This window comes from Cryptotermes secundus, unplaced genomic scaffold (genome assembly GCF_002891405.2).
Source record: "Cryptotermes secundus unplaced genomic scaffold, Csec_1.0 scaffold454, whole genome shotgun sequence".
Lineage (NCBI taxonomy): Eukaryota > Metazoa > Arthropoda > Insecta > Blattodea > Kalotermitidae > Cryptotermes > Cryptotermes secundus.
In genome coordinates this window covers 23,950-165,826 of record NW_019729215.1, presented here as the reverse complement: position 1 = coordinate 165,826, position 141,877 = coordinate 23,950, and the positions used below count along the sequence as shown (strand labels likewise).

At 47.0% G+C, this 141,877-nt stretch overlaps 8 protein-coding genes across 9 annotated transcripts in view; 1 reads left to right on the top strand and 7 right to left on the bottom strand.

Moving 5' to 3' along the window:
- LOC111865480 (protein takeout) overlaps positions 1 to 321 on the bottom strand; it is a 9,976-nt gene extending 9,655 nt beyond the window's left edge. The window contains exon 1 of the mRNA XM_023853564.2: positions 215 to 321. Coding sequence (XP_023709332.1) covers positions 215 to 284 — 70 coding nt within the window. The 5' untranslated portion in view covers positions 285 to 321. The remainder of the gene's footprint in view (positions 1 to 214) is intronic.
- A 5,672-nt stretch (positions 322 to 5,993) lies between these two features.
- Positions 5,994 to 17,353, top strand: LOC111865465 (protein takeout). Its single transcript, XM_023853534.2, has 6 exons — positions 5,994 to 6,107; positions 9,360 to 9,452; positions 10,179 to 10,326; positions 12,855 to 12,988; positions 15,776 to 15,925; positions 16,803 to 17,353. The coding sequence occupies exons 1-6, from the start codon at positions 6,044 to 6,046 to the stop codon at positions 16,961 to 16,963; spliced, it is 750 nt and encodes a 249-aa protein (XP_023709302.1). The 5' UTR covers positions 5,994 to 6,043; the 3' UTR covers positions 16,964 to 17,353.
- LOC111865464 (protein takeout-like) lies at positions 17,339 to 25,994 on the bottom strand. Its single transcript, XM_023853533.2, has 6 exons — positions 25,816 to 25,994; positions 23,157 to 23,249; positions 22,498 to 22,648; positions 20,673 to 20,806; positions 19,336 to 19,485; positions 17,339 to 18,063 (listed from the first exon to the last, which is right to left on the bottom strand). The coding sequence occupies exons 1-6, from the start codon at positions 25,886 to 25,888 to the stop codon at positions 17,894 to 17,896; spliced, it is 771 nt and encodes a 256-aa protein (XP_023709301.1). The 5' UTR covers positions 25,889 to 25,994; the 3' UTR covers positions 17,339 to 17,893.
- A 735-nt stretch (positions 25,995 to 26,729) lies between these two features.
- On the bottom strand, positions 26,730 to 36,095 carry LOC111865483 (protein takeout-like). Its single transcript, XM_023853570.2, has 6 exons — positions 35,807 to 36,095; positions 35,201 to 35,293; positions 33,049 to 33,193; positions 30,052 to 30,185; positions 27,639 to 27,788; positions 26,730 to 27,324 (listed from the first exon to the last, which is right to left on the bottom strand). The coding sequence occupies exons 1-6, from the start codon at positions 35,868 to 35,870 to the stop codon at positions 27,164 to 27,166; spliced, it is 747 nt and encodes a 248-aa protein (XP_023709338.1). The 5' UTR covers positions 35,871 to 36,095; the 3' UTR covers positions 26,730 to 27,163.
- Positions 36,096 to 40,094: 3,999 nt separating this feature from the next.
- LOC111865489 (protein takeout) lies at positions 40,095 to 53,376 on the bottom strand. The gene is made up of 6 exons (XM_023853577.2): positions 53,185 to 53,376; positions 44,977 to 45,069; positions 44,015 to 44,162; positions 43,465 to 43,598; positions 41,264 to 41,419; positions 40,095 to 40,557 (listed from the first exon to the last, which is right to left on the bottom strand). The coding sequence occupies exons 1-6, from the start codon at positions 53,255 to 53,257 to the stop codon at positions 40,400 to 40,402; spliced, it is 762 nt and encodes a 253-aa protein (XP_023709345.1). The 5' UTR covers positions 53,258 to 53,376; the 3' UTR covers positions 40,095 to 40,399.
- Positions 53,377 to 65,830: 12,454 nt separating this feature from the next.
- Positions 65,831 to 134,987, bottom strand: LOC117282025. The gene is made up of 28 exons (XM_033751828.1): positions 134,888 to 134,987; positions 132,367 to 132,459; positions 130,178 to 130,313; positions 129,417 to 129,550; positions 128,550 to 128,702; positions 127,098 to 127,252; positions 119,312 to 119,499; positions 118,113 to 118,246; positions 116,119 to 116,271; positions 111,306 to 111,398; positions 109,928 to 110,063; positions 108,346 to 108,596; positions 99,424 to 99,559; positions 98,974 to 99,107; positions 95,969 to 96,121; positions 95,770 to 95,891; positions 93,231 to 93,342; positions 92,247 to 92,339; positions 91,642 to 91,777; positions 88,248 to 88,381; positions 85,506 to 85,658; positions 85,271 to 85,427; positions 76,391 to 76,494; positions 73,963 to 74,055; positions 72,982 to 73,117; positions 72,334 to 72,467; positions 66,817 to 66,969; positions 65,831 to 66,739 (listed from the first exon to the last, which is right to left on the bottom strand). The coding sequence occupies exons 1-28, from the start codon at positions 134,952 to 134,954 to the stop codon at positions 66,582 to 66,584; spliced, it is 3,801 nt and encodes a 1,266-aa protein (XP_033607719.1). The 5' UTR covers positions 134,955 to 134,987; the 3' UTR covers positions 65,831 to 66,581.
- On the bottom strand, positions 102,853 to 113,610 carry LOC111865488 (protein takeout). 2 transcript variants are annotated; one of them, XM_023853575.2, is made up of 6 exons: positions 113,481 to 113,608; positions 111,306 to 111,398; positions 109,928 to 110,063; positions 108,346 to 108,479; positions 106,513 to 106,665; positions 102,853 to 104,331 (listed from the first exon to the last, which is right to left on the bottom strand). In XM_023853575.2, exons 1-6 carry the CDS (start codon positions 113,545 to 113,547, stop codon positions 104,180 to 104,182), a joined length of 735 nt encoding a protein of 244 aa, XP_023709343.1. In that variant the 5' UTR covers positions 113,548 to 113,608; the 3' UTR covers positions 102,853 to 104,179. The 2 variants fall into 2 exon arrangements, with proteins under 2 accessions (XP_023709343.1, XP_023709344.1); XM_023853576.2 differs by lacking the exon at positions 106,513 to 106,665 and having other exon boundaries at positions 113,481 to 113,610.
- Positions 115,305 to 127,095, bottom strand: LOC111865450 (protein takeout). Its single transcript, XM_023853574.2, has 6 exons — positions 125,636 to 127,095; positions 120,069 to 120,161; positions 119,312 to 119,447; positions 118,113 to 118,246; positions 116,119 to 116,271; positions 115,305 to 115,878 (listed from the first exon to the last, which is right to left on the bottom strand). Exons 1-6 carry the CDS (start codon positions 125,814 to 125,816, stop codon positions 115,721 to 115,723), a joined length of 855 nt encoding a protein of 284 aa, XP_023709342.1. The 5' UTR covers positions 125,817 to 127,095; the 3' UTR covers positions 115,305 to 115,720.
- Positions 134,988 to 141,877: the final 6,890 nt, after the last annotated feature.

Genomic DNA, 141,877 nt, shown 5'->3' with positions numbered 1-141,877 from the left:
TCGGTACTCTATGGAAGTGTATGGTCAGCTTCACGCCCCGGCCTCTTTATTTCCGTGAATATAGCCCTCGGTACGTATTGAATTTGAGGCTGTGTGGGTTCCAGGGGCGGTCTGGACGCTGTGGAGAAGAGAAAACTACCGAGAGTCGAACCCTGGTAAGAAGCCAGATGTGCCTAGTGCTTCCGCGTGGACGTGTCAGTGCAGGTGTACTTACGCAGTGGCAGGGATGCAAGGACTCCAGACACGCAGATGAATGTCAGAACAGCACAAGTTGAACCCTGCATCTTGGGCTTTGACCTTCCTACTGCTCCATTCTAGTCCGTTTCGCCTTTTATAAAGGAATGCCTGCAGCTGACGTCAGGAAAAAATGTCTTTATCTTTTTTATGTAGTTCAAGTTTGTCAAGTTTCAGGATCACGGCATCAGAGCGAAAGGCAACTGGTGGGGGTGTTCCTAGGATTCATTCTTCGCTTCCAGGGCCACGTGCCTCTTTTTCTGTCTGGCGTATTTCATTTGGTTCTAGGACATTCTTTGAGAAGACAGTTGAATGTGTTGGGGGGGGCAAGCTTAACGCCCGACCACCTTACTGCCGGAACCCATTAGATAGAGGTGGAGTGCGGTGCAAATCCAATCTTGACAGCGACGGACAAGAGAGAAGTCAGAGAAAGCAAGTCTTCTGGGATGTGGCGTCGTTATGAAATATATATTGTGTTAACCGACGTTTCGGAGGAACGTCGGTTAACACAATATCTACACGGCGCCACATCCCAGAGGACTGCTTACTTCATAGTCACCGCCGTGAAAACCTCAAATCTTACAAGAGAGGTCACTTCCGCTGCAGGGAATCCAACCGCAGGTCCTCAGATTTCCGGAACATAACATGCGGAATATGGAGCGATTCGTCTAGAAGGGTTGTGTCACAAGCCGACACACACAGCGCTCATACGAATGGGAAGAATGCACAACACGTACTATTCGAAGCAGATCCGGAAGATTGAGGCACTGTATTAACTCTGTATAAAAATACACGGCGTCACATCCCAGAATACGGTAATCTTCGTCACTGCCACGATATCTTCCAAGTCTAACATAACAATCTTCTGTGGGGAGACTAGTCCATGCACTTTTTTCTGCCATGAAAATGGAGGCAGTATATACATTCGAAAGGGTTTTATCTACCAGTTCACACGGCGCCACATTCCAGTCAGTAGAATCTCCACTCTTATGGCCTCTCGTCTCCCGACAGGTCTCTTCTCTCAGTTACATACGAGTATCTATCACAGAATTGCATTAATCGTTGTGGAAGTCGTTCTCACATGTCATCAGCGGGACGCGTCCCACCGCCTGAAGAACTGTTACCCTTCCTACTCAGCACCGATCGGCCACTAAACTCTTCCAACAGTTGATGATATTGTCAGGAATTTAGTACCTATAGACGGGGTTTGAATTGGTAATCGGATTTATTGGACACTTACAGAACGTAAACGCAAGCAAGAAGTGTGCTCTTAGTGTTCTACACACTTCACAAATCACTGTAGGAAAGACTAGGTCTTCTCAGTCTGTTATAGCCTCCACTATCCGTTGCCTGGCACCGGTTCCCAACGGTGGACGTTCCCCTTCTAAGTTCTCGAACTGTCCCCGGCCTATGTTACTAGCTGACGCAGCACCAGCTCACGACGACCGAAGAGCAGCGGTTATCTAATTCACGGCAACTGCTAACTTCCCCTGCTTATAACATCTCGGCACGGATCGCATAGAAGACACCTTTCCTCTGTTGCTGTTTACGGGCCTCTGCCTAGTAACAGCCGTTGCATAGTTGCTTATTTCGTGGACGTTGCCTAGCAACGGGTCTCCATGCCACAGTATTACGAGTATGTTACCATGAGACCTGTGTTTCATCTGCACAACTTACGCAAATGTAGCGGCAAATCTGTTGGAACAACGGTCATTGAGATAAATAGGCAAGGATGTGTAAGGAGTCGAGTGTTTGCATTCGGAGGCACTGTCCCTGTATTCACCTCAAGATAACCTGACCGGGCATCTGTTGCGTAACAAGCGTACAGGCTCTTCTTCTGCTTATTGTGTGGCACCACAGGCCAACGTGATCCAGGGGCTCAGTGTTTCGAATTTCAGGATGTTATTTATGGGCATTCGGTAGGACCACGTGGACGGTAGGGGTTGGGGGGGGGTCTATCATGAGACAGACGAATGTGGTCATGAGTCCCGTGGGACCCGTTACCGAGAATGACTGTGCTGTCGAGGATCAGCAGCAGTTTACCGACCGACTCCTGGACGCAAGGAGAAGGAATGGGACCCAGGATCCCAGTATCCCGGAAACCTCACGGCTACACCAATCTGGCTTGTCTGAGGTCACTGCCAGCTGCCGTAGCGCGTGCTGTCGACTGGCAGGATGACGACTTGGGATAGCTCGTGTCTCGTGTAGGTAAATTTGTCGGGACTGTGTAGGACGAATCGTTGCTCCGTAAAACTGATAACTAGGAGTAGGGGGGGGGGGGGGCTCTACTGGATCCATTTGGCTCAGGACGGACGCCAATGGTGGGCTGTTGTGGACATGGTAATGATCCTCCGCTTTCTACGAAATGCAGGGAAGTTCTCCAGTGGCTTGGTGGCTTGCAGATGGACGTGAAGCAGTTGCTGCAGCGAGAATGTACTGGGGACGCCAGTGCACCGCAAATCCCACTTGGCCTGGGATTGAAGCCAGTGACTAGCAGTTCCTCCCCAGTACGAGTGTAGACCGGTGGACTAGCAACTGTGTACGTGTAGGTGGTCAGGAATAGCGAGAGGTTCATGCAGGCTCACCTTGGTCACGCAGAGTCCATTAACTCACGTATTGGCCCCAGGCTATGCGAGTGCGTGGGGTGAGCAGTGGACAGTGGCGATACTGACAGGTCTGCTGGACACCGCGCGTCAGTGATTCCTTCTCAGGGAGCTAATAATTGTTCAGTAACTCAAGAAATTGCCAGCATCGTAAGTAACACGAAGGTTCATTACCGCGTCCACAAGAGACCGCCTCTGTCTCTACCCCGAGCCAGATGGATCCAGTCCACAATCTCCCATATAAGATCCATCTTATTATTATCCTCCTATCTGTGTCTAGGTCTTGGTAGTGCTCTCTTTGCTTCAGGTTGTCCCACCAAAACTGTTGGTACGCGCATTCTGCGTGTCCTGCCCATTTAAATGCCATTAGTTTGATCATTATTTGACGCAGTATCTCTTGGTATTACTTCACCTTATTCTACCGGTTTTAAAAAATTTACACCAATGGGTAATTATTTTTTAGTGTACCGTATTTACCCAGTTTTCCGTTGCAAAGGCAGAAAGTGGGCTTATGACGTCACCTTTGCGCTGCCTGTGTGTGAAACGGTTGACCGAGTTCCTCGAAATTCGGTATGAATGTTATGCTATTGGAGGACACACCAACACCTTATCTTTTCATTTCTTACAGATGTTAATGACAATATGGCGGATGAGCGAAATTGTTTGAGCAAGACTAGCGCCACGTCATATAGGGCGCTGAAGTGACTAGGAAATCTGCCACTTTGTAAGCTTCCGAATGGTCACATTGCAATATCTCAACGTGCATAAGCAGACGTCACACCTAAGTATCAGCAAGTGAGAGCGTTACCGCTGTATTAACCCTCTCGGCTTTAGCGTGTCGTTGCGCAGAGTTGGAAAGTTATGAATTGCCAGGGCACTGACGTTTCGGTAGGTGTTGCCAGGGACAGCTAGAGTCACAGTGCGACTGACCAGATATTAGTTACTGTGTGACAGTTTCTTCTTGTCCATATGATGCGCCCTCTCTGAGGAGAGGACGGGTCTGTCATGTGTCAGGGTCATTGTCGGTAGTAATGTCAGTTGTCAGAATGTACACTATTTAACTTTTACATGCTGTTACTTGATTTTAAAGGAATATTGGTCAAGGCGAAGCCCGACATATAAAGTATAAGAGGCTTAAGCTTGGCGGCGGTCAAGTAGTGACTAGACTGCCGTTGTAGCGGAAGCTACTAGAGACAAGGCATAATTTGCTGTGCTGAGCTTGGACTGACAGAGGCCTTGTATATATACCAGCACACCAAATTATGCCACATTTCTAGTAGTTTTCGCTACAACGGCAGTCTAGACACTGCCTGACCGCCGCCAAGCTTAAACCTCTTATACTTTCTGTGTCATGGTTCGCCTTGACCAGTATTGGGAACATTTTCATTTCCATGGTTTAGAACGACTTCTGCTTCTTGCCTGCATAATTTTGTTATGTAGTCATATACGTATGAAAGTTTGAATGCCATGTGTAAATCGCGGACCGGTGTGCGCCTTGGAAAATTGCCAGTGGTGCGGAGAGCCTAGTTTTGCAGACGCTGCAATTTCACTAGTTGGGTGTCTGCCGCAAACTCCCAGGCAGGACTAGCATAAGTCATTACCGATCTAATGAGAGCTTTGGGGAGGGTCAGTTTAATGTTAGCGCTCAATCACTCACTTTTGAATAGGGAATACAATTTAATAAATGTTCTGAAGGCCGTGACTTCGATCATTTTTAGGCTTAGTCTCCATGTAATTTTCTTATAGAAGATTACACCAAGATATTTAACACTGTTTACAAATGGAATGATCCGTCCATTCAGTGTAAGAAGAGACCCAGGTGGTCCAATTCGATGAGAGAAGTAGATTGCCCGAGTTTTGTCTCAATTGATATTAATATTCCAACGCTCACACCTGGCCGCCATTGATGCCAGGGCAGGTGCTGGTAGCGAATTATGGCTCGGGCACCGCCTCCTGCGCATGCGCCAATATTCAGACTCTTTTTTTTTTTCTCTCCGCCTGTATCGACGTCAACATCCACTTGTCACAAGGACCCTCAAGGGCTGTACCGAACAATATCACTGCCGATGTGCTCACATGGAAACTTTCCCTCGTCACACACTCGTGATGTGCGCTGAGCCTCGCGTTCCTGCCGTCGTTATCCCACTCCGGGTACTCCGAGTGACTCACTGAACGCAACAGAGTCTTTCTCAAGGACCTAGTCAAGAAATTCAGTCTTTTAAGAAACGCGGCCGTTCGTTGCTGTTTTCAGAATAGCCCCCCCCCGTATGACTGCAGTTCAAGCCCTGACACCGCGTTGAACCGTTGCGGTTTGCGAATGTTTTTTTGTGTCGGCAGCTGCACTGTGTAGCGTTGGATGAACTGGAAAAGCCTGGAAGTTCTCGTCTTCACGTCCATTCTTTTAGGAAGGGACTGAGGAAAACTCAGGATAGCTGGCGCTCTGAATATGAGTGCAGAGCGTTACCGCTATGCCAACCCGCTCAAAATTAGTGTCCTTCCTCCAGGATTTCCTACTTCCAATTGTCTCCTGTTGGTGCTGCGTGTCCTGCCTCTCATTTTCTGCTTTTGGCGCTCTTAATAACATTTGGTACGACCACAAATTATGGAGCTCCTCATTATGTATTTTTCTCCATCTTCTGTCAATCCTTCCTAGGTCGTGCTTAAACAGTGAGACCGGGTCTCAGATGGGGTGCGGCGTTGGAGTTGAGATTCTCACAGCTTGTCCTTGGATGTGACGCCTTCAAGTGTGGTAGAAGCTCACCGACGTTTCGAAGGAACGTTCTGTTTCCATCTTCATGGTTGATGAGTAAACCAAGCAAGCCAAGCGCATATTCTTATCACAGCAGCATCTTGTAGGATGTAATGCCCCGAAACAGGAAAGTGACCAGATATGCGGCGCCATATGCTCTGGCAGGGTATTGCGTGTTGAGATTCCAGAGAACAGCACTCATGCATATTGTACGTGTTTGCTGACGAGGATGAGATGGTGGAGATGTGACTCTGACGTAAGCGAGCAGCCCTGAATGATCCTTGACCTCCTGGAAGATTCCTTTGCTGTGCGCTAACAGAGAGAGAACACATAAAAAACAGAAGCAGAACTTAAGGCCTCCTGTAAATATTTGCCATCTGCCCGTGCATATATTAAGGCGCGCGTCTGGAGACCCGAATGCGTGTCAGCTACAGGACTGGGAGAGTGGTTCCTGACGATGCTGGCCGTTAGCTGGATTGTCGTGTCCTTCGCCGCTGCCGCGCTGGCGGTCCGCCCTCTGCGTGAGTACACTGTATAGCTGCTGGCGAGTTCACAGCGGTGAACGTTTCGAAGGAGAGTACTGCTTTCATCTTCAGGGTAGATGCGTAAGCTGAGCAAGCTGATTGAGCCGCGTGTAGAAAAACCGATTCAGATGTGAGCGTTGTTTCCTTCGGACTGTTTGCTTACTTGGCTTACTCTTGAACTTGAAGATGGAGGCGGTGCGTTCCTCCGAAATGTCGAACTTTTACCAGACTACACGCCGTTATATCTTTGCAAAGAGAGGAAGTTAGCGACCAACATAAGTCAGGTTTCTCGCGGTTTTCTTCAGCAGCTCGATTGGAATACAGGGAGGGCGTGCTTTGAGACAGACCACGCGCTCTCTCAGAGGCTGCCTGCCTCACTCATCTCATTTGTAGGAAAGTTAATGTTTTCCTGTGGGTGAATTTAAGATTTATATTTCAAGGTCGTTGTTTATTTTTTGGGAGCCATGTGCTTTGTCTACTTTCAGCACTATGTGCCGCCATGCTATGTTTGCCAGAAGCACGTCCGCGTGTGCATTTCAGAGCGCCGACGCGTCGCGTCCCGTCGTACGGAGATGTCAGTCGGCTCCTGCTGCCAGAGTCAGGCAACGGTTCAAGTGCTTTGCATTTCTACTGATGAACCAAATGTGTAACGACTGGGCATTGTTTTAGTTTTCTGAATTCTGTAGTTGGCTGTATAATGGGATGCTAACGAGATCAGCAGCAATATGGACACTTGTTCTTCTGGGATAAAACGTGAGGGCGAGGGCGCTGACATTCATATTGTGGTTTCCGCGTTACGCGGTTCTACACGTATATTATTTTAGGTACTTACTGAGGTTTCGGACGAGGTGTGCTGTGGTGAAGATGGAGATATTCGATTTATTTCTGTTTAATTTCTTACTGTAATTGTTAATTATTTTAATATTGAATTTAAGCGTTCTATTGCATTCATGTATCTTTTGTCTCATTCGCAGCGTATTGTCCTGTCACCCTTGTTCCTCAGTACAACTACACGTTTCGGTCGTACAGGACCATCATCAGGTGTTGTCTATCTTGTTAAATTGTTGCACTCTGTGTCTGAGCTATATATCACGTGTGGGCGCGACCTTTCCTAATTAAAGTGAATTAAGCTCGGAATTAAAATTAATTACCATCTTAATGTTATTTCCATCCTGGTCGTCATCGATTTAAAAAACGTAGAAGCCAATGGATTATACTTAAATATGAACGTAAACTAGCGTAAAGGAACAAATAATATGTAATGAAAGATCCTATACTCATTGCAGATATTAATACTACACGGACATCACTACGAAGTCCACAAATAATAGCAAAAAAAAAAAAAGTAAAAGTGCAGCTGGAAGGATTAGGGACTTGAACCCGCGACCTTCCGGCTTGTAGCATAGTGCTTCAACCAACTACGCTACTGCGTACCCCGGCTCAAACAAGAGGCCTAAGTAAAATTAACGCAAGCAAGAAACTCATGAAACTAACAATGAAAGTGTAGAACTGCACACAGCAGCCAGGACCCGCGCCGCAAATCGAATGCAGCGCGAATGAATCCAACAACGAGGAATACTCTCAAGCAAATAGCTTCTAAACGAATGGACGACAAATAATATTAAGGTGTTGAAGAAAGTCGTCTTCTGGGTTTAGGCACCGTGTGTTCTTCGTTTTGGCCGACGTTTCGGAGGAACGTAGCGCCTCCATCTTCAGAGCAGTTGAATAGCTTGGAATGCTAAGAGCAGTAGCTGTAGTGATAGGATGTGAAAGGCGCTGCATAGCTCCACAAGGAGAGTGTTTCGAAGGCGACAGCAGCCTCTAGTGCGCAGGTAGGCGCATTTTGCTTTCACAGGATCATTCCGGGAATTAAATTGTCGCACCTTGTAAATTTCCTGGAAGGTTTTGCCAGCATACAGTGGAAGGCAGAAGAGAAACTGATCGACCATGTAAAAAACGGAACGAGTAATTCTGAATACAAACTGTTGAAGATGAGCTTGAAGCATCAACGTTGGTTGGCCGAGGCGGGAGATTAACGGCAGCCAGATTCTGAACCCCGAGTTCGAGGATTCAAATCTCGACACATCCTCATATCATAAATCTCATTGTAACTGCTATTTCCTTAATGTTCGAGAAAATTCGAGAAGTTGCGAAGTTAGCATCCTGCCTGTTTGAGCCTTGAGTTCCGCCCAGTTCTCAAACAGAGGGGCCATCTTGCGTGCTGCTGCTCTCAGTTCCATGTAATCTCTCTCAAACAAGACTGTAGCGCACCAGACGGCAGGAACTGTCAAACATTTTTCGAAAGCAGTTCTTGTTGTAAAGGTAAAATGTAAAGTTGTGCCTGCGCTTAACTATTAAGCACTACGCCGTGAAGGCGTATGTGGGAGTGGATGTATAGATCCACATTTTCTTGACCTTGGCACTAGATGGAGGTGAGTGGTCAGCTTCACACCCCGGCCGCTTTACCGCCGAGAAAGTGCTCCCAGTATCCATTGGACAGGAGGTTGGGTAGACCCCAGAGCCGATCTGAACGACATGGAGAAGTGAAAATTCTTGACTCTACAGGGACTCGAACTCCGACCTCTCGGTCGTCCAGTCCGTAGCCAGTCGCTATACCGACTGCGCTATCCCGGCTCATTGCGATTCCTGTTGCAAATAAACTATATTAACGTACTAGGACAGTGCAAACAGTTTTCTAGCCCAGGAACGGGCAGAGATAGAGCGAAATTAAAGACAGTACTGGGAGAGATGATACGTGTGACTGCAATACAGGAAGTGTTAGGTTTAGGTTACGACTGGAGAAGTGAGTTGGTTGGTGAGATAGTGAGTGAGTTAGAGGACCGCTGCGGTTCAGTCCTTGTGAGCTGTTGCTGTCAGAAGCTCGTAGCTGAGGCCGTGAACCGTTCTGAAACCCAGATGAGGGTTGAAAGCCACTACAAAGCAACGGAAGTGAGGACGCGACTGTGGATACTTGTATATTTGTAACAGTGAACTGTAAAGTGTAGTCGCGCGCTGTGTATCGAACCGTGCCGTGAACCCGATTGGTAATCCAAACCCCGTCTATAGTCATGCAATTACGTGACAGTAAGAATATTGTTTTGGCTAATTAATTGTGTTTATTCTTTTGTTGCAATAAAGCGGAAGTGGCACATTGCAGTATGCTTATTAACTTCATTTCTCTCCCGGAACATCAGCACTCGAGTCAGAACAGCTTACTAAATTTTTTGATTATGTGTTCCTTGTTTCCAGCTCCGTATATCAAGCCCTGTGCGCGGAGTGACCCCAAGTTCAACGACTGCACATTGCAACATGGAAACGAAGCCATTCCGTATATAGTCAAAGGTGAGGTTCTCCCTGTGCCGAGGCACCGAGCAACAATACGTTAACCCGTGGTTATCACACTGTGGCTCACGACCTGTGTTCTGAACAGTAACCGTATCGTCTCACACGAGGTCTGCAAGATTTCGGACAGTGTATGACTGCAGGCATAGAAAAGCTGTAAGTTGCACAGGGACCTGCAAATGACTCCACCTCTCGTGAGTGTAGCTGTAGAGAGGTCTGACACCAACCTGCACCTCAATATATACGAGACTGTTGTGGTCCTGAAAAAACAAAATAGCAAGGGGAAGAAGAATACCTTGTTCTCTCATGTCTGCCCACGTCTGACGTTGACTTAGTCCTTGGACGGTTAGTTTTGTTTTTACTTTGATGAAGCATACGCCCACAGGAACTTGATGGGAAATTTCCATTTTCAGACTGATACATATCAGAACGTAATTTTCATTTCATGCATCCTGTTGTGTTGTAATATACAGTTTCTTTATTAAAACCGTCACAACACAACTACATTAAGGTCAGTGCCAATTTTGGCTGTGCAGGGCCTACTAGGCACTGACCTTGATATAGTTGTGTTGTGACGGTTTTAGTAAAGAAGTTGTATCAGAACCTAGTTACCACAGTATAATAAATTATCATTAATATATATATATATATCTGTGTGTGTGTGATGAACCGTGAAAGAGCGCCGCCGGGAAGTAGGTGTGCTACATTACCGATCTTGTCCCACAGGTGACAGCAGCTACGATATAACAAACGTGGACCCAATGGCGATAAAAGTGATAGACGTGAAGAATGGCCCCAAGCAAGCCGGGCTCCACCTCACACTGAGGGACGTTAAACTGCACGGCCTGAGGACCGCCGTGTTGCTGAAGTCAGAGTGAGTTGAGGCAGCCACTCCTTGTCCTTATCTCCTGCAAGGACATACCCAGAACAAGTTCTCAATGTCAAAAGAACAAATGCTTCTACAGTGTTGTGCCTTACAAACCTGTTGAAGTTGTTATTGGAATTTATTTTTCGGTTCTGTTCGCCGCCCATCATGCAACAATATCAGGATTTGAAAATAATGCCCTTTAAAATTCGTCACTGCACTAGATTTTTAGGCCTACTCTGCCGTCATCAGGAGCTGGCTTAGTTCCTGAGACACCGAATATTTAGTAGCAAAAGCACTGAACAAGCATAGTGCTTGCTGCCTGGTTATTTACTTGTTCGATATACACTGCGACAGTGAAGATAGAGGCAGCTTTTTTCTCAAAACGTCGGTAACTTCTAGCAGATTACACAGGGTTTTATCCCAGAAGATGTGTGTCTTCATAATCATCGCTGTGGGAACCATGAACCTCAGACACAAGCTTGTGAGTCTCTTGAAATGATTTCGAGGGTTTGCTGTAAGATGACGAGGCAGTTTATTGCACCATACACGTTAATCCTTGTGATCGTAATCCTTACGTAACAGCTTCTCTGACGATAAGATGGGGTTGTCTCCTATGAATATGCTTGGCCTTGTCAAGTGTACGTATCGCACATACAGCGTGTTATTGGAAATGCTTCCTTGTGCACTGTACACGAGTCTTCTGTCAGTACAGGCTCTGCAATGCAGGTCAAGCCTGTCTTACGTATCTTATGCTATAACGGCGGCATAATCACTTGGACAGTCGTAAGCTTCACCACCGCCAAGTTCAAGCCTCTTATAGTTTCTGTGTCTGGCTTCATTTTGTCCTATACGGCGAACATGTTCATTCTCGTGATTTTGTATGACTTCTACATGTATTTCTTGCCTACACAATTTTGTTATACTACAATCGTATAATTTTCATTTCGTGCATCCTGTTGTGTTACAATATACAACTCTTTTATTGACCGTCACAACACAACAAACAAAAAATCTAGGTTAGGGCCCAGCTATGGTTTCGCTACATGTTTCAGCCACTAACGGCCATCATCAGGCAAACACACATTAACAAACACATACCATTGAACTGCTGTATATTAGATTGGATACAGTGTTATTGATCATTTAAAATACTTTGCGTAAAAATACAGTGAGTCAGATTATATAAAAACTAAAAATTATTGTATAAAACGATGTTGTATAACATCAATTAAGTTTTATCTTACTTATCTGATTTATTGTATTTTTACGCAAAGTATTTCAAATGATCAGTAACATTGTATCCAATCTAATATACAGCAGTTCGGTGGTATATGTTTGTTAATGTGTGTTTGCCTGATGGTGGCCGTTAGTGGCTGAAACATGTAGCGAAACCATAGCTGGGCGCTAACCTTGATTTTTTCTGTTTGTTGTGTTGTGACGGTCAATAAAAGAGTTGTGTAATCGTATACATACGGAAGGTTGAAAGTCATGTGAAGATGATGGACCAGTGTGCACCTTGGAAAATTTGCATTAGCGGGGAAAACCTTGTTCTGCAGGCGCTGCAATTATATGAGGCAGGTGTCTGCTGCTAATTCCCTGGCGGGACAAGCGTAAGTCATTGCTGATCTGAGCCGTGCCTTATGAACGGTTAGTTTAATGTTGGCACTTAAACACTCACTTTTAATAGGGAGCAGATTCTGATAAATGTTCCGAAAGCCTTGGCTTCAATCATTTCTGTGTGCAGTCTCCGTGTAAGCCTCCTATCGAAGATTACACTGAGTTATTTTACATGATTGACGAATGGGATATTACGTCCATTCAATATAAGATGTGCCTCAAGGAGCCTAAATATATGAGAAAAGTTTTAAGGAATGATTTCTTCTATGTAACAAATCAAAGTCAGTCCGTACCTCACAGGAAATACATTACGCTCCCGCTACAGAGCCCAACTGGTTAATGCTGTTTAGGGAAACAGTCGCTGTTTACTGTGAGAGCCATACGGAACACAGATACACTCTGTGGGCAGAATGCAGTTTTGGTATGTTCAGTCCGTACCTCACAGGAAACATTACGTCTCCGCTACAGAGCCCAACCGGTTAATGCTGTTTAGGGAAACAGTCGCTGTTTACTGTGAGAGCCATACGGAACACAGATACACTCTGTGGGCAGAATGCAGTTTTGGTATGTTCAGTCCGTACCTCACAGGAAACATTACGTCTCCGCTACAGAGCCCAACCGGTTAATGCTGATTAGGGAAACAGTCGCTGTTTACTGTGAGAGCCATACGGAACACACAGATACACTCTGTGGGCAGAATGCAGAGTTTTAGTATATTAAAGGAGGTGGTGCTTATACTAACTACTGGGATTTGAAGGGTTAAGTAACTGGGGTTCTGTTTTCAACTTACGATGGGACCCAAGATCGTCATACCGGAGATCTCGCTGAACACGCAGGTGCCCTAATCGGTTGGTGACGCAACCTGAAATGTGTTTTTCGAGACTGTAAGTTATGCAATGCTTTTGCTTCTTTTTCAGTTTTAATTTCAAGAAGAGGCATTTCAGCCACGACTTCAGCATCCCTCTACTGAAACTCCTGGGGAAGTATACCATATCCGGTCGACTGCTGCTGCTGCCAATCCATGGCAACGGGGACATCAACGTGACGATGGGTAACGTACACTGTTACTGTCCTGCTCTGGCATTCATGTCTCCAGCATTTGCTGCATGAAGCCCGTGCTTGTTTCAGCATCACATGCTCGCTCTACATTATTGTGCGTGTATGGTAGTGCACTGTTCGAAGTGGAACTTGATTCAATAATTGAGTTGATTAGAAATCACGAAATTGATTTTCAAGGTCCTTGCAAGGAATCTGACGGGATGTGGAATACTTCCGTTGGTAGGAAACTTATGCTTAGAATTCTGTAAGGTACATGGAACTCACGCCTTCGCTGCAAGGTTCTCTCAGAACTTTGGCCTCGTGACGGATTCCCATACTTTTCTGTGTTCTTTGCCTTATACATCCTCCTCTTCATTTTCAGCTCTCGTAAATCATTCTCTGCGTCTTTCAGACAAGTTTTTATCGTGCTGGGAAGAATAAAATGCCTTAGGATAGGGACCATGGAAACGCGTTTTCAAGTGGTGTAAACCTAATACCCAATTGATACGAGCGCTTGAGTCGAGTTATAGAGAAACCACAAGCTGCTATGTGTGTGTTGCAGCTGCTGTTTGTTTCATGTTTGACGTGTCGCACCGCTGTCCACCCATTTTCGCTGTTCTCATTGATGTTGCATAGTTCAAAATTATTTATTATTATACTCGATGTGGCTTATCCTGAAATTTTGCTGAAGTAGGCGTATAAGGTATTTCATATGCCAATTTAGTTTTGTGGAATGAATTAACTATTTAAGATTTGAGGTTTTGACGGCGGTGACTATGAAGAAAGCAGTCTTCCGGGATATGGCGCCGTGCAAATATTGTGTTAACCGACGTTTCGGAGGAACGTCGGTTAAGACAACATCTACACGGCGCCATATCCCAGAAGACTGCTTTCTTCGAATTAACTATACGTATTTATTCATTTTTATTAAAATTATTTTATTTCTCATCAAACGTAAACGCTTTGTTATGTGCCATCATTATCAAAAGCGTGGCTCTCATCAGATTCAAAATATTGCAGCTCAAGTGTTCTGTTGTTCGGCTGCAAGGGCCACCGTGTTCTGCAGCACAGCTGCACGTGATTCGTACGTGCTGTTCGCATGGGAAGCGATGACAGAAGTGCATTCGCAAGTTCTGCCTCCAGCTCTCTCTCTCTCTCTCTCTCACACCAGTTCTCCATAACCTTCAGTTTGATTCTTGGGAACATTAGAGAGCTGGTGCACTTGTTCCTGCCACGCGGGTCAGTGCTGCTACGGACTACACAATATGAATTACGTATTTTGTCATCCGAGTTAGCTCTATACTGACATGTCCTCCTCTGCTGAAATAATTAGTCCATTGTACACGTACTGAATTCCATATTGCGTTTAATGATAATTCACATATGTGGTCCTATTTAACGCCTCCCGTCTTCTCTTTGTGTTATTGTCCATCCAGTATTTTCGCAGCTTTTTCATCTGTCATGTGACCTAATAAAATAAAAAACTTAATTAAAATATCTCTTTGTAACTTCTAAAATATTGGAGGCACGCGGTAGCGTACCTGGTTCAGGCACTATGCTTCAAGCCGGAAGATCGCGGGTTCAAGTCCCGATGAGGTCATTGAATTTTTCAGTTGACCTCATCCTTCCAGCCTCACCGTGGCCCTGGGGTCGACTCGGCCTCTAACAGAGATGAGTACCAGGAATCTTCCGGTGGGGCTAAAGTGCGGTTGGCGTGTAAGGCTGACCTCACTGCCATCTGTGAGGCGGTTGTCTAGAAATTGTGGGACCCTCAACGTCTCACAATCCTATGGGTCTCCACGGCCTGTTACATGGATAGCCTTACCCTTCTCTTACCTACTGAAATACTTCCTTATTGTAAACTTCACTTGATTTAATTGTTACCCAACTGTTCATTGCTGTTGCAGCGAATGGAAACAAACTTACGGTGTATTCAGTATAAGAAAATGCATCTCTTGCGAACAACACAGAAACTGTCAGGATTGTAGTTCCGTCAGGGCGCCTGTTCGCAACGTTAATGGCGTCGTCAGCGTGTAGGGCTGGTTAGTGTGGATGGTGTAGTGGAGAGGACGCGGAAGGGGCTGTTCGTTGCCTCTTTTAAGGCCTGGAGCGCCCGAGGAATAGCACGAAATCCTCAATCGTAATGGTGGAAGTATCGGCCGAGTTTCGAACCCTGTACACGTAGAACACAAATGACAAGCTTCGCTGCCTGAGCACACTTCGAAAATGAATGTCAATTAAAATAGATTTTTGACTGATTTATATTTACGTGTCAATCTGTTTTTTTTTTCGGAACTAGGACTTCTTTTGTACTGCACCCTTGTGGCTCACAGGAAGGTCCATTGACGAGCCCTCGGTCTCCTCAAAATTGCAGCGGATATCGTGACTAGCTGAGGGTAACATTTGAGTGACACTGACCAGCCAGCTTCTGGAAGTGGGGGTCTTGAACTGCCACAGCAGAGGATCTTATTGTCACGTGATTGACTATAGAAGGGGGTTCGATTGGTAATTTGAATTACTGATCTCTTATACATCCGTGACAACACTTTACATTTCACTATTGCACACACAAGTGTGTCCTCAGTCTGTTACAGTCCCCACTAGCCGTTGGTTGGTAGCGGCTTCCAAGGGCCTCAGCTACCAGCTTCTAACAGCAGTAGCACACAACAACTGAACTGCAGTACTCCTCACTAACTGTCCCGCGTATAACATCTCGGCACGGATCGCACAGATCGCTGTTTACGGGCCGTTGCCGAGCAACATTATTTAGAGTAACAAGCGATGTTTTGTGTTCATGCAGTGAACAACATAGTGACGTACTCCTACGACTGGGTTCTGGAGCAGAAAGGAGAGTACAAACATCTGTTGTTGAAGGACCCTGTGGCTGTCATAAAGCCCTCCAAAGCTTACATCCACTTGTCGAACCTGTTTGATGGAGACAGGTTCATGGGTAAGTGTCGATCCCAGCACTTCCGCTAACAATAGTCTGAGGAGGAGCTTCAGAACTTGTACTCCTCACCAAATTGAAGGAGGATGAGATGGATGCTCCATATAGCATGCAAGGGACGGAAGAGACATAGAACATTCAGAGTTTTGTAGGGAAACCTCATTTTAAGAACACTTAGGCATAGATGAAAGGATATAATATTAAAATGTATCTCAAAGAAATAGGGTGAGATTGTGGAATGGGTTTATCTCTCTGAGGATAGGGACCAGTGGCGGGGTCTTGTAAACATGGTAATGAGACTACGGGTTCCACGGAGCTGGCTGAGCAACTGTCAGCTGCATGGAGTTACTTAGTTCAGTTCAGGAAGTCAGTGGGGTGACGTGTGTCTCAGTTTCTAGTGCTGTTAAGTGTCAGGATGTGCGCAGTGCGTCAGCACGTCACTCGGAAACATCTTACACAGCCTTGGGTTCAGTGCCAGGTGACGTCATGTGCGAAGCTGCACTGAAGCAGGTTTCCCTGCTAATCATCATTGCACCATTTGTCACCTTATCACATCCCCCGTTTCTAAGTTGGGAGCTTCATCTCTGACCCAGCAGTTGGCTGCTTACGCAGTAAGGAAGCTGAGAGGACATACCTTGAGATTTGTGGTTTACAAAGATCACCTAAAGGATATGACGGAACTAGGCATGCAACTTGGATAGGGAAACGCGAAATGCATATAGAATTTTGGTGGGTAAACATCGTGGCAAGCAGCCATTCCCAAGACCTAAGAGAGATTGGATGATAATATTAAGGTGGGTTTGAAGGTTGCCTCCCAGTTCTGTGGGTTGTGCTGTTGGCTAGCAGCTGATGCTCTGTTCTGTTTCGTGGCATGTTGAAGGCGAGCGACTGAACGAGATCATAAACGACAACTGGCAGGATCTGTTCAGAGACATGGCGCCGAAAATAGCTCACGAAATTGCGGTGGTGATAAGTTCCATTGTCAACAACATCGCGAAAGACGTGCCTTATGACGTCATATTCCCCGAGAGGCTGCCCTGACCCCAAGATGGTTCTCTGCACATCCGCTGACTTCATACGTGAAAATGTGTGTGTGTGTGTGTGTGATGGCAAACATTCTGATGTTCGTGCGTGTGGGGTGACGCATGCATCTGTCACCTCTTTCCTGTACTCCTGAACATACACAGAATCTGCTTACCGAAAGCTGAGGTTTTCCTGACACTCAAGGTTCATATTGTGGTCTTTTGGGTATTTGGGGGGGGGGATAACTGCTTCAGGGTAAAATTATACCAGACGATCTTACGAAGATTTCTGTTCAGCAGCATAGACACACATATGTATATATATATATTCAGTTGAGGGATGTGGGTGTATTCTATCCTGGAATTTATACCTTAAATTAAAAAATAAAACATGCAAAGTTTACCAAGATCATATTTTCTGAAGCATTTGATAGAAACCTTATTTTAGACAAGATGACTCTGTGAGGCGAGCAGCACTGTGTTCCATATGTGTTCTAGGCTCCGGGCGCGTGTAATGGCATACTGATTATTTCTCATAGTCTTCCTCAGTACCTCCATTTTCATTCTCTTCAAGTGGTTCTTATATAATCATGAACTAACAAAATGAACACATTTCTGGGCATGGAGTTGCTTCCCCTCCTTCCCATTTCCATCGTGTCCTACCCTTGACCAACCCTCCATGTGGCTAAGCGACATTGCAAGCAAGTGCGCTTAGGGGGCTTTCGATAATGTCCCATTTGCCCCACCTGTCCTCCACATGTCTGTTCGACGACCACAACTCCTATATATGTGAACACCTGTTCAGCTTGCTCACCCTGAAGATGGAGGCAGCGACACAGCCCACGAGCAAACTCAACATTAGCACTGAGCCGGTATGGACGCCCGGAGCCGGGGTGATTTTGATGACTGTTTCTCATTAGCTTATGCGAGTCGTGTCAAGGCTCCGAACCTAAGCACTGGGTGGCAACGTTTCCGGGAATGCCACGTCGAAGGGCACTGATCCAGCAATACCTGTGATGATTGCGCTGATGATTTCTGAGAAGGCTGTGATCACAGCTGGGGACAGTTCCCTGTACACGTCCTTCCAGTTCTCATCCAGGAATATGTTCATCTGCCTCCCTGCAACAGTGATTACCATAGCAACTCAGGCTAGTCTTTGTTCGGTTTCGTGTGGCCTGCCTCAGTGCAAACTCATGTCAAGTTTGCGTGAGCCCCTTATGTGGCCTCAGTGGCGCTGTTCTGTAACACTCATACAGTTGTGTATGTTATCAGGTATTTACGAATAAGATCAGAAGATGGGAGCAATAAATGGCAGGAAAATCCGCCCTTGTCAGAAGCAAATCATAACCCGCTTTAGCTACTGTAGTGTCCTCGTGCAAACATAAAGATTAAAATATGCAATGCTGTAATTTTGTGCCGGTGTGAAACTTTGCCCTTTACGGCTCAGTGGTTAGTATATGTACCACCTGCTTTATCATACTGAAACCCCACATGATGCCCACAGAGTGTATCTGTGTGTTCTGTATGGCTCTCACAGTAAACAGTGACTGTTTCCCTACACAGCATTAACCGGTTGGGCTCTGTAGCGGAGACGTAATGTCTCCTGTGAGGTACGGACTGAACATACTAAAACTCTGCATTCTGCCTACAGAGTGTATCTGTGTGTTCCGTATGGCTCTCACAGTAAACAGTGACTGTTTCCCTACACAGCATTAACCGGTTGGGCTCTGTAGCGGAGACATGTTTCCTGTGAGGTACGGACTGAACATACTAAAACTCTGCATTCTGCCCACAGAGTGTATATGTGTGTTCCGTATGGCTCTCACAGTAAACAGCGACTGTTTCCCTAAACAGAATTAACCGGTTGGGCCCTGTAGCGGAGACGTAATGTTTCCTGTGAGGTACGGACTGAATCTTCATACGTTACTTAAAAGAAATTCAGTCTTTGGAGGGTTACGAGAAGCGCACATCCTGAGAGTGCTCAGGGGAAAATTTGCACCAAAGGTTGAGGAAGTGACAAGGGGATGGAGTGAAAATTTCATATTGAGGAGCTTCGTAATCTGTACTCCTCGCCAGATATTGTTAGAATTGTGAAGCGAAGGGGGATGTTGTGGGCAGGTTGTGTAGCATGCATGGGAAATAAGAAGTGCATAATTTCGGATGGAATTCCTGAAGGAAGGAGACTACTAATAAGAAACAGCCGTAGGTTGGAGGATAAGATTAACATGGATCTTAAAGAAGTAGGATGGAAGAGTGAGGCCTGGATTCATCTGGCTCAGGATAGATATTAGTGGCAAGCTCTTGTGAACACGGTAAAGAGGAAGGACTGAAGCTACGTGGAGGTAGTTATTATAAATGTGGTTGTCTTGATATGACAGTGGGGTCACTCACCGAGCACGGGGTCCCCGTTGAACAGGTTCGTGAGTTGGATGTATGCTCGGGCCGGAGTCACTGTTGTCCTGGGGTTCTGTATCACCAAGTAAACGTCACCATTCATGGGCTCCAGGGTGAAGTCGTGGTCATATGTCACCGTGACGTTTTCTGGAAGCGAAAATAGTGCTCTGTCACCAAGCTCTGAGGGACACACAGACTGCATGATTATGTAAACGGTGACGTTTTCTCTGTGCTTAATTAGGTACCAACCCATGAACGCATATGGGGGGAGTGGAGGTGTATATCCACGTATTCTTGACCTAATGTCTGAGAATCTCAGAGCAGTGAGTATGAAGAAAAGTGGAATGTGGCGCCGTGAGGTCTGTATTTTGAGAGGATTCTTCTATCTCGTGTCTTCAGGATGGGAATTGGGGCCGTAGGAAAAGGTGGTATCTTTCTTCCAGGCTGCACGGCGTCACATCTGAGAAAACAGTGATACTCCGGCTGACTATGGTCTTCTGGGTTGTGACACTGTGTATTCTTGTATCAGCGTTTCAAAAAATGTACTTCTTCCATCCTCAGGGATTGGTAGACGTGGTAACAACACTCTAGACTCGTATACGCGGTTGCTCAGCTTGAATCTCGGTCTGGATACTGGGAATGCTGTCTGAGTTTCTCGATTTTACTCAGTCTCGGTATATTACCGCTTCCTTCCAAATCATCCTACAGTTCAACGCTGTGTAGTGTAGCTACTGACACTGCATCTTTATGGTGGCAGCATGACCCTGAAGATGGTGGCAGCATGCTCCTCCAAACCGTATCTGCTGACCAGACTACACGATGTCACAGCCTAGACTACTACCATGGAAACCTCAGAACTTCCCCATGATCTGAGCTTCTGAAAGTGTTTCCGTGGGCTTTACCGGTATCTCGAGTCACTGAGCGGTTTTATAGCCAAGATATGGAGTCCTTGCCCTCGGGGTGCGTTGTCAGTCCTACAGTTCAGTTAGCAGCGAGAATACAGGTTGCACAATTCAGTAATCCGTAACACGAGAATTTGTTACATGGGTTTCCGTGCCGTTACCTGCTTCTGTATCCCTTTCCAGTCCTACACATTATCGAGTGATACGTCGACGCCGAACTTTAACGCCATGTCCATCAAATAACACGCAAAAACAGACAGTCATAAATTTTCTTCCATATACAGCTTGCCACGCTTCGCATATCCGGACAAACACATTGTCAATGCCCCAGAGGGGACACAATACACTGAAGAATAGACTTACCGCTCGTTCGTGACCTACTACATAAATTGCGTTACAGATATACGAGGATGACGCTGAAAGAAAATTTACCTAGCGTGATGTTGAGGTCACCGTTGCCGAGTATGGGCAAAAGCAGGATCCTCCCCGAGACGCTGTATTTCCCTATGATTTCCGCCCGCCTCAGCGCCATCTCGTAGTGAACGTGCTTCTTGCCGAAGTCGAACCTGAAAGCAGTGAGAGGCCACTATTCACTCGTTGTTGCACATCCCGCTGAATCCTTGCAAGACGTTTTCATAAAGTTCGTGTTAGCTGACTTGGAGAACACACCAGCTATTCTGAGGTTATTTTCGTGGTTTTCCTCGATCCCTCCACGATGGTACTAGCTTAGGCCTCAAATTAGGCTGATTTTCAGTTCTATATGCCCCGATTGTCATGCTCTTCGAAGCTATGTGGTGTAAGCCAGTGGTTCTCAGAGTGGACTGCACCGCCTCTTGGGGGAGTGGCGCTGGAGGTGGGCCCCTCCAAGCGCGTTGTTCGCTGAATTACGATTGAAGCGACTTTACACTAGAAACTGGGAAACTGGTATCATTTCATGAAGCCCATTCATGGCGTTTAGAATTTACTAACAGTGAAGCAGTTACTAACTGAGGAGCTATTTCAAGGAAATAGCGGCTCCGGTCTAGAAAACCAAGATTAACGGCTGTGGGGATCCATTGCGCTGGCCACGTGACATCCTCTATCCGCAAAATTTGGCACGAATTTTGCCAACAAGCGGCGGTCGCTCAGTCGGTATAGTATGCTTCAGGACTACAGGTCACGGAATTCTTTTTGTTTGAAGTAGTAATTTATTTTATTGTTATTATCTTCCTTGGTGGGTTGTGCAAACCGCTGCTGACGAGTTTATGTAACGAAGAGAAGCGCTGGTCCGAGAAGAAGTTTAGGAACCACTGATCTAAGATATTAAAAGCATCCCCCCTCCCGTGGTGAGGCGGGTTCAAATACCTCCACCGTAGCCCTGCGAGGCGTAGGAGGCGACGGAAGGAGAACCCGGCGCCTCGGTCAGGGGACAGGAATACAGAACCTGGTCCTCCAAGTTGAGAGCTACACGCCGACCTTTCTTTGTAACAGAACTGTTGTTGCGAATTCCAAAGAAGCGGGAACTGGAACATTTTCCTGAAGAAGGCTTCGGTTCACAAAGGGAAGTTTTGCCAATAGTGGTGTTTCAAAGCGTCATTGAGTAAATCATAAAGAAACAAATATATGTGAGGTTGGTTCCCTGTCGGTAACAGTACCCGATTTACTGACCAGTTTCGTTCAAACTTAGTATTGTGTAATTAGGGTCGCTCATGGCGTCAAGTCATATCTTGAGTGAATAATGAATTAGGAAGGATGTGGAAGGTAGCGACTATTGCCTAATCTGCCTGGAGATACTGCCAGGTGTTCTCTTAGCTGTGACGTCAGGCACACGATTTAGCTTGCAGCTGGGCGCGGTGGCAAAACCTTACAGTCGTGTTATGGTTGCAGGCTGTCCGATTTGAATGAAGACCTCTGTAGAAGGAACAGCGTCGTTAAATAACCCAAGCAACCAGTCAGTCGACCTATTGCGGCAAGCATTTACTTTCTGTTGGCGAGTTGGTAACAATACGTCACGCCTGACCGTCTGCAGTTAACCGGACAACCGCTGAACGAAGTTTCATTAAATTTCGGTGTTTCGGGAGTCCCATGGAAGTTTGTCAAACTTTTATTGAAACCGGACGAAAATAACGGAGACGTCACGTGAAGAACTACGCGCCTTTCTGCGCGCGCATCTCCAGCGTAACTCCCTCAATGTTTATCGGAACAAAAACTGTTTTGAACGAAAGTTGTGGAGAACAACGAAAGCAGCAGATCTGTTACACAGCACCTCGCAACTCACCTCGTTACCTTTAGGTCGCTGTCCTTCATGCCGAACACTTTTGCGTTCCTCATTATGAGGGTCAGGCCGACTTGTCTCGGGCCTCCTTCCGCTATCTTCAGTTCCTGAATCTCCAGGGGGTCCAGCACTGGCACCTTGTACTTCCTGTCGCCTGATACACAAAGACACGCCAATTTATGTGTGTTGTACGGGTGTGTAAATTGCTGCTGGCCGCGCCAGCACAGTAATTCTTGGTCCTGAGTTCTGCGGGACTCATGGCCATTTTGAGTTAGCCCACAGCTCTGTTAGGTTGGTCGAGGAGGCAGTGTTACGGCCCAGAAGGCGAAGAAGAGCGTCAGAATCAGAACTGGGGAACTGTGCAAAAGACAACGGAAATGTTGGGGCGTGTGGCTAGAATGCCTCTAATAAAGATGGTTAAGCCAGAAGGTAAGGGAGCGTCAGAGATGACTGTGGAGATGCAGAGAATGATTCACGAGACCTGGAACTACAACAGAGAAGGGGAACCTCTCGTGCAGGAGGCAGTGGTTCTTAGAAGACCGCAGGCTCAAGGAATATTAAGTGAATTGACTGAAAGGATGAGGTGGGTGAGATATGTAGCACGAATAGTGACGCTGAGAAGCATTTATACAGTTTTAGTCGTGTGTTTATTTAATTCTTACCTCTTATTACTTGCTGGATGATTTCTCTGGCTCTCTTTAGGGCGCATGCGTTGAAATCCGGGTCAGATCGTGCGCATGGCTTAACGTAGGCGGCTGGAAAACAAACAAACCTTCAGATGAGTGCATTACAACATAGGATGAATGTTTATAGATCGTTGCTAGGCAACAGTCAGCGCGCCAATGGACTGGCAATGTACGTATCCTGTGACTCGTTTTCTGTGTTTTCCTTACGCAGCAGCAGGACTGTGTTTTCCGTGCGGGTTCGGTGCGGAGGCTATATAACGACAGTTACAGACAAACGGTTTTCAGTATTTAAGTGACAGTTGTGAAGATTTGAAGCGTCATTAGGAGTGTATTCGTGTGTAATATTTGGAGTGATTTGAAGCGCAAGTTCCCGTGTTTGATTGCATTACCAGGAGAGGGCTATGTGCAAATCAGCGGCAGCGTTGATTTTAAATGTGATTAAGAGAATTTGTAACCAAAGTGCTAATGAATCCAATCATCCGAACTAGAACGCGTCATTTCGTCACGCAGCCATAAACTCGTGACAGCTGGAAACAAATGAAGGAGCCAGCGACGGAGAGCATGCTAGCCATTATGAACAACTTAGAAACCAAGCTGGTGGCCGAAGTGGATGCGTACGAAGCAGAAATGCTGGCCGCAGTAAGTTCCTGTCTAGGAAAGGCGGAAGGAAGTCGGGAGTGCAAGGAGCCCGCTCCAGGAATAATGCATTCCGTAAAGAAGGATCGAGAGGTCTCCAAGGGAGAAGCCGCAGAGATGCCGGCGTAGAGACCGGAATCTGGTCGCTGGGCGTCCCCAGAAGCCGAAGGGAGGAATCCCGGAAGAGACTGACCGTAGCCTGGAGGAAGATTACCCGGCGTGCCACGGTGGCATGGCGCGAAGGGAACATAGCCAGAAAAATTCGTACCGGGGCCAATGTGGTACCCCCTCCGGAGATAGGGGCTAGCTCTGTCTATTGGACCCAACTGAGTAGGTTTTACCTGAGGACGGGGACAGAATGCAGTCTCCGAAACGTGTGTTTTGAAAAAGAAACAGGACGGTTTTTTAAAAAATAGACAAGACGATGGATAATGTCCAAAACATAATACTGCTATGAATGACGTTCTTCATGCAATCTGTGCATGACACGGGGGCGGGGGGGGGGCGGTTGCGTAAGCTGCAGTTGCGCAGAGCAAGTGACGGAAGCTCTGGTGATCTGTGCGCCGCAATACTGCGTCTGTAAAGTGGGGCGCGGCGAGACTTGCGCAACGCAACTTTCTCCATGTTCCCTGCGTTTGTGACTGTGTCACGGGACGAGCACAGCTGATCTTCGCAGTTTCAGGAGATTTGCTGTCAATCAGGCAAGGTGATATGTCCAGGCCTTCTGATGTCACCAAAGTCCTGAATAAAGGCGGGCAGACCCAGTTGCGCGGGGCACGCGGTACCGTAGTTGGTTGAAGCACTATGATACAAGCCGGAAGGCCGCGGGTTCGATTCTCGATGAGGTCGATTTTTTTTTCAGTTAACTTAATCCTTCCAGCCGCACTGTGGCCCTGGGGTCGACTCAGCCTCTAACAGAAATGAGTACCAGGAATCTTCCTACGGTTAAAGGGAGGCCGGCACGGAAGGCTGACAACCTCACCGCTATCTGTGAGCCGATTGTCTCACAACCCTATGGGCCTCCACGGCCTGTTACAGGGATACCTTTACTTACTTTACTTACACGCAGTGAAGAAGATGGCGACATAGCTCAGGCAGTTAGTCGGTAGCTTCCCAATGCCGCGGCCCGGGTTCGAGCCCAGAACAGGACATGTGGGATCTATGGTGGACAAAGTGGAACTGGGGCAGGTTTTCTTGGAGTACTTCGGTTTCCCTTGCCAATCCTAATTCCACTGACTGCTCCACAACCCTCATCTATCTTCTGGGGCTGGTACAACAGGACAGTAGTGGCCGCAGTACCAAGTGGACTGTCCCACTCCACGCCCAAAGAAACGAAAAGCGAATTGGCCAAGACCATTTGTGCTCGCCCTGTTCAAGACATGGATTGAGAAGTGCCTAGGTTTCTCTCAGTCCCTGCGAGTACTTCGAACCACGTCTCAGGATAGTTGGTGTCTCCGCCGAGACTCGAACTGGTTATGTCCGAATACGTCAGTAGCGTTACTACCTAAACCAGCGTCCTCCCTGATTGGCTAACGACTGGTAATTTTTTACCGACTTTCGTAGCGACGTGGTGTCTGCAACTATCTTACTCACGGGACGAAGACAGTATTTTCCCCTGAACTGTTTGCAGCCATATACCAGACTACACGGTGTCAGTCAAATGCCGGTTTGTCTGTCCATGTCACTGTTTCTCAGAAATGTGACGTCACAGAAAACTGGCAGAACGAAAGTTCGAGAGGAAAACGGTCCGATTTTGCTTTGACATGCGTGAGTTCGAGTCCAGGCAACTTTCTTTCCCGATGATTTTCTCCGCAAGAAAAGCTTTTGGTAACCATGGTAACGGAACGTGTTTACGCTACATTAAGATTTAAGATAAGCCAGTTACATGCTCACGTACTTACAGTTCGTGTGTTAGGATCTCGTGAACGCGGAATTGCAGAGACCGCCCGCCCGCCCCCACAGGAAACAAATTCTGAACCTGCAGTGCAGATGTACTCACGCAGAGGCAGCGATGCCTGACAGAGGCCGAGGCCTGCAACCACGAGGAGTACCTCCCTCCACATGCTCCACATTGTGATCCTTCGCTGGCCTGAGAGCTTGTCTGTCTGTCCGGGCCTAGACCACCTATATACCTACTTCTGAGTTGACACACCCGTCGCCCCGCTACTGGACAGAACTGCTGCAGCTCGCGCAACGGGAGACGCCGCGAGCTGGTCTGGTTGGGGGGGGGCGTGAAGCAGGTCTGTCTGCTGATGCTGAGAAGCGTCCCTCTCCCAAGGTTTACTTACATAGCTTAGCCATGCTAATAGAATTTATTGTTCAGTTCGTCTAACACAGTCGCACGAAATTGTGCACCTTTTAGCACCTTCCCGCCATGATGTGCAGTTTAATATTTCACCACATTGTTCTGTCACTTGTTCTGAGTTCATATACAGTGTTATGCGTTTTGTAGGAAACATTTCACATAAAATTCTATTCACTTTGTCTCCGGACAACTCACAAGTTCTTGTTAAGTGGAGGGGCTCCTGAGTCCATGCTGTGATCCGGACCGCCCTTTCCTTCATATCTACACACTGGTTTCTGGAGAAGCCGCCAGTTGTGCAGCTTCTCAACAACTTCCCAGCATTTTATGGAACCGAAGGTTCATTACCCTGTTCACAAGAGCCCTCCACTGGTCACCATCCTAAGCCAGATCAATCCATATCATGTCACCCTATCCCATCTCTCTGAGGTCCATTTTATTATTGTCCACCCACCTACTCCTTGGTCTCCCCAGTGGTCTATTTCCTTTTGGTTTTCCCACCAATATCCTATATGCATTCCTTTTCTCCACATTCGTGCTACATGCCCTGACCACCTCATTCTCCTTGACTTGGAGAAGAGTACAAGTTATGAAGCTCCTCATTATGCAGTTTTCTCCAACCTCCTGTCACTTCATCCTTCTTCGGTCCAAATATTCTCCTCAGCCCCTGTTCTCAAACACCCTCCCTGAATATCTGGGGTCAAGTTACGGAAGGCCATGACAAATTTGTTTCCCTCCGCCCGGAGACACAGGCCGACAGGAAATGGCGCGAACCCGATAGGAAGGCACTAAGTCGATGCTGCAAAGTACGCAGTGTTGCCAAATTTAGTTTTCACCGGTAAATTTTTACATGATTTTAATTATTACTTCCGGGCCCCTCCGAGTGAATCACCCGGTAGTGCAGCTTCCGGTGTGTCTCAGTTCTTTGCTCTGTCCACGTCGTCTCGTTTTCCTCAAAGTGCACACCGTTTGCTGATGCGAGGTGTGCGAGGTGTTCGTCCAGTCGTGACGGCGTCACATGGCTGCAATCCGCTGTCGCTCCTACCTACGGAAGATGCTCCGGGAAGGCTACATCAAAGGGCACCATGCTGTCGAATCTTGTGTGGAATCTGAAGAGGATGTCCCTGAACACTGTGTTCATTATGGGCACCAGTTCCTTGAGTAGTTCCTTCCAGTTCTCCTCCAGAAACTCGTTAGTTCGCTCGTCTGCAACAGAGACCACTGATAAGTGAGTTAGACAGACGCGTGCTGTGGCCTGTGCGTGGGTCACTTCGAGACGCTTTCAGTGCCCAGACTGTACGGCGGCGAGTGGCGGGATGAATGCTGAAGGGTACTGCACGGGTACTTCGGAGGGACAGAGGAAAATTACGAGAAAAGGGCTCAAGTCAGGACAGCCTGGGACACTTCCTACACTGACTTGTCAGTTCCGGTACAATACATCGATCTGAACAACACCGGTTCCTTCCACATCCTTTCGGATTCATCATTCATGCATGTGAAGTGACGCAGTGTCGGCTTACCCAGCATCTCGTTGCCTTTGAACAAGCCGATCTGCTTCACGTGCATCCTCGAGGGACTGACAGCGGTCTCTGGGTTCCTGGGAACAAGATGGCGCCTCCCGTCAATCAGTTCCAGGTTATAGTCCACGTCGTACGTGAGATGTGTGTCCACTGTAATGAATCGTTCAGTTCGCTTTTATTTATATGCTACTTTGGCGGCATATGCACACTTTTGTTGTCAGCTGTCAACTGCAAACATGGCGGTGGTGCGAAACTTAGGGCTTCTGTGCAGCGAATTTAATGTAGACAGGATCTTCGGCATAGCGACAGGGTACGGGCTGGATGGCTGAGGGGCCAGAGTTCCGAGTCGCGGTGGGGGCGAGAATTTTCACTTCTCCATGTCGTCCAGACCTGCTCTGGGGTCCACCCAACCTCCTAGCGAATGGGTACTGGGAGCTCTTTCAACCGGGGGGGGGATAAAGCAGAAGGGCCGTGAAGCTGACCACTTACCTCCAACTAGTGCCGAGGTCAAGAAAATATAGATCTATGCATTCACTTCATGGCCTAGTGCTTAATTGGTTAAGCACAGGGATAACTTTACAGTTTTTACCAGGATATCTTAAGTAATGAGTTTTAACAGTAATAGTAGTATCAGATCCGGGATAGCTCAGAAGGTATAGTGATAGGCTAAGGACTGGAGGCTGGGGTTCAAATCCCGGCATGGGAAAGATATCATTCTCCCTTTCACAGCGTGCGAACTGGCTCTGGGGCCCACCCACCCTCCTATCCAGTGACACAGGGGATTTTTTCCAAGGGGCTAAAACGGCCGTAATGTGAAGCTGATCACACACCTCCCTCTACTGCCGAGATCAAGAATGGTCGAGCAATACCTCCACTCCTCCATACGTTATCATGGCGTGGGGCAGCTTTACTTCGTCAGTAGTAACAGATACAGATACAGATACAGAGGTAGGATTAGGAGACTAAGCAGTGTTGAAGTGGGAGTATGTCCTTCGGAGGAACATAGCGCCTCCGTCTTCAGAAGGGCTGCCTCACAACCCAGAAGATGGAACGGGCCGAACAAGCGAATGCTTTAGTGCTGTACTGATGCTAGTGCCCTTGAGCGCCGCTGCTGCAGAAAAAGCAAGTCAGGTAGCTGACAGTGTTCACGCGCCTTCTGGGGCCCCACAGATACCCGTTACAGTCTTCTTGAAAGTTACGCCGTATGATCTGGTAGAATATGCTCTTTCCATCTTCAGGGTAAAAGTTTTCAAGTTCCTTTTACCCTGAAGGTGAGGGAGGGCAGCAGGTATCTTCGCATCACTGCTATCTACCAGACAACACGGAGTCACTATAACATTCGGCTGCACAGGAACACCCGCTGGCCCACGAACACTTATATTCGGTAAGTGCTCGGTTCGAGCCTCGGCCGGGACACCGACTGACCTTACTGGGGTTTTCGTGATTCGGGCAAATATCGGTACAGGACATGACCGCTCCCTTCCGGATCCTGTTCCAGTCATTATCGTCCCAAAATGTCACTCTCTTGAAGTTAAGTGAGGAGAGCGGCGTCTCACTCCGGGTTAAGAGAGAGCAACGGTGACGTCGGCTCCTATCCGTGCCCTTCTCTTGTTTAAAGGTTTGAGAGGGAGGGGGAGGAAGTGCTGGGACGTGGTGAGGGAGGGGGGACAAGAAACTATATCTCCAGTTTTGAAGGTTCCCAGGCAGTGCCCGCTCGTCCTTCTGGTAGAGGTAATGCATATGATTATATGACGTTGGAAGGGCTGCATTACAGTGAGATTCGATCTAACATTTGGAGGGCTGCGTGTGAAGCAAGCAGTGGCAACGTGGAATTTGGGTACAAACACAGTATTTGCTGTGGGGCCGAGGAAAACCACGGAAAACCTTGATCGAGTTGGCCGGTCGCAGGTGCTTCCAAATGCAAACAAACTTCTAGCCAGTAGTCCGTCATTAAATCGGAGTGAGAGTCACTTTACGACTGGCTCTTTACCGTCAATCAGTTCGTCTTGGCGTCAGCCCCTTGAGACCCACGATCAGTAATTTTATTTTCCAACTAAACACTTGCGGTTATAGTCTTTATGTAACATCCTCTCTGACGAGAGAATGGGTCTGTCGTTTACAATTGTGTTTGGCCTTTGCAAGCGCAGTCATTCTCAGGTCCGAGTCCCTCGGGACTTATGGCCATATTTTACTGTCGGAGATTCGAGACTCTCCCAATCTGGAAGGCCAGGTCCCCGCATTTATATCCCCCAGGAACAGGGTGGCCTACTTATACCCCCAGACACTGGGTTCCCTTTCCGTCGCCTCCTAGGAGTCGCAAGACTATGGTGGAGGTATTCGAAACCGCCTCCACACAGGCTCATGGCATACACTATATCCCGGATGGGAGGGGCGGCTCCTGTCGCATAGTTACCGAGCGTGACGTTGAAGTTCCCGCTGCCGCTCAGTGGCAGTTGCAGTACCCGGCCACACACCTCGTACTGACCGATGACCTCCAGCCTCGGGGTCGTGGCTTCATGGTGAATGTGCCGCGTCTCGAAGTTGAAGCTGAAACACAGTGAACCACTGCGTTAAATTGCGTGACCTGGCCTCGAGTCGGAAGGTGTTGGGATCGAGTGTCGGTCGGGGCAACAGCTTTCCATGGTAATCCTGTCTCCCCAGGGAAAGTCTAACTCACTATCTCAGCCTGTCGCGGCAGCAACTTTCCGTGGTAATCCTGTCTCCCCAGGGAAAGTCTAACTCACTATCTCAGCCTGTCGCGGCAGCAACTTTCCGTGGTAATCCTGTCTCCCCAGGGAAAGTCTAACTCACTATCTCAGCCTGTCGCGGCAGCAACTTTCCGTGGTAATCCTGTCTCCCCAGGGAAAGTCTAACTCACTATCTCAGCCTGTCGCGGCAGCAACTTTCCGTGGTAATCCTGTCTCCCCAGGGAAAGTCTAACTCACTATCTCAGCCTGTCGCGGCAGCAACTTTCCGTGGTAATCCTGTCTCCCCAGGGAAAGTCTAACTCACTATCTCAGCCTGTCGCGGCAGCAACTTTCCGTGGTAATCCTGTCTCCCCAGGGAAAGTCTAACTCACTATCTCAGCCTGTCGCGGCAGCAACTTTCCGTGGTAATCCTGTCTCCCCAGGGAAAGTCTAACTCACTATCTCAGCCTGTCGCGGCAGCAACTTTCCGTGGTAATCCTGTCTCCCCAGGGAAAGTCTAACTCACTATCTCAGCCTGTCGCGGCAGCAACCTTCCGTGGTAATCCTGTCTCCCCTAGGAAAGTCTAACTCACTATCTCAGCTTGTCGCGGCAGCAAACTTCCGTGGTAATCCTGTCTCCCCAGGGAAAGTCTAACTCACTATCTCAGTCTGTCTGGCCAGGCCGATTTCTTTCCACGCTGCAATGTTAGCAGCTGCTCCCTTCTTAATCCCCTGCCTACTTACAATAGAGAAGTAGGACGCTGTAACCGTCCCTGCTCCCGTGTTGCGTTCCAGGGACTCTCCAGACGTACTGGAGTGTGCAAGCTGGCAGTTATTCAGGGAGAGGCAGAACCTCAGTACTAAGCATTTAATAACAACAATAACACAAAAATAATAATAATAAAAACTAAACACTTGTATTAACAAATTCAATATTCTTGCGCTCGACAATTGTATACCACAGAAGAAGTCGCCCGTGTACACTATGAAGAGAGCGCATATGCGAGCTCTCTGCCTGCGCCCTGTCAAGGTTTCCCAGTTCGAATCGTTTCTGTGATGTGCAAATTTAGCCGCCATGTTTTGGACCCGGTCTAGCGCATCTATCGCTCCCTTCCTTTAAGGGTCCCATCAAGCCGCCCCATATTCAAGAATCGGACGCAGTAGTGATGTGAAGGCCGAACTTTTAGTGTTACCGTTCCCCTTTTTAAGAGTTCGCCGTGTCATTAACTTAGTCAGCCCAACTGAAATCGCTGCGCAAAATTGTTCTCAAGTCTCTACAGCTGCTCGCTTCCAGAATTACGATGTCCCGTAACGATTAATTTAGTGGTTCCATCACACGGGCTCTCGTGAAACAAACTCAACGTCAAACCAAAGCGACGGGTTTTACAAGCCTGGCTGTTTTGATTAATTTCGATAGATTTGTTGTAGTCTAAAAATACGGTCGCCTGGTAGCCAGTGGTGACCGACAATTTGTTTTTGCCAGTTTCTAATCAGCGTTCAGCACTTCTGGCAAGCCCACCGTGTCAGTTGAGGTACACACGAAATTACGAACCTCACCTGACAAATTTAAGATCAAGATATTTGGCAAGCCATAACAATCTCTCGCTTGAACTCGACGTTTCGTCCGTTACCTGAGGCTTGCCCCGCGTATGGGGAGGAAGAGACGAGACGAGGCGGAGGCGAGGCGCCACCAGAACACTCCTCAGGCTACGAGTTTTAAACAGTTTTGATCTCTGTTGATTGGTGCTGGGGCCAGGAGTGACTGGGCAACGGGATGTGACTTCCCGCAGGAACAAGAGGCGTCCAGACCGGCTCTGGGACCCACCCTCGGCCAGGAACTTAAGCTGACCACTCATCTCCACGCCAGTGTTAACACTGCGTTGGGCTGGAACTCCAGTGTCCCTCACTGTTGAACGCGAGGAAACCTTACGTTTACCATCTTATTGAAGCTAGTGAGGAGGTTAGTCTAGAAGTGAAAGCAGAGGAAGCTAAGTACATGTTGCTGTCCCGTCACGAGAATGCAGGCCAAAATTGTGACATAAAGATAGCTAACAGATCCTTTGAAAATCTGGCTCATATTAAATATTTGGCAGCGACAGTAACAAATCAAAACCTGATTCCGGAGGAAACTAAGAGGAGATTGAACTCGGGTAATGATTGCGTGAACTTCGTCTGCTGTCCAAAAACATAAAAATTAAAATATACAAAGCTATCATTTTGCCTATGGTTCTGTATGGGTGTGAAACTTGGTTTCTCACAATAAGAGAGGAACACAGACCGAGGGTGTTTGAGAACAGGGTGCTGAGGTGAATATTTGGACCGAAGAGAGATGAAGTGACAGGAGGTTGGAGAAAAGTCCATAATGAGGAGCTTCATAACTTGTACTATTTAGAATGATAAGTCAAGGAGGAGGAGATGGATGAGACATGTAGCACGAATGGGGAGAGAAGGACTACATACAGGATATTGGTGGGAAAGCCAGAAGGGAAGGACCACTAAGAAGACCAAGAAGTGGGTGGACAATATTAAAATGTATCTTAGAGAGATAGGATGGGAAGGTATGGACTGAATTGATGTGGGACCAATAGTGGGTTCTTGTGAACACGGCAATGAACCTTCGGGTTCCATAAAATGTTTAGCAGAAGAACTTGCGGCTCTTCAAGAAGGGCTCAGCTCAGTCCAGATGTGTGTGCGACACGTACCTCCACGCCCCTCGTACTCACTTTGTCATCTCTATTTTGGTGTCCGTTATGCCAGATATGTGCACGTTCTTCATAAGTACTGTGAGGCCCCCTGCGCCCCCAACTTCCACCTTGACCTGTTCCACCTGCATGGGATCCAGTGGCAGCAGTCTGAAGCTGGGGTCACCTGATAACAAAACAGTCCCTGTTCTCACTGCGAAGTTCCCCGTCATACTCAGCGACGTTTCGGAGGAAAGTACTGCCTCCGTATTCACGGCCAAAGAGTAACAAGCTAGGAAGCAGATCTGCATGCGTCTTACTTGGCTTACTCTTCGAGCCTAGAGGAGGGAGGAACTGCGACTCACGGAAAGGTCGGTAAGAATTCTACCAGGCTACACGGCATCACGTTCACTGCCGATATACTGTGGCATGAGCTGCGTGTTCAGCACACACAAACACACGTGTAGAAGTGTGACTATAGACGGGGTTTGGATTGGCGATTGTACAGGTCGTAACTACAAGTATTTCTATTGCTAGTGGGGTGGGACTAAGTCCCTTATATTGCTAGTGGGGCGGGACTAAGTCCCTTGTACTGCGGCCACTTCTGGCCTATTGTACCAGCCCAAGATGATAGGTGAGGATGATTGTGGATCAATTGGTGGAATGAAGATTGGCAGGGGAAACCGAAGTACTCGGAGAAAACCTACCCCTGCGCCACTTTGTCCACCACAAATCTCACTTGCGCAGACCCGGGATCGAACCCGGGCCGCCGCGGTGGGAAGCCAGCGCTAGCCGCTTCAGCTATGGCGCTGCATAACTGCAAGTAACTGTAACACTATCGCCAGTTTCCACACTTTACGGCATAAGGGCAGAATCTTAGAATTTTGTATTTTTATAGCGCCTGGACACGGGGAGTGTAGGTCAGGGTAGTGAACGTTACGACAGGTAAACTAGCACAGCCTGAAAGGTTGACTCAGCTAAGGGTGGGGGGGCTGCCGGAGACACGGCGGAGCAGCAGCAGCCCAACTGAGAGCCACATCCAGAGAGTGGAACCGCTAACTGTAGCCAGGGACACGCAGTGTATGGTTACATCACCGAGCAGAGACTAGTAGGAACTTAAATGACACTAATGAGGAGCTTCATAACTTGTACTCTTCGCCAAGTATAATTAGGGTGATGATGTCAAAGAGGATGACATGGGCGGGACATGTAGCATGAATTGGGAACAGAGGAATGCATATAGGAGATTGGTGGGAAACCGAAAAGGAAGGAGACCACTGAGAAGACCAAGACTTATGTAGGTAGTTTTTATTGTAAGCCTAATTTTGTAGTCTTATGTGCAACCTTTCGTGAACGTAGGTTGGAGAGAAGGGTAAAGCGACGTGAAGTGGAATGTGTCGCATACCCCAGAATATTACCCTTCCTAACGCTTTACCCTGTCTCCATCGTATCTGTACGAGAAGGAACACCTGGTGGGGTGTAGGAACGTTTAGAAGCGGAAATGTTCCCTCAGTTTCTGCAAACTGCTGAGATGCACCAAACCGACTGCTCCGTACGTCTTCATTGAGCACAAACGTTATCCAGGAACTGCCCTTGCTGCGAATCGAACCTTGCTCTTCCAGTCTGTTTCCTATGATTTGTCGTTTGAAAATTCTTTTGGAAGTGACGTTTTTGAAGTCCCTGAATCCGCTTTATTGAGGGGAGGGAGACTATAATTTTATCAGAATGTTCCTAGGCTCCGCCCATTCGACCTTCCGTCAAGGCTAATGTGAAAGTGAAGACGTTAGAATGGTTACAAACAGTGGCTTGAGACGGGGTCCTAGGGATTTGGGTTTTATGAATTAATGTCGAATTATGTAATTTGGGGACAGCAGTGGGGCTTAATTTCGACGATTTTAAGTCGGCAGGGCTGCATGAGAAGCACGGAGAAGCAACTTGGAAAATACGAAACATCTCAGCATTTGCTTGAAGACGGAGTAAAAGCAAGAAAACCTGTGTCGAGGCGGCTGGTTGCACCCTTGCTTGTAGCCTGCAACCCGGCCAGCTGAATCGTGTGGCATACCCATTAACGCTTCCGTAACGTCCCTAGTTGAGCCCGTGCATCTGGTATTGAAGAATTCAGTTACGGCCTCACAGAGAACCCACTTTACAAAGATGTAGTTTCGAAATGTTCGTATTGTACCCGCAGCCTCACCTTTCACTGCGTAAGGAAAGCTGTCCCGTGCACTCCGCAATGCGCAGGCGTTGAAGTCGGGATTGCTGCGCGCGCATGGCTTGATGTAAGTTGCTGGAAAGAAAAACAAAGGTGCATTACGTAAGAACCGTCTGTTCTCACACTCTACATCAAGGCCCAAAGTCTTGCAGGATCATTTACCAGGGTTATCCATACTTTCTGAAGGTGCGACCCTTTTTCAAGTTTTCAAATTTCAGGAAATTTGTTATGAACTCTGTGCCAGTGTAGGTTACCATAACGTCTACGTTTAAATTTCGTAGTCAGTAGGAAGGATATGGCGTCTGCCAAACTTCTGAGGTGGGGTTATTTAATGTCACTGAAGCTGTGTATGATAATTGGCGTGAAGGTGAAGTGTCCCTGTGCATAATTAAGTACCATGCCATGAAGACGTATGGGGGATGGGGGTGTGATAATAGATATTTGAATAATAAGAGACGCAGCGTTCGTTAAAGACTTTTCTTTTCCCGCAGAATGGCAGACAGTACAATAGGAGCTGCAGGAAAGTTATATTTGGCTTTCAGATTTGTGACGTAAGTAACAAAGTAGTCGCGTTTTAGTTGTACTTACGCAAAGGTAGGGCCGTTTGTGCCACACGCACCCAGGCAGCTGCTAGGATGACCGCTTTCCACATGGTGACAACAAACGCGCGGGTAAGCTGCTGTTCAGCCGGTGCGCTCTGTGTACGAGGCGCACAGCCGTCTCCTGCGCAGTACCTGGAAGCTGTGCGCTCACCATCGGCCTGCACTGGGAGCACGTCACTGTAGTGTCGCAATGAGTTCCCCAGGTGTTCTGATTGGACATCCTCTGCTGCGTTCCTTTTTCGTTAATTTTGTTGCTTGCTGGGGCTAGTCTTTGTCCTGCAAAATATGGAAGCAACGCGCAACGCACTTGCACCGATCAGAATTTAAACAGGAAGAAGAAGGCATTGTACTAAATACTACGGGCTTCGCGTTAAAGTAGAACGAACACCGTCAGTACATTCTTCTGTCTGCCCAAAAAGCATTTTAAAACAATTTTAAACTGAAGAATGCCGTCTTCTGGAATGTGGCGCCATGTACGTCTTGTGTGAACCGACGTCAAAGCCTCGACTCTTACACAATTTTAAGCTGGTTTTAGACTTTAATCTTAATGTTAACAACTACCTTAACCGTGTTAGCTGTTTAGTCTTAATTTCTATAAAGATTACTGCAAGTCCCTCTGTGCTGCTATGAAAGTAACCCATGTTCAAACAACAGCATATGCAAAGCAGTTCCTCTCTATTGTTGCCCTGCCTTGTGATCATGGTACCTGTTGACGCCGACCCACGCAACATCTAGTAGATTCTGAAGTCTTCTGACGGTGGTGGACATTTCTCCCAACTGTACCCCCCACCCCCCACCCCTATCAGCAGTGAGGTTAAGATCTGTGTGGTGTGACAGATTCTTTGTCGGTTTCTATTAGGTTTTAGTCTCCAGGGTTCAGTTTCTACTCCACAGATGGCGCTAGCTGTAGGCACAAAATGGTTTCACAAATTCTCCATTTAATCCTATACATGGACTTGGTTTGTTGGCTATGTTTGTTGCATAAGATTTTCACTTTCCTCTCTACATTACTCCCAGGTCTCTGCATGCTGTATCACAATTTTCATGTTACCTCACCTCGCCATATCCTGGTCTCAGGTGTTTCCGTGTGGAGTCGGGGTCGAATACCTCCACCGTGGCCCTGCGAGTCGTAGGAGGCGACGAAAAGGGAAGTCTCAAATCTGAGACACGAGTCCCGCGGAACTCGGATTCGAGAATGACTGCGCTGGCGAGGACCAGCAACTACTGTAAACGACAGACCCAGAGAGCACCCCACATCAACAAACCCGCAACTACCTGACAGTAGTAAAAATCTGGTCTTGGGCCCCAGATGGGTGCTTTATTCCAAGGCAGACTGGCCGACTGACCGTCGGTCGTGACATAGAACACAGACTCAGATATGGGTTGGCCAGTGATTGAAGTTAGCTGTTTTAAGGGACGCAGCACAGCAGGTGTCTCGCACCCCTAACCAGATGCAGTTTCCGAAACGTTGTGTGCTCTATCTAGGTCTCAGAATACCGGACGATGGGCTAAGTCCAAAACCCAGTAATTCTGAGTACACGGCATCTGCATCAAACGTCTGTCAGCCAATCACCGCTCTTTACCTGAATATACTGATGTAGTATTGCAGATAAAGGTTTGCTCTTGCTAATGTATGCCTTTCTGACGCCCTGTTTGTTTGCTTTAGTGTATACAGCATATTTCAGTGTTCAAAAGGAAAAAGTCCTGCTACTTTCAGTGCTGTGTAATTGTTACTTTCCTTATAATACACGTGTTTGGGGGGGGGCAACTGTTCGTTTAGTTTACTGCATGAATATTTGTTTCTTCCAGAGTGTAACGGGCATTCTTGTGCATCTGATAGTTCATCTTGTATCCGCGTGGAGCGACAACTCTCGGATCTTTTGTAAGTCTTTATTTTTCGTGGTGCCACCTCGATTTACTTTGCAGTACCAGACTTCACTTTCGATACATATCGAGAGATATAGTAGCATTGTTTTTCCCTGCAATATGCAAGAAGTCTTGATTTTAAATCTCGTAGTATGGCATCTAAGAGCAAAAAATTTGAACGAAGAAAATGTTTTGACATTCAAAATGATTCGCACGAGTCACAGCAGTGAAGGCAGTGGTCATTGTGAAGATGAACTGCAGCTGCTGCTGTTGATAAGGAGGATAATGAGGTGGCGCAAGGTCAAGGCAACGCCGACTATAACAGTGACTTTATTTGGGGGGGGGGGAGGTGGAGGTGGCATGGACAATTTATTATGGAACTCAAAACTCTTCAGTAACTGCTCAACATATAGTGTCTGTGCTTTTATTTTTTTTTGTTAGTAGAGACACAAAGTAAAAAGAAAAAAAGTAAAGCTATCCCTGTACCAGGCCGTGAAGGCCCACAGGGTTGTGAGACGTCGAGGCTCCCACATTTTCTAGACAGTCGGCTCATAGATGGCGGTGAGGTCAGCCTTACGCGCCGGTCTTCCGCCCTGGTTCTCATTTCTGTTCCGAGGCTGAGTCGACCCCAGGGCCATAGTGCGGCTGGAAGGGTTAGGTCAGTTGAAAAAATCCAATGACGTGATAGGGATTTGAACCCGCGACCTTCTGGCTTGTAGCGTAGTGCCTCAACCAACTGCGCTACTGAGGTAACTCAAGCAAGCAGACTGTGGGTGCTGAGGGGTGAGGTGACAAGAGGGTGAAGAGAATTGTGCAGTGAGGTGCTTCGTGTAATGACAGTGATCAGATGGAGGGGAGTGGGCATCAGGGCACATGCACCACATGCAGAGTGAACCCAAAATATTATTAACGAAAGCCCTACTAGGGAGCGCGAGACGTAGATGGATGGAAGCTGTTAAAATACATCTTGACGATTTCTCTCTTGATCATGTCAGTTGATGCAGGGAACAGAACCGTTTTACGAAACGTCGTGGTTTTGGAAAAGACGAACTATGGAAACATCCAGATTATGACTCAGAAAGATTGTCATACATAATCAGACTTAGCTCTCAGAAATGTCTGTCTGCCGTCTCATAATGCGAAGCACTACAATCCTATGGCCACCGAGTTTAGCCTCTGTTTATATAGCGCCAACATTTTCGAATACTTTCGAACCCTTTCCTGAAGTACGTAATGCATTCCTGAGCCAAGAGTCGGACGCTGGCCGTGTCAAGTCGGGCCAACTCGTGAAGCGGATGTTGAGTGCAAGCAGCGTCTACACGAGCGCACAAAATGCGTCCGTTGTAACGAACGTACTTTGCTGAGGACACCACACAGCTGCAGAATGCAGTGCGTAGTTTTTTTGTCTGCAATGGAGCCAGAAGAAAGCGTAGCATTCGCCTCCCTTGTTTATTTCTACAACGGACGTCACGACGTTCGTTACAACGGACGCATTTTGTGCCCTCGTGTAGACGCTGCCTGACTGGAGTTAGGGCTCAGTTCTCCCCTTACCACAATGTGGAGGCGCTCAGACACGTGGGCTAAACCTCCGCGCCATCTGCTGCACTGTTCCCAGATAGTGACGCACACCATGAAGTCATCATTACGAAACTACTAGTTTCTGTGTATGGAAGTAGTATATATACGTAGTTTTCAGATGGGACTAGTTTATTGCGAATTCACAAATACCCTACGTGTTTCGGCGTGTCTTGGCCACCATCCCCGCAGACAAACGTGTTAAGGGTGCAAATACACCGCTCTTCACCTCTGGAAAGTTGTCAATAGGCGAGGGTAAAACAGCCGTTTCTAGGAAACAGCTCTGTGGACACATTTTCCCGGCAGCGAGAGAACACGCAATAATGGAAGAGACATTTTCTGTGCGGTCCGTGACGGGGCTATGTAATGAGGACCAGTAGTTACACAAATGTGAGAAGTGAGACGTTAGTAGTGAAGCCGGGGAACAGTTCGGTAGCCCGCAGGAAGGGCAACATCCGCCGTTGAAAGTCATTACCAAGCAACGGCTGATGAAGACTGAGAAGACTTTATGTGTGCTGTAGTGACAGTGATCTTTGGAGTGTGTAACTCACACTATAATAGTTCTGTAAGTTTTCGGTAAATTCGACTAGCAATGCAACCCCGCCTGTAATCAGTCACGTGAGAAAAATAAATATAAATTCCGATGCAGTTAACTAAGCAGTTGCATCTTTGAGTGTAATTTGAAAATGTAAGTTCGTTGCCTTGCCCGGTCAGTGTTAATGAGGCCAACATGAAGCTACTTTGTCTCCTCGCAATAGAGTACTCAGTTGTAGTGAGGCACTAGCTTCAGATGTTCCGTGAGGTTGCGGGTCATTGAGTAGACAGGCTTCACCCTCTTTTGTGACGTGCTTTATTTCATGCTACAGGAGTTCTTCATGAATGGCTGCGTGTTCTGTACCTGAACACGCGGCGCCAGGGCGGATATTGTACCTACCATCTTGAAACGTATTATCTTCCAACAAAGAGGAGGCGAGGTAAGTGGTGGGTAGACCCGATCTACTTCGGCCAGTCTACGATTGATTGATTGAGCTTCGTGAAGCCTCCCACCACTGATGCGCAGGCCGGCAACTGCCCCGCCTTCTCCTCGTTGCGTTATCCTATATAACTCGGTGTGATCCGCAGTGCTGGTGTCCCTGCTCTACACTTTGTCCGGGAAGGCTTCGTCGTAGGGGACCAGCTGGAATATGTTGCTGAGGATAATCGTGATGACCTGGGCCATGGCCTCCCCGATCGTCGGTCCCACGTCTGCGAGCACGTCCTTCCAGTTCTCGTTGAGGAAAGTGTTCATGTTGTCACCTGCACAGAACAGTTGCGGTGTCAGCTACGCTCTGGACTCGTGTTCAGGTGTTTCCCTGCAGCCGGATGCCGGCATATACACGTAACCCCCATATAGAGTCACGGTATAACTACGCGAGAAGCTGATACTCGCTCACCCAGTCAAAAATTGGAACTCTGTGTGGAACACGAAGGCTCATTAACTTGTTCAAAAAAGTCCAACACTGAGCCCTATCGAGACGTAAGCTGATGTAGAAGAAATCCAACAAAGATATTTGTAGTTGTAGGGTTCGAGGTTCCCACAGCCGTGGGTATAACGCCGTGCAGTCGCTGAAAATACACCGACGTTTCGGACGAACATGTCACCTCCATCTTCAGGGTGAAAGAACAAGCCACGCAAAAGAAAATCGCGTGGAGCTGGTGGGATTTCACGTTCTCGGAGCCGAGACTTCTGGACTGTGATGCCGTGTAGTCCTGTACGAACTTCAATGGAGACTGAAGAGTAAGCTGATGAGCTTGTTACTTTCATACGCTGCTCTTTCATCATGAAGATGGAGGTATTAATTTTCTCCGAAACATGAGTGAACTAGTAGACTCCATGGCATCATAACCCATAAGACTGTGCTCTGTATCGACTCTGCCTAATGGCAGCAGAAGTGTTTTCTGTCCGTTTAATTAAGTAATGATGAGTGCTACACTCGCGGGAAGTGAGTGTATCCCCACTTACCTAGAAACTTGTCCCCGTTGAACAGATTGTCGAGATGGATTGTCATGCCTTTTGCGTCGATACTCAATTTCAAGTCTTTCGGCAGGACGTACTCCTTTCCGTTGCTTTCCTTCCGCACCCTGTCGTAGTCGTAGCCGACGTTGACGGAGGAGTCCTCTGCAAAGAGAGACGCTAACAGTCCGGGTGGTCGCTCCCTCCCCTTCTCCCACATGCGCACTCCGTACTGCGCAATTTGCTGTATCGTCCTGTGATTCCCCATGAGGAACATAGTGTCTACATCTTCAGTGTAAAAATATTGACGTGGACTAGAATTACTGCGGATCTGGGACAGCACAGTCGGTATAGCGACTGGCTACGTGCTGGACGGCCGAGGGGTCAGAGTTCGACTCCCGGTAGGGACAAGTTTTATTGTCTCCACGTCGTCCAGACTGATTCCTCGGCCCACCCAGCCTCCTATCCAGTGGGTACCAGGGGCTGTATCCCCGGGGGTAAAGTGTCAGAGGCGTGAAGCTGACCACTGGCCTTCAGCTAGTGCCGAGATCGAGACACTGTGGATCCATACGTCCACTCCCCCATACGTCTTCATGGCGTTGTGCTTATTTTGCTAAGCACAAGGACAAATTTACATTTTACTGGACTTGTCTGGCAATTTTGTGTCCTGAGAATCGGCCAGAAAGTTATTCTGGAGTGTAGATGTTGTCGCGCCCCAAAACGCCATGATCTTGCGTGTGTACATGTGAGCCTCATGGCGTCTGCACGTGGCGGCACACGCTCTCCCTAAATGGCACTGCATTTCCGGTTTTGTAATGTGAATCAGAACATTAGGAACAGATGCAAACGTCGTGCTACAGATGTGCCAAACAAGGACATTCAACTGGAAACAATTCGAGACTTAAAATTTTAATTTTTTATAACCTTTAGTATGAGTCGCACGCGAGACTGTGATTAATGAAGTAAACCCTGGCTAATCCGGTTGTCGGATAACCCGGATCGAAATATGAAGAACTTGAGTACATGCTTCAAAAGACACGTGGCGTTTAGGCAGGCAGATGAGCCACTTGTCTCTTCAGACCTGCATCATTACGCTCAGAAACAAGTACAGCTTCTGAGTCTTCTATTGATGGATATATGTGTCGTCTTTTTGTAGTTTTTAAATACAGGCTCTGCAGTGATGTTTTGATATTCATTTTAGCAGAACTATTTATATCATTAAATTTGCCATTTATTTGTTTCTACGCATTTGTCTTTTAGGGCTTTCTCTTGCTTGTGGATGGCCTCTGCCCCTCCCCTGGTAACTGCGGATTAGCGAACGAACAGTAGACACATTGCGACAGGATACTACGCAATCGGCCAGATACAAGAAGGTGATCTGCTCCATTGATTTTCCTGGGCCTGGCGTGTCAGAGCCAAGTGTGGAGGCACTGGTGGCAAGGCTCCTCCCTTCACATCGCTGTGTAGACTTGGCACTGTCCGCTGTGCCTGCAAATGTCCGTTTGCTGTTCGTATCTGGCGGCAACATGATAGGAGGTTTCATGGAAAGCGGCTACTGCCTGGATTGTAGGCAACCATACATACAAGAGTGTTAGTTGGGTTATCGCTACAGCAGGAATCCACGTTAGTATGAATTCCTTGCCAGAACTACTTCCTGTGGTGTCAATAGCGCACTGATTTGGAGAGGAATTGTGAGGAAGTGGCCATGGCCTGATACGATCCCAGGAATTACTTGGAAGCTATGAGGAAACTCATGGATCACCGCAACCAGTATACTGGGCGTCATATTGTATGTACAACGCTCCCAGTTGTGAGACGATAGAGCGTCGACTGGTTGGATGATTGGCGGATAAGGATTTGGAAGGAAGAGTGTTTCTCCTAGTTCGAGAAAAAAATCGTTTCGAAGGATTTGGGAAATTCTCGGTCAAAACAACCCAGTACCTCCCTATTGCCTCCTGACATGATTTCGATGATGAGATGGACACAGATGTAGCATGCACGGGGGGAGGTGCGGTATTCACACAGACCGTCGGTCGGATGTGACCACTTGGAAGAACGTGATGCAGTTAAGGCCGGTCTGTAGGAATGAGGATAGGATGTGGACGGTGTTTAGGTCCAGTGACTGGTCCTTGCGGACACAATAATGGACCTTAATGCACCTCATGGTATTGTGAAGCAGAGGAAGTGCGAGCAATGGTTGGAGGACTCACTCAGCACTATGTTCCCCTGCCCGTCGCCTCTGATGGGCAGTATGAGCACTTTGCCTGATACGTTGTAGCGAAACTGGACGTCCAGCACCGGGAAGAAGAGGTCGTACTCTATACGATGCTTCTGCAAATCGATTCTGCAACAGAGAACATTACCATTAACGCACTCCATGGAACCGGTGCAGCTCAGTCAATATAGTAACTTGAATACGGGCCTTACTACTGAGGAACAGGGGTTCGATTGCTGGCTGGGCCAGGACATTTATATCTTGTGCAGAGCGACCCTGGGTCCCACGAAACCTCTAAAGGATAGGAAGAGACAAGGGACCACTGGGAAGACCAAGACGTAAGTGGGTGGACATTATTAAAATTGATCTTAGAGAGATAGGATGGGGTGGTATGGACCAGATAGTGACCAGTGGAGGGCTCTCGTAACATGGTAAAGAACCTTCGGTTTCCATAAAATTCTTGGAAGTTGTTGAGTAGCCGCATTCCTGGCGGCCTCTCCATGAAGTTAGCGCGTGATTTGGAAAGAAGGCGCTCGGCTTCCTACCTTACGTCCTTCACTTGCACATCCTTCAGTCCCCACAGGGTCGCGTTCCTCGCCAAGAAGAACAGGCCGAAGTTGGACGAGCCCTGCGCGACCGATAACTCTTCGATCAGGATGGGGTCCAGTGGCGGCACTTTGTACTTGGGGTCACCTGCGATGATATCCCCACAGCAGTTGATTATTGAAATAACGTGAACAAACTTCTACACTAAGCAGTACTGACTTTACCCTTAAGATTAAATAATTTTACTTAATACAATTTATCAAGTGTGAAGAGAGACAGAGAGGTAGGGAGAGTGCAGGAAGTGGCGGGTGGGGCCGAAACACTGGAGGTTCCCAGTGTCCGCCCGTTCTTCTGGTGGGTGCAGTACGGTACTCCGAAACACACGGCGTCACGTCCTAGACGAGAACTTTCTGTAAGTGGCACGTGGAGGTTCATGTTCAGCGTCGTGCCGCCCAAGGTGGCTCGAGCCACTACACCCAGTGTCCTCAGGGAGGTCTGCACGGGGAGACAGCGAGACCGCCTGAGCTGATCTCTGTACACGACATCTCTAGACCCCACTCGGAAACACAGCAGCGCCGTTCCAGGGGGGGGGGATCAGCGTCGGCAGACGAAATTAGATTTATGAAACGGTGGCAGCTATGTGGGTTGGACATTCAGCAGGAAGTCTCTTCATGTTTCACATATAATGGGCTAAAGCGGCCGCGGGGTGTGGCTGTCCAGTCACCGCCATACAGTGCCGAGGTTAAGGATTTCGGAGGAATGTGCTCCCTACATCTTCAGGGTGGAAAGTTTTGCCGAGCAATGAGCCGCGAAGAAGGAAGGAAGGGACAGCGAACAAAGCCCTATTTGTGCTGCTTGGGCCGTGAAGATGGACGCAGCGCATTACTGCGAGATCACTTCCCGCTTGTCCTATTTGGATTGCATGCATGAAAGGGAAGCTTATTCAGGCGTGTCCCCTTACCGTTAATGAACTGAGGAATTGCTTGTATGGCGTGTTGCTTGGCGCAGGCGTTCAGGTCCGGGTCGTTGCGGGAGCACGGCTTAATGTAGTGAGCTGAAACAGACGGAAGAACGGGAAGTGAGAGAGCAGCTCTGTCTGCTGAACATGGCCGAGGTTACGTCAGCGCCGGCGCGCTGATCTGCTTCTGTGACGAGCAGATTTCTGTAGCTTTCCACTCGTGACGTCATGTCAAGGTCAGTTCGGACATTCAGCTGCCCATGCCGTCTGTGCGGCGTCGGGTGAGGCCCTCGATGTAACGGTCTGATGCGGGAGACTGTCCGCTGTAACCGAGCGAAGGGGCGTTCACGGAAGCACACCGCAGGACACAGCCAATGCACGGGGAAAAACATACAGTGCAATTGCATTACGGTTTTCATATTGTGTCTGTTTATTATTTTAAAAAAAGGTAAAGCTACCCCTGTAACAGGCCGTGGGGGCCCATAGGGAAGTGAGACGGCGAGGCTCCCACATTTTCTAGACAATCAGTTCACACATGGCGGTTAGGTTGTCAGCCTTACGCTCCGACCGGCCGCTCTTTACCCCCAGGAAGGTTTCTGGTACTCATATCTGTTAGAGGCTGAGTCGACCCCAGGGTCATAGTGCGGCTGGAAGAATTAGGTCAATTGAAAAATCCAATTACCTCATCGGGAATCGAACCCGCGACTTTCCGACTTGTGCTACGTAGCACATCAGGACTGTACACAGCTTAGTTTAATGTAAAACAAAACATAAGTATTTAGAGAACCATTTTTATCCTGAGTTCCTGAAGTAGGCTAATGCGATCTCCAGTCTGTCTGTGTGTCAATATATCCCCCCTATAAATTTTTGAGTGCCTGAATTGGTCTTAATGAGGTGTGTATATCATGGCCCTTGAGCCATGATATACTTGAGCGTTTCCGTGACAACGAAGAATTGTTGGAGGCGTCGTTTCCTATGCGGTCCATGTATCGAAGGAAAAGAGCCGATTAGTTATTCCCAGAAAGTTTTGTTATTTATATTAAGCAATAAACAGGCTAACGTAATTTCACCCACCTTTGTCATATGAGTCTGCTTAGAAACCAAGCGACCTGTCAGATTTTGTCCGTTATAACGAGCGTTTACGGTCATATATAATGAATTGGAATGGATTTAGGAGGAAGATGTCGTCTAATCGAGGTACTATCCCAGCATTTTCTGGAGGGTCAAAGTAAAATCGTGAATAATCTCAGGGTGTCTTGAAAAACCTGTCATGTTTGTTGCTTCCTCAAAGTAAAGGGCGACGTTTTTCAGGCATACAAAACACTGGATATGCTGCGAAATCTTGCTGTTATTCTGCAGTGCCCAGAAGCCCATCAAACCAACACCTCGCGTTACACAACCAGGAAGTCAGGGGCAATGAACTGCTGAAAAGCAGCCGTCAAATGAAGGATCTGAACACCAAGAATAAGGCATTAACTTTAATTATAGTTTCGGATTTAATTGCAGGTGGTGTAACACTCGTTAAGCATAAAGCCAGAGATCTCATTAATTTGTTATATCAGTTTCTTTTCTTGGCACTACAGCCCCAGTGGGCCTAGGCCTACCTCCATGAACTTCTCCGTTCACTTCGGCTTTTCTAGATCTTACACATTCGGTAGGACTCCTTGGGTGGGTGATCAGCTCGTCGCAAGGCCCCTACCTATACACAAACACAGAAAAACGCACGTACACAAACTAACATCCATGCCCTGAGTGGGATTCGAACCCACGATCCAGGCTTCCGAGCGAGCGAAGACAGTGCACGCCTTAGACCGCTCGGCGTGACATGAGTTTAGGTACCGTTAATTTCCCCCCTGCTCTTCCGTATTGCATTACAGTCCTACATGTTATCGAGTGATACGCCGATGCCGAGTTTTAGAGTCATCTCCCACAATTAACACGCAAATAGTCAGTTGTAGATAATCTTCTTTATATAGTACACTACACTTAGCCTTTATTAGTGACTTGTAGACGGGGTTTGCATTTGTGAATAGACCTATTGACTACTACAAATAGTTGCAACACTCTAAAGATTACTGTAACTACAACGCATCACGAGCCGTTGCCTCGTAACACTTCGACTATTGAATTCTCAAATATAGACATATGCACGGCCTTTTATAAACGGCCGGAGAACCTCATAGAGATCACCGACTACATTACTGCTGTTCATGTTTGCGTTGTCCTGGATGCACCTGCAATACCGTGGTAACCAAAGCCGTTGTCCGGCAACGGACGTCTGTTCTTGTTGACAGCGTATCTCTCGGGAAAGTGTTTAGCTAACCGTTTCCTAGCAATGCGGAACGACATCAACATTCACACGATAGACACGATGCACTGAAACAAAGACCGCTCGCTGGTTCGTGACGTACCACGCAGCGCACTTACAGGAAACCTGTTCGTTGCTGTGGTAATCCGGAAATGCTCCAGGGCAGATAAGTAGGATTGCAGTTGGGTTTGCGCCGTGGGACCGATAGCACAGTCGGTAAGTCTGGTGGATGGGTAGGAGCGTGTTCCCGTAATTAGGCAGGCCCCGAGCCGCGGGAAGGTGAGAGAAAGAACATGACCTTGAGATTTCACAGGCAGAGGTGTTGCCCGCCCTCTGGGTGTCGGCCTGTTGGCCTTGGAAACGTAATTGCGTTTGCTCTTGTTTCTGGCAGCCCTCCGTGTTTGCCTTGCATTAGCTGGCACTTAGCACATCATTCAGTGTTTTCATGGCAACTTTGTGCGTTCAAATATGCATTGGATTAGGCAAATGATTCAGCATGGCCGTGAGTGAGTGCGCCCAGACTTGAGGAGGAAAAGTCTTGCGTTACTGGGAATATGCGCTTCCAGTCAGGTACTGCAGGGTCTTGGCGGCGTGTCCAGCTGTTCAGCACTCTCAAGGCCCGTCACTTCACAGGTCTTCGTCTGATGCATACTGTCACGCTTCTATAGAGTGACTGTAGACGGATTTTGGATTGATGATCGGGTTTATTGGACTCTTGGACCACACTATGCACTTCAATGTTACACACACCACACCCTAGCGTCCACAGTCACATCTTCACTATCCGTTGCTTGGTATCGGCTTCCAAAAGCGGACTTCCCCTTTTCTGGGTTTCCGAACTGTCCCCGTGCCTCAGCTGCCAGCTTCTAACAGCATCAGCTCACACCGACTGAACCCCAGTGATCCCTTAATTCACTTACTAACTGCAACAGCTAAGTGTCCCTGCTTTTATAGCAACTTGGCACGGACCGCGTTGAAAACACCGTTTCTCTATTGCTGTTTACGGGCCTCTAATAACGGCCATAGTAGAATTGCTTATTTTTCAGTCGTTACCTAGCAACGAGTCTGTATGCCAAAGAAAGCATCATTGTATTGGTACATCCCCAGGTTCCGCCCCCTCGTCCCTGGACGTTATGTTGGTTAGAAGCAGCTTGAGACAAGGGCCACGGGAGATTGGTTCTCTGAATTAATGGAGAAAGTCATAAGTGGGAAAGACGAATTTAAATCGGCAGGGCTGTATGAGTTTTCGGGTAACTTGCTTCTGGCTTTCGCTAGCACAGTCATTCTTTATTCCAGGACCCGTGGGACCCATGTCCGCGTCTTTCTGTCCCAACACTGACTCCAAGGCTCTGTTTGAAGACTAGGCAGCGGCAGTTGAAGAGGAAGAAGAAGAANAAGGGTGCGTTATCAAAACAGCGGCAGTTCATTTCCTTCTCGGTTGCCTTTTTCCTAGCGCGGACGCAATAGAGAACACCCGACCTTACTAATATTGTCACATTCGCCCCCGACTGTTTGTATTCCGTGCAGCTGCTGAGCGGGGTGACGTAGCGGTAACGCTTCAGACTCGTATTTGCAAGGTGCTCGGTTCGACTTTTCGTGGTTTTCTTCAGTACCTTAGGCAACTGCAGGGACAGTGTCCTTCCAAATACTTTCCCATTTATTTAGCAATCATTGTGCCAGTAGCGCCTACACAATCTGAGATACTGGGAGGGCAGTCACTCCGCACTCCTGCCAATCTGTACGGTGGCCACGGATGTTCAAGTATTGCGGTAGAGTTATTTGGGCGCGATTAGAAGCCTCATTTCCAACTGTGAGCGTTGTTCCTTTTGTACAGTGTATTGCGATATTGTGAAAGGAACCAGTACCCCGGGCGAAGCAAGGGCACTCCTGCCTGCCTCTGTTATTGTTATTATTATTATTTAACTGCGCCCGGCGGCAGCGACACTACAATAAGACAACAGAGAAACAACACACGAACAGACAAATAACACACATAAACACGTTCAAACAAAACACAGCACACAAACATTGGTAGAGAAGTAAAACAAATAATACGCAAATGGAAAGGATTTATCTGTCTGTCTGATCACCCCTCCGCAAGGCCGCTACCTACCTACACACACACACACACACACACACACACATCCATTCCTTGAGTGGAGTCGAACCCACGATCCCAGTGTTCGAACGGGCGAAGACGGTTCATGCCTTAGACCGCGCGGCCGGCCATTGTGTGTGTGTGCGTGCGTGCGTGCGAACTCTGAGACGGTTAGTGAAACGCGAGCAGGAAACAGTCTGGACGGAAGCACATTTACCTGAATGGACTGGTCTCAGGACCGAAATTTGAACACGGGACCTCCGGGGCACAATAAGCAGAAACGATGACTTACACATGGCAAGTGCGTAGCACAAAGGCCCTCGGCTGGGCGCAGTTTTACGAAAATCTGCCGAAAGGCCCATAAGCTTGTCAGACGTCGAGGCTGTCACATATTCTAGACCAGGGGCCTCCAAACTTTTCGAACCGCGGGCCACATTAGGTAATTCAGCACTTTCAACGGGCCGGATAAAATGAGAAATTAATAACTCTAGGTATATGAGTTTTATTGAAAGCACAGAATTTCATAAACTAAATACAAAGTACGTGAGAATAAATTATCGTATATTAATGACAACAGACAGTAGCAGCAAATGCTCATATTTTCATCACAAATTATATTAAAACAATTACTGTGAATGATGGAACTCTTTTACATTCTTAAAATCTGAGTAAATTGAGGTTCAAATGTTGAAACGCTAATCACAAGTAGCGACTTTAAATGTTCATTGGATAAATTTGCCCTGTATTTCGACTTGATATACTTCATCTGGGGAAAAAGTCTGTTCACACAGATACGTCGCCCCAAAAATGGAGATAATTTTACAAGCAAATTTCTTTAACTCTGCAAATTGCTCAGAGTTCAGAAATTTATAAAATTCGATCAAATTTCCTCCTTGTATTTGTCTTTAATATGATAATTTTCCTGAAGTTCAATAATTTCCATTTGAATTTGACATCTGCAGCATCACAGTCAAACGGATTTTGAAACAATTTAATTTCCTGAGCACTGGCATCCAAATCAGCAAATCGCTTCCGAAATTGTTCTTTCAAATCTGAAATGACTAAATTTGCAAACGGGGAAGGAAATTCAGCTTTACCCTTTTTATGCAGCTCTGCACAGTATAGCATATGAACAAAGAATTTTTCACTTGGCTTTCCAGAAGTATGCCTTGATAAGTGCAAATACATCACAGACTAAGTTATTTTCACCCTGCAACTTGAATCCAAATTGTTCATGTGGTTCACCAGATCAGCGAAAATGCTAATTTCCAAAGCCACTCGGTATCTGATAAAAGTGGTTGTGAATAATATTAATATTAACATAATATGGAATATCAATATATTTTAAACACAATCTTAATTAATGAATTTGAAATCTAGGAACAAGTATTTTTTTATCAGTACTCATTGGAAAATTAGTTCAATTGGCACATTTCTGCACAATTCTTTCGCGGGCCGGATAAAATCACATCGCGGACCGCATGTGGCCCGCGGGCCTTAGTTTGGGGACCCTTGTTCTAGACAGTCGGCTCACAGATGGCGGTGAGGTCGTGATCCTTACGCACCGGCCGCCCTTTACCCCCAGGAAGATTCCTGGTACTCATTTCTGTTAGAGGCTGAGTCGACTCCAGGGCCATGGTGCGGCTGGAAGGATTAGGTCAGTTGAAAATCCAGTGATCTCATCGGGAATCGAACCCGCGATCTTCCTGCTTAACGGTTCATGTATTTTATTTTTTTTATTGCTAGTGGCGTTGGACTAAGTCCCTTGTATTGCAGCCACTTCTGGGCTACTGTACCAGCCCCAGATGATAGGTGAGGGTGATTGTGGAGCAGTTGGTGGAATGAAGATTGGCAGGGGAAACCGAAGTACTCTGAGGAAACCTGCCCCAGCACAACTTTATCCACCACAAATCCCACTTGACGAGACCCGGCGGGAAGCCAGCGACTAACCGCTTGAGCTATGGGCGGCCCAACAGTTCATGTAAGTCCGGATAATATGAAAACGCTTTTTGAATAAAGCAACGTAATGTTACGGACTGAATTCTGGTGGCTGAGTGTAGGGTGCAGTACAGAGCTTTTGTAGACCTGGCAATGAACCTTAAGATTCCGAAAAGGCCAGCAAATGTTTACGAGCCGAGCTATTAATGGTCGATCGAGTAAATCGGTGCTGATCTTCGCCAGCGCAGGGCTCCGAGCGGCTGCTCGGCTTCACGTCTGAATGGAAGCTCACTGAAACCTGGGCGGAATGTGGTCCTGCGGCTTCTGACGTCACTACTGTGGTGGCTGTTTGCCAGCCTCCATCTTCAGGGCACGAAATGATCACGATATGATGATATCCCTTTCGAAACATATAAACAAGTTAGGTAATGGTTCGATGAAAGTGTTGATATTACATAATTGTTGTTTACCGTAAGAAGCCGCGCGGTCTAAGACATGAACTCTCTTCTCCTGCTCGTGAGTTCGATTCCTACTCGAAGCATGGATGTCTGTGTGCGTTTATTTTATGTTTGTGCTGTCACGTGTGTAAGTAGCGGCCTTGCGGAGGGCTGATCCCCGCCCAAGAAGTCCTACCGACTGTATAGGATTACGGGAACTGTAAAGGCGCGCCCACATTACTCGTGCTCATGTGACTCGCTATGCTCGCGAGTAATATGGACGCTATGACAAGTCACGAGACAAGCAAATTTTGAATTTTGAATACGAAAACTATAGCCAATAAATTAAAATACGACTACAACCTATACACACTACGAGTAAATATACGGATCCTCACGCGCCGAAGCCCGGCGAGCAACTGAAGTAGTGTGGACGAAGATTTACGAGCACAATTAAAAGCCAGACGAGTCTCCCGACGAGCACAAGCCTGGCAAGAACGAGCACAAGTAATGTGGACGCGCCTTAATAAGGCAACTAGGACACAAGCAACGGGCTGCAGAGCCATTGAGGAATGAATGAATAACAATGAATTTTTGAGCGTTAACACATTTCATGAAACTTAGTTCACGAATGAGCGAACAGTTTTTGTTTCAGTGTATCGTGTCTAATATGTGAGTAACGTTAGTATTGTTGTGTGGATATGTGTAGTGTAACATGCACTATGGAGGTCATGATTTGTGATTGACTGATTATGTGTGTTATTCGTGGGGTGTCGCTGTAAACTTCGACCTCAGTGACATGGAGGGCTGGAAAGTAGGGGCAGTGAATAGTGCGAAAGCTCGTGTAACGAGTGCTGAGACTTGCCGCTGAGTTCTCAGCGCGCCTGGAGGAGACTCTTGCAGTTCACAGATTTTCACTTGCAGTAGGCGCTAGAGAGAAACGCGCGCAGAAATGAATTTTGCGGAACGGAGTGCGCAATTCTCCGTGTGGGTTCCAGACGCTTCCCGTTTTAGCTCGTTTCCTTTTTGCAGCGAATCGGCTATTCAGAAATTCGATTTTTTGCAGTATCCCTGAAGCAGATGTCTCAGTCAGTATAGTGACGACCAATTCCCTACCGGGCCCAGGTCAGTGCATATGGGGGCAGGTGACCGCGCAGACTCAGCAGGTTAGATGGGGAACGGCGAATTGGGTAGGATTTGAAGAAACTGGGCCCGACCTAATCGAAATACTTTCGTGGCTTCTGTGTGGAGGGAGCGAACAACGTCGCAAACGTATCTCAACGACGATGGCTTGTGTCCTGGCCGGAATTCGAACCCGGCACCAGCTGTTGAGTGGGAGTGTAGAGCAGACGGTGAGAGATGTATCCTCCGAAACGCCGACAGCACCTAGCAGATAGCACTGTGTGATGTATGGGCCCATGCCTACTTACGCAGTTTGAGTGAGTCCGCGCCGCTCCATGCGCCTAGCAATGTCAGCAGTAGCAGCAGCTCTGACGTCTCCATGTCAACTGAGTTGTCTCTTAGCAGGAAGTTGCAGCGTGTGCGCTGCTGGTGTAGGGGGCTGATGGTGGGGATCAGGAGAGCCGTACGAGCGCAGGTCAGGTTGTCAGGTCTGCCCCACGCAGGAGGTTACCTGCTCAGTGCATGAAGTCACGTCCCAAAAGTAACCTTAAACAAGACTTGAGGTGGTCACGGCGTTGCCCATAAAGATGATCGTGTGTTAGGATGCGACGCCGTGTAGTTTGGTAAAAATTTACCGACGTTTCGGCTGGAACGTAGATCTTTCGTCCCTAGAGTTGACACCGTTTGTTGCTTGCTTGACGCGCTCTTCACCTTGGAAATAGGGTCAGTTATTTGCTGCGAAACGTGCTGAAATTGGTACCAGTATACACGGCATCACGTCCCAGAACTGAGCAGGCTGTACGCACATTGACGGCCGCGGGGCCCTCGCATCTCACGTGAGAGCGTTGTTTTCGTATGTTGACAGTTCTAAGTTGTGACGTCATGCCCGTACTTTCACTGGCAAGTGCTCGAGAGATAGGCGAACTCTAGTTCCTGACTCGGTCACTGTCTTCCTGCTCACAGATTTCGTTTTATTTTGAGAACGTTGCACCTGCGGCTCCCGTGGGCATGTCCATTGCGTGGTAAAGCGAGCTTTCGCTAGGAAACAGCTTACTACGAACAATCGACGCATTGTTGGAGGCGGTGGATTCTTAGCGGTTCCTACCGAGGTTATGTAGGGACAGACAGTTGGATGTTAGTTGTGTCGCCAGCCGGTAAGAACGTGAGCACAGAAGCAGAGGAGTATCTATTGTTGGGAACCGTTACCAGGTACCGACTGTTGAAGGCTGAGAAAACTGTATGGGTGTTGCAGTACAGTGATCTGTAGAGTGTGTAGATCCACGAAACTGTTACCAGTTATCAGCCCTAGCGGCTCCTCCCAAACGTCCGCAAATATCTGCCAGAATCCACGGCGTCAATTCCAAGGAGATCGCAGTCCTCGTCGGGTTTGAGATTTCGTGTGAGGCGAAGCTGCGGAGCTGCACGGTATCACAACACGAAAGCCTGCTCTGGGTACAGTGCTGCGTTTCGTGCCCAAATACTGTACTAGATCGTGCATATGTATGTATGTATCTACCGCCATTTTATACATCACAGTACTTTTTCATTTGGCGTTTCTTACTGTCGCGTGTAGAGCCGTTACTGTGCGACGACGACCGCGAGATAGACAAATGTACCAGACCCGTTTCTAGGTAACGGCTCGGTAAACACTTTCCCATAACAACGAGCCGACGCGCAACAATAGAGGAACTGCTGGAAGCGGGTTTTTTCTACTCGGTCCGTAGGGAAGATGACTGGGGCGATCAAGTCAGTTCCGTACGGGAGTCTGTGACGAGACGATTTGAGCGTGTGAACCTGTTAGAAGCCGTTTCTATGGAACGACTGGTGAAGACACAACAGGGTGAAAAAGTCTTAGCGGTTGCTGTGCAGATTAGCGGTGACCCTACATTCTGTCTGTGTGTATGGAAGTTTGTCTCGCAGCGCCAGGAAACTCTGCAGGCTGAGGCGTCGTGTCCCGTGGTCCAGACGCTGGGATCCGTCTAATTTGCGGGAAGACCTTCTGTTCCGGCAGAGATCTTGTTGTGCGTGATGACTATCCAGGAACAGAGTGAAAGCCGTTGAAGAGTGAAAGCTCAGAACACTGCAGCCAAAGAAGTGTACTGATATCAATAAGCAGACAAGTTACATACTGGTCATGTAGGCCAGGCCAGAGCACAGTTCAGATTTCTAACACTCACAGACTACCCTCAACGGGGTATAGGAAACATGTCCCCTCCTTTTTGTCGAGCGCCGGGTATATAAGGGGCACACACACGAAAGAGGGTGGTACTGTGTGCTCCCCCACTACATGTATGCCTCGGCATGAGCCGTAAGTTGCATCGTAATTCTAGGCGACAGTTGGACAACACGTGATGCGGTCGCCCGTTACGCTCTGCACTCCCGACACACAGTCGTGCAGGTGTGACTGCCACACACAAAGTTACCGACCAGATGTGACCATCCCAAAGGGGAGCCTTACTCAGTACAATGCTACGTAACTACAGGTCTCTGCTCAGCACAGTATATACACGACTGTGAAAGGTTACATAAGCAGGGGGTGTGGTTACCCTAGCCGTCCAGGAGGGGAGTACTGGGACCTTAGAGGGACAAAGAGAAGGGAAATGGAAGGAATACAGAGGAGCTCTGTAATCAGTACTCCTCGTCATCATCATCATCATCATCATCATCATCACTGTCATTTAGCGCCCCCTGGAGCACAGGGCATTGGCGAAGCGCCGCCATCTCACGCGGCTGTTGCTCGGCTGTTTCATTCCCAACAGCCAAGGCTTCCTCTTGTACTGTTCTCCGGCCTTCCCGCTTTCCCTCTCAATTGCATTTTCCTTTCGGAGAGTGTGGCCGACCCGGTTCTGCTATTTTTATTTCATTTGTGTATTTCCACAGTTTTCTTGTCATGACTGGCCATCTGACCTTTGCTATTCTACGGAGGCATCGAGTTACAGAACTTTGTAACTTTGTGCATATTTCCTGAGTGACTCGCCACGTCTCACGTCTGATAAAATTAATCTCGCATTGGAGTTGAAAATTCGTAGTTTTGTTCTTAATGAAATATCACTTGATTTGCGAACTTTCCATAGTTGATTAAGAGCCCCATTTGCTTTCGATATTATATTTCTTGCATCATCCTTACTACCGCCCTCTTTTGTAACTGCACTGCCAAGACAAGGGGATTTATCAACATTTCCTATTTCTTTTCCGCCTAGAGTAAAAGTGTTTGTACTTTTATTATTCATGCGCATTGCTCCTGTTTTGATTGCTTAAGCTTCATTCCAGCTTTCCTGGCTTCTGTATATTCGTGCTGCAGGAAATGACGTCTACATCGGCCGCGAAATCAAATCCTCCAGTTCACGTGTATTCTCTTTGTTTGTGTTCTGTGGAAGTTCTACACGTAGATGGGAGGGTAATATTTAAATGGATTTTGGGGAATTTGGTAAGTGGTGTAGACTGAATTTATATATGGCCCAGAATAGGGCCTAGTGTTGGGCTGTTGTGAACATGGCGAAGAACTTGTGGTAATCGTAAAAGGCTTGTACTTTATTGACTAGCTGAGCGACTGTTAGCTTTGAAAGCACTTCTGTTTGCTGTTGGTCAGTTGCATAGACATCGGACACACTTGCGCTGGAGTTATAGGCTTGTGCAAATGAGTGTGTATAATTTTATAGCCCCATTAAAATAAGCATAAAGGTCCTGAGTTCAGATCTGCATCAGCAGACCAGCGATCCTGATTAAGATTTTCTCGTGGCTTTCCCCAGTCTCTCCATGTGAGCATGCGTTGCAGTTCATTGTTCACTCGTCGCACCACGCGGCACATGAGTGGGGTGAAAGTGCAGGAGGGGAGGCGAAGGAGGGGAAGTTCCTTTTATGTTGGTTTGAGGCTCTCTCAGCTGTGGCAGTGTGGCTCCATCTTCTGTGTTTCACTCGACGTTTCCGAAGAACTTCTCGCTTGGCTACGGTTGCTAAAGCCCGTCTGCTCTGTGGACAAGGGCACGTGATACCTCGCATAGGCAACCTGACGGAAGCAGAATCCCGTTTAAGGGTGTATTTCCCACAGGTGTCAGGTGTATTGATACCAGAAATATGTTGAAAATAGAATTTAGTCAATTTCTAGTGATGACATAATCTACGTCATCAGCAGACGGTTCTCATTGTAAGTAGAGTTTGCTTCTCCTATTCCTCGAACTTGAAGATGGTGGCGACATATTCCTCCGAAACCTCGGTGTGAAATCAGCAGACTACAAGTAATTACTTATCAGAAGATACGTCTTCTCGAATCTGCTTTGAGCGCTTGTTACGAAGGCGCCGATGTCTGCACGTAAAACTGCTGCGGGGAATGGAAAAACTTCTAATTGTGCCAAGTGCAATGGGACAGGTTTCTGCCCGATTGACGTCAGTGCTCCTTGGCGCTGCGTGTCAGGGCAACCTTCTCAGCCTTTCCTCTCGTCTTCTTGCCGGTTGGCCTTCAGAGGCGTCACGTCGAACCATCTGGAGTAGGCCAAGGCGCAACCTGTTTGTCCAAGGACGAGCCGGGGTCCCTACCTGTGACACATGAGGACGGATTTAGTATGCATCAAATCTGCCCCTGCAGATGGATGCGGACAGTCTCCGAAACGTCGTACACAAGACCTCGCTGTGTACGGTCCCCATGAAGATTTCTCAACATGACGTTCTCACAGCGGGACTGCAGGGTCACTGCCGCCTAGGCTGTCTCCATGTGCTCCGAAACGTCGTACACCAAGACCTCGCTGTGTACGGTCCCCATGAAGATTTCCCAACATGACGTTCTCACAGCGGGACTGCAGGATCACTGCCGCCTTGTCTGTGTCTCCGTGTGCTCTGTTGCATACTAACGTTTCGGATGAATTTGCTGCTGCCGTCTTCGCAGTAGAATAATAACCCGGTTGTGAAAATAAGAGGGGAGGACTGGCTCTCGAGCTAGCAGACTGCACGGCGTCAGGTCGCACAGGATATACCCACTGTTTACTGTGTTCTGTTCTGCTGTCCACTTTGGGCTCACGACCCCGCGGAACCGAATTCTTCTTGAGAAGCTAACAGTCACTCAGCTGCTGAAGATATTGCCAGTATTCATGTAACCCGGAGATTCATACCGTGTTGCCAAAGGCTCGCCACTAGACCTTATCCTGAGCCAGATGAATCCAGTCGACTGTCTCCGATTCCATTTACTTAATATCCATTTTAGTATTATCTTGCAGTCTACTTCTAAGTCTTCCTAGTGGCATCTTACCTTCAGGTTTTGCTGCAGGCCTCTAATGTGCCGCGGTGTATTCACTGAGGAGTACAAGCCACGAGGCTCGTCCTTATGCAACTCCATCTTCTGTCACTTCACAAAGGTCGTATGACATAGCTCAGGCGGTGAGTGACCGGCTTCCAGCCCACGTCACCTTATTTGGGATTTGTGGTACACACAGTGGCACTGGGACAGGTTTCCCTGCCAATTCTCATTCCACCGACTGCTCCACCCTCATCGTCTATAATCTGGGGCTGTTACAGTAGTGCAGTTAGTGGCCGACGTACCAAGTGGACTCAGTCTCACCCCACTGGACACCCTGTTCGCGACTAGCCTCAGCCCGCATACTGGAGTGCTACATTACCGAGCGAGTGACGAGCAGCACAGGAGAGGTGTCGCTGCCTCTGTCGGTACCAGATGCAAGTGCCTGCTCACGTCACACACTTGTGCTCTGAAGAAGGCGGCACGGCGTAAAATCGAGATTAAGATGGATGCGTGTAACAGCGAAGCGTAAGTTTGTATGGCGATGCGGTTCCATGAAGAGAAGGTGTTTGACAGAACCCTGAAGGCGGATGGTATCAGAACGCCGCTAGAGGCAGCGCACACAGCTGGTAGGTAAGCTGGCGGGCAGTACCGTCCGCCCTTAGCACAGTCAGACAAATAACTGGTAAGCTCTCTTGGGAACGCCTGCAACACGTTGGGCAGACTACTTGCACAGTTACGGAGCCGGAGAAGTTGCCGCACGATCGCGGCGATGTCGTTCTCTCAATTCTCGGGTTGCGTGTTGTTTCCAGACAAGCTGACAGTCTCTCAGGCGACGAAAAAATTCGCGCGTCTTTTGTGGAGCTCGAAGGCACATTACCTTTTCCAAAACAGCCCTCCATTTTTCGCAATAGTCAGTCAAATGAACCTGTTTCACGGCTTCTGCCCCTCTAAACGTCAATTTAAATATTATCATGTGTAATTCTGCCGTGTTTCACCAAGCAAGGATAGCAACTCTGCTGTAGACCAGGGAACGGTGGAATGTGCCTGTACTAGAATATTTACAGACTCCTAAGTTATTTGTACATATACAAATTCGTCTCTACGACATGTTTCGGCCGTGCACGACCATCGTCAGACACAAAGTTGTTACCAGAACTGTGTGTGCTTCTTTCCGCGTGTGAACCCGACGTTAACGTTTAGTTGCTAACACAAAGCGCAACGCGCATTAGTAATAATAATTATTATTATTATAATAAATTCTTAATTGCTTATGTGTCGCGTCAACAGCTTCAAGGCCATTAATAATAATAATCCTGTTCCTGAACGCAGTAATCTCAGAACCCAGACTGAATATCGCGCGCGGGCCGACATAGCAATGCTACGTAATACCCGAGCCACGCGCGCGTCGCTATCAGGCGCCGCAACCTGTCAACATTCGCAGGCGCAGTCACCGCCCTTGACTCACAAGTGCTCTGCCTGCAAATGTGAGTCTGTGCGCACGCTCACCTCGCTAGCACGTGAACGAATGAACGAAATGTTGTATTTTAGCGTCCTGTTGCACTGATTTTCATCCATGAGATGTATACAGTGGCCGTCTTGTATGCACTCACTTATTTAAAAAGTGCATATTCGTCAACTATAATAAATACGCACTTTTTAAATACTTTTATAAAGACACATAAAGGCAAGCAATGCAATAGATTAGTGTAATTAGGGCACCTGATGATGGCACTATGTTGCCGAAACATGTCGTGAAGTAACAGGTGAAATTGAGTGCACTACAAGACAGCCACTGTATGCATATCATGGATGAATGAACGGAATTTATTCATATTCGCAAGCTAAAACCACTTCCGGTACAGGTCGGAGCTCGGTGAGTATGAACGTTATAGATCCGAAAACAGGGGCCACTCAAATAGGCGCTAAAAACAAAATGGCGATTTTCTCGAAAAAGGCTCCAACGATTTTGATTGAAAGTCGCCGACTTGTGGACTCCTTATCCTCAAATAAATTTGCGCAGGCGGGAGTATCTTTCGTAACAAGCTTTTATTTAGCCCCACATCCAACTTCCAAGCTGGAGGACCATCCTCGTCGGCTGTTTGCGCCTGCTTATTCAATATATTCACAGCTACCCTCCATATCTGGAGGCCGTCTCCTCCACCCGCAACCTCAGGACGCGCTATGCCGTGGTGACATTTTGTCTTCTCGTCTGCCACCTAAAAACAGAAATTAGATTATACAAAATTATAATTTGCCTGTGGTTCTGTATGGGTGTGAAACTTGGTCTCTGACATTAAGGGAGGAACATAGACTGAGGGTGTTGAGGAGAATATTTGGACCGAAGAGGGATGAAGTGACGGGAGGTTGGAGAAAACTGCATAATGAAGAACTTCATAATTTGTGCTCAAGGAGGATAAGATGGGCGGGGCATGTAGCGCTAATGGAGAAGAGGATTGCATATAGGATATTGGTTGGAAAGCCAGGAGGAAAGAGACCACTAGGGAGACCAAGACGTAGCTGGGTCCAGTGTGATTGATAAATGTTGTGTGTTTTTTTTTTAATTTAATCCTTTACATATTTCGTCACAACGACCGTCTGGAGAAGGACATATCAGTACATACAGAAACTGCTGTTACAATGTAATAAATATAAAATTTAACAATTTAACAATTATTACAGTGTGCATGAATTTGTTAAAAACCAGAAGCAGTTTGGTTCGTGTCGTTATAACGCACAACACAGCGAGGCTCCCTTTAAAGAGCAGAAGCACAATACAAGGGACACGAGCAACAGCAAGGTCTCAGCACAGTGTGTACTCGGCGGACCCGAGGCATGAAGCACAAGTTTATAATTAGACTGTCTGGAGAGAAAGGCAAGTTGTTTGACCAGCATTATGCTTCGTACGATGAGCGTCATAAAAGACTAGGCAATCATTAGTAGTTGTTTGTATCGTCGGCAAAAACAGGAAAACAGGAAAACAAGAAAGTTTAGTTTTGTTACGCAAATCATTGATGTGGGGGAGACCGGGGCTAGTTGTTAAATTCAAATACACAATCAGCCGTCAGCAATAGTGCCTCCGCCAGCCACCAGATCTCTTGCTATCTTCACTCGATCGTTGCTCTGCAGTTGGTTGTCCTGTGTCGACAGAAGATAACGTGTTTATTTACCTTCCAATAGATTTGCCATTATTTTTATATCAGCGAGGTAATTTACTTTTGTCGAACGTGTTTCATGGCGTTTGTTAAAATTGAAATTCTGGTATTTTACTGTAATACTTTCAACGTTATATGACATATCCTTGTGCTTGTTGCTCATTGTCTGTGAATGGCATAACAAGGACTAGCTAGCGGTTGGTTGCAGCTTGACTCGCCGTTACATTTCCATCTGATTTTGTTCAGGTGGCCAATATGTGAAACTACAAAAGGAGAATGAAAAGAAACGAATGTGGATATGTCAAAAGAAGTTGTTTTTGAAGCCTTCAGTCTGAGGAGAACATGCGCTAAGTACGTGCCGGTGAATTCTGTGGCGCTACAGACTTTGCAGAGAGAAGTGTCACCTTACCGGATCTAAATCCTTGCGGCAGGCGCTCTCCTGCCGTCTGCAAAGAGCGACAGAAGGAGCTGTAGTGACAACGGAAATCCTGTTCCTTGCTGTTGAGCTTCATAAGCTTGCCCCCCTCACACGCAGACACTCAGTCCATGAGTCGGACCGCCTGCCAGCACTTCGAACAGTATTTATATTTCGGCAATAGAAAGGTCATGACAATAAGCCAGAGTGGAGATATGGAATTATATTCTGTTGTCTACGGAGCATTTCATGAAGCATACTTTATGCTTACAAAACTAAACCCAAACTACTTCTGCTAGACTATCGTGAGTCATGTCTGTCTCGAAGAATCTTGAGCTTTCCAAGGAAAACGGAGTGTCGTGCCTTCCAACTTCAGACCACTCGCGACATAAAGTCGTTTTTGTGCAGCGCGTCTGACACATGGTTATGCGGCCATCTCGGGAAACAGTGGCAACTTATGGCAAACCAGTTGATGTCAGATACTCACGCCGAGGGAAGATAAAATCTGGATTTCTGACAGCAGGACTACAGCCGTTTAACACAGATCAGTTGGCCGGCGAGGACTTCTGGCCTTCTGCTGTGACCGACCAATCACTTGGAAATAGCACCTCAAAAATTTTGAACTCTCAGAATCCCGCACTACAAACGCTGATTTAGATGATAGTAGTGAGGCTACCTGAGGCACATGGGACTCTGCTGAGGGAGCCACAGGCAGAATCGAGGGTGGACGCTGTTTTCACTGATGCTGCAGCAAAGGCCGCATTGCCGGCTGAAGCAGAGCCGCGCGCCAAGGCCTATTCAAAACAACTATAAAGGAATGTTAGAAGAGTTGATTCTTCTGAAGAGGAAGATGAATGTGGGAGACTTTACTCAGTGTCCAAGCCCCTGAAAGGTGGTTCCACTGCATTACACGACCGCTGCGCAACTCTAGCTCTGGTGACCGCTATGGTCGCTTGTCTCGATTTTCTAACGGGGCGAGATTTAGCCCGCTTCATACGTCGGCCACTAATTGGCCTATTTTAGCAGCCCAGGGTTCATAGATGATGATGATTAATGTGGAGCAGTCGGTGGAATGAGAGTTGGCAGGGGTACAGAAGTATTCGGAGAAAACCTGCTCCAGTGCCACTTTGTCCACGACAATCCCACATGATGTGACCTGGACTGGAGCACGGGCCGCCGCGGTGGAAAGCGCCTGACCCCCTGAAAAATGGCACGGACAGTGTATATAGTAAGTATTCGTAAATCCGGGATCTGCTTTTCAGTTCTCTATCCAAGTCAACTTAACTGCAGCAATACTTATTAATAAAGAGAAGGCAAGTATAAATCACATTGGACGCGTTTAAAATAATCAAATAAATATAATATAACTTAAAGGTGAATTTTCATTGCTCTAGAACAGTAATGTAATAACATACCTGGCACTGGGACACGTTGTAAAATTAAGCAGAATCTTAAGGAACTGCAAGTATTTATTAGAAAATCATTACGTGACCGCATGAAGACACTACTTTGAAGATCAATATCAGTAATACTGTGCAGTGGTATTATTGTTATAACAACTAGCCGCGGTCTCCCCTACATATTCAAGAAGAGAGGTCCTGCACTTTAGCCTTGAGGATCACCAGGGCAAAGAAGAATTGCAGAAAAAGGAACGCAACACGATCACTTGGATACGGAGCAATTTGATTGTCCAGAGCGGCTGGGCCCACATGAAGGCCATGAAGTGCACTGAGGAGGTGAGGAGTAGGTGGACTCGGTTGGCCCTGAGGTCACTCACTGGCAGTGACCTTGTCGTCAGGGTGACCTGCCAGCTTCTTAGCACTGGATTTGGTCTCGCTAAAATCATGTGGAGAAGAATGCAACTTGAAATTAAAAGTAACGGGAAAGTAGTTTTTTGAATGTAAATTTCGTAACCCTTGGATGAAGCCTTGAGAGATGCAATAGGCCTGTAATTACCAACAGCTACTGTGTTGCGTGCTTTGGAGACCGGTAAGATTGTTGCAGGGAATGGCTGCCCCGAGAAACTAAGAATTGAAATCTTCCTCAGTAATTGGGCAGAGGTGAGCGGTGAGTATCCCGCGAGGATCCTCACACGCAGCAGAAGCTTCAGTCTGTTACATTGCCGCCGGGGGGCGGGTACTCCACGCCCCGAGGAGGGTAGTTTCTATGAGGGGACTGCCTTAAGCAGCCACGAGAAATGCCAACCTGGAATGTAGATACATGCTCGTAATTCTAAAGTTGTTTGTTTGGTGGTTAAAGTTGTCATATCGGTTTATGTCAGGCACGTGCGTTGTATTTTGTGGCCGATTTCAGTATTTTACTGTAATAAGAGAACGTACTATACAGGGCTTCACGGCCCCTTATCACGTATATGAAAACGGGTTTCCCTTTGATGTAATATTTTAGTATTGTAAAGATAGAGGCATATAATCGGGTTTTCCTTAAGAATGTTACTTTATGATCCATGCAGCAAGAACTACCAATCCTGTGGGCACAGCGCGTTCCTGAGCGTCTGGCATTCTGATACTAAGCAACTCTGCAGGAGGCCAGCTGCAGTGGTGTTGCCTAGCTTGAGGCCTTTCACACTCGACAGTCGTGTGAGCCTTGGTCTCCAGTCAAGGCAGGTCTTGATGTAAGAGGACTGGGTAAGCGCCGCCCGAGGCCACCTCCCTCAATGTGGAGCCGTTGCGCAGCCGTTAGGCCCCTCAGTGTGAGCCTCCTATCTTGAGATTAATAGGGACTCCTTCCCTAGGGGTAAAGCTGACAACTCCTCTCAAACTAATAACGAGGTCAGTGATAACGTGGGTATGTACATCCACTCCCCCATACGCCTTCATGGCGTAGTGTTTAGCTTACAGTTGGTACCCAAGTCAGCTGCAGCTGGCCTTGAGTGCATTCTGCATGTCCTGTCAAGTGGCGTGTGCGCTCCCACACTGACCGAGCGGAAGCCTCAAACCCCACTGGAGCACGGACGTTGCAATCTTAGCTCCCAGTTTCGTCTGGCAGAGGAACCGGAAGGGCTCACACCGTTGTTAGGGATGTGGTGCCGTGTAGTCTGGTAAACATAGTACCCTGTCTCGTTGCACAAGTGACATTCAAATTTTCGAGGAATTTATTCAAGCTTATGAGGTCCTTGAATTTATAGCTGAATGTAAAATAGTCTCACGCAGAAAGATACAACCAGGGGCGCCTCAAGAATCCGTCCTGTACTCATGACTGTACATTATGAATATAAACAATTAATCCAAAATACCAGGCGTTTATCGGGCCCACACTTTGCGAAGAAACCTTCAGCGAAGTCCCAGTCCAGTTGAGACGGGTGCAAACGCTGAAGCATTAAAAGCAACGAAGAGAAGACTCGTGGCTTATACTTCTGTTTGAGGCATAACTCGCCTGAGGCTCACTCAACGGGCAAACATCCCCTTCGTGAGCCATAAAAAATACCTCGGTACAATCTTCGATAAGAGGTTTAAATCACGTTAGCATATAGAAATGATCAAAGTGAAGGCCTTCAGAACATTCCCTCTTCAGAAATGAGCGATAAAGCAAAGTCTCAGTGTTGTAAGGGCTGAACTGTAGGCACTAATCCAACAGTCCACCTACACGGGAGTGAGGGTGTGGCACCGCCATATAGTCACGTGAATCAGCACCCCGTCAGACAGTTACTGGTTTCGGTTTCAAAATACTTGGAATCCGTGAGAAATTCACACAAACTTATATGTTGCCCGCCCAAGGCATGACGGACTTTGGTTTGTAGGTCAGACTAACTATGCAGAGTTAACAGCGTTGCGAAACCGTTCCCGAGTAGTTGGCTTTTCCGTGCCAGTCCTCATGCCACCATCTTCATATTCGTTAATTCTTCTAACCAAGGACGCTTTGCAGTCTCGATACAGACAGCGTCCTTAAACAACAAACAAACAGAAGCACTCAAGATGGTTCGCTCGTAGTCCACAGCCCCTGCTCTTCTGCCAAGAAGATGCGAAGCACGTCCCTCCCTAGTGTTTGGAAATGTCTACCAGAAAACACGGAGTCACACCCTAGAAGATATTCGCCTTTATATTCGTGGCGGCCAGAACATAAGGATTTACCCCGAACCCAAATGTATCCTTACTTTTGTTGGGAGTGGTTCAGTTGTGCGTGTCTCGCAAATGAGTGTAGAAGTCGGGTGAGTAACTTTATTCAGTACTTTGCTACATGTGGTATAAATACACATACGTAAGGCCACTCTGTTCAGTGATACGGATACAAATTGCAGAACAACAGTGGACGAGTGCAAATCAGAAATGAATGTCCTTTGTTGTGCAGAGCGGTCAGACTGAATCCTTTGTATACACACGAATGTATAGGTTGAACACACCAAACTCCGAGACGCTCCTCATTCCACGGCACAAAACTTCGGACTCTCCAGGAAATTGCCTCTGTTCCAGAGATAATCGGGAGCCATCTGTAGATAGTTGTTTCATCTAAAGACCAGTATTTCTATTTATTTTCTGATTAATCGGCCGTAAGGCGCAGGAGCCAGGATGCCTGTGGGTCCTTGTTCTCTGCTGTGCTGTGTCCGTTTGCGTTTGAACGCCCCTGCTGTGACTGTAACCCGAACAACATTTAGGAAGTCTGGTGTTGTCTCCAATGAAACACCGCATCTCCAGATGTACGAGTATTTATTCATTCATCAGTAATCTGTCAGACGACAGGTCCACGGTCTCTTCCAAAACAGTTCTTCCACTTAATGCGATCTAGAGCTTTCTCCTTCAAATACTCGTACATCTGGAGATGCGGTGTTTCATTGGCGACAACACCAGACTTCCTAAATGTTGTTCGGGTTACAGCCACAGATGTTGCTGGGCAAATGTCGAGATAGTGGGCGGGAAAGCATGAGGAACTCGTAAGCACTGCTGCCATGCAACATGCTCAGTCTGTGTCATCGAAGAGATCTTTGTAAGGAACGACCCTCATGGTATTGTTAAGGATCTTGTGCACAACGAGGCCCAGAGCGTCGTACGTGGGCTGCCCGAGCTCTTGCAGCACCTCCCGCCAGTTCTCGTTGATAAATTGGTTCATGATGTCCCCTGAAACACACAGACATATTATCAGCCTCTGCGGACATCTGCAGTGAGGTCTGGACCTGCGCAAGTTCTCAGCTTACCTAACACTGTGTTGCCGTTGAATAGGTTTCCGAGATGAGCCTTTACATTCTTCGGTTGAAAGTGTACCTTATATTCCTTTGGTTCGAGGTACACGTGGCCATCGTCGTGTTTGGTCAGGTCGAAAGTCGTCACATACTTGACGTAAAGATGGTCTAGGAGAAAACAGTTCGCATTAATGAGTACAGAATGAATTTTAAATGCGGCAGTGCTTCAGCCTCAAAACATAAACCAGTTTGGCCCCTGACAGTGTTGTTCCTTTGTCCGTATCAGAGTGTACAGTGCTCAGAAGGAATCATGAATATATTCCTGAATCAGTGTTTGCTCATCTCCTTGAAACAAAAGTAAGAGGCGCATTCAGCAGAAGGGATGAGTATGACATGCCAACATCCTTGCTCAAGTGTTTATTGTGAGAAAGCGAGGTATTCATTCATTCATTATTAGGGGGGGGGTGGCTTTTAGAAAACGACTTATATAACTGTTGCAATAAGGTTTCAAATATTTATAATCTCGTCTTTAGTAGAATGGCAAATACATTGTACTTTATGTGCGCGAGGTCAAATAAACCTAAGTTCAGGATATGTTTCATCTAGTTATTTTGAAAAGTCTTTTTATTTTGTAATAAATACGGCTAGTGCCTGAAAAGCATTGCTGTGTGTGTTCTAGTAAGTGATTCTGTTGGTAAAATATATTTCGATTGCTTCATCTCAGAGAATGTCTAGAAAAGGGTTCATTTCTTTGCAATGGTTTTCGTGCTTTTGGAAAACTATTTGATTTTCGGGCTGAAAATATGGATTGGATTGTCTTCCAAAAACTGCCGCATTTTTTTTTTCAAATTGCTTTAACTTCTGTGGCCACCGTACATGTTGACAAATTTACGGGTTATATAAAAACTCTGCATTTTGCTCATAGAATATATTTGCGTGCTCCATGTGGTTCTCATAGTAAGCAGCGATTTTCCTCCCCTAAAATAACATGTAGCGGAGTCGTAGCCTGTTTCCTGTGAGGTACTGACTGGGCTTGTTTATTTTGTGCCGTATAACATAATCGCAGTCTTCCGAAAGAGATATGAGTACCTGGTCCCCGCCCGCAGCCAGCACGTGGAGGGTTCAGTTGTGCGGTCTGGTGTACTGCAGTTCGTCGCTTGAAAGGTCTATTGCGGAGGAGACTATTGGGATCAGGCAGCGTCTACATCTGTCGCGGTAATTTTATTGCTGAATGACAGACACGCAGGAGCATAGTTTTCTGAAATATGTCTTACTGTGTTCATCACATTGCCAGGGTACTGTGTATATCTGGTGTCAGTGTGACTGTACTGTCAGCACGAGTTCAGATTTCTGAGTACGGTTGTACTAAACTAGTACGCATATTACAGCTCACAGGATACACACGATGCACTGAAAAAAGTGCTATTTTTTCGTGACCTTCGATGTAGGTTCTGTTTACGGAGCGAGCTAATGATTGAATGCGGGATGTGTAGGAAAGGCTTCAGATTACATTTGTACAAAATTGTATGTTCAATTTTTCGTCTATATTCCTACTACATAATAACATAGACATAATGCTAATCTCAGAAACACATTTTACAAACAAAAGTTACATAAAAATACCAAATTTTAACATATATCACACAAATCACCCTGATGGGACAGCACACGCAGGCACAGCAGTAATGATCAGAAACAATATCAAGCATTATGAGAAAGAAGGATACAAACAAGAAAATATACAAGCTACTAGCGTAGTCGTACAGGAACATTCAAGCGAAATAACAATCTCCTCGATCTACTGCCCGCCAAAGCATAATAACAAACACAAAGACTTTGAACATTTCTTTAAAACTTTGGGCAACAATTTCCTGGTGGGATGAGACTTTAATTCAAAAAACGTACAATGGGGTTCCAGACTCACAAACTCAAAAGGAAGAGAATTACTTGCTACCATGAACAGCAACAACTTAAGCTACTTAACAACAGGACAACCCACATACTGGCCAACAGACAGCAGAAAGACTCCGGACATACTAGACTTTTGTGTTACCAAAGGACTTAACACAAAAAAATTCCTAGTGGAATCAAGCCTAGATCTCACGTCTGATCATACCCCAATCATAGTCACCATGTACGCCCAAATACTAGAAAAACCGAAAGAACCTTCCCTACATAGCAAGAATACGAACTGGAATTTGTTTCGGGAAACATTAGATAAAATAGTCACACTGGAGACCCCCCTAAAAACAGAATCTGACATAGATGACGAAGTAGAAAGATTAACCAAGGCAATCCAACTAGCAGCATGGCAAGCCACACCAGATCGAAATGACAAGGGAATAAAAAAGAACAGCCCAATTATTGTTAAACAAAAAATCGCAGAAAAGAGAAGAGCACGAAAACGATGGCAGACTACCAGAACAGAATCTGACAAGAGCATCTACAATAAAAAAAAACAAAGAATTAAGAAAATTACTACAAAAAACTAAAAAATGAAACCATCCAGGAGTACCTGAAGGGATTAACTGCAACAGAAACTACCCATTACTCACTGTATAAAGCAACGAGGAGACTGAAAAGACCTCAGGTGCCAGCACCACCAATAAAAACGGAAGAAGGCAACTGGGCAAGAAGCAATCAAGGGAAGGCCGCAACATTCGCCAAATAGCTCTCCAAAGTCTTCAAACCTTTCGACACTGAGACCACACAAGAAGAAGAATACGAAATCAACAACTTCCTAGATGCACCCTATCAGATGAACCTACCAATGCGAAACTTCAAATATAAAGAAGTGGAAGCGGTCATCAAAAAAGAAATCAACCCCAAAAAAGCTCCTGGATTCGACTTAATCACGGGAAAAATATTGGAAGAATTAGCAGAAAAATGCATCCAAAAAATTACAGACATTTTCAACGCAGTGTTAAGAGTAGAATACTACCCAATACAATGGAAAATATCACAAATTATGCTGCACAAACCCGGGAAAAACACGAAAGAAGTAACATCCTACAGACCAATAAGTCTGATACCCGTACTATCCAAGGTACTTGAAAAACTACTACTGAAAAGAATAAAACCAGTGATAGAAGATCAAAACATAATTCCCAAACACCAATTCGGATTTAGAAACAAGCACGCAACTACGGAACAAGTCCATAGACTAGTCAACCAAATAAACAGAGATCTCGAAACAAAACGTTACTGCACAGCGGTGTTCCTTGACATAGAACAGGCCTTTGACAAGGTCTGGCACGCAGGACTATGCTACAAAATGAAACAGAAACTTCCGCATCAAATGTACGCAATTCTGAGATCCTATCTTACACATAGATACTACTTTGTAAAGCAACAGGAGGCATTAACAAACCTATACCCAATATCATCTGGCGTACCCCAAGGTAGCGTTTTAGGACCAGTGCTATACTTGATCTACACATCAGATCTACCAACAACTAGAAAGACAACAACAGCGACGTTTGCAGATGACACAGCTATCCTGGCATCTCATACCAATCCTCTATCCGCATCCAGGAACTTACAAGACCACCTAAATAAAATTCAACACTGGCTGAAAAAGTGGCGTATGAAGGCAAATGAAAATAAGTCTACGAATGTAACGTTTACCATGAAACGCACTACCTGTCCTCCAGTAACGTTAAATCACTCTCAGATACCACAAGCGGAAGACGCCAAATACCTTGGTATACACCTGGATAAACGACTGACATGGCAAAAACACATTCACACCAAAAGAAAACAACTCGGAATAAAATTCCGACAGATGTATTGGATGCTGGGAAGGCAGTCGGAGCTATCGACAGAAAACAAGATCTTACTGTACAAAACCATGCTCAAACCGATATGGACGTACGGGATACCATTATGGGGATCAGCCAGTAACTCAAACATAGAAATTCTCCAACGATTTCAAAGCAAAGTATTACGAATAATAGTTAACGCACCGCGGTATGTGCCGAACACTGTACTACATAAGGACCTAGATGTACCAACAGTACGAGAGGAAATAAAAAAAAAACAGCAAAAAGTATAAAATCAGACTCTAAGCCCATCCGAACAACTTGGCACAAAAACTACTCGACAACGAAGGGGAGATCAGGAGGCTAAACAGATTTAAACCGTCGGATTTGCCCACCAGATTCGAATAATACAACACTTAACTGCATATTACTAAGCAGTTAAAATAAGTATTGAGCATGTTCATTGGAATATGCTCACCACGTCAAGTACTCTCTTTCCTTTTGCTATATTCAAATTAACCACAAAATTTACTTATTATCCACACTTAATGGATAGATTGTATAATTATTGGAGTTAAATAAAAAAAAATCGTCCAAACGAACGTTGTAGGGCTGTGATGCGGTCGGGTAAAGTCTCCTGTACGATGTCTAATGTTTGGAAACCGTAGCTTTTGACTCTGGATTTTAATTTTGTGAAGAACTGAGAACCACAAGGCGATAAATTTGCAGAATAGGAGGACTGCAGAAACACGGGAATATACTTTTTCGCAAGAAAAATTCACGAACTGATAATTTTGTGTGCGCAGTCGCTTTCTCGTACTGAAGCTCGAGGGATGCAGCCCTCTGCAGTTTCCATTCGAACTCACATCACGCCCTCTCTGACTTCAAAATAAAAGTTTTGATTCACCGCGACTCCAGGTGGTACAAGTTCTTCATGAACTACCCATTTAAACCATTTACTAATTACTCATATTGTTACTATGGAGTAGATTGTAAATTTGCAATAATAAAACAAAAAAAAAATGAACTACCCCGCGAGAATATAAGGAAATGGTGTCAGTTGCCTTGATGTTTGATTTGCGCAAGAGAGTTTTCTTGTGTCTCGGAGATTGTGGTTGTGATATTCCTCAGGGACGTATTGGGAAAACCAAATTTCGTCTCTTGTTATGATCTAGTGCAGAAAATCTGGTTCAGTTTCGAACAGTCCAAACATTTCTGCCGACAATGGTCGCTATTAAAGTTTTTTGAAATCATCTTTATAAATACTTTTCTCACGTCCAAATCTCGTGAAACAATTTGGTGAACCGTACATACATTAATATTAAGTAAATCGGCTATAATTGGAATTATGAAACGTCATTACAGAATCGACGTTTGTGCTTGATCTGCCAGGAGCGGGGCGTGCAACTTTCGGTTCATGTTCCCCTCTCTCTAGCTCGTTTACAAGTTGTTCGTGTCACCGAAATATTTGAGCACGCGATAGGGAACCGTTTCCAATGGCTTCGTGAATCTGTTCGCAGAGGTCGGTAACGCCCTGCCCAGCTCGACCCGAAACTTGATTGGTCGATGTTTCTCCAGACTATTCTTCTCCGTTTTCGTGACGCTGTAGAAAAGCACACACTTCATGAAACGGAACAGAAATTGCTTCATTTCAGAGATTTCATCTCACCGTTACGAAGCGTTTTCTGTCATTAAGAATTAGTAATTTGTCCTTCGGAGTAGATAACGTTATATTGTGTCTCGAATAAGGCGGTGGAATGAAGTCACTTACAGAAGGTGGAGTTGAAAGGTCCGTTGCCGGACAATGGCAGCGTCAGGAGTTTACCCTTCACCTCGTACCGGCCGGAGAAGTGTGCTTCTGGAACAACGACCTCCGCGGCGATCTTCTTTTGGTCGAAATCAAAACTGTGGACGGACAGAGTGTTAGAGCGGTCTGTGTGACGATGCCAGCCAGCCTCGCAGAACTCGCGGGCTGGATGCGACCTAGGTCAGCTGATATGACGCCGTGTAGTCCTATAACTTTACCGACATTGGGACTAACATATTGCTTATTTAAAATTATGTTACATGGGTCAATACGTTATGGAACCAAGTGACTATTTCGACGTCCCCACGTACAGAATTCCGCGCTTCATTGGAAGCGCAGGTTTGCTGAGGGCATAATCAAAAGGGGAAGAACAAGGGACCACTGTAGGTCGCGGTGCAAGAGCTGAGAAGGCCCACCCCTTATACATTCATTCAAGATATTGCCTCCATCGTCAGGGACGAATGTATGAAAAAGAGGCGGAAGTTGAGCTCAGTGTGGATCTGTTTCCGGCTAGTTTCTACCAGGTTACACGGTGTCATACTCCGGAGAACTCTAGTCCAGTAGGAGATGACCGAGTGTGAGCTGCACGCGGCCAGAACAACACGAGGTTACCTGATGCTCTCCAGAATGGCGTTCCGTATCCCTTCCACTCTGACGTTCAGGCCAGCCATGTCGATTTGTCCATCTACCGCTCTTATCTCCTCCACAATCAATGGATCTAGGACCGGGATTTGGAATTTTTTTAGTCCTGAAATATACATACGCCGTCACTCAGCTGTACAGCAAGGAATACATGTTCATATCTGTAAATGTAATGGCTGCTCAGCTAGACAATTTCAATCACATTTTTGGAACCACCACTGACAGCCATCCTAAGCAAAACTAATCCAATGTACATTCTTACATTCTTCCATAATCTATCCTTAAGATCAGTTTTAATATTATTCTCACGTTTGAGACTGCCTTTCAAGTGGTATCTCTCAATCTGGTTTTTTCTTTTGAGAATTTGTTCGAGGTATACGTGTATATTCTCTCATGCGTGTTGTATGTTGCCAATAATATGCAGTAATCAGAATGATCGTATGGCAAGTCAGCAAGTTTTCCCGAAATGCCGATTGCTGACAACTTTTTCGCCAATGAAATTTCGAATAAAAAATTACTGTAATCCGATATGGAACACCGTGTACTCGTGTAGAGGTTCAGTGACGTTTCGGAGGATTCTGCTGCTTCAGTGGCAGGTAAGACTTATGGAGCAAACCTGCAGTGAAGTAAAGGCAGCGAGTGTGCTTGCTATTTCCTTCTGGCTGGTTGCTCATTTGTCTTGCTGTGAAGATGGAAACAATATATTCCTCCGAAATCTCACTCACTAGAGACATCGAGTCCCGGTTATGCAACCCTCGGCACGAGTCGCTCTTCTCTTTTGTTTTTATGTTTCCGAAGAAGCCACGAATGTCAGTTTGGGCACGTACCGACGCCTCAGCCCGGCCGGACTATAAATACGACGAAGGACATTACATATCCTTGTGTGTGAACACGCGCCGAGTGGCTGCCGTTTGTGCGCAGTTGCAGGGCTGGGAACAGTCGGATGCTTACCGTTCACGATATGAGGAAGTGCTTCCCTTGCGTTCTTCAAGGCACAGGCGTTGAATTCCGGGTCCTTCAAGGAGCATTTCTTCACGAAGTCAGCTGAAACGAATCAGTGACGGCACGTGAGAAACAGAGCTGACGTGTGCGGAAACTGAGCGTCGGTGTAGGGCTCAAGATAATTTCGGGGTGTCATGGAACCTCCAATTTATTACCGCCCTTAATACAGCCCGCAATTTTTCCTAGGTTCTCAGCCAGATGAATCCACTCCATACACTGTGACATATTTTTCTAAGGTACGTTTTATACAGTTCTCCTTCCTGTCTCTGTAGGGCTTCCAATTGTTGCATTCCGTTTGAATTTCTCTTAATGGAATTCTGGACGCGTTACGATTTGGTTGTTATGCGATCTTTCCATGTTATCCTTGAGCTATGAAGAATACTACGTGTATCTATCGGGAAGTGGCAGCATGCTTCATGGTAAAAATTTATTGACGTTTCAGAGGAATATACTCCCTCCTTCGTCAAGGTGTAAGAGTAAAACAACCACTATCGATGGGAGACGCTGTATTTTCTTGTATTCTGCTTTTTTGTGTAGCTTGAATATATAACCATCAGGTTCGTAGGAAATATCTGCACGCTTTATCAGGCTACACGGCGTCACAGTGCGGGAGATGACGCCTCTCATAATTACCACCGCGGGAAGTTCAAAGCGAACTTGGATCACTTAAAGTAACAGAGAATTACCTGATGAAGGGAACAGATCAAGAAATCAGCATTCTTTTGTAATTTCAGTTTAGACACTAGGAAAACCGCAAGGTGTTTAGCGCAGTGTGTCCTCAAATGACATGATATATGAGACAGCACATTATAATTATACTCTCTGGAGATAGGGGTAAGTTGTTTGACCAGAATTATGCTCCGGACGATTAACGTGATGCAAAACAAGTCTGTCATGAATAAACAATATTTTCATCGTCAGCACTTAGAAGAAAGCACGAAGGTTTGGTTTTGATACACAAAGCATTAATGCACTTATTTTAGAACGGAGTTCGCAGACCTTAACCTTGAGGAACACAGACTGCCTAAAAGCGAAGAAAAACTGCAGATGGAGAACCATAATACGGTCTCTTAGTCACGCAAGTATTTAAATGTTCAGATCCCCTGGGCCCACATGAAGGCCATCAGGTGCACTGAGAAGGTGAGGAGTAGGTGGACTCGGATGGCCCTGAGATCACTCACTGGCAGTGACCTTGTCGTCAGGGTGACCTGCCAGCTTCGTAGCACTGTGTTTGGTCTCGCTAAAATCATGTGGAGAAGAATTCAACTTGAAATTAAAACTAACGGGAAAGTAGTTTTTTGAATGACAATTTCGTAACCCTTGGATGAAGCGTTGAGAGATGCAATAGGCCTGTAACTACCAACAGCTACTGTGTTGCGTGCTTAGGAGACCGGTAAGATTGTTGCAGGGAATGGCTGCGCCGAGAAACTAAGAATTGAAATCTTCCTCAGTAAATGGGCAGAGGTGAGCGGTGAGTATCCCGCGAGGATCCTCACACGCAGCAGAAGCTTCAATCTGTTACATTGCCACCGGGGGATGGGGACTCCACGTCCCGAGGAGGGCAGTTTCTATGAGGGGACTGCCTTAAGCAGCCACGAGAAATGCCAACCTGGAATGTAGATACATCCTCGTAATTCTAAAATTGTTTGTTTGGTGGTTAAAGTTGTCATATCGGTTTATGTCAGGCACGTGCGTTGCATTTTGTGGCCGATTTGACTAACATACTGTAGTAAGGGAACGTGGTGTGAAGGGCTTCATGACCCGCTTGGTTATCTCGTATATGAAATTAATTTTATTTCTAATATATCACTTTAATATGTTAGTGTAACGGTGAGAGTGTCCGTAACTACGAGAAAAGCTGATGGAAGTGTTTTGCACTGTTGCTTGATTTGCAGCTGCGCTGAGGGTTTCTGCGGGCACGGCAGGACCAGTCGCGGTGTAGTTTCATATTATCAAGGTAAACATTTATTCATTGTCACGCTGCATTTATAATATTACAGTTTTATAATCAGTGTATTCAGTGCAGTCTTGTGTAGAGGTTGTACTGGCGGGACACGAATATGCCTGTCTTCTGGGGTGTAATGCCATGTAGCCTGGTGTTTACAGACGTTTCGGAGAAACTTGGCTCCGAGCCGTCCTGCTTAACGTCTGTAACTTCGCACCATACCGTACATCATCACTTCCCCGAGGACAACCCTCGTTACTAGCCTCATTTCTTACTGAGGGAAGCTGTTACCCCACGCCCNTCTCTGGAATAAAGGCCGTTACCCCGCGCCGCACCTGACGACGCCCTGTCTGCTCGTATCCGAGGATGTGTGCCGTTGCATGCGGCGGAGGGCGAGCTGAGTGACTGGAACTTACAGAAACAAGAACTTACGTAACTTGAGGGCAGTTGCGCTGAGAAGCAAGCAGCAAGTGACGAGGAGGGCGAGGGTCTTCTCCATTTCGATCTCTCGCTTGTGGCTCTGGGATGTGACTGAGCTTCCCAGTCATGACGGGGGCTTTAAGTACGGCTGGCCGGGTCACCTTGATCGCCACTGCATATTGCGTGCCAGCCGCCTGCCGAAAACTAGATTTTTTTTGCTACATTTCTTATCCTTGCTCTACTTGCCTTTCTTTATTTATTGTCGCCTTCTCCCGTTTATATTTACACATGTACTGATACTTTTGCCACTGCTCTTTGTTCTTGCGTCTTAATGTCGTAATAGGAATTCCTACGTCGATATTGTTCAAGCCATTTCCGAAATCCTTCTTTCTCGAAGACTTCTCCGCTTACCACGTACATTTCAGCAAGCATAAGATGGAGAGCGGCGATACAAAGCGTTGCATTGCTGTAACGTCTGATCTCTGTGCTACTCTTCTCTCGAGGTATATCCACAAACACTTTGCTTCTTTCGATTATCCTTGCCCTGTTTTGGGAAACACGTCTCTTTTTCTTTTTTGTCAATTATTGCAGTACTCGTATCTGTCTATTTGTATTGCCAAATTAATTCTATTTGGAATAAGGGAGAATTATCTGATCAGTGGACAGAGTCTCTTATTGTACCAGTTCACAAGAAGGGCCATAAAACCGACTGAGCTAATTACCAAGGGATATCACTGCTATCAACTTCATACAAGAATGTTATCCAATATTCTTCTCTGAAATTAAGTCCATGTATAGATAACAATTATGGGGATCATCAATGTGGTTTCGACATAGCAGATCAACTACTGATCAGATCTTTTGCATTCGTCAGATTCTGGAGAAAATGTGGGAGTACAATGAGACAGTACATCAGCAATTTGTAGACTTGAAGAAAGCCTATGATTCAGTTAGGAAGGAAGTACTGTACAACATTCTGATAGAATTTGGGATACCCATGCAACTAGTCAGCCTGATTAAAATGTGTTTAGGCAAAACATACAGTAAAGTCCACATATACGTAAACTTTTGTCTGATAAATTTCCTATCCAGAATGGTCTAAAACACAGAAATGCTTTATCGCCACTGCTTTTCAACTTTGCTTTAGAATATTCCATTAGGAAAACCAGGTGGGACTGAAATTAAACGAGACACATCAGCTGTTGGCCTATTCTGATGATGTGAATCTACTGGGTGATAATGTAGATACCATAAAGACAAACACACAGACTTTAAGTGACGTTAGTAAGGAGGTAGGTTTAGAAGTAAACACAGAGAAAACTAAGTATATGTTGCTGTCTCGTCACCAAAATGCAGGGCAAAATCATGACATAAAGATAACTAACAGATGTTTTGAAAATGTGGCACAGTTCAGATATTTGGGAACGACTGTAACAAATCAGAATTCTATTTAGGTTGAAATTAAGGGGAGCCTGAGCTCTTGCAATGCTTGCTACCATTCAGTCCAGAAGCTTTTGTCTTCTCGCCTGCTGTGCAAGAGAATACAAAGGTATGCTTCCTCTTGCTTACCCCTTCTTGGCATTACGCCCGCGACACAGGGAATGGCCGGGTCTGTAGGCAGGTCCGTATTGTATAGTTTTGAGGCGTTTTTTGGCTGACCTGTATTGTTAATGTGAATATGATTATTGCAGCGTCTATTTCTTCGACTGACATTCTGGTCGCGTTTGTTTCAGCAGCTGCCTGTTTCATGTGGTTCCCGACCCATAACCAGTGTAACTGGGTTGAGATCGGAGCTTACTGCTTCTGCGGTACAGCTGAGGTTTTTGTAACGGCCGTGTCGAGGACGCCCGGTCCGGGAAGTGTGTGGGAGGATGTGGATCCGTGATTTCGTTGTTGTTTTGGAGAGCGGCCCTGCGTTTGTCCGACAGGAATGCCACGGCGTTCTGCGTGTACTGGGTGAGTGCCGGCAGATCGTGGGCAACAAGTGGTCCGTTGGGTGTGGCGTATAAGTCCTTGTCCTGGTTAGGATATATTCGGCTGTAACTCAAGTGCTGTAAGTTGTGGTAGGTTTACTTTGTTGTGATGAAATGTGGATGTTACTGCTCGGCTACTTCTACCTCCGTTTGACGGTCTGCGTCCTTGTGCAGGCCAGTATTTGGTTGGTAGGTCCTGTGTGGTTTCGCCTGCAGTAGATTTGACCCGTCCGAACGATTGCACTCTGAAATTGCAACCCTGGATGATGGAGGATGTTTCTTTGCTAAGCTGAGAAAGAGTTTCCGTCCTCTCTGTATCGTATGTTGACGGATTGTCGTGGGGCGTGANTTTGGGGGGGGGGGGGTTATGTTAGTTGCAGCTTGAGGAAGGCTGAGGGAGGTTGGGGCTCATTTTGTTTCTTTACATTTGAATGCTTGGCAGAAGCTTGTTGTGGTCTCTGTATATATTTGTTCTTGCTTCTCTTCCTGTGAACCTGTTGCCCCGCATGAGTTTCATTTCGCGCTGAGAGTGTACACTGCGCTTTATGGCCGAACTTTTGACACGCGTAACACTGGACTCTATAGTCTTCTACGTCTGCCTCTAAGTGGAAGAGTCCAATTGATCTCTTCTTTCACGTTTCTTGGGTAACAGAGAAATGTAGAAATAGCCATGTCATGCGTCATTCCGGCAATGTGCAGGTCCTGCAGATTTTCACATAACTTCTCGCTAATGTCCTGGAAGTTGTGAAGTTCCAGGCAGGTCTGTCATGTTCTTGTGGAGATGAAGGGATTTGTCTGATGCGAAAGACAGGTTTTCACTTCGATTGTTTAAGTTCCGTCAAGAAGAGATGTCTCTCCGTGGACCTGAGTACGGCCTCCTTCTGGTTACATTTTACTCTGCAAAGCTGTTGCTTTCGTACGTCACCACAGTTCCCATCTTGTTTGTCTGTACTGAACATATTCTCAATATATTCATGTCTGTTCTCCTCGGAGATCCCACTCTTTCCGCGTTCCCTCTTCTCCTTTCATCATCTCGTCCGTCGCTTAGCCCTGTTTATCACCTTCCGTTGTGTACTGTGCAGTGTTGTATTCGTTAGCTTCATTTCGCTTCCCCCCCACCCCCTCCCCCCCGCTGTTAGTGCCAACACGCGCCACCGTGTGAATGTGTTTAACTGTTTGCTTGCAAGTTGCAGAGTTGGAGAGGCCCTGCTGTCTGGATGCGCACTGCCATTCATAGTCACTAGTTCCATCACCTCACACGTTAGTTATGTTGTGCCTATTATTGCATCTCATATTCTAGAGATAAGCTCCCAAGTGTAGCGTTATTTAGATCCGCAAACTCGACAACTTATGCTTCCCTGCTTGAATTCGTCGTGCCCGTAACTGTGTTTGCGCACTCCGCCGCGCAGCCGTTCACGGCTACCTCTGTGCCGCACACGGTCGGCGCCGTTGCAGTTAACCACAGCACAATGCACGATGTGTCTGTCACGAATTTACAGGATGTGTATGACAAGGGCGCTCTGCCATTCACCTCTATACGGTTCTGCTTGCTTCAGGGTAACTTTGACGTGAGCCTACACGGAACGTTGTGTACAGGAATGTCCCTCATTGTCGTGCTGGGGCCCCCTTGCAGTGGCAGCACCACGGGTCGCGCTCCCAGTCCTTCCTTCCGTCACATCTGAGGATTCATTTTGGAAACGGAGCAACCGCGGGAAGTTCAGAGCAACCTTGAATCACTTAAAGTAACGGAGAATTGCCTGATGAAGGGAACAGATCAACAAATCAACATTCTTTTGTAATTTCAGTTTAGACACTAGGAAAACCGCAAGGTGTTTAGCGCAGTGTGTCCTCAAATGACATGATATATGAGACAGCACATTATAATTATACTCTCTGGAGATAGGGGTAAGTTGTTTGACCAGAATTATGCTCCGTACGATTAACGTGATGCAAAACAAGTCTGTCATGAAAAAACAATATTTTCATGGTCAGCAAGAAGAAGAAAACACGAAGGTTTGGTTTTGATACACAAAGCATTAATGCACTTATTTTAGAACAGAGTTCGCAAACCTGAACCTTGAGGAACGCCAGACTGAGTAAGGAAGGGCGAATAAAAACTGCAGATCGAGAATCATAGGACGGTTTCTTAGTCACGCAAGTATTTAAATGTTCAGACCCGCTGGGTCCACATGAAGGCCATCAAGTGCACTGAGGAGGTGAGGAGTAGGTGGACCAGGATAGCCCTGAGGTCACTCACTGGCAGTGACCTTGTCGTCAGGGTGACCAGCCAGCTTCGTAGCACTGGGTTTGGTCTCGCTAAAATTGACAAGTAATGGGAAATTAGTTTTATGAATGTCCGATTCCCTGCGCTACAAGATTTTTTCTGAGAAGAAGTTGGTCTGGAACGGTGTCCACTCAGCCTCGTGAGGATAACTGAGGAGTTATTTCAAGGAAATAGCGGCTACGGTCTAGATAACTGAAATTAACGGCCGTGGGAATTCGTTGCACTGACCACGTGACATCCTCTATATGCTAAAGTTGACACTAACTTCGCCAACAAGCGACGGTCTCTCGGTCGGTATAGTTCGCTTGCGGACTAAAACCACGTAGTTTGTNACTCCACGCCCCGAGGAGGGTAGTTTCTATGAGGGGACTGCCTTAAGCAGCCACGAGAAATGCCAACCTGGAATGTAGATACATGCTCGTAATTCTAAAGTTGTTTGTTTGGTGGTTAAAGTTGTCATATCGGTTTATGTCAGACACGTGCGTTGTATTTTGTGGCCGATTTCAGTATTTTACTGTAATAAGAGAACGTACTATACAGGGCTTCATGGCCCCTTATCACGTATATGAAAACGGGTTTCCCCTTGATGTAATATTTTAGTATTGTAAAGATAAAGGCATATAATCGGGTTTTCGTTAAGAATGTTATTTTATGATCCATGCAGCAAGCACTACCAATCCTGTGGGCACAGCGCGTTCCTGAGCGTCTGGCATTCTGATACTAAGCAACTCTGCAGGAGGCCAGCTGCAGTGGTGTTGCCTAGCTTGAGGCCTTTCACACTCGACAGTCGTGTGAGCCTTGGTCTCCAGTCAAGGCAGGTCTTGATGTAAGAGGACTGGGTAAGCGCCGTCCGAGGCCACCTCCCTCAATGTGGAGCCGTTGCGCAGCCGTTAGGCCCCTCAGTGTGAGCCTCCTATCTTGAGATTAATAGGGACTCCTTCCCTAGGGTTAAAACTGACAACTCCTCTCAAACTAATAACGAGGTCAATGATAACGTGGGTATGTACTTCCACTCCCCCATACGCCTTCATGGCATAGTGTTTAGTTTACAGTTGGTACCCAAGTCAGCTGCAGCTGGCCTTGAGTGCATTCTGCATGTCCTGTCAAGTGGCGTGTGCGCTCCCACACTGACCGAGCGGAAGCCTCAAACCCCACTGGAGCACGGACGTTGCAATCTTAGCTCCCAGTTTCGTCTAGCAGAAGAACCAGAAGGGCTCACACCGTTGTTAGGGATGTGGTGCCGTGTAGTCTGGTAGAGTGTTGAGAACTCCTTGCTTAGCATATCTTCGGCGAAGTTCCACCAGACTACACGGCGGCACATCCTATGAACTAATGCTCTTTTTACTCTGTTTCCGACAAAATTCCGAGTACACGAAGTTTGTATGAAATCGAATGATAATAGTAATTGTAATAATTACAGTAATGTTATGTAATGTCATAATAATAATAATAATGATAATAGTGACCAGAGCGCTGCGCCTTCAGCCGTTTATGGTTCATTTACGACGCATTTCGTGTATGGAGTACTCGTAGGCTGGAAATTTGGTGGGTGAGTAACGAAGTAGGGTCACTTGTGCCCTCCGCTTCCTGGGAGACAGAAACTGAACATTGAAATCATTTAGATTTTCACACCGCATTTGAACCCACGTATTTTGTTCATTTGAAATATCACAGTTTCATAATGAGGCTTTGACCAGGGCGGTCGTGAGGCAATATTATCACCGCAGAATATGAGGATTTCTGTCTCCAGGATTGTGACGCCTTGTAGTCTGATAGTTATAGGTGTTTCGGGGAAAGTGTTGCCTCCAATCTTTCCTCCGTATCTTTAGTAAATTCGAATCGGCCTGGTCAGAATTACTCACCCGAAGATAATCTCGAGTAGCTTCATTTCCTACAGCGGTAAGCCGTTACCCCGCGCCGCACCTGACGACGCCCTGTCTGCTCGTATCCGAGGATGTGTGCCGTTGCGTGCGGCGGAGGGCGAGCTGAGTGACTGGAACTTACAGAAACAAGAACTTACGTAACTTGAGGGCAGTTGCGCTGAGAAGCAAGCAGCAAGTGACGAGGAGGGCGAGGGTCTTCTCCATTTCGATCTCTCGCTTGTGGCTCTGGGATGTGACTGAGCGTCCCAGTCATCACGGGGGCTTTAAGTACGGCTGGCCGGGTCACCTTGAGGTTGCATACCAGCCTGATCGCCACTGCATATTGCCTGCCAGCGGCCATTTGAAAACCAGACTTTTGTTTTTAGTAAATCATTTATTTTCATTTTTCAAAACTCCCCCCCCCCCCTTCCCGCTGTTTGTGCCAACACGCGCCGCCGTGTGAATGTGTTTATCTGTTTGCTTGCAAGTTGCCGTTCATAGTGACAGGGTAACGCCCCTGCTGTCGGGATACACAAGAAGACCCTAATTTGACACAAATGTTGGCACGGCTCTTCTTGATCTCCGATGTAGACATTGCACTACAATTACCAGTAACAATGAAGATCGTAAAATTAAAAGCGGATTATGAATAACTATCAGACGAATGAATTCAGTAATCATAATCATGGAACTCTGTTACGAATAAAACCGAGGACCTGTACAATGAACAAACAAACTGAGGAATTTGCAGTTAACCGTAACGCCCGGAAAGCACCGACCATAGTGTGCCTCGCCTTGCGTCGGAAGCGAATATCCCACATGACCTTACCAGAGTTTGAACCCTGGCCTCCGGGATGCGGAGCTCGTGACAAAGCGCCCGCGGTATGGCTGCTCTCCTTGTCGCGACCGCAGAGTGCATATTGGCTAGAACTTGAAAGGAGCAATATTCGGATTGAGCAGTTGTAACACTTCACTTCTCTACTTGCATATCGCTTGTACAGCTGTGGCTACCGTACAGATTGGCATTGCGTGCTTTGTTGTCCTGTTGCTTCCGTTCCGCGAAACAGGAAACAGTTTATGTCTCCACTTCACGTCTTAAACGTCTCGTTGGCTTGATTTCAATTCTTGGGGTGGGGTGAGACTGAGTCCACTTGACTGGCCTACTGGTCCAGCCCCAGATGAAAGATGATGAGTGTGGAGCAGTCGGTGGAATGAGAATTGGAAGGGGAAACCGAAGTACTCGGATGAAACCTGTTCTAGTTTCTCTTTGTCCACCACAAATGCACTTGACCTCACCTGGGCTCGAACTCGGGCCGCTGCGTCGGGAAGCCAGCGAGTCACCGCCTGAGCTATGACACCTGTACAATTACTGAAACATACGAGTATGTGTAGCCGGAGGGCGTGTTGGCACAGTCTTGGAACCTCTTGCCCGCTCCTACACACAGACATTACTCAGAAGTTCCAGCGGTCACGCCGCAAGCCACAGAGCTGTGCGTTTTCGCTTGCGGCCGTGTTCCTTGCTTACATTCTGAGCTTTCAAGTGCCAAGTGTAGAGAATGTCGACTGTGTAATTGAAAAGAAATGAAGTAAATGCCAAAGTGGCATAGGCAACGCCCATCGGGCCCTCTGGTGCGCAGTCTTGTAGTCATCATGTTCTGTCACAGCGGCCGCCCCGCGACTTTCGACCCAACTCTGAGAATGTACTGTTAATGTTCTGTACGTATGCCTCTCCCTTAAAATAAGTTTAGGAATTTTGTTTGTGAGGCAGCAGACGCGTGTTCACTGCCCACAGGATAATGTGGACGGTACGGGCGGGATTTTGTACGCATGTCTGTCTTATGGAAGTGTGCAGCCATGCAGCAGATGTGAGGATGTCGGCTCCTGCCGCCTCATGACGTTGGGCGCGGTGCAGGCGCGAAGTCGGTAGGCGCGTATCCATTACACTTGGTCGTCGAGTTACGACCACAAAAAAATGAAAAATAAAAGATGATTAAAATGTAAAAGTTTTTAAAAATAAATTATAAAGATGATAGAAAGATTAGAAAGGTTACTAAATACTGTTAGTAAATATAGGGCCGACATACCACCAGATCGACTTACGACTTGTCAGTCACAACGGAAGTCGGTCGTAAGTCGACGACCAAGTGTATAGCGATATTTATGGGTGTAATAAATATTGTAAGGAAAAACAAAATCACACAGATAAACTAGATTGCTAGGAGCTACGATTTAACGTTAAAGAATGATATATGTGTGTATGTATGTATGTATATATTTGCCACAGAGTGTTGAGAACATTTGACCCGAAGAGGGATGAAGTGACAGGAGGTTGGAGAAAACTGCATAATGAGGACATTCATAACTTGTACTCTTCTCCAAGTATAATTAAAATGATCAAGTCAAGGAGGGTGAGGTGGGCAGAGCATGTAGCACGAATGGGGTAGATGAGGAATGCATATAGAATATTGGTGGGATAGCCAGAAGGAAAGAGACCACTGTGAAGACCAAGGCGTATGTGGGTAGACAATATTAAAATAGATCTTACAGAGATAGGATGGGATGGTATGGATTGGATTGGTCTGTCTCAGGATAGGGACCAGTAGAGAGCTCTTGTGAACACGGTAATGAACATTCTGGTTCCACAACATGCTAAGAAATTCTTGAGTAGCTGCAGAATTGACGGCTCCTCAAGAAAGGCTCGGCTCCATTAGTAAGTAAGTATATATAATTGCCATGATATGTAAAGGGTTAAATTGCAATGTGATAGCTTGTTCATTCTATATCATCGAAAAAGTCCTTGTAAGGTACAGTCTTCGCTGCTTCGCTGAAGATCCTGTGTATGGTGAGGCCGAAGGCCTCGTTTATCGACTCTCCAAGTTGTTTCAGCACTGCCCGCCAGTTCGCGTTAATGAGTTTGTTCACGTAATATCCTGAAACACAGACATACTATCAGTCTCTTCGCAGTCATGTGGTTGGACTTGGAACTGGAGTCAGTTGTTTCAGCTCACCCAGAACTTCGTTTCCGCCAAACAGGTTCCCGAGTTCCACTGTTGCGTGCGCTGGGTCCACCGTCAGCCTGTGGTCCTGAAGAACCAGGTACACTTCGCCGTCATCGAGTTTGGCCAGGTCGTAAGTTGTCCGGTAATTTCCTTTAGTATTATCTGGAGCAGCATGGAGATAATTGTGACGTCAGTGAGACTAAGTTAAGGGCTGTGCTACCTCATAACCAGCTTGCCTGGGGACACCCACCCCAGAGCCTTCAGTTCTTTACCTCAGTGCGTGCGGCGTCGCAAGATGGGCTGGTCATTCAGTGAATTGGCAAGGATGTGGAAGGAAATGGTGCTGGTATGATTGAAGGCCCTGTTTCTGCTTTTGTATGGAGGGACTGAGGAAAATATGGCAATCTCCATCAACACATGTGTCCGGGCTGATGTTAGAACCAGGGACATCCCAAATGCAAACCTGAATCCTTCCCGTTTCATGGCCCAGTACAACGATTTTCGGGGTTTGCGTTCTCCGAAAGGTAAAACCGTCGAGGGGCGAAGCTGACTACCCCTCCATGTAATGCCTAAATTAAGAATGAGTGCAGCTGTACCTCCGTACCCAGATTCATTTTGCTGGAAAGGGACAACTTGGTAAGTTCCCCAGATTATCAAGGAGACTTTATAGGAACAAAATCCGGTAGGAGAAGGTCGCTTTGAGCGTTTACAGACTCCGGCCATGCGCCTTGCTATTCCCGACACTCTGGCGTCTTGGAAGCTTAGTTAGTTGCCCTAAGAAGAACGCAAGCAGTTCGTACGCCTTCTCACACTGTCGCACTTATGTGTGGGTCCTGGAAATGGGCCCCTATAAGGGCCCACTCTTCTGTGCACTGTTCCCTTTTTTCAATTGATTCGTTGTGAGCCCCGGCCCAGCCATTCTCCTCATGAGGCAAGGTAAAGCTGTCCCTGTACTTAACTAATTAAGCACAACGCCATGAAGGCGTATGGGGCAGTGGGTGTATAGATCCATATTTACTTGACCTCGTCACAAGTTGGAGGTGAGTTTTACCCCGTTTTACCCCCGAGGAAAGAGCCCCCGGTTTGGATAGGAGGCTGGGTGGACCCCAGAGCCGGTCTGGACAACATGGAGAAGGGAAAATTCTTGACACTACCGGGACTCGAACTCCGACTCTTCGCTCGTCCAGCCCGTAGCTAGTCCCTGTACCGACTTGAGCTATACCGGCGCTTCGTACACCTAACCTGTTTCCAAGGGACCCAACTCGGTAGGTGTCTTCCCCTTCACCTGAAGACAGAAACCGGGCGATAAACGAATCCCCAAGCCCCAGTAATTCTGAGCCCTGTAGAATCTCGGTTACATGGGAATTGCATACAGAAGTGACCGCACCCTAGGGCTTCAGTCTGTTCCCTATTCCAAGTTGAGAGATTCTGACCCTGTATCAAGTTTATGCTTGCCACTCCTGGGAATTTGCTTAAACTTGCAGCGCCTGCAATTTCCAGGTTTCACACCTGTCCGAGAGTTGCATACGGGTTGTGAGCACCGCGCATCTGCAAGCAACCAGCGCAGTTCGTACGAAATCACGAAAATGTAGACGTCCGCGACATTGGAGGAGGCTTACGCTTGGCTAGGCTGCCGTTGTAGCATGAGCTACATGGGTTTGGGCATGATCTGCTGTCCCGGCCTAGACTGACAGAAGGAGTCTGTATTCTGTATATTACAGTTACATGTAAAACTGTAAATAGAATGTAGCCTCAAGGAACCGGACTCTTTGACGACTGGCCATGTAGAATGCCTACATGTAAGACTGCAAATATAGATGGCACGTACTGCAAACTGTGATCCCCTCACATCGACAGAGCCCCAACTATCTGATAGTAAGGAAAATCTGTTCTCGGCTTGATATAAAGACTGTCGGTCGTAATGTGACTGACTTGGCATTCTGTTTTCTCCCTGAAGATGGAGGCAGTAAGTTCCCCAAAACGTTGGTAACTACGTACCAGATTTGTCTGTGTCACACTCCAGAACCCAGTAATAAATGATCTCAATTCGTATTTCTCTTATACCTTCTTGTTTCTGGTCCTGCCGCCCAATATACGGCATGGCTTCCTACATCAACGCGTTCCAGTCTCGCTTTCTGACGCCTCTCGACAGCAGTCAGCAAGCGATAGCCCCTCGAGAGTGTGTTCCCATTTCAGGCCGGCCTAGTGCACGGCGTCAGCCGAGCAGCCGAAGTGAAGTTCTGACGTTACGCACTGAAGCTGCAAAAATTTTGAGGGACATGCCCTGTGCCTTCGGGGGTCCCCCGTCGTGTTAACATAAGCTAAAGTTCGGATTGCCAATCTGTGATTTCCCTTTTCGTTTTATACGTAGTTCTGTGAGACCTTGTACATTCTTTGTCTCCCAACAAACACCAACAAATAACTATTTAAGATTTGAGGTTTTCGCGGCGGTGACTATGAAGAAAGCAGTCTTCTGGGATATGGCGCCGTGTAGACATTGTGTTAAAGGACGTTTCAGACGAACATATCGCCTCCATCTTCAGGGTAGAAGAAAAAGGAAAATCCGCGAACAAGGAACCAGCGTGAGCAGGTGCTAACAGACTAATGTCGAGTCTTCTACCCTCAAGATGGAGGCGATACGTTCCTCCGAAACGACGGTTAATCCAATATCTACACGGCGCCACATCCCAGAAGGCTGCTTTCTTCAACAAATAACTAATTTACTTTCTGGCTTATGCAGTGAGTACGTACAGAGCGACGCATTCATGGGCCCGTTGCCATATATGGGAATTCCAATGAGCTTGCCCTTCACTTCGTAGTCACCAGTAAAGTTTAGAACTGGTAGGACGGCTTCGACGGCGATTGATTTCTTGTCGAAATCAAACCTGTGGATAGAGAGCCAAAAGTCAATTCAGGGCGTTTGTCTCCCTTGTACGAGGTGTTCATGTATGTTGTCACGTGATAAAGTGGATTGGTAACTGGATTCATTGCACACTTACCGTTCTCAACCACCAGTAACTACAGAACTATCGCCAATTTACACACCCTACATTTCACTACAGCACGCAATAATTCTTCTTGGTCTATCTAATTATCTTTCCCGCTTGTCGCCCGGTAACGGCTTCCAACACCGTAGCTTCTTCAGCTTTTGTGTTTGCTCTCTTACTTGCCGGCGACCATCTCCCAACTATCTAAACTCTGGACGATCCCTGCTTATAATACCTCTGCACGGACCACACAGAAAATATCACTTGTCGCGTATGTGTCTTTTGTGGCCATCACCTAGCAACGGCTGTTGTATAGCTGCTTATTTTTCGAACGTTTCCTACCAACGGATTTACATGCCACAATATGTATATATTTTGTCACATGATCCGGTTGCTACAAAGGGGTTTGAGTTGGCAGTTGAATTTATTTGCGAATACTGTAGTTCTGTCGTTAATTCACGCGCCCTACAGTTCAACTCCGAGTTGAGCTGCTCCTGGTAGAGTTTCGCAGTACAATTCTGTTTTCGCGGCGGTCCCTTGCTGCATGAATTCCACCATCAGCTCTCCTTTCCTGTCCCAGAAAGCAGCTGCCATCAGCTTTCTAACAGGCAACGTTTGTTTAAACTTTTTCGGCATATTTGATGAATGTACATATCTTAGAAAACATTGGCTATTCAAAGCGTTAAGACTCAGCAGTGGAGGGGCAAATCGCGTATCAGTTTCAAGCACTGTATGCATTACTGTCACGCCTATTAGACTTACTTGAATACCGGCATTCAACAAAATTGCTTCTTTGGAGCCCAACAATTGAGAAGAGAAGAAGACGATGTACTGGCCTCCTCCCCACCCAATACCATCACTTCACCACCACAGATGGCCGATAACGAATCCCAGGACCGGCCCATTTTTTTTGTTACTAGTGGGCTGGGACTAAGTCCCTTGTACTGCGGACACTTCTGGCCTATTGTACCAGCCCCAGATGATAGGTGAGGGTGATTGTGGAGCAGTTGGTGGAATGAAGATTGGCAGAGGAAACCGAAGTACTCGGAGAAAACCTGTCCCAGCGCCACTTTGTCCACCACAAATCCCACTTGACCAGACCCGGGATCGAACCTGGACCGCCGCGATGGCAGCCAGCGACCAACCGCTCGAGCTATGGCGCGGCCTGCTATTGATAAAGCCACAAGTCCTCAGTAAGAGCGCCTATACAGAAAGGCCGATCCCTCCTCAAGTCGAAGAGGATATCCCGTTGCCTAACAGGGATGGGAGGGGGGTCGTAGAAACAGGAAGGAGATCGCATAGGATAACAGGCTTACTTACTTACTCATGGAGCTGAGCCCTTCTGGATCAGCCGCCAATTCTGCCGTTACTCAAGAATTTACCAGCATGTTATGGAACCCGAAGGTTCATTACCGTGTTCACAAGAGCCCTCCACTGGTCCCTATCCTGAGCCAGATCTATCCAATCCATACCATCCTCTCTCTCTAAGATCCATTTTAATATTGTCCACCCACCTACGCCCTGGTCTTCCCTGTGGTATCTTTTCTTCTGGCTTTCCCACCAATATCCTATACGCATTCCTCGTCTCCCCGATTCGTGCTACATGACCTGCCCACCTCATCCTCCTTGACTTTATCATTCTGATTATACTTGGAGAACAGTACAAGTTATGAAGCTCCTCATTATGCAGTTTTCTCCAACCTCCTGTCACTTCATCTCTCTTCGGCCCAAATATTCTCCTCAGCACCCTGTTCTCAAACACCCTCAGTCTATGTTCCTCTCTTAATGCTAGAGACCAAGTTTCACGCCCATACAGAACCACAGGCAAAATTATAGTTTTGTATATTCTAATTTTTATGTTTTTGGACAGCAGACGAGAAGACAAAAGCTTCTGGACTGAATGGTAACAAGCATTATCCGAGTTCAGTCGCCTCTTAATTTCCGCCTGAATCAGGTTTCGATCTGTTACCGTTGTTCCCAAATATCTGAACTGTTCCACATTTTCAAAACATCTGTTTCCTATCTTCATATCATGATTTTACCCTGCATTTTGGTGATGAGACAGTAACATATACTTAGTTTTCTCTGTGTTTACTTCTAGACCAACCTCTTTGCTTGCGTCAATTAAAGTTCGTGTGTTTCTCTTTGTGGTATCTACATTATCACCCAGTTGATTCACATCATCGGCATAGACCAACAGCTGATGTGTCCCTTTTAGTTTCAGTCCCACCTGGTTTCCCTGGACCTTCCTAATGGCATATTCTAAGGCAGAGTTGAAAAGGAGTGGCGATAAAGCATCTCCTTGTTTTAGACCATTCTGGATAGGAAATTTATCAGACAGCTGTTTACCTATACGGACTTTACTATATGTTTCATTTAAACACATTTTAATCCGCCTAACTAGTTTCATGGTTACCCCAAACTCTATGAGAATATTGTACAATACTTCCCTCCTAACCGAACCATAAGGATAGCAGGATAACTGCCTAATTTTGAAAGGTTCGGGGTTGCGTTCCAACAGTCGTTATTAATCTTAAAATATAGAACTGACAGTAAATATGTCACTGTAAAGAAAAGGGTAGAGCCCATTGCAGAAATACAGACGCTGTGCAGTGAACAATCCGGCGTATCATACGCATTTGCATCACTTAGTGCGATTTGTCAACACATTACGGGGCACACGGTAGTGCACTCTGTCGAGGCACCCTGCCACAAGACGGAAATTAGCCGAACCTATTCCCAGTGGGGTCACTGGATTATTTCAATTTATCCAATCCCTCCAGCTGCAGTATGGCCCCGGGGTCGACCCAACCACCAACAGAAATGAGCACCAGGAACCCCCCTTGGGGCTAAAGGGCGGCCGGCGCGCTGAGCCGACAACCTTACCGCCATCTGTGAGCCGTCCGTCCAGAAAATGTGGGAACCTCAACATCTCACAACCCTACGGGCCTCCAGGGCCCGCTACAGGGATAGCTTCAGCTTTTGACCTTCAACCAAAATATATTACCTGGGTTTCCGAGTAAACTTACGTCGGCTCTTCCCGGTGACTGCCAATCAAATCGTCCCGGCTTATGTGCACACGCATGCATCCTGTTGTGTATTAACATTTGCAAACACACAATAATAATAATACAATAATATTGGCGGCCCGTTGTTACCTGACACTCTTCAGGGAGACGATCTTTAATCCCGTCACTGTGGCACGCCTCAGTGACGAATTGATGGTCTTGGCGTCCACACGTAACTCTTCTACGAATAGAGGGTCCAAAACAGGGATCTTATGCTCTGTGTCACCTGAAATTGACAGTAATAGTACGTCGTCAGCAGTGATGAATTATCTTCATATCTGCTTCAAGTTCGAGATGTGCAGAAAGTTTTAAATAGGTTTTAGAAACACGTGTTGCACATAAGACGGTTGTTATCAGTGACTTGAGTAACCTCCGTTATAAGTAGCTAACACTGATACCTAACCCCTGAGGTTCCACATCACTGATTAATAAAGCTCACCATTTTACGCGATTGTGAGCCAGTTACATCCCATGCTCACAACATGTGACTCTCATTAATTTTATTCTCCAATGTAACGCCAAAAATTGGAAACGATATTTCGTCCATGTGACGGAACAGCCCGTCTCAAGAGACTGGATGTGCCAACAGGAGACAAACTGTGTTCAGACATCACAAATTTCACTTCAAAGGGAGGCGTCGGGTGTTTCCGTAACCTGTGCTTGAAACACAGGCATAAGGGCTTAGGATCACTCACCTGTGATTAGATTCGGAAGCGATTCCTTTGCGTTCTTCAGGGCGCATGCGTCGAAGTTGGGGTCCTTGATCGAACATTTCTTTATGTAGTCAGCTGCAACAAACAGACGGTAGTGACACCTGCGAACAGTAAGCACGCAGAGCACGAGTGCTCCTGTGTCACTTGACACTGCCCAGCGAAGTCTGGACTGTCTTTGCTTATTGCTTGAGGAGGTTAGAATACGTCCGGACACCACTGCTTATTGCTATGTAACGTACGCGTGTGTTTTGGATCTGTATCAGTTATAGATAGAAACATTGGCATTAGAACTTGTGGTCTTCAGCGCTAAAGGATCACGCTGTTTCTGTTTGTTCCGAAATGTGACCGTCTGCAGTCTGGTAGACACGCAACGACGTTTCGGAATATCCTAATGCTTCCGTCTTCAGGGCGGAACAGCAAGTCGGTTGGGTAAAAAGTAGTATGACTACAGGGAGACATGCCCGGGATAGTGGCCCCAGGAGTAGAAATCAGGTTTGGAAGAGTTTGCTGAGTGACCTAGCAGGAGGTGTGGGAAACTGAGGGAAACCAGAGTGACGAATCTTGTGCCGTGTGGATGGAGAGAGCGGTTTCCTCCGTGGCGTCACTTCCCAGAAGACTGTAACCCTCAAACTGAACTCTTATCTGGCGTTGCTAGGATACAAGGAAACGAATATTGTTAGGATGGAAAAATCCAGGTAGGAATTCCTTGCTTATTTAATTCCCAGTTACATGAATTGACACACTGCTTTCGATTCTGTATATTTCATATACTTGAAACAGAGCCATTAAATATTTGACTTCTTAATGTTTTGTGACGTTTCGGAGCACTCTAGTTTCTCTGGAATAAAGGCCGTTACCCCGCGCCGCACCTGACGACGCCCTGTCTGCTCGTATCCGAGGATGTGTGCCGTTGCGTGCGGCGGAGGGCGAGCTGAGTGACTGGAACTTACAGAAACAAGAACTTACGTAACTTGAGGGCAGTTGCGCTGAGAAGCAAGCAGCAAGTGACGAGGAGGGCGAGGGTCTTCTCCATTTCGATCTCTCGCTTGTGGCTCTGGGATGTGACTGAGCTTCCCAGTCATCACGGGGCTTTAAGTACGGCTGGCCGGGTCACCTTGATCCTGCAAACCAGCCTGATGGCTGTTCCGCGTTTCACGAACCAGATTCGTGCTTCCATCACGTAAAGTCGCCCCATTATACAGGCGGCCAGCTGCAGGTGTTCAGGAACGGCAGAGAGAGCAACTGACAGCCGTTCCTAGGGTGAGCTGATGTAGCGGTGCGCGTAACACGAGTGCTTTGTCTTTGGGAAGTCTGAGGAGACACGCTAAGGAGCTCGGAGTGTCATTAAATTGTCGATTGTATTCATCTGGCTCAGGATGTGTTGTTGGCACGGTAGCCTACTTGGAGATCCGTAGAAGGCGGGATGTGTCTTGAGCTGCTGACCGACTGATAGCTTCTCAAGAAGGACGCTATTCGGGGGGAGATAGGGCGTAACTTGATTAGACAACTTTCTGTTAGGATCTGACTCACAGCCCTGTGAAGGTAGGGTAAAGTAGGCCGACACTATACCGACTTAGCACCGCTGCGAACACCTCTAATTCGGCATATATTGTTTTTTGCTAGATTAATCATTAATTGGATTTCTTATTCGTGAGTTCTCAAGTGCCACAGGTTGAGAAACACTGCCATGGAAGGTTAAGTGATTGAGCTGTTTCAAGACCCTGTACTGCGCCGAATGCTGAGATGAGACAGGGATGGTGAATTTGAAAGCAGTTTGGAAGAGAGCGGTCTTGGTATTTGCTTGGAGGGACTGAGTAAAATGTGGCGGCCGGGATTGGGAAGGAGCGTGTCTCGAAGGCAGAGCTGCTCCATTACCGCTACGGCATTCCGTTCAGCGTCCGTTTGTCGCAAAGCAAAGCAAAGTCCTAGTACCACTGCAACAAACAGACTTACGTGCGTCCAAGTGTAAAGTTCATAATCTACTACGTTGAACATTCATGAAACCGATGTTTTGCAGAAACATGTGGCCCCCTTCTCTGCTCTCAACCTGCTTTCACACTGATTTCTTGCTCGAATTTTTCTTTGCCCCTGAAGCTGGAGGCTTTCGAAATGTAGGATTAATAAAGGGTTAATAAGATGGGGAAGCGCAATAGATCATTGAAGGTCGCAGTGCAATGTACCGGATTATTATGTGGCACCCCCCCCCCATACATTCATTCATCAAACTGGAAGCTTCGTTTTCTTCCGAAACGTCGGTTGCCTTTCACCAGACTAAAGGTCGTTATATGCAAGAAGACAGAACTTTCAGTTAATAGCTTTGTTTTCAGTGTGCCTGGAATATTCCTAGCGGGAAGGCAATTCCCGCAGTTTTACACAGAACTTCCTACACAACTGGTGACGCCCTGGTTCGTGCAACATATCGACTTCACGTAGCTACCAGCGTTGCGAAACCGTTCCCTAGTAGGTGGTTTTTCCCTGCCAGTCCTCATGCCACCAACTTCTTCATATTCGTTAATTCTTCTAACCAAGGACCCTTTGCAGTCTTGATACAGACAGCGTCCTTAAACAACAAACAAACAGAAGCACTCAAGATGGTTCGCTCGTAGCCCACAGCCCCTGCTCTTCTGCCAAGAAGATGCGAAGCACGTCCCTCCCTAGTGTTTGGAAATGTCTACCAGAAAACACGGAGTCACACCCTAGAAGATATTCGCCTTTATATTCGTGGCGGCCAGAACATAAGGATTTACCCCGAACCCAAATGTATCCTTACTTTTGTTGGGAATGGTTCAGTTTGTGCGTGTCTCGCAAATGAGTGTAGAAGTGGGGTGAGTAACTTTATTGAGTACTTTGCTACATGTGGTATAAATACACATACGTAAGGCCACTCTGAAGCAGCTCAACTGTTCAGTGATACGGATACAAATTGCAGAACAACAGTGGACGAGTGCAAATCGGAAATGAATGTCCTTTGTTGTGCAGAGCGGTCAGACTGAATCCTTTGTATACACACGACTGTATAGGTTGAACACACCAAACTCCTAGAAGCTCCTCATTCCTCGGCACAAAGCTTCGGACTCTCCACGAAATTGCCTCTGTTCCAGAGATAATCGGGAGCCATCTGTAGATAGTTGTTTCATCTAAAGACCAGTATTTCTATTTACTTTCTGATTAATCGGCCGTAAGGAGCAGGAGCCAGGATGCCTGTGGGTCCTTGTTCTCTGCTGTGCTGTGTCCGTTTGCGTTTGAACGCCCCTGCTGTGACTGTAACCCGAACAACATTTAGGAAGTCTGGTGTTGTCTCCAATGAAACACCGCATCTCCAGTTCAGAAATGGAAATACTCGGAGTTTATTCTGCAAGCGAGAGATTACTCGCTAATATAATTTTCAGGAGAATATCGTGTTCTTGAATGTTAAAACATGAGGCACTCATAGTTACCACTGTCATATAGACTGCTAACTTTGACATGTTTATTCTGTGTCATCGAAAAGATCTTTGTAAGGAACCATCCTAGCGGCGTCGCTAAGGATCTTGTGCGCAATGGAGCCGAGAGCGTCGTACGTGGGCTGCCCGAGCTCTTTCTTCAGTGTCCGCCAGTTCTCGTTGATAAACTTGTTCATGGTGTCCCCTGAAACACACAGACATATTATCAGCCTCTGCGGACATCTGCGGTGAGGTCTGGACCTGCGCAAGTTCTCAGCTCACCTAACACTTTGTTGCCGTTGAATAGGTTTCCGAGATGGGCCTTCATATTCTTCGCATCGAATTCCACCTTATATTTCTTTGGTTCGAGGTACACTTGGCCATCGGCGTGTTTGGTCAGGTCGAAAGTCGTCACGTACTTGACGTAAAGATGGTCTAGGAGAAAACAGTTCGCATTAATGAGTACAGAATGAATTTTAAATGCGGCAGTGCTTCAGCCTCAAAACATAAACCAGTTTGGCCCCTGACAATGTTGTTCCCTTGTCCGTATCAGAGTGTACAGTGCTCAGAAGGAATCATGAATATATTCCTGAATCAGTGTTTGCTCATCTCCTTGAAACAAAAGGAAGAGGCGCATTCAGCAGAAGGTCTGCGTATGACATGCCAGCAGCCTTGCTCAAGTGTTTATTGTGAGAAAGCGAGGTGTATAACTGTTTATTCAAATGAACTTAAAAATATTGTGTTATGTATGTCGGTTGCTAAGCAACGACCGCGAAAGAAGGCGTTATACGACATCCAACGTCCATTTGCACTGCAACAATTGGAAAAACAGAGGAACAGTGTTTTCTGTGCGGTCTTTGCCGTGATGTTATAAGGAGGACGGTTGGAGCAGTGAGTTAACCCCGTGTGGAGGCGGGGTCGAATACCTCCGCCATGACCCTGCGAGTCGTAGGAGGCGACGAAAAGGAAAGTCTCAATTCTGAGACAGTAAAATATGGTCGTGAGTCCCAAGGGACTCGGACCCGAGAAAGACTGCGCTGGCAAGGGCCAGCAGCTAATACAAAAGACACCCGTCCTCTCGTCATAGAAGGCGCCCCACAGAAACAAGACCGTAACTGTCAAACGGTAATAATTAATATCTGGTCATGAGCCCCAAATGGGGCTCCAAGACTTACTGACTGACTGACCGTCAGTCGCAATGTGACTTTGACTTTGACAGTGAGTTTGTTGTGGTACAGACGCCATCCGATAAGGGCTTGAGCACGGAAGTAGACGAAGTTGCTGGAATCCTTCACCAGGCAACGACTAGTGAAGCCACAGCAGACTGAGAAGACTTAGTAACTTCTGTAGTGTACTGCAGTGTGTGAATTGCGATAGCGCATCTGTTACTTGTAGTTACGACTTGTAAGTGGTCAATAAATCCAATTACTAATCTGAACCCCGTCTACAGTCATTCAAAAAATCCTAACAGTATTTATAATATTATGTAAAATATATTATGATTTGTATACGTATGGATGTATGAGCTAACGTCGGAGGAAGCTTCACGTAACAGTTCTGGAGAATAAAGCAGACGGGAAACCTTCGCCTGTGTTGGCAAGTGCACAAATGTACGCATAGCGAAATATTGTCACGATTTATGTTTGTGTGACCATAGACGGGGTATGGATTCGTCAATTGATTTATTCAACCTCTTTATTAACCGTCACAGCACAACAAATATCAAGGCCAATGCCCAACCGCGGCTCTGCTACATGTTTCGGCTATCAATAGCCATCATCAGGCAAATACATGTTTAACATATATACACCACTGAACTGCAGTACTGTTAAACATATAAAACACTTGACGTAAAAAATACAATTAATCAGATTATATAAAACAGAAGTTATATTGTAAAACAGGAATACAATTTTGATTGATGTTTTATAACATGGAATCAGTCGTTGGTTTATGTAATTTCGTACGTTCCCATGGACAAATTGGAATATTCTATATTTTTTCTTTTTGTATATAAGATTGTCTAGGAGGCTCGTGATGTAGATGTTAATATTAATTGTTTTGTCGGTGCCTCATCTTACAAGGTATTGTCCGTACTGCAGGGAATGTGAACGACTCGCTGTTTACATTCCCTACAGTAACTGTTATTGTAGAGGCGTGTTTACCGCGCTGTTGCATTGCAACGTCTGTTGTCTCGTTTGTTTCGAGGTCTGTGCCTAGCAACGGGTATATATGCCACAATATATTTTTGTTTAAGCCTATTCAAAAGCGGAACTCTTACAGAAGAACTGCCTTGTGAATCAAATATATTTCATTTTTCTCAACAAATTGTGTTTCGCCCCTGTAAATATTTAGCGAGTTGATCTCTGTTTTCTAGACCGGAACCGCTATTTCCTTGAAATAGCTCCTCAGTTATCCTCACGAGGCTGGGTGGACCCCGTTCCAGACCCACTACTTCTCCAAAACAATTGGTAGCGCCGGGAATCAAACCCGAGACGTCTGGATCTGTAGCCAGGAAATCTGACCACTGGACCATAGAGGCGCATGCTTGAGGGAGGCGTCCCATAGGCGCTCGGCGGGCCTGCCAACATGTCTAGACACACAAACACTTCCGCTTGAACAGCCGGTGCTAAGAGCACAGATTATATTTCATTTTGGGCTTGGGTCGTCTCCTTGTGGTCTGCGGAAGGAAGGAGGAAATTAATTGGAATTTGTCATTAGCCCTTTAAAGCGCAGTGGGTCCCCTGTGTGCCACTGTTGCGTCCAGTTCAGAGCTTTCAGTACGACTGTACTAAACTGGTCTGTATGGACACATCACGCCTCTTATTTGCATATTTTGCAAAGGAGGGGAAGCTTTCAAAAATTCACAAATTCACATAACGTTATGAATACTATTTTTTTTTAATTCACTTACATGGGGTGGAGTCCAACTGGGTCCACTCGGCACGACGGCCACCGATCGGCCTATTGTACCTGCCCCGGGTGATTATGATGATGGAGAGGGGAAACCGAAATACGCGGAGGAAACCCACCCCAGCGCCACTTTGTCCACCACAAATCCCACTTGACCAGACCCAGAAACAAAATCCTGTTATTCCTCTCTCGGCCAACCAAGTGTCTTGTCTTCATGCAACATGTAAATGTTTCAGCATCCCGAAATTCCGTAATTGAGAGGTTTCGTTTCGCCGTTACAAAACTTCTTTCGTATATAAGGAATTGTAATTCTTCCTTCGGAGTAGAAACGTAAGATTGTCCCACAAAGAAGGCAGTGGAGAGGAGTCACTTACAGAACGTGGCGTCCAGAGTTCCCTTCCCCTTTATGGGCAGCGCCCCAAGCTTCCCGCTCACCTCGTACCGGCCGGAGAAGTGTGCTTCTGGAACAACGACCTCCATGACGACCTTCTTTTGGTCGAAATCAAAACTGTGGACAAACAGAGTGTTAGAGCGGTTTGTGTGACGATGCCAGCCAGCCTCACAGAACTCGCGGGCTGGGTGCGACCTAGGTCAGCAAATATGACGCCGTGTAGTCCTATAAAACTTTACCGACATTTCGGACGAACATATTGCCTTCATCGTCAGGGACGAATTTATGAAAAGGAGGCAGGAAGTTGAACTCAGTATGGATCTAATTCCGGCCAGTTTCTACCAGACTACACGGTGTCATACTCCGGAGAACTCTAGTCCAGTAGGAGATGACCGAGTATGAGCTGCACGCGGCCAGAACAACATAAAGTTACCTGATGCTCTCCAGAATGGCTTTCCGCATCCCTTCCGCTTTGATGTCCAGTCCCGTCATGTTCAGTTGTCCTTCTACTGCTCTTATCTCCTTCACGATCAGTGGATCGAGGACGGGGATGTGGAATTTCTTTAATCCTGTAACGTACATGAAACAATTTCTCAAATGTGCAGCAAGGAATAGTTTCATTTTCGAAACTGACGATTGCTCATCTAATCAAACTTCAAAGAACCTATGTTACCAGCCACTGGTCTCCATCCTAAGCCAAATTAATCCAATCTGCACGCTTTCATCTTCTTATAGCCCTTTTTAATATTATTGTTACATTTACGCCTATGTCTTTCAAATGATCTCTTTCCTTCAGGTTAGCGTTTTAAAACTTTTTGCGGGTTCATATTCTCTCCCACGCGTGCCACATGCTGTTCTCATTCTAATAAAATTTGGCAAGTCAGCAAGTTTTCCCGAAATGCCGATTGCTGACAACTTTTTCGCGAATGAAATTTCGAATAAAAAATTACTGTAATCCGATATGGAACACCGTGTACTCGTGTAGAGGTTCAGTGACGTTTCGGAGGATTCTGCTGCTTTAGTGGCAGGTAAGACTTATGGAGCAAACCTGCAGTGAAGTAAAGGCAGCGAGTGTGCTTGCTATTTCCTTCTGGCTGGTTGCTCATTTGTCTTGCTGTGAAGATGGAAACAATATATTCCTCCGAAATCTCACTCACTAGAGACATCGAGTCCCGGTTATGCAACCCTCGGCACGAGTCGCTCTTCTCTTATGTTTTTATGTTTCCGTAGAAGCCACGAATGTCAGTTTGGGCACGTACCGACGCCTCAGCCCGGCAGGACTATAAATACGACGAAGGACATCACATATCCTTGTGTGTGAACACGCGCCGAGTGGCTGCCGTTTGTGCGCAGTTGCAGGGCTGGGAACAGTCGGATGCTTACCGTTCACGATATGAGGAAGTGCTTCCCTTGCGTTCTTCAAGGCACAGGCGTTGAATTCCGGGTCCTTCAAGGAGCATTTCTTCACGAAGTCAGCTGAAACGAATCAGTGACGGCACGTGAGAAACAGAGCTGACGTGTGCGGAAACTGAGCGTCGGTGTAGGGCTCAAGATAATTTCGGGGTGTCATGGAACCTCCAATTTATTACCGCCCTTAATACAGCCCGCAATTTTTCCTAGGTTCTCAGCCAGATGAATCCACTCCATACACTGTGACATATTTTTCTTAAGTACTTTTTGTTATCCCGTCCTCTTTCTCTTTCTCTAGATCTACCAAATGTTCCCTTTCTTTAAGATTTTCAGTATGTAAGTATTTCATATGTCACGCAAGTGTGATGTGCCACTTTTACTTGATTTAATCATAATACCAACTTCAGGCAAATAGCCCTAATTGTGCAGTTTACATGAGCATTCTGCTGCTTTCCTCTCAGATCTGAATATTGCACTCAACACCCCGTTTCCAGATATCCCAATGTGTGTTTTTCCCTAAATTTGGAAGAAAATTTTGAGGTGTACCACTTTTTCAGAGAATCGTTTAGCAGTTTTTGTTTAATGGTTTAGTGTGCATTCTCATGACGAGACATCAACATGCCTGGGATACAGGAGAATTCCAAAGCATAGATATCTCGTTGGTTGTAGCAGCATACAGCCAAGCGCGAGATTTCAGTCGTTTCTGAAGCCTCGATATTTGGGTTTCATTGTCTGTTCTAACATAATTTTAATAGCTTTATCTAATGAATGTGACTTCAGTTTATCAGAATTCTAACCCGCTGGACGTGACTAATGTAGCCTAATAGAGATCTGTTACTCTTTCGCAGGAACGTTTTGCTGTCATCATCAAGATCTAAGAGTATTCAGAGAAGGCTTGCAGCTTGCAGAGCTGCTCTGTCTGTTTTCTTGCCAGCAGGTTAGTCAGAAACGTCGGCATGATTTGACTTACGTAGTTTGAGGGCCGCAGCGCTGGACGCGAGGAGGAAGAAGACGAGGACCCTGGCGCAAGGCTTCATGGTGTTGCGTCGAACTGTCCCAGCCAACAAGTGCATCTTCAGAGGCGTGGGCCCCTTAAATATAGAGGATGGGAGTGGGGTGGAAGCGTCGAGCGATCGGTTTATGGCATTTCGTAAGTAAGCCCGAAACAGGAATGTTGCGTCCTCAAGCGGATGCATGATTTGTCCTCTCAAGGTTCTTGTTGCGATTTTGGTGCTTTTTATAACGCGACATCAAGCCGCGCTTATTTTCCGATTCGTGTTGGAATCGTGTTTAACGACGACATAAACGTCACGATCCTTTCGCGTTATGGGCTGCACGTAGTTTATAGCGGATGTTGAATACTCGTGTTTCGTAATGGACAGAGTCCGTTGTTTTATATGAATCTGCAAGGATGAAGATTACTCTCTTCAGGGATGTGATGCCATGTAGTCTGGTAGTTCATTATTAACATTTCGGAGCAACTTGCTGCCTCCATGTTGAGGGTAGATTATCTTCTGTCTTGAAGCTGTAGGCGACATGGCGTCACATTCAAGACGGCAGTAATTCTCGTGGATGTGGCGGTGAGAATCTGAAACCTCAGGATGGTTGAGGCACTTCTAGAACAGGTTGCTAAGAAGATTGGCCGGATCTAAGAGGTAGAAGGGGCAGCGGAAACTGGAATCTCACAGTGAGTAGCCCATCGCTAGATGTTACTGTGATGGACGGGTATGTAGCGCCCATGCGAGGCGAGAGACATTGAGGCCAGCTGGTGTTGTGAACATGGCGATAAAGTATCGTGTCCTATAAACGGCTGCTGCCGTGCCTCCGGGGTTCCCGCAGTCGGTAGTAACACGAGATACGGGTCGCGCTAGGTACCGGGATGGGCTCGTACTTTGGGAGTTGTAAATTACACGACCACCGTTACACTACGAACAGAATGTATTTCAGTTTTCCAATGCAATTATCTGGGAAGTTATACTGATCCCCCATTAGGCCTCCACTTCGTTCTGTCACTCTCCTGTCGGCCGCTAATTTCTTAATCAGTTCCGCAACTCCTCCACGTAATGTCTTACGCCGTAAGCAACTTTTGTATCGCTTGTCTTTGCTATCATAGTGTCTGTGTAACCGTCGTCACCTCACCAGTGCGCCTCTCCTAACTATGTTCAAATCTCCCGTATCCCCTTGTGTTCAACTACACAAGGAACAAAAACAAACTCCGTGGCCTCTAGTCCGCAAGCGAACTATACCGACCGAGCGACCGCCGCTTATCGGCGAAGTTAGTGCCAACTTTTGCGGATAGAGGGTGCCGCGTGGTCAGCGCAACGAATCCCCACGGCCGTTAATTTCGGTTTTCTAGACCGGAGCCGCTGTTTCCTTGAAATAGCTCCTCAGTTATCCTCACGAGGCTGAGTGGACCCCGTTCCAGACCCACTACTTCTCCGAAAGAATCTGGTAGCGCCGGGAATGGAACCCGTATCTCTGGATCCGTAGCCAGGAACTCTGACCACTGGACCACAGAGGCGGTTGTGTTCAGCTGTAACCGCAACTCACTTCTCTCCATCGAGTCTCCTTTCGTTGCATCCAGGCAGCTCGAGGTCATAGACCCCAAGCCTCCAATATTGGAAAAGGTTCACGGCCGCGCCCAATACTGGTAGCCTGTCCGGCATTATGTTTGGCGGGCAGAAGTTTATCGACAAAGCTTCTTTCAATGCCTCAATTAAGGGACAAGTGGAATTGGGTAGGGTTATCTCCACGTCTAGCTACTAAGCGCCCATTCTTGCACGTGTGATCCTCTCCGTGGAAACCATTATCGCTGAGAGCCTAACTAGCGTCTCTGTGCGTCGCGACGCGGCAACCGTCGTCTCTCACCTGCATAGTGGGGACCTTAGAACACAATTCTGGAACTCACTTACAGGCAGACATTCGGAATGCTCGGAAAATGTTATACACTTATACATCAGACCCTTGGACACTGTGACACTTAACAACACGGAGCCGTAGCACTGCAACTTTGAAACTCTTCATACACATTTTTAATAATTTTAATATATTTTTCAGTACCTTCTATACCTATAATACAAAGTCAGCATACTTGTGTAATATATCTTTAATATATCCTTGATATTTTTATAATTTAATTTCAATACTTATATTTAATTTGAGGCAACAATTCTGTACCATACTTTGCACCAATATGGATTCATATTAGCAATTCAATGACCCTAGATGTATCCTTGTGTCACTGCCCGATGATGGTTCTGTGAAACCGAAACATGTAGCAGGAAATAAATATTCAGTTGCAAAATGCTGACTGATTATAGTCACTTTATTGTGACGACGGCTAACCTAGCGATATGCAAATGTTATGTAAGCAGGTGTACCAACACGGGTACATGGTGAGGAATGTCTTACGCGCAGGGAAATGAATCTGGTGTAAACATTGGAATAAATTATATTTTAAGAAATCGGAAAGCAAATTCCAGCCGGATCCACGAACTGTAAGCGAATAAGATTGTTACTCCGTGTAGTCTGGTACCTCCGTTTCAGAGGTCTGAAGTGTAAGCCAGAGAAGCATCAGCAAGGTCTACCAGACCACACGGCGGAAGGTAACACTGTTCATAGTCACCGGCAGCGGAGCATCAGGCCTCGCATAGAAACAAATGCTTGTTTGTTCACTATTTGACCCTCTGCAGAACACTGAAGGGAAAGTGTGGATATTGTCGGATTCCGTAACAACATTGTAGTCTCAGCCTTAGGGTTGCGCATGCGTAGCGCACGTGTCACGCAGCAAACAGTTCATCGTAAGGTATTTTCTCGGCCAGGTTCAGAAGGACCTCGTGTACAATACTCCCCAAGGATGTGAGCACAGGTTTGCCAAGTTCCTCCACGACCAGGCGCCAGTTTTCGTTTATGAAGTCATTGATGCTATTGCCTGTAAAAGACAAAATTGTCAGTTGTGCTTTGCTTTTGAAACGTACCAGTCACCATATTCACTGGGACAGACTCATCCTCTAACGGAAATGGGTACCAGGAGTCTTCCTGGGGGTAAAGGGCGGCTGGTGCATAAGGCTGACAACTTGACTGCCATCTGTGTGCCGATTGTCTAGAAAACGTGGGAGCCTCGACGTCTCGCAGCTCTATGGGCCTCCACGGCCTGTTACAGGGTTAGCTTCACCTTAACCGTACCACCTCCGCCATTACTGCACGTGTTAGGCCTCTTGAGACATGGTAAGGATAACAGAAGAGAAAGTACCTCCACAATTAGAAGGCGTTCACAGACGCTGCTACGTGTTTAGCTCGTAGTTTTACCAATGAAGTTACATCCTCATGGTAGGCCCAACTCCATGGAGCACAGCCCCTTTTGAGAAACTGATAGTCTCCCAGGTGGTCAATAAACTCGTTGCCTTTTATGGGAGCCGAAAGTTCATTACCGCATTCACAAGAGCCCATCCCGCACTGGTCTCTATTCTGAGCCAGACAGTCTATTCTACACTCTAATAGCCCGCCTATTTAAGATACTTTTAATATTGTCTCTTTTCTTTTTGGTAATTGTTATTAGAAATGTCGTGCTAGTTTCAAATGTGATAAATGTGGCCGGTATGCTTCCTCTTCGGGAGAAGCAGCGTGTTTCCTGTGAGGTAGGAACTGAAACATTAATTGGAAGGTACTCAAGTTGTGAAAGTTTACTTGGCGTTTCTCGCGCTATCCACCACAATTAGCACGTTGTAAGGACCATTTTGTGCCCTAGGCTAGCCACTTCTCGAAACAAACAGATCACGCAAGTGAATAGGGTTGGGAATGAATGCAAGTTTGTGCGCCCTTTGCACGGCGTACATCAGGACACCGGCTTGGAAAGTGATAGGGAATAGCCTGCTTAAACCATGCTACCAGAGTAGTTGGAAAATTAGGAGTAGGAAAGAAATAACCAATGTTGGCAAATATTCCTTTGTAAATAGGACCATAAAGGATTGGAACAGCTTACCTGCAGGCAGAAGTAGGGTAAGGGAAGCAGTTACAAGTAAAAAGCTTCAAGTGGGAATGAGTGAAGTGAATTGAATTATAGTGAAGTTTGAGAACGTGGTCTTGTGTGACTATATAAACACTGAGGATACTCAAATGCATTGGGATTATGTGTCCTTGTAACGTGTGTACTCCTAGTCACTGGTTGGATTTGCATTGTGTGTACTTTGTTTTGTACTGTACAGCGGGGCTGCAGCTGGTGTTGAGGTCAAGAAAATGTGGATCTAGTGCTTAATTAATTAAGCACAGGGACACCTTTACCTTTTTTACCCTTTGTGTACAGTGTAGTTGCCTTGTCTGTGTCAGTGTAAGATCTGCTGCCACCGGGTGAACACACATTGCAGTAAGATAATAATAATAATAAAAGTAAAGTAAGTAAAGCCATCCCTGTAACAGGCCGTGGAGACACATAGGCTTGTGGGACGTTGAGGCTCCCACATTAGACAGTCGGCTCACAGATGGCGGTGAGGGCCGCCCATTACTCCCCAAGAAGACTCCAGGGCCTTACGCGCCGGTCGCCCTTTACCCCCAGGAAGATTCCTGGTACTCATTTCTGTTAGAGGCTGAGTCGACGCCAGGGCCATAGTGCGGCTGGAAGGATTAGGCCAATTGAAAAAATCCACATCATCGGGATTCGATCCCGCCACATTCCGGCTTTTGGCATAGTGCCTGAACCAACTACTCTGCCGCGCGCCCAAAAATAATAATAATAATATTGTATTTTAAGAAATGCATTCCCAGGTTCGCGTCCGCTCTCACCATGGGCAGAAAGAAAATGGGGGGGGGGACCGTGACAGACATTCTGATGTTCGATGTACTTACCTGAACTTATTTGTGTTCGAGATTGAATTAAGGTGGTTTCTAGGTCCTGATGCTGCCAGCGCCATTTGCGCCGTGAACCTGCCGAGCACATCGCGAGGTTGTGTGCTCCACATTTACGTGTAACAGTTCTCCACAGATGAACCAATAATGAAACCTTCTATGGAGACCCGTTTATAAATGCTGTTTTACCCGTTCGAAACCCTTAACGCAATGTCGTGTTGAGTGAAACAGTTACGAAGGGGAATATGACGGTGGTGCTGTCATGGCTCACCTAGCAACCTGTTGCCCTTGAACAGGTTTCCGAAATGGACCTTCAATCCGCGTATGTCGAAGTCGACGGCGTAACTTTGCGGCATGGCGTGGAGCTGGCCGTCCCGCAGCCGGGCCAGTGTGTAGTTAGTGGAGTAGTTACCGCTGAGGCCACCTGCAACTCGCCCGGTCTTAGCATGGACTACACGAACAGAGAGGTACGGGTGGAAGAGAGAGCAGGAGATGAGTAGAAGTGGGAAGTTGTTATGAATTCTGCACGCTCAGCTCATAGAACTGTCAGACGGCAAACATCGCGTCCATTATCTGAAAAGGTTAGCTTGACGAAGGGTTTATGGTAAAGATTAATGTCAGCTTGGATGTGACGCCGTACAGTCTGGTACAGAGATACCTCCGAAACGTCGGTATATATACATCGAACTACACGGCGTCACATCACAGAACATGACAAGATGCAATTACCCCGTTCTGTGGAATATTTTTTCAGTTACTCAAGATTTTGATAAATTCTTGACTTGTTTAATGACAGTATTTCAGGTGCAGAGGTTTTACATGGGTCTTACTTGCTTACTTACTTATGGAGCTCAGCCCTTCTTGAGGAGCCGCCAATTCTGCAGCTACTCAAGAATTTCCCAGCATTTTATGGAACCCGAAGGTTCATCACCGTGTTCACAAGAGCCCTCCACTGGTCCCTATCCTGAGCCAGATTTATCCAATCCATACCATCCCATCCTATCTCTCTAAGACCAATTCTAATATTGTCCACCCACCTACGCCTTGGTCTTCCCTGTGGTCTCTTTCCTTCTGGCTTTCCCACCAATATCCTATACGCATTCCTCGTCTCCCCCATTCGTGCTACATTTACATGGGTCTATACACGAATGGCATGTGAAGAGGTTCATGAATTGTGTCTGCGAGGGGCGTCTCTCTCTCTCTCTGGCCTGACTGAGTACAACGATGCAGGTTACTGTTGGTACTTCCGACGCTCTCATTGGCGCAGACTCCGCAGAATTGTGTGATCAAATGTTTTTAGAGATTAATGAATTGGAAATGATGCCTGAGAAAGCGGTCGTGAGCTCATCAGGCGTACGGTAGCGGCAATCACTTGCAGGGTCGGTTGAAAGCCCGGAAGTCCTCAGTCAGGATGGCCGGTCTCTGGTACGATATTCGTACCTGGGACCTCCCGAATAGGATGAAGTGCTGTCCGTTCGACTGAGACGCTTACTGTTGTTGAGGGACCTGCACGGGCGGCTGTGATAAGAAGACCTGAGCGCCACTCTTAGAAGCCGCTACCAGGAAACGTCTAGTGAAGACTAAAAAAAGGCTTCACGGGTGCTGTAGTAATTTGTAAAGTGTGGAGATTAACGATAGCGCTGTAATTAATTGTAGTTTCGAGCTGTGTTTATAACTGGTCAATAAATCCAATTCTCAAATCCAAACTCCTAAATAAGCGACAGATTATTTCTGATGGTCTGCGTCACTAGCTAACGATGGAGCACCCTCGTTACAACAGCAAATGGGGTTTATCCTGCCATCAGTTCTGCAGCACCTCTTCAGCAAGGCATGTGGGACAGAGGAGGTACAGCTCCATATATCTTTAACCTCGGCAGTCTGTCGAATTGGACGCTTAGTCTCAGATTTCGGCCCCTTTACCCCTGGGATAGACCCCTTGAACCAGTTGGATTGGAGGCTAGGTGGGCTCCAGAGCCTGTATGGATCTTGTGGAGTAACCTCTGCACCTGCCGAGACTCGAACCAAGATCCCCGAGCCCGTATTCCAGTTACTATACTGTCTGAGCTCTCCAAACTCTGATCGTGTTAGAGTAGTTAACACTTACTCAAGAAGAGATCATAATCGCCTTTCCCACTTATGGGCAGACCCGCCAGTTTGCCGGACATTTCGTACAGCCCGTTGAATTGGAGAGTTGGGAACATAAAGGCCACCCTGACGAGCTGCTTGTCGAAGTCAAAGCTGTGGACGAGAAAGCGAAAGGTTCCGAAGGATTGCTTGCTGATATGAAGATTCAAATTGACGCGTCCATATGCGTTCGTGTACTTGTGGAGCACCCCCATGGGACAAGTCTGCGGCCTGGACACAGAAGAGCGACAGATGAAGACCATGGGCAACTGATGTTCCAACTTTCGAGCGATGGTCTCCCTGTCCACGGTCCGTATGGGCCTGGACCACACGTCAGCCCACTATCCTACCCCACCCCTGGGCCCACTGGGCCAAAACCTATGCTCGTAACTCCATGGAGCTGATCTCTTCTTGAGAAGCCGACAGTTGTGCAGCTACTCAAGAACTTCCCAGCATTTTATGGAACCCTAAGGTTCGTTACCGTGTTTACAGGAGCCCGCCACTGGTCCCTATCCTGAGCCAGGTCAATCCAGTCCATATCACCCCATCCTATCTCTGTAACATCCATTTTAATATTATCCTGTCCCCTACATCTTGGTATTTATAGTAGCCTCTTTCCTTCTGGCGTTCCCACTAATATCATACATGGCCGCGCCATAGCTCAAGCCGTTAGTCCCTGGCTTCCCACCGCAGCGGCCCGGGTTCAAACCCGGGTCTGGTCAAGTGGGATTTGTGATGGACAAGGTGGCGCTGGGGTAGGTTTTCTCCGAGTACTTCGGTTTCCCCTGCCAATCTTCATTCCAGAAACATATACTTAGTTTTCTCTGTGTTTACTTCCACATCAAACCCTTTTTTTTTTCCCCTGTGGCGCTACAGCCCCAATTTGGGCCTAGGCCTACCTCCATGAAACTCTCCGTTTCACTTCGGTTTACTAGATCTTACACATACGGTAGGAATCCTTGGGCGAGTGATCAGCTCGTCGCAAGGCCTCTACCTGTAGACAAGCACAGAAAAACGCACACAAACATCCATGCCCTGAGTGGGATTCGAACCCACGATCTCGGTTTTCGAGCGAGCGAAGACAGTGCATGCCGTAGACCGCTCGACTACCGTGACCGGCACATCAACCTCCTTACTTGCGTCAATTAAAGTTTGTATGTTTCTCTTTATGGTATCTACATTATCACCCAGTAGATTCACGTCATCAGCATAAACCAGCAGCTGATATGTCCCATTTAATTTCAGTCCCACCTGGCTTTCCTGATCCCTCCTAATGGTATATTCTAAGGCAAAGTTGAAAAGCAGTGCCGATAAAGCACCTCCTTGTTTTACACCATTCTGGATAGGAAATTTATCAGAAAAATGTTTACCAATACGGACTTTACTGTATGTTTTGTTTAAACAATAATAATAATACTGAACTCTCCTTCTGTGTGTGCGTGTGAATCTGAGGGTAGGCAACCTGAAGTCCCGCGCGTATTCAGAAAGAGCATATGGTGACGCGGCGACCTGAGCCTCTATCCCATGCTGAAGCAAGCTTACAGATACGTCAGACGCAATACCTGATGTCTTCTATCACGACGCCCTTCACCCCGACAACGGTGGAGTTCCTGGTGGTCGCTGTGAATCCGTTGTAGGTCGTGGTTAACTTCCGGATCAGCAACGGGTCCAGCACAGGCACGCCGTACTTGTCGTCTCCTGAAACGGGCAACCGGCTTGACGTGAGCTCTTACTCTGTTCCAGCGTCAACATTTCTATTACGTATTTGTTTCTTTATTCCGAATTTTGGAACCACTTATTGAAGGTCTTTCGGAGAAACCGTCTATTTCTATGGCTGAGAAGTCCAGCCATAGAACTACTTGCTGCTACGAATGTCAAAGCTGCTCGGTTTGAATGAACTTCCTCAGATGCTCCCTCACATCAAGTTCAAATAACCACAATTATATGCAGCCTGAGAGCGTACATATCTGAAAGTCACGCTTAGCGCCATCTATAGTCAGATCTGCAGAACTAAGTAATGAAGGCCCGTCCGATCTCGTCTACTTAGGCGGTTTCAATACAATACGCCGAATCCATTTAAGTGGCCTCTAGCATGTTGGCGGCTGGGGACGTACTGGGTTAGAAGGGGGGACATGTGGGCGGGTAACAGGAGTGCTGACTGGCCAATGTACACTGAGGCGGTGCCTCTCAGAAGCTCCCCGTGCAGGGAATTTGTAGACACACATCGGAACTTGGGACCCCCCAGAGTGAGAGCCGGCAGATACGCCTGAGAAGGCCTAATTCTCGAGGGTTCTGGCCCTAGCATTAGAGTTCAGGCTCTTTTAAGGGTTCTAACAAGATGGGGGGGCGTGCGGTGGGCCCATCACTGACGAGGCGAATAAGTTAATGTGCATTTCAGAAGGCTATCGTGAAGATGGAGGCAGCAGGCTCCTCGAAGGTAGTAAATATCTACAAAACTTCACGGCGTCACTTCCCAAACACGAATATTCCGTCGCATGGCATTCAGCGGAGCTGTGCACTGCAGTGCAGCAACAGCTGACAGGTGTGACGCACGTATTCTGGGGCAGATTCAGAATGTGGGCCCTCGGCTTGCGACGCCGTGTAGTTTTGTAGGCTCCTTCACTGGTGCAGATGACTCGGCACAGTCGTAACGCTCCTGACTCCTATTCTGCAGGCACTCGCTCTTAATCCCGACCGGGACACACAATATTCTGAAATTGGTTTTCTTCAGTACTCCCATACAAGTACTGGGAAAGCCCGTCAGATTCCTTGCGAGTCACACAGAGTCGGCAGGGAGAGAGGGTGTAAGGATCGGAGCTGCAGCCGGGCCAATGGGAAAGGTGGACAGAAAAGTGGCCCCTTCCGCGCTGACTGTTCTCTGTCGCTTGCCGACAGTGGAGTCTCGCTCCCTCTGTTACCCGAACTGAGATGATGAGTTACCTTGGACCATGCGTGACATCGCCTCCCGGCCTTGCTGAAGGGCGCATGCGTTGAAGTTCGGATCGCTTCTGGAGCATGGCTTCATGTAGTCCGCTGAAACACATGGAGTGACAGGCTAGACATGTTGCTTCATGTTTCTGCTCCCTTCTCCAGTCGTGCTACATGCGTCAAAACCTTGCACGACAGCAAATTAAGACGGCAAGATTGCAAAACAACTTATGGGTCAGAACTGTGGCATGTGTACGAAGTTGTCAGGGTCTGTCGAGTGGCCAAGGCGACAAGATGGCCCATTTCGGGAGACCGAAGCGCCCTGTGGCATGTGTACCAAGTTGTCAGCGTCTGTCGAGGGGCCAAGGCGACAAGGTGGCCCATTTCGGGAGACCGAAGCGCCCTGTGGCATGTGTCCCAAGTTTCGAACACTGCAAGTTTGTTCTGTACACATCGTCATGAAACGAAACGTACAAACAAAAGGTAATACTATCCTTGTAACAGGCCGCGGAGGCTCATAGGGTTGTGAGACGTCGGGACTGCCACAATTTCTAGACGGTCGGTTCAGATGGCGCAAGGTTGTCAGCCTTACGCGTCGTCTGGCCTTTAGCCCCTTGTAGATTCCTGGTACTCATTTCTTTTGGAGGCTGAGTGGATCTGATAATATGCACACTGCAGTGAAACGTGTGGTTGCTTGCTGTACCGGTACCGTGAAGTGAGACGAGCGGGGTCTGCTTTCTGCTTACTTCATGTTTCTTTATCTCACTCTTCGGCACTGAAAATGGAAGCAGTATTTCTGCGAAACATCGGTAAATTTGGACCAGACTTCACGCCTACGTCTCGAAAGGTATTACTCTTCAGCCCAAAGGATATTAGTCAAAGTCAGGCGTTTTAGTAAAGTGATCCTTGGAAATAAGCAGGCCTCGGGGCGCTCAATATTGTCGCGTGATGCAGTCAAGAAATCGGGCAAGCATTTGGGACGCTGTTACGTGTGGCACGGGTTTCGATTATAATAAGGTGCTGAAGGTTTCTAAATCGCGTTTGAAGTATTTTTCGAATTTGCTAGCTAGCAGTTAACAGCGATATACTTATTAGAGTGAAAACTGCATAATGAGGAGCTTCAAAACTTGTACTCTTCTCCAAGTATAATTACAATGATCAAGTCAAGGAACATGAGTTTGGCAAGACATGTAGCACGAATGTGGAGAAGAGGAATGCATGTAAGATATTGGTGGAAAAGCCAGAAGGAACGAGACCACTGGGAAGACCATGGCGTAGGTGTGTGGACAATATTAAAATGGATCTTAGAGAGATAGGATTGGATTGGTCTGGCTCAGAATTGGGACCAGTTAAGGGTTCTTGTGAAGACAGTAATGAACCTTCGGGTTCCATAAAATCTGCAGAGTAGGCTTCTCCTCAAGAAGGGCTCAGCTCCATAAGTAACTAAGTGCTTATTAGAGTACCCTGTAGCATACACTGTTAGTTAGTAGACATTCGGTTCTTTGGAGAGTTGTAGTGTGATCCCTGAACTGTACAGATGGTGCACGGTTCCCGCGGAACGTTGTTGACAAATCGTCCCATGAGAACTGTAGTGCCCCTGTTGCCAGTTCTATGGCAAAAATGAGATAATCCACTTTTCTAATTTTATTTTGTGTTCTGCAGTGTCTGCACTCACTTCCATGGGTTTACCTTGGTTATAGGTGTTAGATTTCAGAATATGTTTTCCTCGGGGTCACATTTAAATTGCAATTCTTTCCCCCAACTTCAAAACCAGTTTCCTGAAGTATTTTCCTGATGGACACACTATACCACAGTGCTCAGGTGACGAAATTAACACGAACCACAGTTTCAGTAACAAATTTCGTGACATTTCTTCAGTTTTAGAAGCATTTCGCAACGAAAATTTGCAAAACAAGAATACGCAGATTAGCCTCCACATGTTCGCGCCTCTCGTTCCGCGAGGAACAGCTCCATAGCCGACGAAACGTTTCACGAAATTTGACACTGTGGAGTTTTATTTATCGGAACGAAAAATATTTCATACAAAATTTTCAGGAAAGAATTGCTTTTTTTTTTTTTTTGCGAGTCCTAACGATTTTCGACGTAATCAAACACCGGCGACGGAAAGCGCTAGAACTGTTCCGCGTTGGTAGCTTGGCTCTTGCTCAACGTGTGAAGGCAACTTACGCAGTTGGAGAGCTGCACACCCGAAGACCACAAGACACAGCACGAAGATTCTGTGAGTCCTTTCCATTCTGACTTCTCTTGGTCTGTCTAAAGCGGGGACCGCTTCGCGCCCGGACTATATAGCGATGGCTTCCCCTTCGTGCGTTCCGTTCCACCGTTTCCACGAATGTCCTTTTTATCAATTTCAATGCTATCGTGGCCTTCGGTGAGACATTAGCACACGTAATGAGGACATTTCTTGTGGTTGGTTGAGAGCACTTCCTCTCTCCACCACCCTGCACCAGGCCCCCAGGTGGAGAGCAGAAGCTGTCACCTTGACTCACCACGGTAAATGCGACTAGCTATAAGAGCAGTCCCCGGTGAGCAGCGTACACGCATAATAATATAACCTCACCTACTGCTACCTGACAGGGCGCCGATAGCGCAGTCGGTATAGCGACCGGCTGCGGGCTGGACCACCAGGTGTCGGAGTTCGAGTCCCGATGGTTGAAAGAATTCTTACTCCTCCAAGTAGTCCAAACCGGCTCTGGGGTCCACCCAGCTTCCTATCTGATGGGTGCCAGGGGCTCCTTCTAGGGAGGAAGGGTAAAGCGGCTGGGACGTGAAGCTGATCACTCACCTCCAGCTAGTACCGAGGGCAAGAAAATGTGGATCTATACATCCATTCCCACATACTGCTTCATGGCACAGGGACAACTTTACCCTTACTGATACTTGATATTCCTTCCCGAAAGAATTGTGACTGTCCATCGGCTGATGGTCCGAACAGAACAAAGTGTTTCGGCAGCTGGATGTGTTTCCTTCTTCAGGTGAAGGGGAGAGGCACTTATGCAATTGCGTCCTCTAGAAGGAGACAAATTCATGAAGGCGTATAGGGGATTGGTCCCAGCTGAATGAGCCCCCGGTATTCACGGGGAAGGAGAACAGTGAAATCGCTATTCCCTACCAGGAATCAAACCCAGATTCTCCGGTATGCCAGCCTGTAGCCTAGTCTCTATATACAGTTATCCTGGGTCCGGCATTTATCTCATGCTACTGTACACGTTTCTGGGATAAGGAGGCCGGTACCTGCAGCACACACAGCGCAGTTAAGGATTGAGGAAGATGAGCAGTAATGGTGGGTGAGTATACAAATGGGGAAAATCATGGAAGAATTAGCAGACAGTTTTCCTGAGGGAGGAAAGAGAACACGATCATTTGTCAGGAGGTTCCCAGGCTCCACCCGCTCGTCCTTCTGATCAGGCCAGTGTGTGACTGAATGTCACTGAATGCATACAGCAGCAAGAGAGCGGTGTCCTGCCAGCGCTGCGTGGAGGCTTCTCGACTCCTGCAGTAACCGGTTGCTTTGGCAGTGAAACGTGTTGAGCAGCACTGCACAGGGGCTCCTATGCACCAGCCAGAAGGGCAAGGGCTCTCCTTGTCTGTCTGTCTGTTCTAAGTAAGGCCAAGGGCACGTCAGAGGCTGAAGAACAACTCATGTATGTATGTGTCTTTATTTGCGCGCAACCAGGCACTCTATCAGTTACAAGCTTCGGTTCATCACTTCTTCAGTGAATAATGACTTGGAAAGCATGTGGAAGGAAGCGGTCGTGGCCTGAGCGGAGTTTGTATGGAGGACCTGCCGAATTCGACGGAAACTCAGGCGGAGTAGCCGATACACACGCCGAGGTATGGAATCAGGACCGCCGGAATGCGGTACAGGATTGCCACTAACTGACCGCTACGTTCGGCCCCCACCGTTTTATGGAAGCCACTTGAATCCAATCCGCAACATCACACACCGTCCCATTAACACTGTCTTGTTACCAAGTGTGTTCCAAGTGGTCACTTCACTTTTGGGTTTCCGACCAGTATTTTGTACGCATTTCTCGTGTCTCCCATTCGTGCTAAATGGCACACTGCTCCTGTAGTGAAAGTGAAAGCCTTGAAAAAACTGGTAAAATTTGACGTTGCCACGGCGTCGAGCAAGGTGGGGTGGGTCGCGGTTACCAAACTGTACGGCGCCACTTCCGAGGAGACGGTGTTCTTGAAGGGAAGTTTTGTTGGCCAGAAACATTCTGTTGGAGGCAGGGAAACAGGACGGATATAAAGTGCAGAACTCTGGCGTTCATGTTACTGTGCACGGAAGCACATCGCGCACAGACTGTTGAGGGTGTGCCTGACAGATTGCAAGCAGTCTGTATACAGTGGCTGTGTGACTGTAACCAGATTCTGCAGTGGAAACAAGAAGAGAGAACATTTCAGTCTGTGTCGGAGAACAGCTCATCGTAAGGCACTTTGTGCGCCACTTGTACCAGGATCTGGTGGACGATCATGCCCAGGGCTCTGTACGCCGGCTTGCCGATCTGATCGAGGACTAGGCGCCAGTTCTCTGCAATGAAGCTGTTCATGGCGTCACCTGTAACAGGGAGACATATTTGTGTCAGCACGACAGCCACGTGGTTTGTGTGGCCCTGCTTTCTCCACGGGAATCCTTTGTTTCGGATAGAGCCCAAAACGCCAGCAGTCCCGAACGTTGTACACTATTGTCAGAACCCTTCAGAACCTACCAGATTTCTGACGGTGTGTCCACGAAGACTCGAATTTCAGCTTCCCTCCTTCCGAAAACACCCAGAATGACTCTTGGAGGATACCTCACCTAGCAACTTGTTGCCGTTAAACAGATTCCCGAAGTACATTGATGCTGTCTTCGGGTCGAATTCCAGGTCGTAATCTTGTGGGCTCAGGTACGTCCGCCCGTCGCCCTGCTTGGTCAGATTGCACTGTGTTGTGTATTTCGCCGTGAGGTTGCCTGAAACGTAACCAGACGGAGCATTTCAATAGCAGGGCTCACTAGGAAACACTGGTTTGGGAGGCCCGTGGTGTGACGTCATGTTTTGGAACCGTCTAATTATGACGTAACAGTCTGCATCATTACGGGCTGATGACGCCGCCTCAAATACTCTGCGGAGGTACGCACTTTGGATTCAGCTGGCCCGTGGTAGGGCGCAGTGACGGGAGAGCAGGAGGGTATGTAGCCATGATCACAGATTTCTGCTCACTTAGCGACACTCGGGAACTGAAACTGTACAGTGACAGCCTTGAGTTTGGATACAACGGGCCCGGTTCGAACCCAACTCGCGCTAGTCTGTAGAGTGAGGTTTCAAGTATGTACGACTGGTTGCTCGACATAAGGCAACAAAGCCAGTGTGTGGTCGGCATGTAGGCTGCCTGGAGCACACATCGAGCGCTCCCCCAGATCGAATTGTCGTCCTCGAACCTCGTCTGAACGGCAGTTTGCGCATCCTGCACTGCACTGCATTCTTGGCGAGCCGCCCGCATTGGCTCTGAAATAGCCTTCAGCGCGAGGACGACTTGCCTAGTGCAATGATACCGCTTTCTGAGCCCGCCTTTACACCCCGCACTTCACTCGTGGGTCTGTGTGAAGATTTTCTAAACTTGTTGGACTCGCCAGCTTGTAGTTATTTATCCTCAAAGGCCGTGCCCCAAGTCAGGCCGTTTAGTTGCCAGCTTCCCACCGCGTCGTCCCGGGTTCTAGCCCAGGTTGAGTCATGGGATTTGTGGTGGACACAGTGCTACTGGGGCACGTTTCCTCAGAGTTCTTCTGTTTCCCCTGCCAATTCTCATTCCACCGACTGCTTCACACTCATCATCTATCATCCGGGGCGGATACAAGAGACGAGTCAGTGGCCGACGCACCAAGTGGACTCAGTCTCACCCCACCGCAAGAAACTAGACCCTCAGGCTTAGTGCAGGGATTCTGAAGTGCTCGTGCATAAAGCAAACGAATCACAAGTCAGCATGACATGAAACTCGGTCAGCAAAACAGCTTCCAGCCGGTTGCATGACAGCCGCTAATGAGAGTGAATTTGTTCCGTAAATGTGTTATCAGTGTACACGCAATACACAGCATCCAAGAACTAATTATCTGCTGATGTGTCTGTGTGTTTGTGTGGTCAAGCGTCACGGGACCGTCGTTGAGCTCCTGCACGGAATGTTCTCGAGAGCGCCTTTTACCAGCGAGTCTGAGAGGTCTTCCAATTGTGGGCTTAGTCGTAGGAGTTAGGTTAGACCACGGTAGGGAGATTAATAAAGACTGAACTGGGGAAAATGTGAAAACAAGTGGTATTGGAAGAACTGTACAAAGTGTCTCGGCATTCTCCGAGAGGGTCTGAGGAAATGCACGTGTCTACGCACCTTCCCACGGAGTGTACTCACGTGGTCCGCATGGTTCTGACTTTCTGCAGCGGTTATCTACCCAGACAGCACTGGCCGGTCTGTGTTCTCTGTGAGGTAGGAACCGCTTCACCAGATGTCTGTATGCAGTGAAGTGTCCTCGGGCTTCAGCGGCGTGAAGTTGCACTCGAGAAGGCTTCACCGCACGCAGTGGCAAGCAGTTCCTTGCGCCACAAGACGAAATCACAATCTGTAAACGAACCGTACAGAGAGAGGCTGTGGCGCCGTATATTCCGGTAGGTGTCCTCCGACGTTTGGGACCACCAAGTAGTTGCGCCTTTACGTCGCGATGGTTACTTCTCAGCGCTGAAGGTGTAGTGAAGTTCTGTCGGAAGATGTGGCACGACATGCCTCGAATCCAGCACCCGAGCGCTGTGCGGCGACTGTGTTACTTACCTAAAGTCGCGTTGTAGTCGCCCTTCCCGACTATCGGCAGGGACACCAGCTTGCCCGACAGCTCGTACTTTCCTCTGAAGTCTAACTGCGGCGCCATGAACTGGATGCTGACGATCAGCTTGTCGAAGTCCACCCTGTGGCACAGACAGAACTAAATTAGGCAACACGCCGTGGGTATGGCTCAATGCTTTCGTGAGTCTGATACAAAGGGGTTTTGAGTGGTGAGCACACTACGGCCTGTATACCCCAGAGCCGAACTGGACGCTGTCGGGAAGGGAAAGGTCTCCTGCGGTCGGTACTATCACAGCATTTGCCTGCAGGAACTGAGGAAAACGACGAAAACCTCAGTCAGCATAGCCTGTGACGCAAACGAGACAGCCAACTTGCCCAGTGGTCACTCCGCCTATCAGCTGGCCCCGCTGAATGTTCAGCCCGGGGATCGAGGCGGGCTCTGTGCCACAGCCCCCCCTCACTGTGCATCTTTCCTTCCTTGCACGTGATCCAGCTAGCGAAACTTTGTTTCCATACACAGCTCGGAACTTCAGACAGTTTACTGTAACAAAACATTGACAGAAACGTTCGTAGTACATTCTGCGGTGTGACACCGTGTAGTGCGGTAGAATTTCACCGACGTTTCGGAGGAACTTACTGCGTGAGTCTTCGAGGTTGACGATTAAGCATAGCAAAAAGTATGCAGCAAGTTTAATGTTAGAGTTTCCCCACAAACGTCGGCGAATTTCTAGCCGACTACACTGAAACCCATCACACAATACAGAATTCTTAGCTTATGTACGGTTTTTGCCCCCTAAATTTGTTCTCCTTCCTAGCTGCAGGGCTGTAGAACTTGCAGACGCCTTATCGTCGTGGCCTGTTGCGTCGTGACGTCGCTCTGGCGCATTTTACAGAGAGAGAAGATAGCTTACTCTGAGCATGTTATGTTACATAACGAGGAACAGGTAGGTAGCCTGTTGTTGTCAGGGCAGTGAGATGAGGGATGAGCATCTCGCTGGCATGGGGAGACATTAGGAAACTTGACTGGTTGGGATGAGTATGGAACTGTTCGGCTTTGGTATTGGCCCTGCTGAAACCTCGGGCTCTGCTCCCTGTATGGTGCTGACTTCCTCAACGTCTTTATGAACTGAGCTCGAGACCCAGTATGGTGCTCGGATACTGACAGAGATTGTCTCTCATTTGATTACCTGAAATCTTCCAGAATGGCGTTTCTGGCTCCCTCTATGACGATCTCTCTCCCTGTGATTTTAATTCCAGATTCCTGGATGGACACTTCCGGTATATACATTGGATCCAGGACAGGAATTCCATATTTCGGGTCTCCTGAAATGCACAGCCTTCTTGAGATAAGTAGGTCCCATGAACCAGAAACAGTCTGCAACCCCAAAACATTTATTCGGTTAGCCCCTACTCTGCTGGTTTCCCCTCCCCTGAATATATCGTCTCAAAATGAGATATATGTTTTCTGTAGCGATGGTGACGTGGGATTATGACGTCGTGTTGTCTGGTAGGTGGCTACTGATGTTTTGGAGGAATCTGTCGGCTAAGTTCTCTGCAAATGGATTATATATTCAGCCGAAAAGTTTATAAGCACTTACACTTCAATCCGTAAGAGCTCGTTTAAAAAATTACGAGAGTTCAGAACCGAATTGACTGCATCTTGAACCGTTCACTTCAAGATGTTTCTAATGCTTGTGTTATGAAACAGTGTTCAGAACCGAGTTGACTGCACCATGAACCGTTGACTAGTGGATGTTTCTAATGCTTGTGTTCTGGAACAGTGACATGAACACAGAGTAAGATCTGGAAGAGCGGAGGACAGGAGTACATGAAGGGGAGAGGCGATGTCCCAAGGCCAGAGATCTCAGTGTCCATTCGACAGGAGAGTGGCTGTGTCCCAGAGCCTGTTTGGGCGCTGTGCAAAAGTACACTCAGAACTCGTACCTTTGATGACCCTTGGGATGGCCTCTCTTCCGTGTTTCAAGGCGCACTCGTTCAAATGCGGGTCCTTCCTGGAGCACGGAGTTATATAGTCGGCTGAAATGCACACAAATGCAATGAGAGAGTTAGAGTCAGTTTTATCGTAACGTCACATATTGTTGGTGTAGGTACTTTCTCACTCCTGGAGCTGAGCCTCTCTTTAGACGCCGCCAGATGTGCAGCTACTCAACAACTTCCCACCCATCACCGTGTTCACAAGAACCGAGCACTGGTGCCTATCCTGAGCCAGATCAATTCAGTCCATACAACCCCATCCTATCTCTCTAAGGTCCATTTTAATATTGTACACTCACCTACTCCTTGGTCTTCCCAGTGGTCTCTTTCCTTCTGGCTTTCCCACCAATATCTTATATGCATTCCTTTTCTCCCCCATTCGTGCTACATGCCCTGCCCACCTCACCCTCTTGATCATTCTAATTATACTTGGAGAAGAGTACAAGTTATGAAGCTCCTCATTATGCAGTTTTCTCCAACCTCCTATTACTTCATCCCTCTTCGGTCCAAATATTTTCCTCAACACCCTGAGTCTATGTTCCTCCCTTAATGTTAGGGACCAAGTTTCACACCCATACAGAACCACAGGAAAAATTATGGTGTCGTATATTTTAATTTTTATGTTTTTAGACAGCAGACGAGAAAACAAAAGGTAGCAAGCATTACCCGAGTTCAGTCTCCTCTTAATTTCCTCCTGGAACAGGTTTCGATTTGTTATCCTTTTCCCCAAATATCTGAGCTGTGCCACATTTTCAAGACCTCTGTTTCCTATCTTTATGTAATGATTTTGCCCCGCATTTTGGTGACGGGACCGTCCCATAAGTACAATTCTGCACTGCAGTCAGTGCCGACTTCACCGGACGCATATTGCGGGAGAAGCTGGAGCGCGCCTGTCTTGCAGCGTTTGGCTCGCCCTCGAGGCGTCTCACTCCGTGCCGCCTCCTTCCTCTCAATTGGTCACTAATCCTACCACCTGACACAGTACACGCAACCCAAGCGTCGTTAAATAAACATTCACGCTTCGAACTGATTAAGGATAGCTAAAGTTACGCCGTGTCTACAATCAGTACGTACTGACGCAAATAATGAATACCAGATTCCATTCCCCACAGAGCGACAACCAAAATCACCATGCGGCAGGTCTCGCTGGGCGCACACAGTGCACCTCCTCCGGCAAGTCGCCAGCTCGAGACATGACGTACCTGAAGGAAATTCAAGATGGCTTCTAGTTTGAGAGTTTTCTGAAGGCACAAGGCTGTAACAGTACACGGCTTCCACATACGAGGGAGACGCAGTAAATAGGTCACAAATGGAAGTAATAGGTTTTATACATGTATCGCTAGGTAGCAGAAGTGCATGCATATGTTCAGATGTAGGTTTTAGTAGTCAAAATGGTCACCGTGTTTGTTGGGTAAACTACTGAAGAGCAGCGTTCTGTTGTGCGTCTATTTTGTTGCCAAAAGGGCCCACTGTTAAGGATATTCATAAAGAAATCTTTCCTATTTACGGTAGGAAGTGTTCGTCTCGTAAAGCGGTTCACAACTGGGTCGAGAAAGTCTCTCAAGATCGTGCGAAAGTCGCAGATAACGCCCGAGCAGGTGAGGAAGTGGCTGAGACAACAGCGGAAAGGCTTCTATGCTACGGGGTTTCCACGCACTGGGACAAGTGTATGAATGTTTGTTGAAGTATATATCGAGAAATATGTTTTTTTTTCTTTACGATTTGAAATATCACATGTTTTGCGTTTTATATTTATTTGTGCCCTATTTACTGACTCCCCCTCGAAAGAGGCGCTCTTCGCATAAGGATTTGTAAAACGACGGAATTTTCTTTGTGATAAACAAACATTACACTCACATGGACTCTTCAGTGTTTGTTTGCGGTATTGAAACTACTCAGGCCTGCCGAGTTGATAAGCAGTCCTTAGTAAGGCGTCAGCAGGCACTGCCACTCGTGACTGCAAACGAGATTTCAGCATATACACTCATGAAGTCCTTGTCAGTCAGAATATTCTGTATTTCAGCTGAGATTCGAAACATGTGCCCTCAATATACACGCACAAGTCAAAGACGTTTCCGCTTGAAACAGTTGTTCTGTGGCAGTAGTAGTAATGATTCAGTTTAATTCTGTATTTCTGATGTACTAATTCAGCAGGTAATGCGCAGAAGCAAGACACGCAGGAGGGCCGTGACGTAAGTACTGAAGGTACTACTGCCATTTGTCGGGCCCTGGCTTCTTCATTTCTGTTATCTTATTTACACAGACCGTAGGACTCCTTGAACGAGTGATCTGTCCGTCGCAAGGCCGCTACCTACACACGCGTCCTTGCCTCGAGTGGAATTCGAACGCGCGATCCAAGCGTTCGAGCGAGCGTAGACAGTTCATGCCTTAGACGGTGCTGCCGGCCACTATGCTCGGCACTAAATTAGCGATTCGTAAAATTAAACTAAAGTTCGCTCTTCACTAGTTTTCTTCTAGCGTGAAGCTTTCTGTGCTTTCTGATATGGCGCTGTGTAGAGCGGTAAAAGTCAGCTCGCGTTTCGGAGGAACATTTCGCTGCCTCCATTCTGAGGGTCGAAGAGTAAGCCAGACAAGAAACTACCTTGAAGCGGGCAGTGAAGAGAGCGGAATTTTACCGCACTACACGGCGCTGTGTCAGAGTACGTAGAATTTCTGGTACTTGCCGTTGTGAGAACGGTAACGCCAACACGTTCTTACGGCAAATTGCATTTGCAGAGAAGCGTAGGGAAGCAAAGGGAAGCGCACTTGCTGCGTATGAACGAAGATAAGGCACTAAATTATGTAATTTTAAAAAATAATATTAACAGCTGTAGCCGTCGTTAGATTTTTAATTGCATTACAAATAGCCACGTCGGCCTTGCTGCTGGAGTAACAAGTTCTTTTGAAAAGGGTCTCAAATCCGCGGAGACTACTGAAACCGGTTTATCCCAGGCAGTCGCAATTCGTACCGGTTTTGCGGAGAAACTTGCGGACAGGATAGAAGATGAACATAGCTCAGTGCCGCGTGGGCCTAATTTGGTAGGCCATATTCTAGAAATGTGATGGGAAGGAGGTCAATTTAATTGAACTTCGAAAGTGATAAGAACTGCACGTAAGTTCTGGGCCAGGAAGTCCATTCATTCCGATTGCTGCAACTGTCTGAAGTATCGAAGGGTCGCCTGGCAAATTTGTGTGAGGCCGCGGATGAGGATTTAGCAACTTCCTGCCAATGCGAGCTGTACTTTTGCAACTCACACCGAAGTCAGTACGTGTCTCCATGGATATTTCGTGTTGTCAAACACGGACTCTGAAGAGCGTAATTTTGTTAGAGTCATGAATCCTTACTCTGTGCTCCCAAGAGGCTGCCCGCGAAACTTCCTCATAACTTCCTCCATGAAGAGCGCATCTGATATGAAGAGTTTTCCTTCAGCACAACGCTGTGTACTGGAGGACGACTAACCACACTAAACAAACAGCGCCATCGAAATAAGCCACCAAGCGTCAGGAGATAACGCGACAATTCTGCGGCCAGCAGTGGACGAAAGCGAGCGAAGAAACTTCTGAGGACACGGTCTAAGGATAAACGGGATTCCCTATAGTTTAATCGCTTGCAATTTGCCCGTCACAATTTGGAAGGTGCGACAACTTAATTGTTGGAATGGATGCAGCATGTCGCTGGGGTGTTGAGTCAGGCAAACTCCTGTTTGGACATGCTCGAACTTGCGTTGACATGAGACAGACATCTGTTCCCAAGCAGAACGTGGCGGAAGACTGAGTGCCAAGCATCTGGAGCAAGTTTTGTGTGGAAACGTTAGCCCCATTAACAGTGGCTTGTGGTGAATTCGCTGTGAAGAACTCGAGAGTTTTGAGTGGCACAGGCGGGGCAAGGAAGGGTGAGATGTGCAAGGTGACGCAAGAAGTGGGCAGCCAAAACGCACATGTGGACAGAGTACGAACGAAGGGCGAATCAGCAGTGTAAAGTGGACGTGCTGACAAGGTTACCGGAGTCTGTTCGGAGGAAGAGACTCGAACTCTGGCCAGACAAGTGGACTGTCCACCATGACAATGCCCCTGCTCATGATGCGTTAACAATTCGTGAGTTCCCGGCTAAGAAATCCACTGCAAAAATGGACCATCCACCGTATTCACGTGACTTAGCTCCCTGCGATTTTGGCTCTTTCCAAAATTAAAAAATGCCCCGAAGGGACAAAAATTTGCTGACTTTCCTGACATCCAACGCAGCATGACAACGTTACTGCGAGATATTCCGGAAAACGTTGTTCAGGACTGTTTCCGGCAGTGGCACCTTCGTCTCACGAAGTGCATAGCTCCACAAGGAGAGTGTTTCGAAGGCGACAGCAGCCTCTAGTGCACAGGTAGACGCATTTTGCTTTCACAGGTTCATACCGGAAATTAATTTGTCGCACCTTGTAAAATGGCTGAGTACCCATTGCTGTTCTGTTGTGGTACAGCTTCCAGTCGCTGAACTTTAAATTCCGGACTTTTTAAATGGTGGCAGGGTAAGCTGAAAGGAGTTTATTTAAACGTTCGCTGCTTTTGGGCGTTTAAATATCCTTTGCTCTTTGACATTATAAATAATGTTTAGCACTTATATTATATCAAATATAATTTTTGTGATATAGGAATGGAATTATCCTTGTTTTTATCAGCAAAGAACATAATGTCACATTTTGTAACGTAAGATTTGAAAATGTTTAAGTAAAAAATACTATTTTTCCCGTAATTTTGTTGCGTGTTATACAAGAGTTTCCCGCTTCTGCATTACTAAATCATTCCTTGTTTTGGAACTTGATATAATTCCTCCGTGTCTGTCTCATCAAACATGTGGGCCCATTGAAAACCTTGTTTTCAATTCTGCTTGTAAGGTTCACAGTTTTGCTACACTCTTCAGATGTTCGACTCTGTTGAGTGGAGAGACAGGAGAATGAAAGTGGGAATTGAAGAGAGGCCAGGGAGAAGCCTCTTCGTTTCGCACATCAGCCCCAAGTCCTTCATTTGAAGGTGCAAGAAAATATTGTCGTGTCTGTGGTAGCAACCAAACGTTTGAATCGTAGCGGAGGTGCAGAGCGCGTTCAGTTCTCCGAGAGTTCTTAGTGAATTCGAATATTGTAGTTTCATTTCACCACGTACTGGAAATGAAACGCCATTTGGAAGCTGATGAAATTGAAAGGCAACTTCAGTGCAAGAAGGTGACGGGGGGAAGCCTATAGTGCATGAGTATATACATGAAGAAGGTAACGAGAAAAGTATGTACATTGAATTTTACTGTATTTGAATTAATTCTTTAGAATTGTGTCTACGTTTCTACTAGCGCCGCTGAAATGCACAAATATGCGTACTTTTGCAGCGTTGAATGCACCTTTCAGTGTACCGATGTCGTGTAAAACTAAAGACACAGTTGCCCCTTGTACCTAAGCACCACGCTATGATATTGACCGCTTTATCCCCGAAGTCCCACAGGTTGGAGGGAGCGCGTCCAGCCAGAAGTTACTTACGCAGTTTGAGGGCCTTGGTCTGGAAGACCACAATGCACACTGCGAAGACGACGCTCAGCGTTGACATGTTTGTTCCTCTGAACTGTGCAGGACTGAAGCAGCGTCTGTCACTTATATAGGGCTGGAAATGTGACCTTGAGTAGGTTGCGACCTCGCGGAATCTTGTATGACGCTGTGACATGTCACTGCGTGCTTGTTACGCATGCAAAAACGCATTTCGAACGCCAAGATTTCGTTACATATGAAGATTATTTAAATGCAACAAAAACGTCAGTTCAGTCTTGTTTAGAATATTACTGTGTTCTGGGGAATGACGCCGTGCATTCTTGTGCATACGTTACAACGTGTCGGAGGAACTTGCAGCCTCCATCACCAGGTCAGAATGCAAATCCAAATCACAGTCAGAAGATCAGCCCCACTTAGGGCCTTGTGGGGTACCCTCTCCAAGCGGAGGGCACCAAAATGTTACCGATTTGGGCAACTAAAGGATCAGGCTGGGCTCTGAGCCGACCGTTGGGTAATGAGAACAATGTGAAATGTTCTGCCCGTCGCTCTCCAGAAGCAGAGATGTTGGGAGAGGAGCAGAGCAGGGCTGCTCCAGCCGCGTGAAATAATTACCAGATAAACCCACGACTTCACATCCCCAAGGGCACGTCAGAGGCTGTAGAACAACAACTTATGTATATATTCATGTTTATTTGCGCGGCAACAGGCGCTCGATCAGTTACAAGCTTCGGTTCATCACTTCTTCAGTGAATAATGAATTGGAAAGCATGTGGAAGGAAGCGGTCGTGGCCTGAGCGGAGTTTGTATGGAGGACCTGACGAATTCGACGGAAACTCAGGCGGAGTAGCCGATACACGCGCCGAGGTATGGAATCAGGACCGCCGGACTGCGGTACCGGATTGCCACTAACTGAGCGCTACGTTCGGCCCCCACCGTTTTATGGAAGACACTTCCATGTGGGCCACTTGAATCCAATCCTCAACATCACACACCGTCCCATTAACACTGTCTTGTTACCAAGTGTGTTCCAAGTGGTCACTTCACTTTTGGGTTTCCGACCAGTATTTTGTACGCATTTCTCGTGTCTCCCATTCGTGCTAAATGGCACACTGCTCCTGTAGTGAAAGTGAAAGCCTTGAAAAAACTGGTAAAATTTGACGTTGCCACGGCGTCGAGCAAGGTGGGGTGGGTCGCGGTTACCAAACTGTACGGCGCCACTTCCGAGGAGACGGTGTTCTTGAAGGGAAGTTTTGTTGGCCAGAAACATTCTGTTGGCGGCAGGGAAACAGGACGGATATAAAGTGCAGAACTCTGGCGTTCATGTTACTGTGCACGGAAGCACATCGCGCACAGACTGTTGAGGGTGTGCCTGACAGATTGCAAGCAGTCAGTGTATACAGTGGCTGTGTGACTGTAACCAGATTCTGCAGTGGAAACAAGAAGAGAGAACATTTCAGTCTGTGTCGGAGAACAGCTCATCGTAAGGCACTTTGTTCGCCACTTGTACCAGGATCTGGTGGACGATCATGCCCAGGGCTCTGTACGCCGGCTTGCCGATCTGATCGAGGACTAGGCGCCAGTTCTCTGCAATGAAGCTGTTCATGGCGTCACCTGTAACAGGGAGACAGCCCTGTGTCGTCATATCGCAGTGGCTTGTAAAGCCGGACTGACTGCGCAGTCGCACTTTTCTGACCATCTCTGCGGGACGGTAGGCCTGCCCGCAACATAACATTCCCCAAGTGACCTGTATTATGTGATATAGCCCCGTGTCGTCCATTGAAAATAAAACAACGCATCGGTGTGACATGTCACCTGCTTTAACGGGGGATAATTAAAAACTGAGGAAGAAGTTAGCACCGAGGAAGCAGCAAGCAGGGCTTGCTATTTGCTTGAGTCATTCTTCGATCCTGAAGACGGAAACGATATCTTCCTCTGAAATATTAATCGAATTTCAACTGTCTTCACGGCGAGGAAGGTGAAACTGTTCGTAGACTTGGCTGTGAGACAATCAGACCCCAATTGTTCTCCTTGAAAGCCTTCGTGAATTGTGTATTGCTTTATTCAGTGTTGGGCTCTACTGCACATAGACACTTAAAACTCTGTGTTCAGACACGCTTCTTTGTAATTTTCGAATTGCCTATGTTCCCTGGCAGATATATGGAGCACCTTCTCTTGATCTGTGTCAGGGAATGACGCTAATTTATAGATAAACTTGTCATATAATTTTCCGTAATTCCTCATATTTTATAGTGCAGGAATTGGCTATCACTTTTAGACAAATGCAACATGAAAATTCTACTCAACCGTGCCATTTCTTGGGCCTCAGTCTGCCCCTGTTTGATGAGAGCTACTCCCGTTACCTCGTGGTCTGCTGCAACCCCAACGCGCAAAGCCTCTCTTGCTTTCCCTCCCTGGATGTTTCGTCTATATCGATACGGCCCTTCTCGTATCAGCTCTGGGGTTGAGCTTGCCACGTTCATGACAGTGTCACATCACGTGGTCTGGTATAATCTTACCGACTTACTGTTATATTCCGGATCACGGAGTCAGTCCATGAGCCCGCCGGGTAGAAGGAACAAACAACTAGGGGTAACACACTAATATATTGGGTTTTTGGACTTTATCCATCGTCCTGGTTTTTAAGATAACAAATAAAACACAACGTTTCGGAAACTGGATCTGTTTCCGTCCTCAGGTGAAGGAAAACACCTATTCAGTTGGGTCCGTTAGAATCCTATAGTAACAACTAGGAGTAAGTTGCATCATTTAATATTGGACCCTGAAGATGGGAGCAGTGCGTTCCCGCACCCCCAGACCGTACTTGTCCCATCGCTTCCACGAAGCTGCTCTGTCCCTGACCCACTCCTGTTGCGTCACCTACCTTATGAATGACTTAAGGATATCTCACCCAGCAACTTGTTGCCGTTAAACAAGTTTCCGAAGTAGATTCTTACAAACTCCGGCTCGAACTCCATTTCGTAGTCTAGGGGCATCAGGTATGTCTTTCCGTCGGCCTTCTTGGTGAAATTGCACTGCGTCTCGTACTTTGCTATGAGGCCCCCTGAAACAGAGGCCAAGCGACAGTTCTGTTAGCACGAGTTCGGTTCTCACCGGATGCTGAAAGCAAACATGGTCACTGCCTGGAGCTGACCCTCCCGAGTGGCCTGCAGTGGCGGCTACTTGTGGGCGTATTAGTGAACGTCTGGGTGGCAGACAAGCCTGGAGGATGTATGATCACAATTACAGCTTTCTTTTCGGGTTCTGTGTGACTGGTCACTGGCTGTGGCTCTGCGCCGTCCATGGCTGGACGATTAATGGACACTGAATGAAAGGAAGTGAGAGCGGCTGTCTTTGGGGAAGTGTCACGGCATTCTCCGAGAGGGTCTGAGGAAATGCACGTGTCTACGCACCTTCCCACGGAGTGTACTCACGTGGTCCGCATGGTTCTGACTTTCTGCAGCGGTTATCTACCCAGACAGCACTGGCCGGTCTGTGTTCTCTGTGAGGTAGGAACCGCTTCACCAGATGTCTGTATGCAGTGAAGTGTCCTCGGGCTTCAGCGGCGTGAAGTTGCACTCGAGAAGGCTTCACCGCACGCAGTGGCAAGCAGATCCTTGCGCCACAAGACGAAATAGCAATCTGTAAACGAACCGTGCAGAGAGAGACACTCTCTTATGGGCTGTGGCGCCGTATATTCCGGTAGGTGTCCTCCGACGTTTCGGAGGCCTCACACCCAACACCCGAGGAGTGTACCCGGCCTGGTGCTGCTACTTACTGAAGGTAGAGTTGAAGTCGCCCTTCCCGATTATCGGCAGGGACACCAGCTTGCCCGACAGCTCGTACTTTCCTCTGAAGTCTAACTGCGGCGCCATGAACTGGATGCTGACGATCAGCTTGTCGAAGTCCACCCTGTGGCACAGACAGAACTAAATTAGGCAACACGCCGTGGGACGTGTGGGGGCATGCCTCTACCAATTGGAAAGAAAGTTGGTGGGCTCTGCAGCCAGAGCGATAATTTTGGAGAACAGGAAATTTACCCCTGATTCGTCTTTCGTCAACTCCGTAGACTAATGCCTATACTGACTGAGCTATCCCGGTGTAGTTTATACTGCTTAATGACAGGAGCCCAGCCTGCTCGTCCACATGCCCGATAGTGTTAAGGTAACGACATGAGGGAGGGAAAGAAGGGGTGGGGAGGAGGAGCAGGAAATGCATGATGCATTCAGAATTTTTGGTGGGCAAATCCTTGTGAAACTTGGGCTTACAGAAGTTTTGCAAAGTATATGGAAGACAGTGGGGACAGGCCGTGACGATGGGAGCTGGATGCATCTGGCTAAGGATCGTGTCCAATTGCAATATTTATACTGTGGGTTATGCTCTCAGAAAGTTGGCTAATTAATGATATTGATGTTAGGCTAATTAGTGTCACACATGGAAGTGGATGTAGCTGGCTTAGGGTCGTCTGCTGCTGCACGTATGCTCCGAGACCCAGTTTGGTGCCCGACCAGTGCTAGAGGCCGAACATCTGTTCATTACCTGAAGTCTTGTAGAGTGGCGTTTCTCGCTCCCTCGATGGTGAAGTTCCGCGCAGTGATTTTAATTCCAGATTCCTCGACGGATACTTCCGGTACATACATTGGATCCAGGACAGGAACTCCGTATTTCGGGTCTCCTGAAATACACAGCCTTCTTGAGACAGTCAGTTCTCATGGATCAGGAAGAGGAACCTGAAGAAGCAGTTTTTCGTCTGCCTGTTCTGTGCATGAGATTCCATTGAACTGGATATTGTGGCACCTAGACCATTTGCTAGGCAACGACGGTGAAATAAACAGCCGTTGCTAGGTAATGGCCACTCTAGATTAGTAACACGCAACAATGGAGTAATTGCAAAGCTGTGTTCTTTTCGCGCTCCGTGCGGCAGCCGCGTGATGCAGCAATAGAAGAACTGTTGAGAGAGGTGTTTTCTTTGTGGTCCATGCTGAGGTGTTTTAAGCAGGACAAGTCTGGGATTTATTTATGAGACAGTCGCCGGTCAGTAAGGACGTGCACGGAAGTTCGGAAAGCTATGGCGTTGAAAGCCGTTAACCAGGCGACAACCGGTGGAGATGCAGCAGACTGAGAACTCATCCTGCCTCCTGTAATGAACTGCATAGTGTGTGAATTAGCGATAGCGCTATAGTTACTTGTAGTTAAGTTCTGTAACAGCTCAGTAAATCTAATTACAAATCCAAACCCCGTCTAAGGGCACTCATACGCGTGACAATTGATACTTCATCAGAACGAGGTGTGCGATTTCTTTACCCATGTTTGTGTGGTTATCGTCTTTTCTGTTACGACACCGTGTTGTCCGGTAGCCTGTTGCCGGCGTTTCGGAGGAACGTGTGTCCCGAGCCTTCTGAAGATGCAGTGTTCCCCCCAGACATGTACTGTTGACAGTAGAAGAGATGTACGGGGCCAAGTGAGTAGGATGGAGGGGTAGAACGGTTCCCTTGTTTGGATCAGGATGTTCATTGATAACATGATGTCACGTGTGACGTGGCGAGGTCATGGGATCGCGTATGCTTCCATGATCTCAACCAGTTCAACTGCTCTCACAGATTCGCAATATATACACGTATTTGTCAATATCCGTTTTAATATTATCTTACCAAATGTTGCTATGTCTGCAATGTACTGTCTTGCCACGTAATTTAATCGTAATTCTTGCCCTTTCTGTGCATTTATTACCAGACCATCTCTTTCGAACTCAGTTACCCCCTTTAAAGTTATTCCTTATGCATGTTCGCGCAACTGGTCAAGGAACTTCCGTTATTTAGTGGAACTGAGTGTTCACTGCCATGCTCACAAAATCCCTCGTCTGGTCCATGATATTATGACGTGTTTGGATCGGTAATCAGCAGGGCCCGGATTTTGATGACATGTCATCTTTTTTTCCTTGTATCCTATGCGATGCTCTTAAATATATAAATCTCGGATATGAGCTGCTGGTTACAGAAATATAAATTGTATAGGTAATTTTTTGACATTTTAGGTTTAAGGTAATTTTTTCATTTTGGGGGGCAATTTTTTTGGTAAATTTTTGTACTTTTAAGGGTATTTCTTGTCATTTTTGGCCATTTTAGGGAATTTTTCTTCATATGTTTTCTGAAATGTGAATAACATGGAAGCGAAGTGTTCTTTTTTTTTCTCCTTTAGGTCATTTTTCTGGATTTTTTCGGTCATTTTGTAGGTCATTTTTTTTAATATTTTCAGGTCATCAAAATGCGGGCCCTGGTAATCAGGCTTACTGGACTCCTGCGACCAGTGACTACAGTCAGCTGTAACCGGTTCATGCTACACTTCCTTCCTGACTCCAAACTAACTCATGGTCGGTCGATTAAATTGCCGCAGGTTTCGCCAGCACAGTCATTCCCGACTCCATGACCAAGATTTTTATTCTCTCCTGGCTATGTACGTGTTTAGAAATGAGGCCTCCTCTTCGACGAAGGAGGGGTCGGTGTTTCTACGTTTGTTTGCACCGCAGTTTCAGATCTCGCAGTCCGCACTTTTGTCCGCAACTCAATGGAACACCGCGCCGTGAAGACAGCTGTCAGCTGTCAGCATTAACCCTGGGGCTCCATTAGTAAGAAACTGCATGGACACTGTGCGGAAGAGAGCTCACCCTTGGCAAAATGTTAGGTTGAGCCCGCCCGGACGTTGCGGAGACACACACACACACAGCCTACCTTTCAGAAGTCTTGGGATGGCCTCTCTGCCGTGTTTCAAGGCGCACTCGTTGAAATTCGGATCCTTCCTGGAGCACGGAGTTATATAGTCGGCTAAAATGCACAAGAAAATTATGGAAAAGTAAGAGACAGTTTTACTAATGTTATGTAGCGAGCAGTCTTTGCTTCATTGTATCCAATCTGGCCCAGTCTGGCCTGCCAGTGCTGATGATCAAGTGGGGTGGTTTCTGGTCGAGTTTTTGTGTGTCTTGTTCAGGGGAAATGAACTCATCACCCAGCGACCCGCGAGACTGGGGGCGAATGCGGGAGAATGCTGTACGTACCGAACGTGTCTAAGCCGATGTTAGGAGTAAGTGTGTAAATGCATTCATAATGACGCCGAACGGTGTCGATGTGAGGGAAAGCCGATTGACGAAATCTGAAAAATATTAATGTTGAAAAAATATCTTGATATCACTGCTTCTGTGTTGGGGCCCTTACCGTCTGGCTTATTGGTCGCCAGAACTGATGTGGAGCTATGGACTTTATAGACAATCGGTAGGACTCCTTGGACGGGGGATCAGCCCTGTCGCAAGGCCGCTACTTATGCACAGGATAACAGAAACACAAATACACGCGGACATTGGGATTTGACCCAACGATCCCAGTGTTTGGCAGGCGAAGACTTTTCGTGCCACTGTCGCCGATGTCTCTGCGTTGTCGCCAGGGCGCAGATAACACAAGAACACCGACTGCGCGAAGGGGAGGCACACATGTTGCAGCCTCCGATGTTTAGGGCTCATAGTCCAGTTGAACTCCGTGTCTGTTCAGGGACATGAAGCATGCAAGACAAAGAGGTGACGAAACATGGCCACTAATAACAGTTCTTCTGGTGAAGCCACGCCAAGAGAGGGCGGGTATACACGTGCCTTGAGTGCAGTTAATATTTAATAGATAGAAATTGCGATTATGAAATAATATTTAGAGAAACACTTTTGAATATTAATAAGTTGAAATAAAAATTGCGTAATGAACCCGAAATTTTGCGTCATGCCTGCAGAGTGAGACATCAAACACTGTTTTACTTTGTCACAGAATAATGCTCAGAATGCAGCTTCTACTGAACATCAGGTCATGTTGGCGAGTTTGTAGTCGGCTTTATCCTTCATGGAATTAAGAAATTGTGGCAGGAGCGCCTTGTTCCAAATGCGGCAAGTTCGTTTGAACGAGGCGATTAAGAAGCGGTGGAACTTGGCACCCTCTTTGTGCCAGGCAGTCGCAGTTGCTATCTGTGGGCAGGAGACAGTCGCTACGGGTTATGAACACGTGGCTCGGGGCCTCGTGACCCTTGTCTGGTGCGCTAGCAGGAGACATAGGGCAGCTTCAGTGAGCCTCAGAGCTGATGCGAGCACTGTTACGGATGGTTGTCAACTCAGCACAGAAGTGTCTGAAAATTCCGCACGGCATTGTGACATGACGCCCGAAAGCCGGAATAGTGAAATCAGAGGAGACATATATTATTAGGCAGCTTCTCGGTAAAACACATTCCTGTGGCAACAAATACGACAGCAACAATCGAATAACTTCTGTTTGTATGCAACGGCGCTGTAAACACTACTTCCCAACAATACAGAAGCTGTGTTTTTGAGTGATCCTTGCAACGTAGTTATAAAGAAGAGTTCAGTTGAGAAGAATTGAGTCTAGTTTCGAGACGCCAGCCTTCCAGGTTATTAGCGTGGGAGCAGAGGAATTGAATTGAATCGAGTCTTCAGAACTGACAGCTGCAGAATTATGCGGCGCAAAGAAAACTTTGAAGTGACAGACTTATGAATCCGTTGTCAGGATATGACTAGTGGAGCGTGAAGACTTAGAACCCTAGTGTGTAGATCAGCAGTAGCGCTGTATTATCTGTAGTTGCTGATTGAGTGTCAATAAATCGAGTCATCGAGTCCAAAACACGTCCACAAGTCACGCGCAAACCTCAACACGTGACAGTACAAACCACAGCTGCAGACTATACGTTTACGCGACGCAAAACATGTGTCGACTTGATAAGATTGCTTCTGTGATTTAAATGATACGTTTACTTTATGTGGCACGTTTTCCCACGTGTTTAGTGGCCAGACATAACTGAAATAGCGATTCGTAAGTGCTGACTCGCTGGCATAAGGCTTGAATGTGTCTGCTGAAAATACGCAGATAGAATTGCCTCAAAACTGCAGCGTAGCTTCACTATCTACATCTGACGTCCAAATAAGTAAAATTTGACTTCAGTCCGACCACGCCGCACCCCCATCAAAATACTCAGCGGACCAAGGCAGATGGCCAGTGCCACTGGGTGAACAGATTAATCACTTCCAATTGAAAATGAGGACTTATAACTGTACAGACGAAGTTGTCTCTGTGCCTAAGCACCACGCCATTGTGAGACGGATGTAAATTATCAGCTTCACACCTCGACCGCTTTATCCCATAAGTCTCATAGTTATGAGGCTGCGTGCTCTCAAGGTTGGAGGGAGCGCGCCAGCCAGAAGTTACTTACGCAGTTTGAGGGCCTCGCTCTGGCAGACCACAGCGCACACTGCGAAGAAGATGCTTAACTTGGACATGTTCGTTCCTCTGACATATTCGCGACCGGAAGCAACGTCTGTCTTATATATAGGCGATGAGGTTCAGCCTTGAGCGACGTGCGCCCTCGCAGAAATGCCTCGAGTCACGGATACAAGAGCAATTAGCATCTCCAGAGTGTGTACGCGCACCAAGTTCCGCGAAACAAATAAAAATTAAATGAGCCACGCCCAGATATATTTTTGCAAAAAAAAAATGTCAGTTAAATACAACACAGGAGATCAAGCGAGTTTTATATTGGATACTAGTGTCGTCTGGCAGAGATTTTGGTGGATAGGTCTCGATGTTTCGGGTGAAATTGCTGCATCCATCATCATTGTACAACTATGCGAAGAATCCAAAGCTAAATCCTGTCACTACTCACGGTCCGTGAGCCCCTGTTGGGGCTCGTGACGAGGTCTTGCAGCCTGTCCTGACAGGTACTGTGTCTTCCTGTCTTGCGTGATGACGCCTCGCCTACCGGCCAGAGATGCCTTGAGAGGAAGAGGAAGCAGACACGCCGGATGCACTCCACTGTCCCCAGGCTGTATCAGCGCTCGCTGCAGCCTCTGTTGCCGTTGCTATGACATGTGACCTTCCCGACGCGAGCCTCCTACTTCCTCACGCAGCTACACCCCACGTTTCTTCGGGGAAAAGTCACGGACCCGAGCCAGTAACAATGTGGGACAGCGTAACGCTCGGGTCTGCTGGTCATTCAGTGGACCGTGGTTCGAGAGCAGTGACGCGAATAGTTAGTGGCTCAGAATGAAGCAACGGAAGGTGGGGTTAGGAAACGGTAACATTTCAGAAGTCCTGCTTCGAGGTAGTGGGAGACAGAACGCTGATAGGAGTCTGTTGACACGGAAAAATTGTGGAAGGAACATGAAGAGGTGACGGAGAGAAATAGCAAAATAAATAAAAATAGGCCATAGGAGGAATAAAGAAGAAGAAGGCTCCGGTGTTCTCCGACCCAAAGTCTTTCTTCATTTCCGTGCCAATTTTTAAGCCCTCGAGTTAATTATTAATTTAATTCTCTTAGTGGCGGGTGGAATCCAATTGGGTCCACTCGGCAAGGCTGCCACTGATTGGCCTATTGTAGCTGCGCCGCGTGATTATGATGATGGAGCAATTGGTGGAATGAAGATTGGCAGGGGAAACCGAAGTACTCGAAGGAAACCCGCCCCAGCGCCACTTTATCCACCACAGTTCCACTTGACCAGAAAGCCCTCGAGTTACTCTTCTATCCCGAAGAAGGAGACAGGAATGTCCACCGAAATGCTGGTAAAAGTCTGTAACATACTACACCCTACATGATCTCCATGCCCCCCCCCTTCTACCCCAGTGAAAACCTCAGATTTCACTGTTGTCTCTCTCTAACGCTATTTTCATTCAGTGAGAACTCAGACATACGTGTATAGTAGTGTACTGCTGCGTGCTTGCAGTCACGAATGGAAGGGTTGCCCTCACACAAATAGATGCTTCTATCAGTCAGTTCACAAGACGTTTCGGTCCAGATAGGCCATTATCAGGCGATTTTTGAGAAACGCACAGTGGGTCACGGAATATATGTGAACCACAGAGATAGTGTAAAACGATTTTGTCGTTGAAGAAAGTCGTCTTCTGGGATCTGGCGCCGTGTATTCTTGGTAGCTGTAGCAGCTACAGCTATCTGTATTCGCACGCAACTCAACTACCCTGAAGATGGAGGCGATATGTTTCTCAGAAACGTCGGTTAAAACCAAGAATACACGGCGCCAGATCCCAGAAGACGACTTTCTTCATAGTCATCGCCGTGAAAACCTCAAAACTTAAATCGATTTTGTTGTTATTTAACGTGGGATCCGCCCCCGATTTAAACTAACAGGCGATATACTAGTATAAGAGTACAGGCTAACCAGTCACCCAGCTGTGTTACTGCTAGCTCTCCTCAGTCCCTGCAGGAAGCTGCAGCGATGCCTCACCCAGTAGGCCACATCCGCTATACAGATACATTCCATCTGTTCCTCGCGATACAATCGAGACACTGACAGCGTCGTCGAGTAGGTCGCGAAGGAATGCAAGGAGTCACATCTCCGCGCCGTTGTCTTATGACTACACGGTTGGAGGGGACGAACAGAATTCTACTGTCAGACGCCCATGCGCTGACGAAATGCGCAATTTTATTTTATATATGTATTTATCTTTCTTAATAACAAGTTTGCTGATCACAGTGGCCACGCTAAGACATGAACTGTCTTTGCCTGCTCACACACTGGGGTCTTGTGTTTGAACTCCCCTAGAGGCACGTTTTTCTGCGATTTCTCTGTTTTCCTGTGTAGATAGCGGCCTTGCGGCGAGCTGATCCCCAGCCCAAGGATTCCTACCAAATGTCCATATATTAAGAAAATGCAAAGCAGAGGCCACGGTTCATCATGGTCTATATTGCCCACAATGTATTATTATTATTATTATTATTATTATTATTATTATTATTATTATTATTATTATTGACGGGTTTCGGGTTTTCCCCGACCTGAGAAAGCTTTCAGACCAACCTAAGTGTGGGTCGTTGGACACCTCCGGCTATGTTTAGAGTTTGTGGCGCCAACTTTATGAAGTGCCAGTTGCTTATCTGTCTTCTTTGGTTTGTATTTCAAACTATTTTTATTGATTGGAGTCATTTGAGGAGACCGGAAGGCCTTGATGCAGCTGCCTGGCCTGTAGTCAGGTATTTCCTATGTTAATTAAGCTAATAATTTCTTTGAAGTTGCGTCTTCTTACGAACATTTTAAGTGTCTCTGTTTATGTAATTTTAGTCCATTAGTAAGTTTATTTATCCTGCAAATCTTGTACTCAACATTTGCATTGCCGGCTCTTACAGCTTTTCTGCGCATGCTCTATGGCTCTGATTTAGACCGATGAGGAAATTGCGAAGTTGTTACCTGCCTTTAATTGCAGGTGCAGGCTATTTCAGCCGTTTATTTGCTGTATTTTGGTATAACTGGAAAGATTTGGGGATAGACAGGCATTACAACTTGCTCAGTCCTTGTGAGGGAAGAGTTGCTTAGACTCTGCCTTCGGGAAATTGTGTGTGGCCAAGTCTGCTAGTGCCCCGCAGTTCACAGAGGGGCCGCAGCAGTTCAGAACACAGCCACCCGAGGGTTACATGAATCAAGAGTTGAGAAGCTAGCAGTTGCTCATCTGGTCAGGAAACGTTCGCGTTTATGGAACCCAAATGTTCGTTACCATGTTCACAAGAGCCCGCCACTGGGCTGTGCCCTCAGCCAAATGAATTTGGCGCACCCTCACAGTCTGTTCCCATAATATAGATACATATGAAGATTACAGTCTTTGGGGATCTTACGCCGTGCAGTCTGGTAGATGTAATCGATATCAGAGAGATAGGCAGCTGTGTGTAGATAGTGACGTCATAAATCAACCAATCAATCGACCAAAACAGAGAGGGTGAGAAGGACTGGGCATGTAGCACGCCTCAGATTTTGGCACTTGCGCATAAGCGTTACTGTCTTGTGACTTTTCTAATGAAATAGTATATAAAAAGGTAAAGTTGTCCCTGTGCTTGATTAATTAAGCACTATGCCATGAAGGCGTATGGGGGTGTGGAAGTACATCTCCACCACTGTTGACCTCGGCACTAGATGTAGATGAGTTGGAGGCCCAGTTAACAGGTTTATGGGGAAAACAAACTGCACCTCAAGTAGCCATCAACTTCTTGTAACGTCCACAAACAATATTGTCACCATTTTATGAAGTGTGACTATAGACGAGTTTTTGATTGATAATCGGATATATTGAACTCTTACAGAACGTAACTACAGATAATGATGATGCTCTCACGGTTCTACACACTTCACACATATCCACTACAGGACGCACCAGGTCTCCTCTGTCCTTACAGTCTTCACTAGCCGTTGTTAGGTAGCGGCTTCCAACGGTGGACGTTACCGAATTGCACATGGCCTGAACTATCAGCTTCTTAAAGCAGCAGCTCACAGCAAGTGAACCCCAGCGATTATATATACCTCACTAACTGTCCCTGCTTAGAAAAAGTTATCGCGGACCGCACCGAAAACACAGTATCTCTGTTGCTGTGCGGTTGTTGCTTTCGTGTATGTTGGATTGCCTACCTGATCGCTGCTCAGCCATTGCCAAACAACGGACATTGTTTTCAGAGCCACGGCTGTTATATAATTCCTTATTTTGCGGTCGTTGCGTAGTAATGGATGTATATGTCACATTATTTTTTTTTAGTATAAAATTGTAATTTGTCAAAAATCCCAATAAGAAGATATGTATGCTTCTTGGTGCGCCAACACGCTTTTGGTCATGATGGGGGGGGGGGTGAGCGATGCGGAAACAGCGCACGGCAGAAGGTCCAGTTGGCACTTTACAGTCGATGACGTGAGGATGATGGGAATAATCAAGTTAAACTCTTCCGTCATGAGCATGGTCTATCAGAACAAGGTCGAGGACGCGGCTTCAGCTGTCAAGAGAAGTTACGTCGATTTGACATAAATGGCAGAGCGAGTCACGCTGTTTCCCCTGCAAGGAGAGCACACGCAACAATGGGAGAGTGACGTATCACTCGGACGAGAGAGTCAATGCGATTGCGCAATATTTAGAAAACCAGTTAAGGCAAACCACGATCGACAGGTGGAGACTACAGTCCAAGCTCCTCTCGCACCTGCAGCCGGTACCCCTTGGAGAAGGTAAGACCCTGTAACACGCATAATTTAGCAAATTCATTGAAACTGAAGAAGGCTTTTGGACTCAATTCTGTTCCAAACAAATGCATCAGGCATCTTCCAGGAAGTCTATTGGGCTATATAGCGCATTTGTTTAGTCACTGCCCTCGGCTCTCCCAATTTCCGAAGACGTGGAAGGAAGCGCAATTTGCAACGTCATCAGTAACCGTCAAGGAGCGCAGAATCCCTCAAAATTCACGTCCGATTAATCTCTTGTCTGCAACAGACAAGCTGTTCGAAAAAGTTATTCTGAAAATTGTCCAAAGTCACGGTGGAGACAGAGGCCTGCTAATGCAACCCAGTTTGGTTTCCGTGCCCGTCACAGCACGACATATTCATAAGAGACAAACCCATCCTCTCGTCAGAGAGGATGTTACATAAGGGCTATGGCCGCAAGCGCTCAGTTGTACTGGTTGGCTGCAAACATCCGGTCGTAAAGTAACTCTGACTTGACTTTTTACTGGACCGCAGCAGTTCTGAGACTGCAACTGCTAACTGGTCCTTCTTGTAACATATCGGCACGGACCGCGTAGGGAACTTTTCTTCCATTATTGCTGTATTCTGTTTTGCCCTGGACACATGTTTGTTTGTACAGCCGTTACTTGGCAGTGGATGTTGTATAGTTGCTTATTTTATGGCCGTTGCCTAACAGAATGTCTACATGGTACAATTGTTTTTGTCTGGAGTTTCGCTCTTTGGAGACTCTTTGCTCCAGAATCGCCGTGTGGGCCCACGCAAGTACTCGCTGTGAAACGTCCCATGAGACGTGACGGCGTTACCAACATTTCGCAGAGACACTTCCTCTCTCTCTTAACGGATATCCTGATTTAGGGGGCAGCGGGTTCCTGTGAAATGTTTCTAACAATTGTCGTCACAGTCACCGACTGACAACTTCAGTTCTTGTATAAACTAACTTCATGGAGCCGCCAGTTGTGTAGCTACTGAACATCTTCCCAGCTTATGCAACCCGAAGGTTCACTGCCGTGCACACAAGAGCCCTCCACTAGTCCCTATAATGCCCCAAATCAGTCCAGTCCATGTCACCACATCCTATCTTCTTAAGGTCCATTTTAACATTATCCACCCACATATGTCTTGGTCTTCTTAGTGGTGTCTTTCCTTCTTACTTTCCCACAAATTTCCTATATGCATTTCTCTTCTTGCCCATTCGTGCTACATGCCATGCTCATCTCATTTTCCTTGCCTTTACCATTGCAATTATACCTGGCTAAGAGTACGATTTTATATAAATAAATGAACAAATATGCAATGTAATTAAATTATACAAGGTGATGCAGTACTTAAAACACAGGGATATGTGGTCCGCGAGTTGAGAACCATGTTCCAGACTAGGCAGCTCGGAGAAGCAGTGCAGGTTGGGAATATCTTGGAACGGATCCAGAGGGACGAGCGTCGCAGCATCTTTGGGAATATGAACTCCGACGTAACCCTTCAAGGTGTGAGCTTGCTCTTCAAACTCGAGTAACGTGGCCTTGGGTTATATTTATTTGTTTTTATAACTGAGGTCGAATTGCTGTTCCCGGATTCCTGTTGCACTGGCGCAGCAGCACGAGCCTGTTCCACTGGATAATTACGTAACTCACAGGGGCGGTCCACGAGTGCGTTCATGAACTGGTTCTGCGTTGCGCTGTTGCGTGTTTAGCTTCTTGCTCCACGCCCTACTTCCATGTTATAAGGGCGACATAGAGTAAAGCAAAGCTATCCCTGGAAGTGGCCGTGGAGGCCCATAGGGCTGTGAGATGTTGAGGTTCCCTCATTTCTAGGCAGTCGGTTCACAGATGGCGGTGAGGTCGTCAGCTTTACGCGCCTACAGGCCGCCCTTTACCCCCAGGAAGATTCCTGGTACTCATTTCTGTTAGAGGCTGAGTCGACACCAGGGCCACAGTGCGGCTGGAAGGATCAGGTCAATTGAAAAAATCCAATGACCGCATCGGAATTTGAACCCGCGACCTTGTGGCTTGTACNTCCTGGTACTCATTTCTGTTAGAGACTGAGTCGACCCCCAGGGCCACAGTGCGACTGGAAAGATTAGGTGAATTGAAAAAATCCAATGACCGCATCGGGATTTGAACCCGCGACCTTGTGGCTTGTAGCATAGTGCCTCAACACGTCGTCTTAGGGTAGAGTCATGTTGGTGCGGCGACCGCTGCTGCCGGGCA

Bases quoted from the DNA above. Each gene is read 5' to 3' on its own strand.
- LOC111865488 (XM_023853575.2), bottom strand. From the start codon at position 113,547: ATGGAAAGGACTCACAGAATCTTCGTGCTGTGTCTTGTGGTCTTCGGG. The intron at 110,064-111,305 runs GTAACTCATCAT...TGCCCGTTTCAG, and splicing joins GATGTCACGCATGGTCCAAG to GAGACGACAAGTACGGCGTG. The intron at 108,480-109,927 runs GTATTGCGTCTG...TCTCGTCCACAG, and splicing joins GTCGTGATAGAAGACATCAG to CTTTGACTTCGACAAGCAGC.
- LOC117282025 (XM_033751828.1), bottom strand. From the start codon at position 134,954: ATGTCCAAGTTAAGCATCTTCTTCGCAGTGTGCGCTGTGGTCTGCCAG. The intron at 118,247-119,311 runs GTAATCAAATGA...TCTGTGCCACAG, and splicing joins GCCATTCTGGAAGATTTCAG to GGTGGACTTCGACAAGCTGA. The intron at 92,340-93,230 runs GTAAGTTCTTGT...TGTTTGTTGCAG, and splicing joins CGCAACTGCCCTCAAGTTAC to CTGACTACATAAAGAAATGT.
- LOC111865489 (XM_023853577.2), bottom strand. From the start codon at position 53,257: ATGGAGACGTCAGAGCTGCTGCTACTGCTGACATTGCTAGGCGCATGG. The intron at 45,070-53,184 runs GTAAGTAGGCAT...CGTCTGTTTCAG, and splicing joins CGCGGACTCACTCAAACTGC to CTCACTACATTAAGCCGTGC. The intron at 43,599-44,014 runs GTAGGAAGCCGA...TCTCTGTTGCAG, and splicing joins GTGCAAGTGAAGGACGTAAG to AATCGATTTGCAGAAGCATC.
- LOC111865464 (XM_023853533.2), bottom strand. From the start codon at position 25,888: ATGTGGAGCATGTGGAGGGAGGTACTCCTCGTGGTTGCAGGCCTCGGC. The intron at 20,807-22,497 runs GTGAGTTGCGAG...CACTGCTTTCAG, and splicing joins AGCGACCTAAAGGTAACGAG to GTTCGACTTCGGCAAGAAGC. The intron at 18,064-19,335 runs GTGAGTGACCCC...TCACTGTTGCAG, and splicing joins CAACGGGGACCCCGTGCTCG to GGAGGCAGATGAACATATTC.
- LOC111865483 (XM_023853570.2), bottom strand. From the start codon at position 35,870: ATGTGGAAAGCGGTCATCCTAGCAGCTGCCTGGGTGCGTGTGGCACAA. The intron at 27,789-30,051 runs GTAACTATGCGA...GATTCATTACAG, and splicing joins GAACTTCAACGTCACGCTCG to TGGACACACATCTCACGTAC. The intron at 27,325-27,638 runs GTAAGCCGACAC...TCTCTGTTGCAG, and splicing joins CAAAGGCAACGAGATGCTGG to ACGAGCGAACTAACGAGTTT.
- LOC111865465 (XM_023853534.2), top strand. From the start codon at position 6,044: ATGCTGGCCGTTAGCTGGATTGTCGTGTCCTTCGCCGCTGCCGCGCTG. The intron at 6,108-9,359 runs GTGAGTACACTG...CCTTGTTTCCAG, and splicing joins GCTGGCGGTCCGCCCTCTGC to CTCCGTATATCAAGCCCTGT. The intron at 9,453-10,178 runs GTGAGGTTCTCC...CTTGTCCCACAG, and splicing joins CATTCCGTATATAGTCAAAG to GTGACAGCAGCTACGATATA.
- LOC111865450 (XM_023853574.2), bottom strand. From the start codon at position 125,816: ATGTCACAGCGTCATACAAGATTCCGCGAGGTCGCAACCTACTCAAGG. The intron at 120,162-125,635 runs GTAAGTAACTTC...TGTGCATTTCAG, and splicing joins GACCAAGGCCCTCAAACTGC to CCGACTATATAACTCCGTGC. The intron at 116,272-118,112 runs GTAAGTAACACA...GTTACGTTTCAG, and splicing joins CGACTACAACGCGACTTTAG to GCAACCTCACGGCGAAATAC.